General features: G+C 44.3%; 1 protein-coding gene across 1 annotated transcript; it reads left to right on the top strand.

The window, feature by feature from the left end:
• The first annotated feature begins 22,077 nt into the window (after positions 1 to 22,077).
• slf2 (SMC5-SMC6 complex localization factor 2) lies at positions 22,078 to 103,221 on the top strand. The gene is made up of 20 exons (XM_033034463.1): positions 22,078 to 22,296; positions 42,923 to 42,966; positions 45,367 to 46,046; positions 51,446 to 51,491; positions 71,168 to 72,102; positions 74,967 to 75,040; positions 75,733 to 75,870; positions 78,971 to 79,138; positions 84,436 to 84,538; positions 85,380 to 85,467; positions 85,817 to 85,958; positions 86,343 to 86,454; positions 88,614 to 88,790; positions 91,220 to 91,317; positions 92,978 to 93,065; positions 95,840 to 95,965; positions 97,170 to 97,247; positions 97,384 to 97,470; positions 99,112 to 99,180; positions 100,812 to 103,221. Exons 1-20 carry the CDS (start codon positions 22,262 to 22,264, stop codon positions 100,947 to 100,949), a joined length of 3,426 nt encoding a protein of 1,141 aa, XP_032890354.1. The 5' UTR covers positions 22,078 to 22,261; the 3' UTR covers positions 100,950 to 103,221.
• Positions 103,222 to 111,397: the final 8,176 nt, after the last annotated feature.

Here is a 111,397-nt window from a genome sequence, read left to right as displayed (position 1 = left end):
CGAGAGCCGGCCCCACGCAACATGAGCCGGGGCCGTTCCGAGTTGCCCAGCGTGCCTTTCCGTGACGCGGAGACACGCGTACTGTACAGGCTGCTCCTGCACACTCTGCACATCCTCGCCCTCGTCTTCTGTCTGGACACAGTGGTCCTCAGCGGAGATCTCTCTATAAGGGAGTCCTCCCCCTTTTACATCGGGGACCTGGGGTGGAGAGTGCTGCACATGGCTGTGGTCTGTAACATGTACTTGTGCCGGTTCACGGACTCGCCAGACGCCTGTCACTTCTGCGGCGAGGAGGAGACCGTGTTCCACGTCTACATGCAGTGTGAGAGGTACATGCAGCCCCTGTACGACTATCTGAAGGGGCTTTTCCTCAAGTTTTGGCTCCATTCGAGCCCCGCGCTCCTGATATTTGGGCACCCGGCACCTGGGGGGATGGTCGGCCGATGTCCGTCTGCTCCTGGGCCTGGCCAAGATGGCCATTCACGGGTCCAGGCAGCAGGGTAGTCGACGGCCGCACTAGGGTTGACTTCCTGCCCCTTTTCCAGGCCTACGTCCGTGCCCGCGTGTCCCTGGAGCGGGAACGCGCGGTGTCTACGGGGTCTTTGGAAGCCTTCCGTGAATGCTGGTTGCCGTGGGATGTTGAGTGTTTTGTTGATAAAGTTGGCGTTATATTAATTTGATGATCGTTTGTTTGTAAAATTGTCAACATAGGCAGTCTTTGATTGTGCTAATTTGTATATTTATTTTATTTTTTTGAATAAAAGTGTTTGTATAATTAAAAAATAAATAAATAAAGGGGAAACCCACCCAGTAACAGGGAGAATATGCAAACTCCACATGGACAGCACCCGAGGACAGGATCGAACCTGGGTCTCTGGCGCTGTGAAGCAGCGGTTCTACCAGCTGTGCCATTGTGCCATGCGTGCCGGCTGGAGTTGGAGCTGGGCTTGAACCACTGTCAGCCAGTCACTAAGCTGGGGAACTCAGTCATTAGAGCGACCAGCGGAATTGTTGGAATAATTTACATTAGACGCGAGTGACTATCAAACTGTAGCTACTTTCTTAGCAATAACTTGTCAGTCAAGGAGAACAGTCAAGCAAGAGACTGTCCTCACGGTTCCAAACATGCAGTATTTTTAAAGGTAGGCAAAAATGCTGGAGAAACATGCAATATTTTTATATCATTTTCGATAGCATAATAGGAAGTTTATTCACATGCACTTGTTTACAGGGTTAACTATTGTGATCCAGCATTCAGTAACTTTCCATTGAGAAACAAGCTTCTTTATCTACTGTATGTAGGAAGATTAAGGAGTCTCAGTGTTGCCTTGAGTTCACAAGCTCTTCTTTGTGTTTTGCGAACTTGTTTTCTTAACTCTGTGGGCCACGTGCACCAGGAATGTTTAGCCATTCACTGGAGTAAAGTTCAATTCCCACAGAGTGAAGCAAAGATCCTATAGCGAGCAAGACAGTCCACTCGTCGAAAAATACGTAGTACTGTCATGGGCAGATTCATGGGTAATTTAAGGCCCCTTTTCCGTAACCGGCTTCCGTCTCCACACCAAAGACCCCATAGGATAATAGTGCGGAGACGGAAGCCGGTTTCGGAAACATCCTCATAAAAATAAATGTTATTTGGTAAAAATCTTCTCCTCATTTTCAGAATTTAAATTTATTAACACAAACTGTTCCCCCGCAACGTTGATTACACTGCGAGTCGGGTCGGGTCCGGTCCGGTTACGAAAATGGATGAAAAAAAGGCCCACGTTCCGTTCTGTTGCGTACTACACGTCAGCCCATTGTATTTAGCAGGAGTGGTCTATCTTGCTCCGCTATAGGATCTTTGGAGTGAAGCGCTGTCCACGTTGAAAGACAAAATGGAAGAACAGCTCAGTTCTTCCCACAATTCCCACAGAATCCAGTTCTCACAGCTGAGCAAGACATCAACCAGCTTCTGATATTGTGCCCAGAGTACCTTATCGTGTGATTAAAGATGAGATTTAAAACTCCATTCCCTGCATTACCATGTGCCTATCCAGAAGTTTCTTAAATGCTCGGTGGTGGAGGCAGCAAGTGTAAACAAAACTGGATGTTACGTGTCAATAGAAGCAGTTGTAGCTCATGCAAATTCCACTACTTCAAGAGCTCAGTCTGCCTTGGGGAAATCAGTCCAGTATAACTGGTCCGGCCACACTATGGGAGATGTCTGCCTTGAATGAGGTAATGATGTGTGCAGACAGCACCTAGCCTCGCAGGTATTGCACCTTACACAATACTGGAATGTCTCCATCTTGCCTTAAGCCAACCACAGCACAGACAGAAACACACACATGAACAACACATGCTCCATACGGACCCAAGTACAAATAATAATAATAATAATATATTTTATTGTCATTGCACATAAGTGCAACGAGATTTGGGTTTGCAGCTTCCATCCGATGTCATAACTTAAATAACTAATAACATTTAGATTTAGATACCCCGAGAACATGGTTTGTACAAAGAGCATTATAACAGTGAAATAGTCAAAACAGTTCAAACAGATTAAAGTGCAGATGTGTCTGTGCGACGAGACCATCCGAGGGAGACAGTCCATGGGGGTGGGGGGCACTCAGCAGGGCCGGTACAGACACAGACACAGACACAGACACAGACACAGACACACACACACACACACACACACACACACACACACACACACACACACACACACACACACACACACACACACACACACACACCACAATAGACAAGACGAATCAGTGAAAATTTGTTTACATTTGTAAACCAGCATCTGCAATTCCTTGTTACTACTGTTTATATTCATGAACAACACATGTTCACACATGGAGTCAAGTGCAAATGCACACAAACACGCACGCATGCACACATTAAATACAATTAGAACCATACAGTCACGGGGCAGTCACGGTGGCACAGCGGTAGAGTTGCTGCCTTACAGCAAAAATGCAGCGCCAGAGACCCGGGTTCGATCCCGACTACAGGTGTTGTCTGTATGGAGTTTGTACGTTCTCCCCATGATCTGCGTGGGTTTTCTCCGAGATCTTCGGTTTCCTCCCACTCTCCAAAGACGTACAGGTTTGTAGGTTAATTGGCTTGATAAAAATGTAAAATTGTCCAAGTTGGCGATATGCAGAGTACTGCCCTGCCAACTACAAAAATTCAAAAGGTTCAGAAGGAACAACACGCGTACAGGCACACCCAAAAAACATGCACATTTACACCACATGCTCACACGTGCAACCAAGTGCACACACACACACTCGCGCACGCACACACGTACACAACGCAATGAGGAGGGGTGATTGGCAGATGGGTGCACACAGTACACAGCCTTGAGGTGAAATGCAGACAAAAGGATGACAGTGTGGAATCAGGTGAGGAATAAAAAGGAGTGGAACACAGAACTAGAGGGGGGGATTAGTGCATGGAAGGAAGGGGGAAAGAGGAGATAAAGGCTACTCACAGGAGGATGGAATGGGAGATGAATGGATAGAGGAGGAAAAGGAAGTGAGTGACTGGGGTAGGGGGAGAAAGTGTGTGTTTGGGTGAGGGGGCAGGGGTGCTTGTAAACAGGGTAGATGAGAAGGAGGGGTGGGGGAGTGTTTTACCTGATATTGGAGAGTGCCATTGAGTTCAAAGCTATCCAAGAGGTGCTACTCTTCCAGTTTGCATGTGGCTTCACTCTGGCAATGAAGGAGGCTCAGGATAGAAAGGTCAGTTTGGGAATTGGAGGAGGAGTTAAAAAGGTTAGTAACCGTGTGACCCATAAGGTCATAAGTGATCAGAGCAGAATTAGGCCATTCAGCCCATCAAGTCTACTCCGCCATTCAATCATAGCTGATCCACCTCTCCCTCCAAACCCCCATTCTCCTGCCCTCTCCCCATAACACCTGACACCCGCACTAATCAAGAATCTATCTATCTCTGACTTAAAAACATCCATTGAATCATCCAGCGGGTCTTGGTGGGCCGAGTGCGGGTTTGGTGAAATGGTCGTTTAGTCTATGCTTGGTCTCGCCAATGTTCAGGAGTCCACTTTGGGAACACTGAATGCAATAGATGAGATTGGAAGTAATGTCCATGCTGACCAAGATGTCCCTTCTACACTAGTTCAATTTACCTTGGTTTGGCCCATATCCCTTCAAACCTTTCCTATCCAGGCATCTGTTTAAATGTCTTTTAAATGTTGTTGTTTCACCTGTCTCAACCACTTCCTCTGGTCGCTCGTTGCATATGCCCACCACCCTCTGAGTGAAGAAGTTGGGCCTCAGGTTCCTATTAAACCTTTCTCTTTTCGCAAACCTCTGTCTGCTAGTTCTTGATTCTCGTAACCTGGGTAAAGGACTCTGTGTATTGGGATGAATTGCACTTCAATCAACAGTTACAGAGAAAATGGAGATAATTTTAAAGAGTGGAACGGCAACAGTGCAGAATATGGGGTTGAAGAGAAAGTGCAAATAAAACTAAACGAAAAAGAAAGAAATGTGCAAGGTCCACAATGAGGTAGGTTGGGAGATCAGGACCGCACCCTAACCCAGCCAGGGCAGCACAGTGGTGCAGTGGTAGAGTTGCTACGCCAGAGACTCGGGTTTGATCCTGACTACAGATGCTGTCTGTACAGAGTATGCATGTCTCTCTGTGAATGTGTGGGTTTTCCCCGGGTGCTCTGGTTTCCTCCCACACTCCAAAGACATACGGGTTTGTAGGTTAATTGGCTTCGGTAGAATTGTAAAATTGTCCCTAGTGCGTAAGATAGTGTAAGTGCATGGGGTGATCATTGATCGGCGCGGACTCTGGGGGCCAAACGGCCTGTTTCCGCACTCTGTCCCTAAACTAAAACAAACTAAACATCAGAGAACCATTCACCAGTTTGATATCAGCGGGGAAGAAGCTGTTCCTGAATCTGGTGGTACGTGCTTTCAAGCTTATGTATCTTCCGTCCCCACGGGAGAGGGGAAAAGAGGGAATGACCGGGATAAATATGGTCTGCACGATGCAATACAAGGAACTTCCACGGGGGACTATCACAATTATGCAACAACCAGAGAGTAATAACTAATGAGGCCAGTTTCAATTTTTCTCTTGATGAAGAAGCTGATATTAACTGAGGAAGTAATAAAAGCTTTGCCTGCTGCTGCGGCAGGAAGTTCAGCCAGGGTACATGGTGGACCAGCTTCACTTCTTGTCAAATAACTTTCAGGGAACAAAGGAAATATATATCCACCACCCTCTGGGTGAAAATGTTGCTCCTTGGGTTCCTTTCCCCTCTCACCTTCAACCTATATCATCTGTCTCTTGATTCCCCTCCCCTGGCTAAAATACTGTGCATTAGCCCAATCCACTCCCCTCTTGATTTTATACACCTCGATAAGATCATCCCTCAGCCTCCTGCGCTCCAAGGAATAAAGCCCTAGCCTGTGCAACCTCTCTCTCCCTGGGTGTAGGGAGACCTGTAGCGTTGGGGCATTGCGGTTGTGACAGGAAAAGGTTGTGGGGTGAGATTGTCGGTGGCTGAGGCGGTGAAAAGGAAGTGAGCTACTTCAACCTTTGTCAAGACAACTTTGAAGCTGTCCGCGTCGAAGCAGTCTGTATACCTCTAAACCTTTACTGCCCGTTTACCTGTCCAAGTGTGTTTTAAATGCTGTTATAGTACCTGCCTCAGCTACCTCCTCTGACACCTCGTTTCATGTATCTGAGTGAAAAAGTTGCCCCTCATGATCTTTCCCCTCTCATCTAGCAGACTGCTTTGAATAGGAATGGGAATGTAAGAATCAAGCCATGGACAAAAGGGATCTTAGATTTTAGATTTTAGAGATAGAGCATGGGAACAGGCCTTTCGGCTCGCCGAGTCTGCGCCAACCAGCGATCACCTCGTACACTAACACTTGGGACAATTCAAAATGTACAATTTTACCAAAGCCAATGAACCCACAAACGTGTAAGGCTTTGGACTGTGGAAGGAAACTGAAGCACTCGGAGAAAACCCACACAGTCACGGGGAGAACGTACAAACTCCATACAGACAGCACCTGTCATCAGGATCGATCCCGGGTCTCTGATGCTGTTAGGCAGCAACTCTATCGCTGAACCACTGTGCCGCCCTAGGTTTAAGATGAGAGGGGATAGATCATGAGGGGCAACTTTTTCACTCAGAGGCAGCAGATACATGGAACAAGGTGTCAGAGGAGGTAGCTGAGGCAGGCACTATACAGCATTTAAAAGACACTTGGACAGGTATATGGACAGCAAATGTTTAGAGGTATATGGATTAAAAGTGGAGAAATGGGACAAGCATTGACGGGGCAGTCAAAATTATAGAAACAGGGAACTGCAGATGCTGGTTTACACAAAAGGACACAAAGTGCTGGAGTAGCTCAGCAGGTCAGGCAGCATCTCTGGAGATCATGGATGGGTGACATTTCAGACCTGGACCCTTCTTCAGACATGGTAGATTCAGTAGAAAACATTTTATCGGGATGCATCACCGCATGGTTTGGGAACAAGTCCATCCAAGACTGTGAGAAATTGCAGTGAAATGTGAACTGTGTAGACCATCACACAAACCAACCTCCTTTCCATTGACTCCATTTATATCTCACTCTGCCTTGGCAATACCGCCAGCGTAATCAAGGACGAGTCACCCTTGTCACTCCCTCTTCTCCCCTTTCCCATCAGGCAAAAGGTACAGAAGCCTGAAAACGCACACCTCCAGATTCAGGGACAGCTGTTATCAGGCAACTGAACCATTCTATCAACAACTTGAGAGCAGTCCTGAGCTACTATCTACCTCATTGAAGACCCATAGGCCCTCTTTAATCGGACTTTACTGGACATTATCTTGCACTAAACATTATTCCCTTTATCATGTATCTGTGCACTGTGGGCGGCTCGATTGTAATTAAGTAGTCTTCCCGCTGACTGGAAAAAGTTTTTCACTGTACACGTGACAGTAAACTAAAACTGAATATCTTGGTCAGCAATGACGAGTTGGACTGAAGGGACCGTTTCCTTGCTGTACGACTCTATGACTCGCAGACTGACCAACTGTTAGTGAAATTCTGCCTCTGCACTTTCAACAGGCGGAAGAACGAGGAGACACGAAACGCTGGTAACAATATAAGTGCTGGTTACAATCTGGCATCAGTGACCACGATGTGTTTAGAGAGTTGGAGAAAGAGGACTCACCGACAAACAGAAGCAGCAGCAGACCCTGGCACAACCATCCCTCTGAATGATGTGGAGGAAGGAGCTGCAGATGCCAGTTCGCACCGATGATGGACACAAAATGCCGGAGCAACTCAGCGAGTCAGGCAGCATCTCTGGAGAAAATGGATGGGTGACGTTTCAGGTCGGAACCCTTCTTCAGACTCCAGGCTGCCAGAGGGAGGTAGTTGAGGCAAGTACAATAGCAGCATTCAAAAAAGACACATGGATCATGAAAGGACAGTCCACTCCGAATGATGGCGACTCCTCGGACTGTGTTGCTTTGGGCACTGTTGTTGAGCTCTGGTTTCTGGTTGACGAAATCGTCTTTCCTGGTCGAGACAGCCCACTTTTTTCAGAAACTGGGAAGCTGTGGGAGTAGAGGCTTGCCTGATGTTTCAGTTCCACCGAAGGTTTATGACTCTCGTTGTTCCTTTACATGAATTCTTGGGAATTGCAACATGTGGAAAGTGTGGTGTTTGGGGTTAGTTTATTTGAGTTTAGTTTATTGTCACGTGTATCAAGGTACAGTGAAAAGCTTTTGTTGCGTGCTAACCAGTCAGTGGAAAAACAATACATGATTACAATCGAGCCGACCACAGTGTTCAGATATAGGATAAAGGGAATAACGAGAAAACGCTTAGTGCAAGATTAAGCCCAATAAAGTCTGATCAAAGATAGCCTGAGGGTCTCCAATGTTGAATAAAATTCAAATTTAAGACCACAAGACACAGGAGAAGAATTAGCCCATTCAGCCCTTCGTCTAATCCACCATTCAATTATGGCTGATCTATCTTTCCCTCTCAACCCCATTCTCATGTCTTCTCACCATGACCTCTGACACCCTTACTGATGAAGAATCTGTCAATCTCCAACTTAAAAATATCCGTTGACTTGACCTCCACAGAAGTCTCTGTTCTTCCAGCACTTTGTGTTTTACACTTTAGAGATACTGCGCAGAAACAGGCCCTTCGGCCCACCGAGTCTGCGCCGAAACCAACGATCCCTGTACATTAGCACTATCCTACACACTAGGGACAATTTACAATTTACAATTTTACCAAAGCCAATTAACTTACAAGCCTGTATATCTTCGGAGTGTGGGAGGAGACCGGAGCACCCGGAGAGATCGTACAAACTCCATACAGACAGCACCCGAGGTCAGGATTGAAGATAGGTCTCTGGTGCTGTAAGGCAGCAACTCTACCACTGCACCACTGTGCCAATCCTATTGATGGGTATGTGAGAGATAGTATGTTACAGAAAGCTCAGTAGCACATGGTTTTCACGGGATTGCTCTGAAAACAGGCATTGTATCAATGGGCCAAATGGCCAACTTCTCTGCTTTATGAAAGTACTGAGACCACAAATTTTGGGCATGACTGTTTCCCACTTCCACTCTTCCAAAACGATCTGAAGAAAGGTCCCGACCTTTCAAATAAGTTAATGTTCATAAATGAATGTCACCTGTCCATTTTCTCCTGAGATGCTGCCTTGCCCACTGAGTTACTCCAGCACTTTGTGTCTAAGTTTGGTATAAACCAGCATCTGTAGTTCCTTTTCATTAAATTTTGGACATGATGTGAATCAATGGATTCAGTGACTGGATGGGAAATAAAGTGGAAACAAAGGATCTTGACAAGCAAGATAGGGGGTGGCTGGAGTTATTCGGAGAAGGCAGGAGAATGGGGTTGAGAGGGAAAGATAGATCAGCCATGATTGAATGGTGGAGAAGGACCTGATGGGCCGAATGGCCTAATTCTGGTCCTATAATTTATGAACATTAACTTATTTGAATTAGTGATTTGTCGCATGTGGGGACACATTCACGCTCAATTCTCCGTCCTGCCTGCTAGCAATAGTTGTAAAATGTAAAACCACTGGAGTGTGTTCGACACCCCTTTGTCGTTACAATTGTACGATGCAGGAAAAGGGGAGAATGGAACAGAATGAAATAATCACCAGCCAGTAGTTCTTTAGCCAAAGTGCTGAACGCAGTTGGCTGTTCAGCCTTGACATTTGCTTCATGTCAAGGGTCCTGCAGATGTCCGCAGACATAATTACCAGCCTTCAGCTTTGGGAGCTTCTCTCATTTTGTCTCCAAGAAAGACTAAGTGCATTTCCCACAGTGAAGCATTTAAACTAATTATTGCGCTGGTGACAAAGCTCTTGGTGAAAGGTGAAATCTGAGTGCATGGTCTTTCTTGACATATATAACTGCTCAGGCCTGTAATTTTCGATAATCACTCAATTTTGGGGGCAAAAAAATCCACTGAAGGCAATTTAAGCAATCATTTCCTACAGCACCACTGCGACATTTTGGCTGGATGAAGCGGTGAAAAGCAATGTTCAGATAATCAAGAGAAAATGAGTCATTTTGTCAGCAGCTCACTGTTAACCCCTTACTGCCCTGCTTGCTGACATTGTTTGGTTTCAGTGGTGTGAAGTGCAAACGCACAGTGAAATTATTTTCCTACAGTCTAGTAGAGTATTGCCATACTATCCTCGATTAGCGATTGCACGGCAATGGTCCACTCAGCATGCATGCAAGCGGTGCCATGTTTTGGTGCCATTTCTTAAGAAAAGGTTACCATTTTTAAATAGCCTAAGTGTCCAAATAACATTCACACAAGAATTCACAATATAACATGATTTTTAAATCTCATTATCATGAATTTATAGGCCAAATGGAAAGAATTTAATGTTTAATTACCGTAAATTAATGTGCTTTTAAATCATCTTGCGAGTGGGTTTTTGTGGAACGCGATCGATTGGAACGTTGCGGTTGCAGTGAATTTGATCCTCATATCGGCAGGAAAAACACTGCCGGTTCGTATGGGGCCAAAATCACATTTTCGCTAAGGAAATTTTGATTAAAGTCATCCTATGAAGCAAGTTTATATGTAAAATAAACGACTTACCTTATGTTTTGTCCCCTACGTGAGATCCATCCCGTTGTCAGCGTTGACGGCATTTGAAATCGCTTTTTTATTTTACTCCAGCGATTAAATTGTCCCGCTATTTTTTTTTTAAACTTCCGAGAACGGAAGTCGGAATGATTTTTCTGCATCAGCTAGCAGCCTGAGAAAATATATCTCGGACAGGCAGGAGAAAACAGCATTTTAATCCCGCTCAAATGCGCCAAAGATCTATCGCAGTCGCTATCTCAAAAAGGCTGGCAGTATCATCTCGCTGGAGAGGAGAGGGGGGGGGGGGAAGAGGAGAGGGACGGAAGAGGAGAGGGGGGGAAGGGAGAGGGGGAGAGGGGGGGAAGAGGAGAGGGGGGGGGGAGAGGAGAGGGAAGAGGAGAGAGGGGGAGAGGAGAGAGGGGGAGAGGAGAGAGGGGAGGGGAGAGGGGGAGGAGAGGAGAGGGGGGAGAGGAGAGGGGGAGAGGACGAGGAGAGGAGGGGGGAGAGGGGAGATGGGGAGAGGGAGAGAGGAGAGAGGAGAGGGGGGGGAGAGGACGTGGGGGGGGAGAGGAGAGGGGGGGAGAGGAGAGGGGGGGAGAGGATGAGGGGGGGAGAGGAGAGGGGGGGAGAGAGTTGAGGGGGGGGAGAGAGGAAGAGGGGGGGAGAGAGGAGAGGGGGGAGAGAGGAGAGGGGGGGAGAGAGGAGAGGGGGGAGAGGAGAGGGGGGGAGAGAGGAGAGGGGGAGAGAGGAGAGGGGGAGAGAGAGGAGAGGGGGAGAGAGAGTGAGAGGGGGGGGAGAGAGGAGAGGGGGGAGAGGAGAGGGGGGGAGAGAGGAGAGGGGGGGAGAGAGGAGAGGGGGGAGAGAGGAGAGGGGGGAGAGGAGAGGGGGGGAGAGAGGAGAGGGGGAGAGAGGAGAGGGGGGGGGCGAGGAGAGGAGGGGGGAGAGGAGAGGGGATGGGGCGAGAGGAGAGGGGGGGAGAGAGGAGAGGGGGAGAGAGGAGAGGGGGGAGAGAGGAGAGGGGGTGAGAGGAGGGGGGGGAGAGAGGAGAGGGGGGAGAGGAGAGGGGGGGAGAGAGGAGAGGGGGGGGGAGGGAGAGAGGGAGGGGGGGAGAGAGAGGAGAGGGGGGGGAGGGGAGAGAGGAGAGAGACAAGGGGGAGAGAGAGAGAAAGAAAGAGGGATAGGGAGAGAGAGAGAGAGAATGCCTTTTTACTCAACCCAAACCCCCCAAACAACCATTTGCAGGCAGTGCTTTTTTCCTTCAAACTAACCATAACCATATTTTCATTTTCAAACCAAATTAAGGGTACTTACTCACAGCTGTGTAGACATTTGTTCAGTCATTCAGAGCTCAGACCTCCATGTTGTAGAGACTGATTGGGGCACACCACTTCCTGGTTTTATAGTCCCTCCCCCATCCCACCAGCAGGAGCAGCAGAGAGAATGGGGAATTTTGTAAAATCATTAATATCTGTTTCATATTTCATCGACGGGAAAAATCCTCAGCACACATGCGGCGGAGGGGGGCTCTGAGCGAGGTGGCCAAAAATGACGGCCGTAGGTGGCGGCGTTCTCTCGGAAATCGCAGCACAGATCGCCAAAACCGGTCAAGAACAGAGTTTTAGTAATATAGATATGGACACACTGATCTGTTCTGTAGTCATGCCTACTATGTTCTGTGTGCTGAAGCAAAGCAAGAATTTCATTGTCCTATCAGGGACACATGACAATAAACTCTCTTGAATCTTGAATCTATTTTAATTGCAGAGATTGACAGGTTCTTGATTTGCAAATGTGTCAAAGTTTATGGGGAGAAGGCAGAAGAATGGGGTTGAGAGGGAAAGATGGATCAGCCATGAGTGAATGGTGGAGTAGACTTGATGGGCCAAATGGCCTCATTCTGCTCCTATGACATGAACATATGAACAGAGGGTGTTGAAAATGTACACTGAAGCGGAAATATGATCCATGCAAATTTGGCATTTGCATGGCACCAGAACATTAACATGTCTGCATTCCCGACCCTTCCCTTCATTCCATCTGATATTTTAGTAATCCATCTAACTGCGTCCACTCTACATGCTTAGCTTGATGTGGGTATAGCAGAGGGGAATACTAAAATCATCCCCTATGTCCAAAGCAACTGCTCTATGTAATGCTGACAATACCCAGCGTCCTCCCGAAACGTCACCTATCCATGTCCTACAGTGCGCCTGGCGCAATTAGTTTAGTTTAGGGATACAGCATGTAAACAGGCCATTTGGCCCAGCAAGTCCACACCTGTCCACACTGTTTCTATGCTATCCCATTTTCTCATCCACTCCCTACACACCCAGGGCAATTTACAGAGGGCCAATTAATCTACAAACCCACACATCTTTGGGATGTGGGAGGAAACCGGAGCACACGGAGGAAACCCATGCAGACACAGGGAGAACGTGCAAACTCCACACTGACAGCACCCGAGGTCAGGATCGAACCTGGGTCTCTGGTGCTGTGAGGCAGTAATTCTAACAGCTGCACCACTGTGCGGCCCTAGATTTACCCCAATATACTCCAGTATGTTGTGTTTTCTTTATAAAGATCTGTCTTTCAAGAGTCAAGAGCATTTAAATGTCATACGCAACGGGAATGGAACATTGATATTCTTACTTGCTCCAGCTTTACAGGCTCAATAATGCAACAACACATCATAACAGATAAATATACAATAATCAATAATGCAATAAACAATCAGTAATACGAGATAACTAACTAACTAAGTTCATAAGTCATAGGAGTAGGATTATATTCAGCCCATCAAGTCTTCTCGGCCATTCAATCATGGATGATCTATCTTTTCCTCACAACCTCATTCTTCTGCCTTCTCCCCATAACCCATGACACCCATACTAATCAAGAATCTGTCCATCTCCGCTTCAAAAATATCCAATGACTTGACCTCCGCTGCCGTCTGTGGCAATGAATTCCACAGACTCACCACCCTCTGACTAAATACATTTCTTCTCATCTCCCTTCTAAAGCTACGTCCTGCGGCTGTGCCCTCCATAACCAGACCATAATATTGCAAATAGAAGTGCATTGTGCAACCCAAACAAAAGACATAGTAGATTGTTGCTGAGGTCGTGCTGTGGTTAGGCTTGTGCAATATGGTTCAAGTGCCTGATGGTTGATAGGAAGAAGCTGTTCTCAGTTCTCAAGCTCCTGCACCTTCTTCGTGGGATGAGAGCGTGGACAGGATACTGTGGATCTTGGATGATATTAGCTGTCTTCTTGAGGCAGCACTTCCTGTAGTCCCATTTGATGGTGGGGAGGACAACACTCGCGATGGACTGGGTAAAGTCCACCGCTTTCTGCAGCCTCCCTCGTTCTTGGCCATTCTGCTTACCAAACCAGGCTGTGGTGCAACCAGATAGTATGCTCTCTACTGTACACCTGTAGAAGTTAGGTCCTTGTACTCTACCCTTCAGAAGAATGAGAGGTTTAGTTTAGTTTAGAGATACAGGGCGTAAACAGGCCCTTCGGCCCACTCAGTCCGCGCCGTACAATGATTCTCATACACTAGCACTATCCTACACACTAGGGACAATTTACAATTTTTACCCAAGCCAATTAACCTACAAACCTGTATGTCTTTGGAGTGTGTGAGGAGATCGGAGCACGCGGGGAAAATTCACCCGGTCACGGGAGAAACGTACACATTCCGTACAGACGGCACTCATAGTCATGATTGAACCCGGGACTCTGGCGCTATAAGGCAGCAACTGTACCGCTGCACCAACACGGTGATGTCACTGGAATTTACAAATGTTCTCACAGCGCTCAAGAGCCTAAGATTCATGTGGGATGCTTCTCCTCGTTGGAGGGACTAAAACCAAGTGTTAAGAGTCTCTGAACTAGGCTCTGATGGGAGAAGATATTTCTGCACTCAGAGGGTAATGAATCTTTGGAATTCTCTAGCCCAACGATGAGTTCATTCAGAACAGAGATTGATAGACTCCTGGATATTAAGGGAATCAATGGATTTGGGAATATGCTGGAAAATTGCATTGAGGTAGAAGATCAGCCATGACTGTGATGGATGTCGGTGGAAGCTCGAAGGTTCAGATGGGCCAATAATGCTCTTAACTATTCATTTTATAAACTAGGGGCTTTGAAAATAGATCTCATATTATTGCAGATAATGAGAACTTTTGGAAGTCCCCGCAAATTCACCTTCACAGCTGCGTGACTTATTTGACAAAAACTAATTATATTTGAGGACCTGTGACGGATGATCATGCAGCCAAAACAATGATTATTTTCTAGAATTCTATCTCACCTACTTTCTAACCAGATGACTGATGAAGCAATCTTCATCAGACAAGCTACAAATTCTCTTGCACTATAATTTGCATGACACATTTCCTTTGTTGCTCTGCAAGCCATGTGATTTTCCAGTGTTATGATTTCTCAATGCATGGGTGTGGCGGCATGGACAACCTACTACTCACTATAAGGCCTGGGCAGAACCCACATGTAGGCTGCAGCCCGTGGGCTATATGCCACGTGCTATGACGTTAATGGTTTCTCCTTCCAGTGCGTGTTTCTCACGCAATTCCCTCTAATTCTCCACCATTTCTTTTCAATCTATGCCCACTAGTTACTGGGCTTTTGATTTATCTGCGCATCCTGCTTCGTCCTGTCATGCCACCTTACAGTTAAACGTACCTTCGACAAATCGTCGCTTCTTCTCCTTTGTTCTCAGAGATGACGATGTGTTTCAATTTGCCTATTACCACATACATGTCAATAGCAGATGCTATCTCAAATCGGCTCTCCACTCTGCTCTGAACCATTTGAATAACAGGGACACATACGTCAGACTGCGCTTTAGACTTTAGAGATACAGCGTGGAAACAGTTCCTTCAGCCCAACGGGTCCACGCCAACCAGCAATCACCCCGTACACTAGCACTATATTCCTTCCTCTGGCTTCAGATTTCCTGCCTATTCTATCATTATCTCTGCATCTCACACTTTTTGTCTCTTCATCTCTGGCCATTGTCCAACCTTCTGCCAAACAAATCCCCCTTATTTGTATCCACCTATCGCTCGGCAGGCTTTGTCCTGCCCCCACCTCTCTTCCAGCTTTCTTCACCCTCCTACGTTAGTCTGAAGAAGTGTCTCGGCTCAAAAAGAAAATCCTTCTTCAGACCTGAAAAATCACAAGAGATGCTGCCTGAACTGCTGAGTTACTCCAGCACTTGGTGTCTATTTTTCCCCAAGGAACTAATAGTTGACTTCAGAAAAGGGAAGTCATAGACCACATGCTAGTTTTTATTAGAGACACAAGGAACTGCAGATGCTGAATCTTGAGTAAAAAAACAAAGTGCTGGAGGAACTTAGCAAGCCAGGCAGCATTTGTGGAGGGAATGGACAGATGAGTTTTCGAGAGGGCCGTACTTCCGACAGATCAGACCAACCTGAGAAGAGTCCTTACATGAAACATCGTCTGTCCATTCCCTCCACAGATGCTACCTGACCTGCGTTTTTTTTAGAAATACAGCATGGAAACAGGATCTTCAGCCCACTAGGCCCACGCAGACCGTCGATCTATGCTATCCCATCCGACACACTAAGGGCAATTTACAGAAGCCAATTAACCTACAAACTTGCACGTCCTGGGAGTGTGGGAGAAAACCGGGGGGCACCCGGAGAAAATCCACCCAGTCACGGGGAGAACGTACAAACTCCACACAGATGGCACCCGCAGTTAGGATCGATCCCGGGTCCCTGGCACTGTGTGGCAGCAGCTCTGTGCTACTGTGCTGCCCTGCTGAGTTCCTCCAGCACTTTTTTTTCTTGCCGGATTCCATTGGTGGGTCAGAAGTGGAGAGTGTCTGCAGCCTCAAATTCCTAGGAGATAACGTCACAGATGACCAATCCTGGGCCCAGCCCGTAAATGCTACCATGAAGAAGGTGTGCCGGCACCTCTATATCTTTAGGAGTTTAAAGAGATTCAGCATGCTTTCGAATGCTCTAACAAACTTCGACAGATGCCCTGTAGAACGTATGCCGTATCAGGCTGTGTCATAGCCTGATACGGTAATTCCAATACACGGGAACGCATGAGGCTGCTGGGAGTGATAGGCTTAGTCCGGTCGAAATTCCCCGCCATCAAAATCATCCACATGTGGCAATGACTCAAGAAGGTGGCATCTAACATCACGGAACCCCACCATCTGGGACATCCCCTCTTCTCGCTGCTACCTCTGGGCGGGACGTACAGAGGCCTGAAGTCCCACACCAATCGTTTCAGAAACAACATAATAAAAAGGAACTGGCTGATGCTGGTTTACCAAAGAAAGACACAAAGTGCTGGAGTAACTCAATGGCCAGGCAGCATCTCTGGAGAACACGGATAGGTGACGTTTTGGTATATTGATATATTAGACTTTAGACGTTACTTTAGAGTTTAGAGAAAATATAATGATATTGGTCAAGTTCAGGAACAGCTACTTTCCTACAATATCAGGTTCTTCAACCGACATGCATCATCCTAATCCTACCTCAGCAACAGAACACAACGGACCACCTCTTTCACTACCATGGGATGTTTGTTAGTGTTCTTGCACTAATTCGTGTTTATGCATGTTCCTTTTCTTTATCATTGGCTCATAAAATTAAAATTAATTTATTTATTTCTCTGTTGTCTGAGTCTATGATGCAGCTACGAACAAGATTTTCATTGTGCCTGTTCTTCACCATTTTGTGTACATAACAATAAACTTGACAGTGTAGGAAGGAACTGCAGGTGCCGGTTTAAACCGAAGATAAACACAAAATGCTGGAGTAACTCAGCGGGAAAGGCAGCATCTCTGGAGAGAAGGAATGGGTGACGTTTCGGGTCGAGACCCTTCTTGACAATTAAAAAAAAATAGAATTACAGTTTAGGTGATCCTTCCGCATATCTAAAATAATCCAGTGCTTGCAATCTACTCAGAGTCTTCTCTGCACCTTGCCACATCCTTCCTGCGGTGTGGTCAGCAGATATTACACTCCCTAACTAATCCTTTATACAGTTTGTATTACCTCCTTGCATTTATCACCATGGTCGATGAAAGCAGGTATCGGGATGCAGTCTAAACTAACGTTCCCATGATTTGTCCATCTTGTGGAAGCACACCATGTTCTTCTTCACTTCTTGTGATTTGAAAAGATTTATGAGGGTGTTGACAGGACCCGAGGTTCTGAGCTCGTGGGAGAGGTTGAGCAGGCTAGGAAAAAGCCAGGAATCACATTCTATGGCCAAACTTCTGATCATTAAACCACCTGCTGATTTATATCGTTACAGTTACCTCGGAGGTGGTGGATGGCTGGAACATATTGCCAGAGCTGATGGTGAAGGCAGATACGATAACGCCCTTTAAGTGGCTTTTAGACTGGCACACGGATATGCAGGAAATGGATTACTTGCAGGCAGAGGAGATTAGTTTAGCTTGGTGCCATGTTCGGTACAGACAATGTGGGCCGAAGGGCCTGTTTCTATGCTGTACTATCCTCTACTAAGTCAATTGTGAATCTAGCTTACTACTTTCCTCCTATGTTGTCTTGACATTTACAGAAGCCAATTAACCTACAAACCTGCACATCTTAGGAATGTGGGAAGAAACCAGAGCACCTGGAGAAAACCGACGCGGTCACAGAAAGAACGTACAAACTCCGTACAGACAGCACCCGTAATCAGGAATGAACTTGGGTCACTGGCGCTGTGAGGCAGCAACTCTACCACTGCGCAACTGTACTGCCACTGATAGTGCAGGGTACCCTGTACAAGGTAGCTGGACGCTGACTAGCCCTGTGTTATATAACCATATAACAATTACAGCACGGAAACAGGCCATCTCGGCCCTTCTAGTCCATGCTGAACACGTATTCTCCCCTAGTCCCATCTACCTGCGCTCAGACCATAACCCTCCATTCCTTTCCCGTCCATATAGCTATCCAATTTATTTTTAAGTTATAAAATCGAACCTGCCTCCACTACTTTCACTGGAAGCTCATTCCACACAGCTACCACTCTCTGAGTAAAGAAGTTCCCCCTCATGTTACCCCTAAACTTCTGTCCCTTCATTCTCAAGTCATGTCCTCTTGTTTGAATCTTCCCTACTCTCAGTGGGAAAAGCTTATCCACGTCAACTCTGTCTATCCCTCTCATCATTTTAAAGACCTCTATCAAGTCCCCCCTTAACCTTCTGCGCTCCAAAGAATAAAGACCTAACTTGTTCAACCTTTCTCTGTAACTTTATGAACACCTGACTTATAGGAACCTACATATGAATGAGCTCTCATAGTAATACACTCAGAAGTCTGACTAACATACTTACATTTGTTCCTATGAACAGCAGTATGAGTTCCCTCTCCCTTTCTCCACTTTTATTAATTATTTTTCCTTATCAGTCTTACATGCTTTTGATGCCATTTGTGACCATACCGTGGAGGAGTGGTTATTGAAGTGAGCCATTTTGTGTATTTTATAGACAAAATCAACTCATGGACATATTTGGACATGAATGAGACCCATTTTGTTACTTGGGGACGGTATAATACAACTTATTTTACATGGTATTTAATGTCTGTATGAACCATGGTTTTATATTTACGCAGAATTATTTCTGCAATGTTATGCTCCAGCTTCGAGTTTGATTACGATAGGATATCGTTAGCTGGCATCATCAAGGACCCACACTACCCTGGCTATGCTCTCATTTTACTCCTGCCATTGGGAAGAAGGTACAGGAGTCTGATAACTGTGATCTCCAGGTTCAAGAACAGGTTCTTCCCAAGAACCATCAGGCTCTTCTTCTTCTTCTTCTTCTTCTTCTTCTTCTTCTTCTCGAGTCCACACACAAGATTAGAAGTTGTTCAGCCAGAGCTGAACACACTTCTCGGCATCTGCACGATGGTGTCTGTCTTGCGCTTCTTGTGCTTCTTGTGCGTGGTGGTGGTGGAAAGATTGGTTGAAACAGGGCCGCGACGTGAACGCTCTTTCCTTGGCCCCATCAGGCTCTTGAAGACTACCAACACTAACCAAACTTCAAGCTACAAACTGCCATAGTTGCACTCGGGACTTTGGGCTTTCGTTTTGTCTTGCACTAATATTGTTTTTTTTAATTTATTGAACTTGTTTATTGTTTGTTCATTATGTATCTATCAAGTTCTGTGTTTACAGTGTTTTTATGCTGCTGTAAGAAGGAATTTCATTGTTTCCTTTCGGTACATATGACAATTAAACACACTTAGTTCTTGGAAGGATCATAGAATTCAAACAATTCAAAGAATTAAATTCTAAGAATTCAATATGTGTCGATCACAGACAGAGATAAAGTGTCACACAGACACAAAACTAATTATTCCACATTTGTTCCTTGTAAAGCCATTTGAAATGGCCAGGAAGGTAATGGAAAAGAGGATGCGTGTGAGGTGAAGGGTTGGTGAATCTTTGAGCAGAAAAATTTGACCTGGAAGAAAAAATGAATTTAACTTAGTTTAGTTTATTATTCTCATGTGTCAGCTAAGTGAAAAGCTGTTTTTGTTGCATGCTATTAAGTCAGCGAAAAGACCACACATGATTACAATCAAGCTGTGTACAGATACAGGATAAAGGGTTTAATCTTAGTGCAAGATAAAGTCCGGTAAACGGGATGATCTTATTTGAAATTGTTCTGATCAGAAAATGTCCAACAGTCACGAGTCATGAGTCACATGAATACACTTCATATTTGGATGCCATAGGCAATCTGTACACAACAAAATCCTACAGTCATCACTGATAAAAAAAACCTCTTAGGGTAACGAAGAGTGAAGTCCATGTTCTTCTTTACATAGGAATCATATGACGTTTTACGCCTAATTTAGAGAATAGGCAGGCTTTCAAATTCATCCAAAGGGTAAAGCTGCAATAGTATGGCATTCGCTTGGCACTGTACGGTATGGCAGCCTAGCTTTGTATGTTTCTTGAGAAAGAAATTGCAACCTATTGACTCAGTCAAAAGTACTTCCAACTCAGTCACCGCTGATACTGCAATCACTTTCTACATTGATTACCTTCAATGTACTGAAGATCCAGACAGCCAACCCAGGTTAGTCTGGTTCCAAGTCCATGTTGATTTAGATCATGTTAGCAGCACCGGTAATATGACCTGAAACTTCACCCATTCCTTCTATCCAGAGATGCTGTCCGTCTCACTGAGTTACTCCAGCATTTTTCGTCTATCTACAGTCAGCATGTACTTTGATATTGATCTGAGACAGTTGTTCCCATCAGGTAGAAACAAAGATCTGCAGATGCAAGTTACTGTACAAAAGGACACAAAGTGTTGGAGTAACTGAAGAAGGGTCCCGCCCCGAAACATCACCTATCCATTTTCTCCAGAGATGCTGCCTGATGTACTGAGTTACTTCAAAACTTTGTGTCTTTCTTTCATATAAACCAGCATCTGCAGTTCCTTTTTATTATGTGTACTTTGATCCCCTGGCCACACTCTTTATGAACTGGATTGTGGCCAGACTATTAAATTGTGGGATTACCCGTGTTGAGTAATCCTTTCCGCATGTGATTTTTCATGTTTTGGTAAAGTAGACTGATGAAAACCACAAAAGGACACAAAGTGCTGGAGTAACCCAGCAGGTCAGGCAGCATCGGACAAGAAGTTTGGGATACTTCTTCAGACTCTGAAGAAAGGTCCTGATTCAAAACGTCTCCTATCTATGTTTTCTAGGGATGCTGCCTGACCCGCTGAGTTGCTCCAGCACTTCATGGCTTTCCTGGGGTAGATGTTGAATGGCAGATGGGTGGTGTAAGTGACAAAGGCGAGAGGTGAAAAGAGGACTAAGTACTTCAGTTTGCAGTGTTATGGTCTGTTTCCCATTTATTTATAAATGTTTTTTATCGTTATTTATTGTGCTGTGCTAATGTACCAGCAAATCAGCAACAAGTGACATCTTCATTGTTCCTTTTCCGGTACAAAGGACGATTATAAGTCATCATCATCACATCCTGCCCACCCACTGGATATATCCTCTCCTCCATTGAGGCAGAGACTGCAGCTCTGACATTGGCTTCATTAGCCAATTTGGAAATGGAAGGCCATCCTCGTCCCAGAGGGGGAAGAATAAAATGCAGATCCATTCCTGACACATTATTCCCGAGAAAGTGAGAGGCACGAGCAATAAAATAAAGTTTATTAATACGATACGATAGAACTTTATTTATCCCAGGAGGGAAATTAATTTGCCAAGTCATAAAAAACACAAAATACATGAAACATGTGACGAGTGGTAAGGCTTTGGGGATGTGTTCAGTCTCAGTCTATCCCACACAGAAGGGGGAGGAGTTGAAACGTTTGATAGCCACGGGGAAGAAGGATCTCTTGTGGCGTTCTGTCCTGCATCTGGATGGAAACAGTCTGTTGCTGAAGGTACTCCTCAGGTACAAATTGAGCGCAAAATCTAACAGGCACGCATTCAAAATGCCATCAGAAATGGACGTGGAGTTGTCGCTTGGTTCGCAAAACAGATAAAGTAGTGCAAAACAAAAGTAAGCACTTAATAAGTAACTCGTACAAAACTAGTGACGAGCTATTTAGCGCAACCGGGTATTTGAAATAAAGCTGAAATTATAAGACATAAGAATGCAATGTATCGCTAGGACTTAATGCAACAACAACATTGCACAAATTGAGATTACAAAATCGACAGTCGGATTTAAATCTATGTTTTTTTGCGCTTTTGCACAATGTCGTGGTCCGGGGCGAAGCTTTTAAAAGGGGAACTAGGCGCCCCGCGCGCTGCATTGCGGGAGTTGTAGTCCGCTACTCTGGGGTTGGCGAGGCTGCGCAGTGGGCGCCGCGGCCGTGTGGGACTACAGCTCCCAGCGGCCGCCGCGCTAGCCCGCCCGCCTGCCTGCGCTGCGCTGTAGCCGGGAGGAGGCCGGCGGTGCGGTTGGGTTGAAGGTTCGCAAACGGGAGGCGGGAACCGAGGGCGAAGGCAGGAAATAATACAAGGCGGGATTCAAAAACAAACTCCCGGCGGTTCGGCGAGGGGGGGGATGATGCGGCGCGGTTTGTGGACCAGGCGGGGGCCATGAAGCAACGCAAGCCGCTGGTTCCCGGCAAAGGGTGAGGACTGGGCCCAGGCTGCGGCCACGGCCTTTCTCCGCTTCTACACTCACTGCGCGCTGGGATTCAGATCTGCCCTTCGCCCCCTCTCCTCCCTCCCTCCCGCCCGCCGTGAATGTTCACAAGCCGCGCCCTCCCGCCTACTTCCTTCCCCTCGGCCGCTCAAACTCTCGGTTCTCACCCACCTGCTTCCGCAGTCTGTGTCCGTCACCACCAGGCGCTGCTCCCCCCCCAAGTCTTTGACGATCATTTGTGCTCCCCTCCCTTCCCCTTGACGACCAGCTTGTCATTTGTGCTCCCCACCTCCAGATCTCCTTGACGACCCAGGCACTGATCACCCCTCCTCTGGCGATCATCTGCGCTCCCTCTCCCACCTCCCTCGACAACCAACTGTTTCCCCCACCCATCTCCTTGACAACCAGGAGCTGCCCCCCCCCCCCATGTCCTTGACGACTAGGCAATGAATCCAATTTCCCTGGCAACCATTTTTGTCCCCCCCCCCATCGCCTTGACAATCAGATGCGTGTCTACCCCCCCCCCCGTCTCCTTGACGACCAGGCACTGAGACCCCCCCCCCCTTCCTTGACTTTGACAACCGTTAGTGTGTTCCCTCTCTCCTTGTCCCGTTGACAAATCAGGTGTGTGTTCCCTCTCTTGTCTCCTTGACAAATCAGGTGTCCCTCCCCCAATGTATTTGACGATACACATGCCTTCACCTGCATACCCCTCCCCCCTCGCCTTAATGGCCACGTGTCACCCTGTGCCCCCCCCCCCCCCAATCATCCCTCCATCTCTGACGACTAGGTGTGCCCCAATCTCCTTGATGACCAGGTACAGAGCTCCATCTCCTTGACAACTAGATAAGCCCCCTTGTCTCCTTGATGAACAGGTGTCTCTCTCCCCCCCCCCATCTCCTTGACATCCAGGTGAATGACCCTATCTCCATCTCCTTGATGACCAAGTGTGTGCTCATCTCCCCCCCCCCCCAATCTCGTTGACACCCCTTCACTCTCTTTGACGACCAGGTGTGTCCCACTCTCAACGCTGACCTTCCTGACAACCAGGTATGTGCAGTGACCTACCTTATCTTCCTGATGACCAGTTGTGTGCCCATCCCAACCATCCCCTTGACGACCAGGCATGCATTCCCCTGCCCCCTTCCTGATGACCCAATGTGCTGCCCTAGCCATTTCCTGGAGTCATATGAAGGTCCTTCTGAGTTCTGCCCTATTACACTAATCCTACTCTGAACCAATTTTATTCTATTTAACAATTCAGGTGAGCATTGCCCTGCCTGCTACCCTGGCACCAATTAAAGTTTGTTGCACTCTTCCTGCTTCTCTATCATTCCAATTCCGACTTTAACTGCTTTTTCATCACTTCTTTGTCTCCCGAACACATGTTTTTATCCATTCTCTCACCTTGTCTACTATTTTGTACAGTCTTCCTTCCCTGATAATTTTCTACCACCCTTTTCGTGCTATCTGCCCATGATGCTCATTTATTTCCCACCACCTGCTCCCCTTGCAGCCCCCCAGAAATTGTTATCTGTTTTCTATTAATTCATTCGGAGTTCATCTTGTCACGTTGAGCCTCTGCTCTTGATGCAAACTGAAAGAGCACAAGTAAATGCGCTTTTGCCACAACACTTCTTGTGATTGGCTGACTGTCGTACAAGCACGGAGCCCTGGGGGTTGAGCTGATCACTAAAACTTGTGACTCGGGCAATTGGAACAACACTACTGAATGGCAACTGTCAGGAAGTAACATTGAAGGATTTAAGGTCTAATGTTGCCCCTTTTCATATTTGCAGCTATCGCACAGAACGCTCTTAATTTTACTTTTGTGGTTACTATGTTTTAAAAATTAATGGGTAATGTATTGCATGAATTGTTTTTTTAATGTACTTGATGGCATGCTGTTAGATAGGCAGTAATCATGCAGAACCTTGTAGAGCTGATTTTGTTTCTAAAGCTTAACTCGCTTTGGGCTTGTTTGTGTATTTTATCAAATTAGCAAGGCAGTGGAGCAATGAATGTCTGCTAAAGATATTGCGAAAGCTGGTAATGCTTTAGAGATCTGCAGTTTGTGACAATTGCTACTGCCTTTGTAACCAGGAAGCGTGAGAATGTGTGTATTTAATCAGTAATCTTGTGTTAACCCGATTTGAGTTTGCCAAAATGCTGTCTGTTGTTTTAATGCCATGGTAAAGACACCAGTGCTTGTACACACTGTTGGATACCATTTACCTATCATGTCTGGACAATTGAGTGCTTCATAGTCTGATACTTTTGTTTTACATTTTGGGAAAGAATTAATATTTATAGGAAGAATCCAGTAACATTGTTTGAATCATAATGTTCTTTTAAGACACTATCATGTCAGAGCTGAGCAGCTGTGAAATTCATGAAGCAATTGGTGGTCTCTCAGCTTTCCAAATTAATTTGTAATTTTCCTTTCACATGGCAAAATATGCCTTGATGCTTATCTGAAGTAGTTGTAGGTATAGTTTAGCGGCCCAAAGTCTATATAAAGGTAAAATTAAGAAAAGTGGACAAAGCAAATACTTTAATTAACACAGGGGAACCCATGGCAGCTCATAATATTGTGCTATGTATATACTTTGTTTAAAGAACATAAGGGGGCAGAAGTAGGGCATCTGACTCTTTGAGCCTGTCCTGCCTTTCATTAAGATCATGGCTGAGCTTCTGTCTCAGTGCCATTTTTCAATACTATCCCCATATCCCATGATTCCCTTAATATCCACACATCTTTTGATCTGTGTTTTGAATGACCAGCGAGGGAAAATATTATCCATGCACTCAAGCCTCTCACACCTTTAAATTTTATATTTTGAGCGGTCTATTAATAGTCTGTACCAGAATTTGTTCTTTATAGAGTTTTTTTTTTCCATTTTACCAATGTGCAAAGCATTTGATAGCGGAGAGCAGAAGGTTAAAAATCTCAAGGAACAAAAACAGGAAATGTTTGTGACACTCGGTAGGGGAGGCAGCTTTGCTGAAGAGAGAAGGTTTTCAGGTCATTGATCCATCGTCAGAAATTTTTGGTCATTCAGTACTGAGATGAGGAGAAATTTCTTCAACCAGTGAAATGTTTGAATTTTCTAGCATGAAGTGTGGTTTTGTCATTGACTATATAAAGGTAAATAGGCTTTTGAACATTACGTGAAATTATGGTATTTGTGTAGTAAGATTCTGAATGACAGAACAAATCTAAGGAGCCATTTAGTGTATATTCTTTTATTTCCTTTATTCTTAATAGACCTGTAACTTGACATTTCATTTTAAGATCAATTATTATCTTCATAAATTGTGTATCAGTTTTGCATGGACAAATGGCCTTGTCCTACTAATTAGTATGCAATGTGCCCCTTTCATATTGAAACACCTTTCAAGTGCCATTGGGTGCTTTTACTTCCTGATGTCTAGTTCCTGTTGTTGGCGAGGGTGTTGCAGATATTTGAGCTGAAACATTTCTGGTGTTTCGAACACTTGTTTCGATTGTTGCTTTGAGTACTTGACTTGGCTTTTGCATACCTAAATGTGGTTTGAGGGACTGTGCTGTTTAATTGGAGTTAACAATTTTATAATTATTTAATTTCAATTTGGAGTGATGACATTTCCTTTTGGTGTTAACTTCAATAGTTAGGTGATTGCATGTAATTCATCAATATTTCGATTTTGCCTTTTGGATATATCGCTGTTGGGAGGATCCGGCATTAAATTTACTGTTTGCTGTTAATTGTATCTTTTTTTACTTGTCTCCTAAATTAAATATATGTTCTCTGTCTGTCCCCAAAATCTTTCTTAAAATATCTTGAGGTCCCTGCTTCAACTTTATTTGTGGTAAGTTGATTAGAAGTTGCTAAGTCATCTGTTTAGTGAAAACATTTCTTTTAGCCTTTTATTTTTATAATAATTAACTTTCCCTCACTGATATACAGTAATTTGGTATTGTAGTATTATGATACTGGCCATCTGTGTGAATTCCATTAGTGCTTGAATTTAAATTCTAAATTGAATCGTATTCTTGATCACCTGACCGTGTGTAATTTCCCTTTTATATGAAAGAGCTCTAGCCTATCAAGTTTATCCTGATGTGAAATGCTTCATTCAGTATGATATTCTGGACTGAAAGATTTGGTTCAAATAATGTTTTTATAGCATCTCTAAAAACATTAATTTGACCTATCAAGATTTGATGCAAGTGCTTTGTTGTCTGTTTGAATAACCTTTGGTGCTACTTTGAGTAATCTGTGTCTAGTTGCGTAAAGGAAATTTAATAACGCTCTTCTCTTGTGGGTTACAAAATATCTAATATAAAACTAAATATCAAAGCTCGGCTACACATGAATTCGCCAAAGGCCGAATTTCATTTAAATTCTCAAATTCTATATTTTTCTTTTTTTTAAGGCAGCTGTTTATTCATGCCATACTTTGATATATTCTGTGTTTAAAACCACTTAAAATAAGTGAAATGTTTAATTTGTAGTTTTTGTTTGTGCAGAAACAAATTATTGTATTCAGATCTTGATTTTCAAACTGTTGCAAATTCTGCCGTCGACAGAGATAATGAGAGGTTCTAGTTCTAGATGAATTACCAATTAATTAAATGTCGCTGTTTTACGATTAAAACTTTACCAAACTGTAGGTTCTCTTTTCCCGTTGTAACATTGAAATTAAAAATACTTGAGTTTTAGGTGTTAATTTCTTCATTTCTAATTCTACTTTTTTAAGTTAAAGAATTTATCTGGAAAAGGGAGAAGATGGGAACTTGGTTTAATGTCGCAAAATAAGCTATAAAGGGTGCAGAGAAAATTTAACGAGGATGTTGGCAGGACTTGAGGGCCTGAGCTATAGGGAGAGGTTGGGCAGGCCTGGAATTTCCTCCTTGGAGGACAGGAGAATGGAGGGTCATCTTATAGAGTTGTGTAAGATCATGACGGAAAGATGCACAGAGTCTTTTACCCAGGATAGAGGACTCGAGAACCAGAGGTGACAGGGGCATGATTTAATAGGTACCTTAGCGGCAACCTTTTCACACACAAAGTGGTGGTTATATGGAAAGACCTACCTGGGAGGTTGTTGAGGCAGGTACGAGAACAACATCTAAAAGACATTGGGGCAGGTGCATGAATGGGGAAGATGTAAAGGGATATGGGCCAAATGTGGGTTGTGTTGATGGGAAATCTTGGTCAGTATGGGGTTGACGGGCCTGTTTCCGTGCTGTATGACTTTCTGTACACCTTTTTATAGTGATGTGTTCCCACAGTGCTGTCAGCATGTGCTTGCCTCACTTAATTGCTCAAAATTCCTGAAGTGAAACATCAACCCACAACGTTTTGACACACACACGTGCTGTCGTTGAATCGCTGCTGCCATCTGTGTTTTAATTACATTGCTGTGATGTACATTTATTTGGCAGCCAATACTACCAGCCAGCAGTGTGGTTAGACTGACTTCCAGTACCCTTTGACTAGCCATTCATTAATCTCACATAAGCCAAGTAACAAAGGTCAATATGCTTTACAATTGAACATCTTTCCAGCTGTGCCCAATTTATTGTTATTTTTCATCAGTTTAATTTTTTCCCCCAAATTGATTTATAGAGTTATAGAGACATAGTCATACAGCGTGGAAAAGCCCTTTGGCCAAACTTGCCCACACAGACCAACATGTCCCATCTGCACTAGTCCCACCTGCCTCCGCTTGGCCCATATCCCTCTAAACCTACACTATCCATGTACTTGTCTAAATGTTTCTTAAACGTTGCAATAGTTCCTGCCTCAACCACCTCCGGCAATATTTTGGACATATGGCAATAAAACACTCTTGGCTTCTGACTCTTGACTTGACTCTGATGTCCACTATTACCTTGGGGGTGGAGGGGGGAGTTATCCTTTAAATCTCCAGCAGGGCTCGGAATTAGCGGTTGCCCTGGTGCCAATGGCGACCTAAAGTGCTGCCGGGCAACCTAAATGCCATGCCATTTTGCCCGGCTCGGCAAGCAACCGGGACACCTATCGTTCAACTCTCAGCGGGCCTCCCTCTCTATCTCTCTCTCTCTCTCTGTCACTCTCCGTCTCTGCCCGCCTTCCGATTCCGTGTCCGGGTCTCCGCTCACTCCTCAATTGCCGGCATGGCCGGCCGCCTTACACATGCGCACTGCCGCGGCCTGCACATCCTCCCCCAGCACATGGGCACAACCACGGCCAGCACATCATCGGCCGTCGACCAGTTGCTGTGGCAGTACGCATGTGCAGGGCGGCACGTGCCATGACGACATGTGCTGCCCTGCACATGAGTACTGCCACAGCAACTGGTCGACGTCGGCCACTTTCTCCCTCCCTTTACATTGTGGGAGATCTGGCTGTCATTGCTGCCCGGTCGCCACCTCGCCGCGACCGCTGAAAACCAACACAGAATCACTCCCTGAAGCTGGAGTAACTCCCTGGAGTAACTCTTGCTTCTTGGTTTCCTAGTCCTCCAAAAATATTCCAAATGGAATTTAAACAGGAGTGGACCCACCACCAACTCCAAACTCTGAAAAATAACAGCCAATTGCATTTTATCTGTTTATTTATTGTGTGTATATATGGTCTATGGTAGGTACACAAAATTGCTGGAGGAACTCAGCGGGTGCAGCAGCATCTATGGAGCGAAGGAAATAGGCGACGTTTCGGGCCGAAACCCTTCTTCAGAGTCTGAAGAAGGGTTTCGGCCCGAAACGTCGCCTATTTCCTTCGCTCCATAGATGCTGCTGCACCCGCTGAGTTCCTCCAGCAATTTTGTGTACCTTCGATATTCCAGCATCTGCAGTTCCCTTTTGAACACTATGGTCTATGGTATATAGACACACTGAACCTTTATCTCCTGTTCTGTATTATGTTTACATATTCTGCTGTTCTGCACATGACAATAAAACTCTCTTGACTCTTGACTTGGACTTAAGCAAAAAAGGGTTCTTGGGAAATATGAGCTACCTTAAATTTAGTTGGGTCTGGTTGGGCAACTATGGTAGGGTGAAGACTATTCCATGCTTTAATTGTGCAGGGGAACTCCATGGAGCAGCCAGCATCTCTGGATAGAAGAAATTGGGTGACGTTTCGGGTAGAGACCCTTCTTTAGATTTCCTCTGTTTTTAGTTTAATTTAACGATACAGCGTGGAAACAGGCCCTTCGGCCCAGCGAGTCCACACCGATCACCCTATCCCACACATTAGCGACGTGAGTCAAGAGTGTTTTATTCTCTCACGTCCCAGTTAGAATAATGAAATCCTTACTTGCAGCAGCACAACAGAATATGTAAACATAGTACTCTGTAAGCAGTTATAAACGAGAAAACTATATATATATATATATATTTCTTTTTTTTAGTAACCAAAGTTATCAACGTATAATTTTTTGTGTGTTGGAAAATAAAATACAGTGGTACGGCTGGTGGACTTGCTGCCTCACATGCCAGAGATCTGTGTTCGATCCTGTCCTCTGACTCTGTGTTGAATTTGCACATTCTCCCTGCAAGCGTGCGGGTTTCCTCGCACATCCCAAAGACGCATTGGCTTTGTAGCTTAACTTGTCTCTGTAAAATTGCCCCTAATGTGTAGGGAGTGGGTGAGGAAAGTGGGATAACAGAACTTGTGTGAATGGGTAGACAAAAATGCTGGAGAAACTCAGCAGGTGAGGCAGCATCTATGGAGCGAAGGAAATTGGCGATGTTTCGGGTCAAGACCCTTCTTCAGACTGATGTGGGGGGGTGGGGGGGGGGGAAGAAGAAAGGAAGAGGCGGAGACAGTGGGCTGAGGGAGAGCTGGGAAGCGGAGGAGAAAGCAGGGACTACCTGAAATTGGAAGTCAACTGGGGTGTAAACTGCCCAAGTGAAATATGAGGTGCTGCTTCTCCAATTTATGGTGGGCCTCACTCTGGCCATGGAGGAGGCCCAGGACAGAGAGGTTGGATTCGGAATGGGAGGGGGAGTTGAAATGCTGAGCCACTGGGAGATCAGGTTGGTTATTGCGAACCGAGCGGGGGTGTTGGGCAAAGCGATCGCCAAGCCTGCACTTGTTCTCACCGAGGTTGATCACACGCTGAATAATCCAACCAGATTTTTGTTTGGAAGTGGAAATAAATAATAATTGCAATGTGTGAAAAGAGATGAGATACTGTATTGTAATTTTGCTGCTTGTCATTGTGGTATATATCATGTCTTGATTGGTGAATATGTTTAGTTTGTGACATTATTTGAAGCAGAAATAATATGTGAATGCTTCATTGACCATAATTCCGACTGGTAACTACGCACTTCGTCCGAGCACTTTATCGCACGTGTCATGCAAGCCGTCTTAAATGACCACCTAAACTGTCATTTGGCAACCTAAAAAGCTGCCTAGGTTGTCCGGCTGGCAACAGAGAAAAAAAGTTGTAATATTACTCTGTAGTAATATTGTTTCCTCTCATCTTAAACCAATGCTGTCTTATTTTAAACACCACAGTGACGTGGGGGAAATAATTTGGCTTTATACTCGATCTATGCCTCTCAATCTTGTGTCAGGTCACCCCTCAGCTTCCTTCAATGAAGGCATCAGGGAAAATAAACACAACCTATTCGGTTTCTTCCCATCACAAAAATCCTCCAATTCTGATTTCTAAAGTGCTGTTATAAAAATGACGTCTCTGCCCACGCAGAGAGTGACTGGCACGGATTGGCAGAGAGTAATCTGATCTTGAAATCTCTGAAAGTACACGTCAATAATGGCGTTCTCTGCATCTTAATTGCCGTCTTACGAAACATTGCCTTTTAGATACCCAGCTGCTCCAAAGTCCATTTGCTTGCAGATCTGTTATTTCTTTAGTGAGGAGATTTGGCTAAAGCTGCTTGATTCTACTCATTGAAGTCGGGAGGTGATGGAGGCTAGGGGAGCACACATATGGTCGAATTGCTGCCTCACAGCACCAGAGTTCCGGGTTCGATCCTGGCCTCGTGTACTGTCTATGTGGAGTTTGTACATTCTCCCTGTGACTGCATGAGTTTCCTCCAGATGCTCTAGTATGCTCCCACATCCCAAAGATGTACACATTGTAGGTTAATTGGCCTCTATAAAATTTGTCCCGAGCGTGTTGGAAGGAGTAAATGGTGTAACATAGAACTAGTGAATGTCGGTGAACTAGTAGTGGCAGAAGTGCCTGTTTCCATGTTGTATCTCTAAACTAAACTAAAAACGCACAAACACTCCCCTCCCCTATCCCCTTCTCCCCCTTTCGCCACCCTAGTCGTTTTACCCAGTTTCCCAGTTCACCACATTGTATCCCTCTAGAGATTATAACTTCCCCAGACATCCATGGCACCAGGGCACCTCCCTGCCTGCGGTCATTTGTTGCTGGCCCTGATTGGTCTTTTCTCACCTTCAGCTCTTCACCCCCTACTTTTCACATAGGATTTAAGAGACCTTTGAGTAAACATGTATATGGAGGGATATGGATTGTGTACAGGTAGATAAGAGATGGTCTTGACATCATGTTTGGCACAGATGTTGTTGGCCGAATTGTTTGTTCCTGTGCTATACTGCTCTTAGATGCAGAGAAAAGGTCAGAGAGGAAAGGGAAAGTATGAGAAAAGCTGGAAGGTAGGAGAGAGCACTTATATGAGTGGTATAGGTGATGATAATTAAATTACATGTTGTTAAATATTTTTACTTGGCCCCCCAGAGTGATGCATTCAAACTGATATTTCTATGCTGCTTATTAACAATATTCAGTTTGATTGGCCAGAGGATACATGGTGTTTGAGTTGGTGGGAGTTGTTCAATTTGCTGCAGATTAAATACTATTCTGATCACTGAAATTTTGGGTAAGTGCGTTATTGCTGTCTGGGTTCTATAACAGCTTCGAACATTGTTGTTGGTAGATCTGTAACCAAGTATGTTAATGCAGTTTTATGTGTATCATGAAACTTTAGATCCAATAATGATATTTGTTTAAGTGAAAGATAATATGCATTAGCTAATGTTATGCAGCAAAATGTAAGTATAAGCTTGTGGATGTAGTTTAATATGGATAGGAATAAATAATGTTATTTAAATCCCTTTGAGTTTCAATTGAGATATAAAGGATTGGAGTTTGGCTTTGAAATGACTAACTCTGAATTAAAAAGGTTGGTTTTAATTACAATTTCTACCAGATTTTTTTTTTCTTCAGTAAACATATTCTGGTTTGTAAATGATTGAATCAAGCTAAGCAATCAAATCTCAATACCAGCAGAATCCTAATTGTCCGTATCCGCACAGTGCACAGCAAATTTATTTGGATCAGCAGAGCTTAATTAACTGCAACCAATTTGATGAACAGATTATAAGATTTTCGAGATTACCTTCTTTTGTTTTATGAACGGACATTCTTTCAGAAATGCCTGAGCACATTTATTTAATATGAGCTTGTTCTGTTTTTTTTTTGGTCTTGGTATAAATGGAAGAGATTGCTTGTCTTTAGCCTGTTATGTCTGTCGATATCATACAGTGCCCTCCATAACAATAATAAACTTAAACCTGCATATCTAATTCAGATAGCCATGCGGTAAATGACATTCTTCAGTTTGCCATAACATACAGTGCCCTCCATAATGTTTGGGCCAAAAACCCATCAGTTATTTATTTGCCTCTGTACTCCACAGTTGAGATTTATAATAGAAATGGCGGCCGTCTGAGCTGGCGGCCTCCAACCTGCGACCGACCTCGAGGCTCCGGAGGCAGAGCCAGCCAGGACTCACCAACGCGAGGCTGGCCGTCTTCGAGCTGTGGCGGCGTTCGGGCGCTCCAGTGGCAGCGGCACGACTCAGCGTTCCGGTGAGGGCAGCCCGGTGCGGGGCTGGGACTGTGCTGGCTGAGATGCTCCGGTGGCAGCGGCACGACTCGGGGCTGGGACGGTGCTCCCGTGAGGGCGGCCCGGCGCGGGGCTGAGGCGGTGCTCCGGTGGCTGAGGCGGCCCGGCGCGGGGCTGAGGCGGTGTTCCGGTGGCTGAGGCGGCCAGGCGTGGGGCTGAGACGGTGCTCCGGTAGCTGAGGCGGCGTTCTGGTGGCGGCGACCTGAATCCAGGGTTCGGCCGCGGGCCAGTAGACGACATCGTCGGGAACTCGCAGGTCACAGGCTGGTGCCTGTTTTCCGGAGCTCCCGCGGCAACATCTGCGTCCGCTGGACTGGAGGGCGGCAGCTTCGACCACCCCAGGCCGCGGAGCTTGAACCGGCCCGTTCGCGGAGCTCGGTGAGCCGCGGGACTGATTACCATCGCCCGGTGGGGTATCGCCTCAGCTCAGAGGGAGAAGAGGAGGGAAGAGACGGTAACCCTAAGATTTTTGCCTCCATCACAGTGAGGAGGTGCCTGATGAACTCACTGTGGTGGATGTTAATTTGTGTTTATTGTGTGTTTTGTTGTTTATTATTACATGTATGGCTGCAGGCAACGACATTTCGTTCAGACCGAAAGGTCTGAATGACAAATAAAGGATCTAAGTCTAAGTCTACTACCATCAGCAGTTATATCATCAATGAAGATAAGTGAGCCAGTACCTTCAGCAGCCATACATGCCCAGGCCATAACACCCCCACCACTGTGTTTCACAGATGAGGTGGTATGCTTTGGATCGGGGGCTGTCCCTTCTCTCCTCCATACTTTACTCTTGCCATCAGTCTGAAATAAGTTAATCTTCGTCTCATCAGTACACAAGACCTTTTTCCAGAACTGTGGTTGCTCTTTTAAGTACTTCTTGGCAAACTGTAACCTGCCAATCCTATTTTTGCAGCTAACCAGTGGTTTGCATCTTGCAGTGTAGCCTCTGTATTTCTGTTCATGAAGTCTTCTGCGAGGGAGTGAAGCATAGGTTTACAAGGTTAATTCCCGGGATGGCAGGACTGTCATATGCTGAGAGAATGGAGCAGCTGGGCTTGTACACGCTGGAGTTTAGAAGGATGAGAGGGGATCTAATTGAAACATATAAGATTGTTAAGGGTTTGGACACGTTAGAGGCAGGAAACGTGTTCCCGATGTTGGGGGAGTCCAGAACCAGGGGCCACAGTTTATGAATAAGGAGTAAGCCATTTAGAACGGAGACGAGGAAACACTTTTTCTCACAGAGTGGTGAGTCTGTGGAATTCTCTGCCTCAGAGGGTGGTGGAGGCAGGTTCTCTGGATGCTTTCAAGAGAGAGCTAGATAGGGCTCTTAAAAATAGCGGTCAGGGGATATGGGGAGAAGGCAGGAACGGGGTACTGATTGGGGATGATCAGCCATGATCACATTGAATGGCGGTGCTGGCTCGAAGGGCCGAATAGCCTACTCCTGCACCTATTGTCTATTGTCTATAACATTGGTCATTGACAAATCCACACCTGACTCCTGAAGAGTGTTTCTGATCTGTTGGACAGGTGTTTGGGGATTTTTTTTAAATTATAGAGTGAATACTTCTGTCATCAGCTGTGGAGGTCGTCCTTGGCCTGCCAGTCCATTTGCGATTAGTAAGCTCACCAGTGCTCTCTTTTTTCTTAATGATGTTCCAAACAGTTGATTTTGGTAAGCCTAAGGTTTGGCTGATGTCTCTAACAGTTTTATTCTCGTTTCTCAGTCTCATAATGGCATCTTTGACTTTCATTGGCACAACTTTGGTCCTCGTGTTGATAAACAGCAATAAAAGTTTCTAAAGGTGGTGGAAAGACTGGAGGAAAGACTGGGTGCTGAGAGCTCTCTTATACCTGCATTAAAGAGGCAATTAGACACTGAGCAATTACAAACACATGTGAAGCCATCTGTCCCAAACATGGTGCCCTGAAATGGGGGGGGGGGGACTATGTATAAACACAGCTGTGATTTATACATGGTGAAACCAAAATGGGGGGAAAAAAACCCTTTAATAAAATCTGACAATGGGCACTTTAACCACATGGGATTTTTTCTATTACAAATCTCAAATTGCGGGTACAGAGGCAAATAAATAAATGATGGGTCTTTGTCCAAAACATTATGGAGGGCACTGTATATATTTACTCCCTGCTATGTATTGATTCCTGATTTGTATTTCAGTATGCCCACAATCATTGCTTTAATGGTTACCCATCTAGTTATTTGGAGCTTTAAGTGAATTCTGGCTGTTGTTTAGACATAGTCAACGTCGCAGTAAGAAGCTATTCGTGTTTTTGCAGTATGCATGTTTTTTAAGTCACTAGATAAAAATCCAAAGCAGAAGCTCTGCTGATTGCTTTCTTCCTTACCAGCATCTTCTCCCAATCACCTTCTTCCCCAGCTTAGAGATTTGTCTGCAAAGCTGTTTCTGTCTGAGAAAAGGTCCTGACCCAAAACATCACCTATCCGTGTTCTCCAGTGATGCTGCCTGACCCTGAGTTACTCCAGTATTTCTGTTTTTTCTTGGTAAACCAACATCTGCAGTTTCTGGTTTCTAAATATTTGTCTGTTACTAAAAAACAATATTTAACTACTTGTATGTTTGACACCAACTCTAAATATGATCTTATTTTAATCATACAGTTAAATGACATAACACCTCAGATAATGAATGCTAAAATCATTAAAGGAGCTCTGTTTTATGCTCATTTTTTTTGCTCACCCCTCTGAATGCACTTATCCCTTGAGTGCATTCTAAACCCATCTGTCTTTCTCTCCCACCAGATTATCTTATGTGAATGATGCAACCGTTTGCCATGCCTGATTCACGTTCAGTTGTAGTTTATGTGAATGATGCAACCATTTGTCATGCTTAACTCCAGTTCAGTTGTAGCTTGTGTGAATGATGCAACAGTTATGCTATATTCATGTTCAGTTGATCACCTGCAAAATTGGCAAATTACAGAGACGGGTACGTTAGTGATGCACTGCCAAAATGTCAGTGATGGCAATATTGCAGGTGACATTTTATAAACGGACAAATTATATTAAAAAAAATAATTGATTGATATTCTACCTTTTACTATTGCTTCAATTCTGGATCATACTTGCAAGGGTATGTCTTTCTTGCCAAATGATTAGTGCATTCTCAGAACAATTGGATGATTATTCCAAGACAACAGAAGGTTCAGAGACTGTTGAAGCCTGTGATCATTTATTTATTTTTGAATCTGTTGGAATAAACAAGAAAGCGACTTGCTTTCCGAGTTCAAGATTATTTCTAAGTGGTTGTTTTCTGCCAATGCTGCCTTCGCTTTTGTTACACTGCTATAGCAGCTGTAAACAAATAATTCCCAGAAGAACATTGTGGTAGAAAGTGATTGCAACACTGAAGATATTTTCTTCAGTGTTGCAATCACTTTCTACCACAATGTTCTGGGAATTATTAAAGTATTAAAATAATATTTAGTTTCTTTCATTTCAGTGGATTTGTGCTGCGGAGAATGCATGCTAACTTTATTAATACCTGGTATCTGATATCTCATGACTTCTATACCAGCTCTCCCCAAGTTGTGAACAATACATTGCAACAGAATTAGTGTAATTTATAAGGGTGTTGTGTCTTGGATGCGCAGAGTAATGGAGCATGAAGTATTTGTTGACATTCTAACAGTGATTTTACATGCAAGGATAAATATTATTGGAAATTCAATTTACTCGCATTTTTGTCAACCATGCTTCAAAAAACGAAGTGATGCTATTGTTTGGGTAAGGCTGCATGGGGTGGTAGGTTAAATGTATGGAAAAGAACAGGTACAGGTGCACAACCTTTTATCCGAAAGCCTTGGGACCAGACACTTTTCGTAATTCGGAATTTGTCGGCCTTCGGAATGGAAATTTTTTTGCGTAGATTTTAATGGCTGGCTCAGTGGTAGAGTGCTCGGCACATATCCGCAAGGTCTTGAGTTTGCGCCTTGATCCCGTCAGTTCCTCGGTCGCGAGTTTGAGTCTTCAATGTAGTTTTTTCTTGCAGAATAAATGTCTGTATGAAATGCAGTGTGTTGAATGAATTCCTGAATTTGTAAATGTGACCGCAGCATTGAATCACCTCTCGCACTCATTTCACCCTAGCGGGGCTACATGCCCTTAGGCGGCCTAAGGCGACATTTTCACACTCTTATATCCGTGTGCAGCAGAGGCGACGTGCGTTTGGCGCCAAACGTGAGCTTTGGCGTGCCATGTTTAGCGCCAAACATGAGCTTTGGTGTGCAGACGACATCCTGGAAAAAATGTCCGGTTTCTTCCAGGTAGGCGATATACCCTCCCGGGCAATATACCCTCCACTTCTCTTTTATGAAGGGGATTTAGTTCCCCTTTCTTCCAGGACCGACCGGAGGTTCCGCTGTCACCTCTGCGGGCCACCCTCGGTGAACGCTCACTCAACTTTGTCTTGGGATTCCTACTCTCCCGCGCAATGTACCCTCACCTTCTCTTTTATGAATGGGGATTTAGTTCCCCTTTCTTCGAGGACCGACCGGAGGTTCCGCTGTCACCTCTGCGGGCCGCCCTCGGTGAACGTCCTGTCTCCCTGTCCCTGGAATAGTAGGGGGCGATCAAACAGCACAATACCCCCCTCCAACTCCAGAGGAATCCGCTCCCCGATGGGCCGCTACGGCGACAAGTGGCAGTTCGCCCACAGCCCGAGCTGCGCCCCCCCCAAGAACAAGACGTACCTGGAGCGGGGCTGGGCTGGAGTTGCTGATCTGGGATCTCCGTGCTTGCAGTGGGCCTGGGGGTCGGTGTCCCGATGAGGGGGCACAGCTCAGGCTGTGGGCGAACTGCCACTTGTCGCCGTAGCGGCCCATCGGGGAACGGCTTCTGGTGGTCCTGACGTCTCCGGCCAGTTTGCAGTTTTCCTCTGGAGTTGGAACGGGGCTGGGCTGCTGCTGGCTGTGGGTCTCTGGGATCTCCGTGCTTGCAGTGGGCCTGGGGGTCGGTGTCCCGATGAGGGGGCGCAGCTCGGGGAACGGCTTCTGGTGGTCCTGACGTCTCCGGCCAGCTTGCAGTTTTCCTCTGGAGTTGGAACGGGGCTGGGCTGCTGCTGGCTGTGGGTCTCTGGGATCTCCTTGCTTGCAGTGGGCCTGGGGGTCGGTGTCCCGTTGGTCCTGACGTCTTTGGTGACTGTCACTGACCTGCTGGCATTGCCGACGTGAAGACAGTGCAAAGCCCCCGCGCCGGTGCAATGGGCGGGGAGCTGGGGAGGAGAGGGAAGGGGTCACACACATGGCCGGGAAGCAGAGGGGTGTAGGTGGGGTGAAATTGAAGGGAGCGACAATCTGCTGCTGCCTGCCCGCTGAGTTAAAACGTTCCCACGCAAGACTCACGATACACTGTGTATCGTGAGTCTACCGTGGGAACTTTTTAACTCAGCGGGCAGGCAGCAGCATATTGTCAATTATTAACCCTCCCGCGCAATATACCCTCACCTTCTCTTTTATGAATGGGGATTTAGTTCCCCTTTCTTCGAGGACCGACCGGAGGTTCCGCTGTCACCTCTGCGGGCCGCCCTCGGTGAACGTTTTCAAGGACCTTTCTTCAAGGACCGAAAAAATGTCCGTTATTCGGAGGTTTTCGTTATTTGGATCTTCGGATAAAAGGTTGTGCACCTGTAATGGATTTGAGGTATTTTGGAGATGTTATGTAAGTTTTGTGCTCTCATGTTGCAATATTAAGCATATCAGGACCCTGTAATATACCAGTGCTGTTTTATTTGCCATTGGGATATTCAAATGTATCTTCCATTCTTGGTGTTTGGACAGATCCTTCTGCTTGACTCTTCAGGAAGATACAAGCAGAAATTTGAAATACGCCATGGGTCATCCAGCATCAGTTAGTAAAAAGATGTCAGTATTAAGGGATTTAGAGCAATGATGGAAGTGATGAGGAGAAGTAGTAAGCAGAAAGCTCCTCAAGTCTGTTCCACCAGTCAGTGATATCGTGGCCGATCCAATGGTATAATTTAGAGATAGTGTGGAAACAGGCCCTTCGGCCCACCTAGTTCACGCTGACCATCAATCACATACACTAGCTCTATGTTATCGCACATTCGCAACCTACACACTAGGGGCAATTTACAGAAGCCATATTACCTGAAAACTTGCACGTCTTTGGAACATGGGCGGAAACTGGAGCACCCGGAGGAAACTTGTGTGCTCATAGGGGAAACAAACTAACTCAGCAGAGACAGCACTGGTTGTCAGGATTGAACTCTGGTCTCTGGCGCTGTGAGGCAGCTGTTCTACTGCTGCACCACTGTGCCCTCCCCAAACTACTGTCCCACTTATTTCCAAAATCCCTGATCCCATTGTCGTTCAAATATCTGTGCGCAGAAACTACAGGTTATCATTCCAATTTATCCTTCCAAAATGGATAACCTTGGGTTATGCAGCATTATATTCTATCAGCTTACTTTCTTGCCTGTCCTGTACCTATTTGAAAATCTCAAAGAGCCATGACTGTCCCTCAAATCTGTCTTAATTGAGTGATTCTATTCCAAAGACTCACACACTCTGACCATGCTCTCACCTCACTGTTCCCATTGGGAAAGAGGTACAGGAGCTAGAGAACCGTGACCTCCGGGTTCATGAACAGTTTCTTCCCATCAACCATCATGCTCTTGAACAAACCTCGCCACAACTCTGCCTCAGCACTGAACTACTATGAACTCTGCACTGCCAAGATTACACTGTGTGCTATGGCTTTCACAATCATGGTCTGGTTTACGAAAAATAACTGAATTTATTGTATCTGTTTGTTGTGTTATTGCTTTTAATAAGCCTGTAAAACCGCAGCAAGTAAGAAGTAAGAATTGGTCTTGTCTCAGTCCATAAACACTTTTGACATCCTTTGTGTCCCCTAGTTATCTATATTACTAAAAGTCTGATCTTGACCGCTTTTGGCCCGCTGTGCTGCAATTTCCGAGAGAACGCCGCCACCTACGGCCGTCATTTCTGGCCACCTTGCTCAGAGCCCTCCTCCGCCTTCCAGGACCGGAGGATTTTTCCCATTGATGAAAAATCAGAGAGATATTAATGTTTAAAAAAAATTCCCCATTCTCTCTGCTGCCCCAGCTGGCGGCAGGGGGGAGGGGGGAGGGACTATAAAACCCGAAAGTGTCGTGCCTCACTCAGTCTCTGCCAGACCCAGGAAGCAAGAGGGTCACGGCTCTGAGCTGTGAATAACACTGAACGCAAGTCTACTCCACGAGTCCCCTTGATGTGGCTGCTGCCAAATTGTTTGCCTTTTTAAAGAAGTTTGTGTTCACAAAATGAATTTTGGTTGTCGGGTGGCTGCTGCCCCACTGGCGAGCAATATTTGAATTGGTGGAGAGGTGGAATATTGCGTTGGTGACCAGCCCTCCCGTGTGATGCTGGGACCCAACGGGTCTCACTTAGTCTAGTATGTATTAGAAACATTGCCAATCTACTATGCCAATCCCACTCAGGTTTCTGAATGGCTCAAGAAAATTACCTCTTATTCTGCTTAAATCCAGTGATTATGGGTTCAATCTCATTTCAATAGTCAACTGCTTCATCCCAGGACTAATGGGCCTGTCCCACTTAGTCGACTTTTTAGGCGACTGCAGGAGACTATGCAATTGCCACATTGTCGCCACATGTTCGCGGGTGTTTGCAGGGTAGTCTGGTAACTAGTCGCGGCCTCATTATAGTCGCCGTAAACTTTTCAACTTTAACAAATTAGCGGTGACCAGAATGAAGCCGCCATGGAGAATAGTGAGAATTCTTGTGCCGTGGGTGCAGTGGTAGGGGGTTGCCAGGAAGTCGAAGGTTCTCTGGTAGGTTATAGCCGGTGCTGACCGGTGAATTTCATTAGCTCATTGGGAAAAAAAACATAAGCAGTAGTTTTCAGAACCAAGGATAACCGACCGGTAATGTTAATGTCCGCCGAGCTTCACAGCCTTGTATTTCTGGCTTCTTAAACGTTTTCTCCAATCCTTCACCTCCCCCCCCCCCCCCCCCCCCCCCCCCCCCCAGGAGTAGGTAAAATTGTGAGGGGAGAGCGCGGAGGATGACAGTGAGGTTGAATGGGGGGGACCTGTGCAGGATGGATGGGGGGGAGCAGTGCAGGATGAAGGGGTGGGAGCAGTGCAGGATAGATGGGAAGGGGGTTCAGCACAGGATGAATTGGGGTACCAGTATAGGATTGATGGGGAGTGGCAGGAGAATCAATGCAAGGTGGATAGGGAGATCAGTGCAGGATGAATAGATTGGGGGGGTGGGGGACACACAATATCTTGGTGGCATGCGCACACTCACAAACACGCGCGAGGCTTCGGACGCTCAATCCAGCACTAAATGCAGCTCAACTCTGCCTGTCTCGCCTGGTAATGCCTGGACTGATGACATATTTCCTGTAAATCCAGGCAGGGATAACCTGGCAGGACAGGCAGAGTGAGCTGGGTTTAGCGCTGCTTCTCTGCGCTGGCTGTGGGCCTGGAGGCACCGCTCCCGTCTGACTCCTGACGCCTCTGGCCACCCGCAGGCGTGGGGGGGCTCTCGGGTCGGGACGGGGATGGTCCAGTGACGGTTTGGCAACGATTGCAGCGCCGGTGACCGGGATCGATCCTGACTGCGGTGCAGGTCTGCCGAGAGTGATTTGGCTCGTCTCCCTCCTCCAATCACCGCGCTCTATCCTCAGTCGCACCACCCTCCCCTTCCCCCCCCCTCCCCTACTTCCGTCTCTGACCGACACCTCCCTCCTCCAAGGGTTTGTTTTGAAAGCGCCGTTGGCGGAGTGGCAGCAGCGGCCGCTAACAGCAAAGACCCTATAGCGTTATCAGGCCGGGCGGGGTGCGGGAGGAGATGGAGCCGCCGCTGCTGCTGTGCGGGGCCCGTCATTCGCTCCGACCCTCCCACACGCCACACTTAGCATCTTTCCCACGGTATATCTTCGGTAAGTTGCCAAGCCGGGCAAAATGACTCGGCGTTTAGGTTGCCCGGCGGCACTTTGAGTGGTCAGTGGCACCCGGGCAACCGCTAATTTCGAGCCCTGTTGTAGGAGTTCGTAGATTACCATGATCTTGATTTTTTTTTTTTGGTCATTTAAACTCGGCAGAGGTTTTGAATTAAGTCGTGAAAGTGGGACAGGCCCTTAAGTACTTTGAATGGGATTGACATTTGGCTGGACTTTTGTCAGATAAACTTATTTTGTCAGCTAAACCTTGTTCATCATGTTTGTTTTTTAACAAACATTTCATCCTCGTGAAGTGGGTGAAGAAAAGCACGCTAACGCCCACTGGATATTGTAGAAACAAAGAACTGCAGGTTCTAGTTAATACACAAAATGGCACAAAAGTACTGGAGTAACTCAACATGTCAGGATGCATCTTAGGAGAACATAGATGGGTGTAGTTTCAGGTCGGGATCCTTCAGATCACGTCTGAGTGTGAAGAACAGTCCCGACCCAAAATGTCCCTTATTCATGTTCTCCAGAGGTGCTGCTTGACCTGCTGAGTTACTGCAGCATTTTGTGTCCAGCTGTTGGATATTTTTAACCGTTTAACTAGGCTTAGGATGTGTTGTTTTGATGATGTAATAGTGACCATGTCGATTGACAAATTGTGATCTCAAATGTTTGACTTGTGATGTTTCACTTGTCATCAATAATTGATTCTAATTGTTGAATATTCTTTTTGTATTTGCAGCAGCCAGGTCATTACAAAATTTTTCGCACCAGATCCAGGCGCAGGTTGGTACTCTCAGTTTGTTTTAAAGATTTCACCTAATATTTGGTCAAACAGCTATCAAACCAATGTATAATGGAGAAATGTATAGGGAGGAACTGCACATGCTGGTTTATACCAAAGATAGACACAAAATGCTGGAGTATCTCAGCGGGTCAGGCAGCATCTCTGGAGAAAAGTAAAAGGTGACGTTTCGGGTCAAGACCCTTCTTCAGACTGAGAGTTAGGGGAGAGGGAATGGAGAAGTGATGTTTTAATAGCAGAGATGTCAGGAAGTCTTAAATTGTGGAATACACTGTTCAAAACAAAAGTATTGCAAAACTTCCTTTTTGTTTGTAAAGAATTCATTTGCTTTCAAAGTCTCATTACTAATTTGATTACTAAAAACATTCAATTAAGTACATTTAGGTTAGACATGGGAACCTATTCCCAGAAATTTTTCACCCCCATTCTTCCTCGCCGCCCTCATCGCAGACACTGCATCTGACATTGGCAGATGTAATTTTAACTGTAAACAAGATCTGAGTGAATGAAGGAGACATTTAGAGTGGAACAACTCTTTTGAGCCAATGGATATCTTTTTATCACAGATTTAGTATAAAAATATTTTGCTTTAAATGACATTTTTGAACATTAATTAGAATTATAGTGTCACACAGCATGGAAACAGGTCTTTCAACATACCGACCAATTTGCCTTATCTAAGCTAGTTCCATTTGGCCCATTTTCCCTCTACACCTTTCCTTTGCATGTCCCAGTCCAAAACCTTTTTTCTATATATGCCTCTCATAATTTGACATGATTATTTGAGCACTTTAAAAAAAAAAGCTTTGCCTTGTTTGTGTCCTTGGATCATTGGTACATGCATGAGTCACCATTTAATTTTCTTTTCAAAGTTGCAGGCTTCTACATCAGCATTTGAAAATGTTATTTAGCTTAAGGTGCTTGATTTAAAAACTACCTGTCCCCACTCTATTCACAATCTTTGTCTCCACTTTGTTCTCTCCTAATCCGCTTTACTTGCCTCATTTTGACAAAGTTGCATAATGCACATGACATCAGTGGTCTTTGTAATGTCACAATGGGCTTATTTACATTTTCCATTATCTTGCCCGTTGATGTTCTCAACGATGATGATGATTATCTTGCCCCTGCAATGAAATCCGATTTGATTTCTTGTCTCAAGAAAACAGTGATTGAAAATGCGAAACATCTCTTGCCCTCGAGTGTGTAGGAAAGAACTGCAGATGCTGGTTTAAACCAAAGGTAGACACAAAAGTTGGAATAACTAGTCTCATTGTCTGTAACTCTTTCCACCTAGACCACAGCTAACAATGGCCTGTCTCTTATATCATCGTTACTTTTGTGCATATCTTTCATTCATTTGTTCTACATTTCTCTATATTGCAGTCTATATTTCTTGTTTCCCTTTCCCCTCACTCTCAGTCTGAAGAAGGGTCTTGATCTGAAATGTCTCCTATTTCTTTTCTCTAGAGATGCTGTCTGACCTGCTGAGTTACTCCAGCTTTTTGTGTCTATCTTCCCCTCGAGAGTCAACTATGATTTAGTGGTAGTACTTTGGCCTTGGTCTCAACATTTACTGCATCTTCAGACTTAAACTCTGAGCAATTTTACCTTACATTAGTCCATTGGCAATTGTAGCTGACTGGACCCTCGCCCCATGAATTTCCCTTCCCATTATTTTTGCCTTGCCTCTTTATATTTTATTTGAAATTTAGTTGTTTAATACAAAGTGACCAAACACTTGGTTGATGGATCAGCTTTTTGTCAGATTATCCCCTTGTAAAGAGCCATGTTGTGATTTTATATTAAGCTGGAAAGAGTGCAGAAAGGTCTTACGAGGATTTTGCAAGGAATTGAGAGCCTGAGCTCATGAGAAGAGGCCGAGCAGGCTAGGACATTATTCCTTGGAACACAGGAGGATGAGGGGTAATCTTATAGGGGTATAAAAGATCATGAGGGAAATATACAATCTTATCCCCAAAGCAGGGGAAAAATGAACAAGAGGACATAGATTGACAGTGAGAGTGGAAAGATTTAGAAGCCTGAGGGACACCATTTCCCCCATAGTGGGTGGTGGATATGTGGAACGAGCTGCCAGGGCAGGCAGTGAGGCAGGTACTTTAAAAACATTTAAAAGACATTTGGACAGGTACTGGTGAGGAAAGGTTTAGCGGGATATGGGCCAAATGAGGGCAGATGGTACTAGTGTAGATGGGCTATCTTGGTTGGGATGGGCTGATGGGCCCGTTTCCGTGCTGCATGACTACGACCATATAAGTTGATGTTTTTGTCACCAATTGTTTCTCCTCGCTGTTGTGACCACTTTTAATGCATTCATTTTTGTTGGTTCCTTATCCTCCTTATTCTTTCTGTGCCACTAGGAAAGGACAGAATAATTTTGGGCTCACCACGAAAGGGTGGCACAGATGACACTTCCGTACTACAACATGCTGAATCACTTCAGAAACATGGGAGCAAGACTCCTTCATTTAAATCCAAAAGATCCATACATTTGCCCTCTCCTCGGACAAGCCCAGTACTAGAGGCTTTTATGAAAGGTGTCTTAAAGTCGGAGAAAAGAACAAATATGGGCGGTGTAGTTAAATGCCAGGTCACTCATCACCCTAATTCTCCACGAGTGATAGTGCGAAGACTGTTTTTGCCATCAAGTCAATATCCTTCAGAAGGTGATATACTTAAGGACAAAGGAGAAAATGTTAAAAAATCTTCTAATACCGAAGAATCCTTGGCAAAGCAGAACAATTTGCATTCCAAATGCAGTACAGATGAGTATAGAAGAACAGCTTTGTGGCACAAGTCTCTGCCCAGTCGGTTTTCAGCATCAGCTTCACTGGATGTTTTGAAGTATTCTGATGACGCAAGAAATTCAGAACATACCCCTTGGTACATGAGACCCCGATTATCTCCAAGAAGGCTTAAACATCAGCATGGATTATTCAATGATAATTTTCAGAATACCCTTCAAGCTTATAGGAGGGCACGAGAGTTGAGGAAAATCAGGTTGCAAAATGGAAAACATTCTTATTCGCCACCGAATCAGGCAAGTAGCCAGCATCTTTGTGCTGTCCTCTTCGTGTTGTTGTGCATGCAATCTTTGTGCCTGTCATGATTGTAACAGATTATAGTTAAGTAACAGATGTGGACAATTCACTGAAAGCTTTTTCAAAGTTGTTACATCTATTATGTAGCATTTAGGGCCTATTTCTAAGAGACCCTCACATGATCTTCCCCCTAAACCTTGAGTGCCCAAAGCTCTCTGTTGTAGTACAGGTCCACTACTGATTTCCCGGTAACTGGTGGTCCGACACCTCCTTTAATCAGGACAAATTTACGAGAGCGTACTTGAAATATCGTCCAGGAGTTCACTCAAAAATGTGGCGCCTAGACCAGGTGAGGCGACCAATCTCTCCACCCCCCCCCCCCCCCCCCCCAAGGCTGTGTCATCTGTTGATCTGGCAAAACGGATAATACAACAAGGCTCTGCAACGAAGGGTGCCAGAAAATCGGTGGTGGACCTGTTTCACAATGTTGTCCCAGTCTCATCCATTACCACCACCTTCCTTTCATCGATTCTTTTCTATCCCGATCTAGCTTCTTGTTGCTTTTTTTTAACCCGTTCTTTAAAGTAGAGCATAGAGATTAATTCTAGAGTTACTTACTGAATGAAATCAGCAATCCAACGCTGTAATAATCTGGAGCAAATTCTCATTATAAATTCATGGTGCTCTGCGAAGAGCTGCTTGATCTTATTTCTGAGTTCATTTGTAGATTATTTCAAAATTTATGCTGCATGATTTAACTAATATCCATTAACAATTATTTATCTGGCTATAATGAGTTTTTTGTTATCCATCTACAGAGCCATTGATTTGTCTTTACCATGACAAAACATATTATTTATACATGGATATTTTATCTAGCTGCACGTGAAAGCTACAGTGCCCTCCATAATGTTTGGGACAAAGACCCATCATTTATTTATTTGCCTCCGTACTCCACAATTTGGGATTTGTAATAGAACAAAATCACATGCGGTTAACGTGCACATTGTCAGATTTTATTAAAGGCCATTTTGGTTTCACCATGTAGAAATTACAGCTGTGTTTATACATAGTCCCCCATTTCAGGGCACCATAATGTTGGGGACACATGGTTTCACAGATGTTTAATTGCTCAGGTGTGTTTAATTGCCTCGTTAATGCAGGTATAAGAGAGCTCTCAGCAACTAGTCTTTCCTCCAGTCTTCCCATCACATTTGGAAACATTTATTGCTGTTTATCAACATGATGACCAAAGTTGTGCCAATGAAAGTCAAAGAAGCCATTATGAGACTGAGAAACAAGAATAAAACTGTTAGAGACATCAGCCAAACCTTAGGCTTACCAAAATTAACTGTTTGGAACATCATTAAGAAGAAAGAGCAATCGTGAGCTTACTAATCGCAAAGGGACTGGCTGGCCAAGGAAGACCTCCACAGCTGATGACAGAAGAATTCTCTCTGTAATAAAGAAAAATCCTCAAATACCTGTCCGACAGATCAGAAACACTCTTCAGGAGTCAGGTGTGGATTTGTCAATGACCACTGTCCGCAGAAGACTTCATGAACAGAAATACAGAGTCTACACTGCAAGATGCAAACCACTGGTTAGCCGCAAAAATATAATGGCCAGGTTACAGCCATGATCATATTGAATGGCGGTGCAGGCTCGAAGGGCCGAATGGCCTACTCCTGCACCTATTTTCTATGTTTCTATGTTTACAGTTTGCCAAGAAGTACTTAAAAGAGCAACCACAGTTCTGGAAAAAGGTCTTGTGAACAGATGAGACGAAGATTAACATATCAGAATGATGGCAAGAGCAAAGTTTGGAGGGGAGAAGGAACTGCCCAAGATCCAAAGCATACCACCTCATCTGTGAAACACGGTGGTGGAGGTGTTATGGCCTGGGCATGTATGGCTGCTGAAGGTACTGGCTCACTTATCTTCATTGATGATACAACTACATAGAAACATAGAAAATAGGTGCAGGAGTAGGCCCTTCGGCCCTTCGAGCCTGCACCGCCATTCAATATGATCATGGCTGATCATCCAACTCAATATCCCGTACCTGCCTTCTCTCCATACCCCCTGATCCCCTTAGCCACAAGGGCCACATCTAACTCCCTCTTAAATATAGCCAATGAACTGGCCTCAACTACCTTCTGTGGCAGAGAATTCACACCACTCTGTGTGAAAAATGTTCTTCTCACCTCGGTCCTAAAAGACTTCCCCCTTATCCTTAAACTGTGACCCCCTTGTTCTGGACTTCCCCAACATCGGGAACAATCTTCCTGCATCGAGCCTGTCCAACCCCTTAAGAATTTTGTAAGCTTCTATAAGATCACCTCTCAATCTTCAAAATTCCAGCGAGTACAAGCCGAGTCTATCCAGTCTTCATATGAAAGTCCTGACATCCCAGGAATCAGTCTGGTGAACCTTTTCTGTACTCCCTCTATGGCAAGAATGTCTTTCCTCAGATTAGGAGACCAGAACTGTACACAATACTCCAGGTGTGGTCTCACCAAGACCCGGTACAACTGCAGTAGAACCTCCCTACTCTTATACTCAAATCCTTTTGCTATGAATGCTAACATACCATTCACTTTCTTCACTGCCTGCTGCACCTGCATGCCTACTTTCAATGACTGGTGTACCATGATACCCAGGTCTCGTTGCATCTCCCCTTTTCCTAATCGGCCACCATTCAGATAATAGTCTACTTTCCTGTTTTTGCCACCAAAGTGGATAACCTCACATTTATCCACATTATACTGCATCTACCATGCATTTGCCCACTCACCCAACCTATCCAAGTCACCTTGCAGCCTCCTAGCATCCTCCTCACAGCTAACACTGCCCCCCAGCTTTGTGTCATCCGCAAATGTGGAGATGTTGCATTCAATTCCCTCGTCCAAATCATTAATATATATTGTAAATAGCTGGGGTCCCAGCACTGAGCCTTGCGGTACCCCACTAGTCACTGCCTGCCATTCTGAAAAGGACCCGTTTACTCCTATTCTTTGCTTCCTGTCTGCCAGCCAGTCCTCTATCCACATCAATACTGAACCCCCAATACCGTGTGCTTTAAGTTTGCATACTAATCTCTTATGTGGGACCTCGTCGAAAGCCTTCTGAAAGTCCAGATATAACACATCCACTGGTTCTCCCTCATCCACTCTACTAGTTACATCCTCTAAAAATTGTATAAGATTCATCAGACATGATTTACCTTTCATAAATCCATGCTGACTTTGTCCAATGATTTCACCACTTTCCAAATGTGCTGCTATTCCATCTTTAATAACTGACTCTAGCAGTTTCCCCACTACCGATGTTAGACTAACTGGTATGTAATTCCCCGTTTTCTCTCCCTCCCTTTTTAAAAAGTGGTGTTACATTAGCTACCCTCCAATCCTCAGGAACTACTCCAGAATCTAAAGAGTTTTGAAAAATTATCACTAATGCATCCACTATTTCTGGGGCTACTTCCTTAAGTACTCTGGGATGCAGCCTATCTGGCCCTGGGGATTTATCGGCCTTTTATCCATTCAATTTACCTAACACCACTTCCCGGCTAACCTGGATTTCACTCAGTTCCATCTCATTTGATCCCCGGTCCCTGCTATTTCCGGCAGATTATTTATGTTTTCCTTAGTGAAGACAGAACCAAAGTAGTTATTCAATTGGTCTGCCATGTCCTTGTTCCCCATGATCAATTCACCTGTTTCTGACTGCAAGGGACCTACATTTGTTTTAAATACTGATGGGAGTAACATAATTAATTCTGAATGGTATAGACACACCCTATCTGCTCAAGTTCAAACAAATGCCTCAAAACGTATTGGCCGGCAGTTCATTCTACAGCAAGACAATGATCCCAAACATTATGCTAAAGCAACAAATAAGTTTTTCAAAGCTAAAATATGGTCAATTCTTGAGTGACCAAATCAATCACCTGATCTGAACCCAGCTGAGCATGCCTATTATATGCTGAAGAGAAACCTGAAGTGGACTACCCCCCAAAACAAGCATAAGCTAAAGATGGCTGCAATACAGGCCAGGCAGAGCATCACCAGAGAAGACACCCAGCAACTGGTAATGTCCATTTTTCGCAGACATCAAGCAGTCATTGCATGCAAAGGGTATGCAACATAACTACTTTCATTTACATGACATTGTTGTGTCCCAAACATTATGGTGCCCTGAAATCGGGGGACTATGTATAAACATTGCTGTAATTTCTACATGGTGAAACCAAAATGTATAAAAATGACCTTTATTAAAATCTGACAATGTGCACTTTAACCACATGTGATTTTTTTCTATTATAAATCGCAAATTGTGGAGTACAGAGGCAAATAAATAACTGATGGGTCTTTGTCCCAAACATCATGGAGGGCACTGCATGTTACGACAAACTGATTAATGTAATTTACCGTACGGCTATCTGAATTAGATATGCAGGTTTAGGTTTATTATTGTTGCATATACCAAGATATAGTGAAAAACTTTGTCTTGAATGCTGTCCAAACAGATCAGATATGCCATACACAATTAGCAACAAGTCATGACAGATCACTGGTAATATTAATGCCAAGGATCCCAAAGCTGTCAATCATTTCCATTTCAACACCATTGATGCCTATTGGAGCATGTCCTCCACTGTGCTTCCTGAGATCTTGCTCCTTTGTCTTATTGAGGATAAAGGTTATTGCCCTGACCATATTGTTAAATTCTCTATCTGCTTCCTGTACGCTGCCTAGTCATTGTTTGTGATTTGGCTTACCGCAGTGGTGTCCTGTGCTCTGCTTTGGGCCATAAGTGCTATGAGTAGTGATGTTTTCATGGTCTTGGCGTAAACATTTCCACAAAATTCACAAGATAATTTGTAGCTTTTGATTCATTGCACCCAAGTGGAGCACGGTGACGCTGCGGTAGAGTTGCTGTCTTGCAGCGCCAGAGAACTGGGTTCAATCCTGAGGGCAAAGGACAAGGGTTATTACTGATGTGTCGCTCTCCTCTATTGAGATGGAAAAACTATATTCCTCATTACCTACATAGTTTAAACAGCGTTTTGTGTGCTAGGATCAGTCCTTTGTTAAATTATTGAATTGGCTGACACGCATACAGATATATTTTAACGGTGATGCCACCATTTTGTCTCCTTTGGAAGGTTAGAAGAAGGGTCTTGATCCGATATGTCCCCCATTCCTTCTCTCCACAGATGTGGCCTGTCCTGCTGAGTTACTCCAGCATTTTGTTTTCTATCTTGGAAGATAGAAAGTTGTTAGACCTTTGTTAGACCAAATCACCTTTAATGGTCATACTTCGATGGTATTCGCAGCTGTATTATATATCTCTATTTTGTGTTGCTAACGGCCATTTTTTTTGTTTCTTGCAGAGCACCTTGAAACGATCATATTCTTTGCCGTCAACGTCACTAACAGGTATCTGAAGCAATCACAGCCTATCCTTTGCGTCTGTCTGTTTCATTTTAATAACTATTATAGAGATGGTGACGTAGGCTCGATAATGAAATTGCATATCAATGCGGGAATAGGTGCAGGAGTAGGTCATTCGGCCCTTCGAACCAGCACCGCCATTCAATGTGATCATGGCTGATCATCCACAATCAGTACCCCGTTCCTGCCTTCTCCCCTTATCCCCTGACTCCGCTATCTTTAAGAGCCCTATCTAGCTCTCTCTTGAAAGCATCCAGAGAACCCGCCTCCACCGCCCTCTGAGACAGAGAATTCCACAGACTCACCACTCTCTGTGAGAAAAAGTGTTTCCTCGTCTCCGTTCTAAATGGCTTACTCCTTATTCTTAAACTGTGGCCCCTGGTTCTGCACTCCCCCAACATCGGGAACATGGTTCCTGCCTCTAGCGTGTCCAAACCCTTAATAATCTTATGTTTCAATAAGATCCCCTCTCATCCTAAATTCCAGAGTATACAACCCCACCCGCTCCATTCTCTCAGCATATCACAGTCCCGCCATCCCGGGAATTAACCTTGTGAACCTACGCTGAACTCCCTCAATAGCAAGAATGTTCTTCCTCAAATTAGGGAACTAAATCTCAGAATATCCTGCAGCTCCTCATTATGCAAACTGTGCCGTGAGCTATGGGACTGCTCTTACTGGTTCACGGTGATTCAGGCTTTATATACCTGTAGGAATCAATGCTGATCGATAAAGGACAGTGGTTTTTAATATTGTCGTTTTGACCGTGTGTGTTCAGATATATCTCATTCAATGATGTTGATGCAGATCTTCCTACAATCTAATTGGGATTTGGAGGAGCAGGGTGAAACTACATAAGCAATGCTACATTACACATGAATTTTAATAATACTTCATTGTCACATGTAGCTAGGTACCGTGAAATTCATTTTTTTAGTAAAAATCTTACTACACATAAGTACAATCATGCTTACGTATAACTGCAAGAATGGTAGATGAAACTGTTGATGAATCTTCTGACTTGTTCTCTAAAAACATGACAGAAGATGAGAAGTTTAGTAGATGGACTTGCTGATTGAATATTATGGACGATTTGGGTTGCATTACTGGTGTACTGGGCGAGTGAGATCAAGTTTTGCATAGATTGAACTTTGCCATATATACAGTTCTGGTTCAGTGCTGTCGCCTGCCCATTGGTTTCCTGTGGTGCGAGGATGGGGTTGATGATGGAAAGGAAGTGTCAAGCATTTAGAGTGCATTCTCAGAGAATGTTGTGGTTGACAAATACTTGTTTGGTCATAGTGTTTGAAACAATTAGGGTGATTGATGCAATTAGGTAGTTGTAATGCAGTAATTAAGTTTATATATTTGATTAAACTGTGAGGGAGCTTAAAGTAAAAAGCAGACAGGAACCACGACGGCAGCCGCCCCAAAAGCACCGATGGAGTCTACGCCAACCTTCGATCACCCGTTAACACCATCTCTGTTATCCACTTTCTAATGCATTCCCGACATGCAAGGGCAATTTTACAGAGGCCAATTAACCAATAAACCCGCACGTCTTTGAGATGTGGGAACACCCGGAGGAAACCCACGTTGTCACAGGGAGAACGTGCAAACTCCACACAGACGGCCATTGTGTTGCCCAGACCTTGGAGGAATACATTGCATCCATACTGATTTTTGATTTTGTATTAAATCTTTGTTAACTTGCATACCTGAAATGTTTCACAAATGATTTAACAGTTTTGGCTTCAGTCCAAATTGACACTCGTTGAGACAATGTTCTGAAATGTCAGCATTGCTTCTATTTAGGATAATCAACACTTCAGAGACCTGAACACCATTGTCAATCGATGCATTGGAAATGGCATGTTGCACTGCTTGAAATCCCATCTTTAAATGAGATGTTAAATAAGTAGAGATGATTGAAACCTTAATTCTTAGGAGTAAACTAGACTAAGTGGGATCCGTTGGGTCCCAGCATCACACGGGAGGGCTGGTCCCCCAACGCAATATTCCACCCCTCCACCAATTCCAATATTGGTGGCAGGTGGGCGGGGGGGAGGGGGGGGCTGGGGGGGCTTTCTGGAGCGCTAGTATGGGTGTTGAAGACTGGTTTCCAGAGGGCTAGTATGGACATTGTGGGCCGAATGGATTGTTGGGCTGGCGGCTCAGTCACTCAAGCCTGTTGTGCTGGCAGCTCACTCATGGCTGGTGGGCTGGCAGTTGACTCACGGCTGTTTCTTGAAATTCCATTTCAAGCAGGGTGCAAGGCCACTAAAGACAGCGAGTCGTGACCTCTCCCGCCTCCATCTTGCAGAGACTGAGCCACGCCCACACTTCTAGGTTTTATAGTCCCCCCCCTCCCATCAGAAGGGGCGTGGCCTTCATGGCGTGATTGACAGGAGAGAGAATCTCAACATTTTTTAAACACTAATAACTCTTTTATTTTTCATCGATGGGAAAAATCCTCTTTTCCTGCACAGCGGAGGGGGACTCTGAGTAAGACGGCCAAAAATCACAGCCGTAAGTGGCAGCGTTTTTTCTAAAATCAATATACAGAACAACAGGAAGTGGTGAAGATCAGACTTTTAGTAATATAGATATCACCATCAACTTGTCCTGCACCTCCCATATTGAATGTCCAAGAAAGCACATCAATGTCTCTACTTCCTTAAAGCTTTTTGGAAATTTGGCATGTCCCCAACTTCTACAGATGCGCTGTTGAATGCATTTTATCGGGATGCATCACAGCATGGTTTGGGAGCAACTTTATCCAAGACCGCAAGAAATTGCAGAGGATTGTGGATGCAACCCAGACCGTCACATAAACCAGCCTTCCGTCCATTGAATCCACTTGCATCTTGCACTACTTTGGCAAGGCTACCATCATAATCAAGGACGCGTCGCACCCCAGCCACTCCCCTCTCCCATCAGGCAAGAGTATAAAAATGTGATAACGCACACCTCCAGATTCAGGGTCAATTTCTTCCCAGCCATTACCAGACAACTGAACCGTCCTACCAACAACTAGAAAGCAGAACTGAGCTACTATCTACCTCATTGGAGACCCTTGGATTATCTTTGATTGGATTTTAGTAGACAAACATTATTCATGTTTTTCCTTTATCGTGTATCTGTATACTGGATAGCACGATTACAATGATGTATTGACTTTCCGCTGAATGGTTAACACAACTAAAACTTTTCACTACCCTGTAAACCAAACTAAACAAAAATTATAAACCGTCCTTGTCTGGCATCGGGTGATTTTATTTTTGAGTTGGAGCAGTTAGATTTGGCCAACAGATTAAAACACATCTGTTTGTTGCCTGATTTCTGGAGTTGTAGCTGTGCCAATTGCTTGCTGTCGTTAAATCTTCAAATAGGCAGCAATTACCAAACTGGACACTTGATATTAACCATTTAGATCCAGAAATTCCCTACTTTCCAACTTAACAGTTCCAACCTAATCTTCAGAAATAAATTACCTTTTTTGAATGCAAGTACTTGTATTGTAAAATCCTATAAGAATGCTAGACTTTGTTGCATGTTAATAATGATGCATTAAATAAGTCTTGGGAGCTTTCGGAAAAAGACTGTACGATTAACATTCCTTCATATATAAGGGATTTTAAACTAGCTGAATTTATGTTCATACTAGACTAAGTGGGACCCGCTGGGTCCCATGTTCACACAGGAGGGCGGTCCCCCAATGCAATATTCCACCTCTCCACCAAAACAAGAATTGGATAAGTCTCCAGGTCCGGACAGGATATTCCTTAGGACATTGAGGGAAGTTAGTGTAGAAATAGCAGGGGCGATGACAGAAATATTTCAGATGTAATTTGAAACAGGAATAGTGCCGGAGGATTGGCGTACTGCGCATGTTGTTCAATTGTTTAAAAAGGGTTCTAAGAGTAAACCTAGCAATTATAGACCTGTTAGTTTGACGTCAGTGGTGGGCAAATTAATGGAAAGGATACTTAGAGATAATATATATAAGCATCTGGATAAACAGGGTCTGATTAGGAACAGTCAACATGGATTTGTGCCTGGAAGGTCATGTTTGACTAATCTTCATGAATTTTTTGAAGAGGTTACTCGGGAAATTGATGAGGGTAAAGCAGTGGATGTTGTATATATGGACTTCAGTAAGGCCTTTGACAAGGTTCCTCATGGAAGGTTGGTTAAGAAGGTTCAATTGTTGGGTATTAATGGCGGAGTAGCAAGATGGATTCAACAGTGGCTGAATGGGAGATGCCAGAGAGTAATGGTGGATGGCTGTTTGACAGGTTGGAGGCCAGTGACTAGTGGGGTGCCACAGGGATCTGTGTTGGGTCCACTGTTGTTTGTCATGTACATCAATGATCTGGATGATGGTGTGGTAAATTGGATTAGTAAATATGCAGATGATACTAAGATAGGTGGTGTTGTGGATAATAAAGTAGATTTTCAAAGTTTACAGAGAGATTTATGCCAGTTGGAAGAGTGGGCTGAAAGTTGGCAGATGGAGTTTAATGCTGATAAGTGTGAGGTGCTACATCTTGGCAGGACAAATCAAAATAGGACGTACATGGTAAATGGTAAGGAATTGAGGAATGCAGTTGAACAGAGGGATCTAGGAATAACTGTGCACAGTTCCCTGAAGGTGGAATCTCATGTAGATAGGGTGGTAAAGAAAGCTTTTGGTGTGCTGACCTTTATAAATCAGAGCATTGAGTATAGAAGTTGGGATGTAATGTTAAAATTATACAAGGCATTGGTGAGGCCAATTCTGGAGTATGGTGTACAATTTTGGTCGCCTAATTATAGGAAGGATATCAACAAAATAGAGAGAGTACAGAGGAGATTTACTAGAATGTTGCCTGGGTTTCAGCTACTAAGTTACAGAGAAACGTTGAACAAGTTAGGTCTTTATTCTTTGGAGCGCAGAAGGTTAAGGGGGGACTTGATAGAGGTCTTTAAAATGATGAGAGGGATAGACAAAGTTGACGTGGATAAGCTTTTCCCACTGAGAGTAGGGAAGATTCAAACAAGAGGACGTGACTTGAGAATTAAGGGACAGAAGTTTAGGGGTAACATGAGGGGGAACTTCTTTACTCAGAGAGTGGAATGAGCTTCCAGTTAAGGTGGTGGAGGCAGGTTCGATTTTATCATTTAAAAATGAATTGGATAGTTATATGGACGAGAAAGGAATGGAGGGTTATGGTCTGAGTGCAGGTAGATGGGACTAGAGGAGAATACGTGTTCGGCACGGACTAGAAGGGCCGAGATGGCCTGTTTCTGTGCTGTAATTGTTATATGGTTATTATATGGTTATTCCAATATTGGTGGCCAGTGGGGGCTTTCTGGAGCGTTAGTATGGGTGTTATGGGCTGAAGGGACTGGTTTCCAGAAGGCTTGTATGGTCATTGTGGGCCGAATGGATTCTTGGGCTGGCAGCTCAGTCACTGAGGCCTGGTGGTCGGCAGCTCAGTCACTCGGGCCTGGTAAGCTGGCAGCTCAGTCACTCGGGCCTGGTGGGTTGGCAGCTCAGTCACTCAGGCCTGGTGGGCCAGCAGCTCAGTAACTCGGGCCTGGTGGGCTGGCAGCTCAGTCAGTCGGGCCTGGTGGGCTGGCAGCTCAGTCACTCGGGCCTGGTGGGCTGGCAGCTCAGTCACTCGGGCCTGGTGGGCTGGCAGCTCAGTCATTCGGGCCTGGTGGGCTGGCAGCTCAGGCCTGGTGGGCTGGCAGCTCAGTCACTTAGGCTTGGTGGGCTTGCAGCTCAGTCACTTAGGCATGGTGGGCTGGCAGTCACTTAGGCTTGGTGGGCTGGCAGCTCAGTCACTCACAGCTGGTGGGCTGGCATTTGACTCACGGCTGGTGGGCTGGCAGTTGACTCACTCACGGCTGACACACACACACACACACACACACACACACACACACACACACACACACACACACTCACACACAAACACAAACACACACACACACACACAATGGAGTTACAGATGGAGCAGCAGGACACCAGAAGCCTGTGGCAGGGGCTACGAATTGTGACCAACTACCGGAGCACCCCTCCCTCATCCGCAAGTGCTGGCACCTCCCTAGCTGATGACCTGAACTCCTTTTATGCTCGTTTCGAGAGGGGCAACACCACTCCGGGTCTGCCGACTATCGACAATACCGCCAGCGGGCTGGCTACCGAAGCTGAAGGGAGGAATGTGCACACATTCTTGCTGTCCGAGCACGACGTGAGGAGGGCTCTGACACGGGTGAACACGAGAAAAGCTGCAGGCCCCGATGGCATCTCGGGGCGAGTACTCAAGTCCTGTGCTACGCAGCTAGCTCCAGTGCTCACTACATTATTCAACCTCACCACGGACAAGTCCGTGGTCCCTGCCTGCTTCAAAAAATCCATAATTGTACCGGTACCAAAAATGCCTCCCCAGCCTGTCTGAATGACTACCGTCCGGTGGCCCTTACCTCGGTAGTCATGAAATGCTTTGACAGGCTGGTGAAGAAACACATCTGCGCCTTCCTCCCTCAGAACATGGACCCGTTGCAGTTCACATACCGTCCGAACAGATCCACGGATGATACGGTCTCCCAGGTCTTGCACACCGCTCTCTCCCATCTGGACAGCCAGAAGGGTGGCTACGTGAGGATGCTGTTCATAGACTACAGTTCAGCCTTCAACACGATAGTCCCCACCAGACTGGCCGGGAAGCTAATGGAATTGGGGCTCAACACCTCCCTGTGTGCCTGGGTCCTGGACTTTCTCACCACCAGGCCCCAGGTAGTCAAGATGGGAGGGAATACATCGAAGTCCCTCACCCTGAGCACAGGATCGCCACAGGGTTGGGTCCTCAGCCCCCTATTGTACTCCCTGTACACACATGACTGTGTGGCTAGGTTCAGCTCCAACTCAATAATTAAGTTTGCTGATGACACTGGTGGTGGGCCTGATCTCAGAAGGCCTACCGGGAGGAGGTGGCTGATCTAACACTCTGGTGCCAGGATAACAGCCTCCTCTTGAACATCAAAAAAATGAAGGAGCTGATCATGGACTTTAGGAGGGCACATCATCCGAGGACGTACACTCCATTGAGGATAAATGGGGATCCTGTGGATAAGGTGAACTGTTTTAAATATCTGGGAGTCCACATCTCCGAGGATATGACATGGACATCACACGCCTCAGCACTCGTGAGTAAGGCAAGGCAGCGCCTTTACCACCTCAGGCAATTGAGGAAATCCAGAGTGTCTCCGAGGATCCTCCAGTGCTTCTACGCAGCGGCGGTGGAAAGCATCTTGTCCGGGAACATTACCATCTGGTTTGGGAATTGCTCTGCCAAGGACAAGAAGGCTCTGTAGAGAGTAGTGCGTTCGGCCGAACGCACTATGGGAACTTCACTTGCCCCCCTGCAGGAACTATACATCAGGAGGTGCAACTCCAGAGCCAACAATATCATGAGAGACCCCTTCCACCCCTGCAACGGACTGTTCCAGCTGCTACGGTCAGGCAAACGCCTCCGTTGCCATGCGGTGAGAACGGAGAGGTTGAGAAGGAGTTTCTTCCCAGAGGCCATTCGGACTGTAAACGCCTTTCTCACCAGGGACTAACTCTACTGATCGTTTTCCCTTCCATTATTTATTATGTAAAAGAATATGTGTGTTATGATTGTGTTTATAGTTTGTCTGGTTGTTTGTCTTCTGCACAAAAGTCCGCGAGCATTGCCACTTTCATTTCACTGCACATCTCGTATGTGTATGTGACAAATAAACTTGACTTGACTTGACTTGACACTCACACCATCCATCGCACACTCTCACACAACATATATATGACAGTAAAACTCTCCTGAATCTACTCACGAGATTGAGCACGGCCTCTCCCCTCAGCGGGACGTCCGCAGTGAGCGGGATGTCCGGAATGAGCGCGACCTTCAGTTCAAGCAGCACAGCACAGTGCAGACCAACCCTTCAATTCAGTTCAAGCAGCAGAGTGCAGACCATCCCTTCAACAGGGCTCTCGCTTAACTTTTTTCCCCTGTTGCCAGCCGGGCAACTTTGGCAGCTTTTTAGGTTGTCAAATGACAGTTTAGGTGGTCATTTAAGATGGCTTGCAATGACGCGTGTGATAATGTGCTCGGACGAAGTGCGTAGTTACCAGTCGGAATTATACTCAATGATGCATTCACATATTATTTCTGCTTCAAATAAAGTCACAAACTAAACATATTCACCAATCAAGACATGATATATCCCACAATGACATGCAGCAAAATTATAAGACAGTATCTCAACTCTTTTTACACATTGCAATTAATGCAATTTCTATTAGTTCCTTCCACTTCCAAACTAAAATGTGGTTGGATTATTCAGCGTATGATCAACCTGTGTCAATAAATCCTGGACCATGGCAACGTATATGCTTAACCATGCACACTACAGATTGATGCAAGCATGTTTTCTGCGAATGACCGAAAATTACCATAACATGGCCATAGCATGGGTCGTTATTGCTATTGGTACAGAAATACTCTCGCTTCCCACATAATTTATCCACAACAAAATATACAGGTTGCAAGGAAATTTCTATAGGCATTTTATGATAATAGCTGTTAAAACCGACTATACCCATCTGACAGGTTAAACATTCCACTAACTGACCAGAGCTGGCCAAAGGACATAACTGCAGCAAATGTTCTTTTGGTAATATTTAAAGGTGTCAAGACGCCACATTACCGGACATTCAGATTAGATGTACGTGTTGTGAACAGCAATACCCAGTTTGAAAGCACTAGATTTAAAAAAAATTATTGATAGACGCTGTTTCCATCATTCCCACTTCAGAATTAACATTAACATTTCAACTGAAATATCTCCTGACCAAATTTGTGATGTATATGATCGACTGTAGAAGTAAAACCTCGATAAATCCAACGTATAGTTGTGAATGTTGCTCATTAAATAATTACAGTACTGATACTCCATATTAAGAGCATTGATTTGCCGTTAAAATGAATTCTGTAATAACGTGTCAACGGCAGCAGTGACAATCGAACACTGCGGTTTTAATGCTTCACATGTTCACAATTTAATTAATCCATCTTTATGGACTAAAACAAATAATAACATTGGGAATTAAAACACATTTGATTGCATTCCGTTATCAAACATAGTCAATGTTCGCTCTGAAGACATTTCCAGCACAATAGGGTCAGGGAGGGGGGGTGTGTGTGAATCAGTGCGGGGTGGATAGATGGCGGGGGTGGGGGGTTAAAAGGCAGTCGGTGCAGAATGGATGGATTGAGGCAGATGAATTAGTATGTGTTGGTTGGAGTTGGTAAAATTGTGAGGGGAGAGCACGGGAGATGTCAGTGGTGTTGAATGGGGGGGGTTCAGTACGGGGTGAATGGGGGTAGACAAAAGTGCTGAAGAAACTCAGCGGGTGAGGCGGCATCTATGGAGCGAAGGAAATGGGCAACGTTTCGGGTCGAGACCCTTCTTCAGACTGTTCCCCCCCATTCTTCTTGAATGGGAGAATCAGTACAGGATGGATGGGGTGGGGGGGAGATCAGCGCAGGATGAATGGGAGGGGGGTGGGTCAGTACAGTGTGGATCGGAGGGTCTGTGCAGGATGAATGGGGAATCACTACAGGATGAATGAGGGGAAGGTGCAGGGTAAATGGAGGGTGGGTCAGTACGGGATGAATGTGTGGATTAGTACAGGATGGATGGGGGATCAGTACAGGATGGATGGAGGAGAAGTGCAGGATGGATGGGAAGGGGGGTAAGTACGGGATGAATTGGGGGACCACTGTAGGATGGATGGGGGGGTGGCAGGAGGATCAATGCGAGGTGGACAGGGTGATCAGCGCAGGATGAATAGCTGGGGGGGGGGGTTAGATGGGGAGGGGAGCACAGGGGATGTCAGTGAGGACTGAATAGATGCGGGAATGGGGATCAGTGCGGGATGGAGAGAAGGGGTCCCAGGATTAGGAGGGGGAGTGGAGGGGGCGTACAAGAGAGCGAGAGAGAGGGGGGCGAGGTGGGGAGGGAGGAAGGTCAGCGGTCCTCGGACAACATCGCCCCGCTGCCTTGGCCGTTGGGATCTCCTCGCCACCGCCTCCCTCCTCCGCCAGCCAACAGCAAGGTGCGGGGCCGAGCGGTGCAGCTCGGATCCTTTAGCTATAGGATCTTTGGTGCAGCTGCTTCAGAAGGGTCGGAGCGAATGACGGGCCCCGCACAGCGGCAGCGACAGCGGCTCCATCTCCTCCTCCTCCCTGATAGCGGCCGCTGGTTGCAAATCCGCTAACGGCGCTTTCAAAACAAACCCTCCCGTACTCCGCGGCCACCCCCTCCCTCCCTCCTCCCAGCCTCGGCGTGCGGGAGGGTTTGTTTTGAAAGCGCCGTTAGTGAATATGCAAGCAGCGGCCCTTATCAGGGCAGGCGGCGGGCTGGAGGAGGAGGAGGTGGAGCTGCTTTTGCGGCCGCTGCTGCCGCTGTGCGGGGCCCGTCACTCGCTCCGACCCTTCGTCACCCCGCATCTAGTATCTTTGCCCCGCAATACAGCCGTCGCCGACACGAAACGTCGCGTTCCTTTTCTCCAGAGATGCTGCATGACCCGCGGAGTTACTCCAGTTTTTTGTGTCTATTTTTGGTACAAACCAGTATCTGCGTGCCAAGCCGTGCAAAATGACATGGCCTTTAGGTTGCCCAGCAGCACTTTGGGTGGTCAATGGTATGAAACTGCACTTGAATTTGGTGGCCTTGCACCCTGCATGAAGTGGTATGAAACTGCATTTGAATTTCGTGGCCTTGCACCCTGCTTGAAGTGGTTGGAAACTGCACTTGAATTCGGTGGCCTTGCACCCTACTTGAAGTGGTAGGAAACTGAACCTGAATTTGGTGGCCTTCCACCTGCTTGAAGTGGTATGAAACTGCACTTGAATTTGGTGGTCTTGCACCCTGCTTGAAATGGTAGGAAAATGGATTTGAATTTGATGGCCTTGCACCCTGCTTGAAATGGTATTTCAAGGAATAGCCGTGTCAACTGCCAGCCCACCAGCCGTGAGTGTGCTGCCAGCGCATCAGGCTTGAGGGACTGAGCTGCCACCCCAAGAATCCATTTGGCCCACAATGTGCATACTAGCCCTCTGGAGACCAGTAGTCCCTGCAGCCAACAACACCCATACCAGCGCTCCAGAAAAATGTTCCCAAAGTTGGGCGAGCCCAGAACCAGTGGCCACAGTCTTAGAATAAAGGGGAGGTCATTTAAGACTGAGGTGAGAAAAAACATTTTCACCCAGAGAGTTGTGAATTTATGGAATTCCCTGTCACAGAGGGCAGTGGAGGGCGTCACTGGATGGATTTAAGAGAGAGTTAGATAGAGCTCTAGATAGAGAGTTAGATAGAGCTCTAGGGGCTAGTGGAGTCAAGGGACATGGGGAGAAGGCAGGCACAGGTTATTGATAGGGGACGGTCAGCCATGATCACAATGAATGGTGGTGGTGGCTCGAGGGGCCGAATGGTCTCCTCCTGCATCTATGTTTCTATGTTTCTGCACTGGCAATTAGCAGCGTATGATGTCACAATGGAACCTCATTTACATAAACTGCCCATAAGCAAGTTTTCCACCCCACAGTGACATCACAATGGGATCTAATTTACATTTAAAAAAACTCCCTTTTAAAAAACACAGCAGCGTTCCCCCATTACATCACAATGGGATCTTATTTATAGTTTAAATAAAACCCCCAGTTTTAAAAAACACTAGCTTCCACCTCGCAATGACGTCAAGGGGGGTAGGGAGGGGAGAGGGGTTATGGAGGGAGGGAGTGATTGAGGGTAGGGGAAATGAGAGGGAGGGAGTGGGGGAAGAGAAGAGAGGGGAAAGAAGAGGGAGGGTGAAAATGAGGGGGAGGAAGTATTGGGGGTGAGGGGGAATGGAGGAGGATAGGGATAGGAAGAGGGATGGAGAGGTGGACTTGGGGAGGGTTAACGTGACTCGTGTCACAACGGGGATCTTTGGCATCACAACGGGAACCCATCAACCATGCCTGTGCAGTTGTTGGGTTTGGGGTGAGTGGTGGAATATTACGTTCGGGGACCAGCTCTCCCATGTGACAGGGACCCAACTAGTCCAATTTGGTCTAGTATCATCATATCTATATAATTAAAAGTCTCATCTTGACCACTTCCTGTCTGCGCTGTATATTGATTTTTTGAAAAAACGCTACCATAAATCGCTATGATATTTGGCCTTCTTACTCACAGTCCTCCATTGCTGAGCAGGCCCTGAGGATTTTTCCCATCGATGAAAAATAAAGTTATGAGTGTTTTAAAAAAAAAACCTTGAGATCCTCTCGCCTGTCAATCATGTGTGTGTGTCTGTGTGTGTGTGTCTGTGTGCGAGTCTGTGTGTGAGTCTCTCTCTCTCTCTCTCTCTCTCTCTCTCTCTCTCTTCGGGGGAATGCGACTTTTTCTTGTCGTATCCCCCTTCTCTGCCTCCGTCTGCGCTGAGGCCTAATGGCGGAGCTGGCGGTCACCAACTGCGACCGACCTCGAGGCTCCGGAGGCAGAGCCAGCCAGGACTTACAACGCGAGGCTGGCCGACTTCGGGGCTGAGGCGGCGGCGGCCCGACTCGCTGATGCGGCGTTCCAGCTTTCGGCAGCGGCACGATTCGGAGCTGAGGCAGCGGGACTCGGAGCTGAGGCAGCGGGACTCGGAGCTGAGGCAGCGGTGGCCCGACTCACTGAGGCGGCGATCCAGCTTTCGGCAGCGGCCTGACTCGGAGCTGAGGCTGTGGCGGGCCGACTAGGAGCGGAGACGGCGTTCCGGCTTTCGGCAGCGGCGACATCACTACGGAGGTCCGCTGGACTGGAGGGCGGCATCTTCGGCCTGGATCGCCTCAGCGCAGAGGGAGTACAAGGAGGGAAGAGACAGAGACTAAGACTTTTGCCTCCATCACAGTGAGGAGGTGCTTGGTGAACTCACTGTGGTGGATGTTAATTTGTGTTTGTTGTATGTTTTGTTATTTATTGTTGTGTATGACTGCAACAAAATTTCGTTCAGACCGAAAGGTCTGAATGACAATAAAGGAATCGAATCAAATCAAATCAAATCAAAAAGTCTGATCTTGTATATATGTGTGTGTGTGTGTGTGTGCGCGTGTGTATATATGTGGTTGTCGTTACATCTTTGCAAAAACACTACGCGATGACGGTAACATTTTTACATATTCAGATTGACATTTTTCTTGTCGAGGCCGGGAGCACCTTATCTGAACATTTTATGCTTTATTTCTCGACTCAATATTGATTAAAAGTCTAAAAAAAATCAAAAGACTTTAAAATTAAAACCACCAGTTTCAATGGCTCAGCTAGCAGATATGAGCCTCAATTAAGATTTCATCCTATATTTGACACGTTATTCGCAATTAAAACGTTAAAAATGCCAACTTTCACAAGTTGGTGGACTATGCCTCCTGTGGGGGTTATGGGTAGGGAACGGGTGCGTTGGGTAAGCAGACCCAACGGGTCTGCACTTGGTTTAGTGCATTACTAAAACTCATCTTGTTTGTTATTATGTCTGTGTGTGTGTGTCTGTGATGAGTGTGATCCTGGAATTACGCTGAAACGGTACATGAGAGTACTATGTTTGGCCCACTTACCCACCATTGTTCTGTGGTGTGGTGTATCAAATTTCGTTCAGATTGATGATATATTTTACAAGTTATGCACATTTTAAACTTTACAGAATCTGTTTGACAAAAATCACTTCAACTTGCACTGCCAGTTATCAGCGTATGATGTCACAGTGGGATCTCAAATTTTATTTACATAAAATACTTGCCCTGCCCGTTACAATGTTAACAAATGACAGGGTTCCCAGCGCAATGAGATATTTGTTACATTGTTGTAAGGAGAGGGAGGTAGTTGGTGGGGGGGGGGGGAGGATGATTGTTGTTTAATGTTATTTAAACATCGTGTTTAGAGGGGGAATGAGATAGGGGGGAGGTGAGGAGTGGGGGTGCAGGGAGATAGAGGGAAAGGAATGGGGTATGGAGGGGAGAGGGGTTATGGAGGGAGGGAGTGACTGAGGGTTGGGGAAAGGAGATCGAAGGAGTGGGGAGGGAGGAGGAGAGGGGAAAGAAGAGGGAGGGTGAAGAGAGGGTGGGAGTGCTTGGGGATGAGAGGAAACGAATAGAAGTTGCAGTGGCAGTTACAGCTATGACATCACAATGGAATCTCATTTATATAAACTGCCCATTAGCAGTGTTCCAGCCCTCAATTACATCACAATGGAATCAGCAGATTCCACCTCAAGGGGGGTTGGGAGGGGAGAGGGGTAATGGAGGGAATGAGATTTAAAACAAAATCTGTTTTAATCAATTTCTTGGGGGGAGGTGGAGCTGCTTACAGAGTGGTGTAGGTTCTCACAACCTCACCCTCAATGTGGACAAGATGAAGGAGATGTTGATTGATTTCAGGAGGGCTGGCAAACACCATCATACACAGCTGCACATTGACGGTGCTGCTGTGGAGACGGTCAGCAGCGTGAAGGTCCTGGGAGTTCACTTAGCGGACGACCTGACCTCAACGACCAACACCACAGCAGTCATCCAAAGAGCGCAGCAGCGGCTCCATCACCTCCGGAGACTCAGAAAAGTAGGTCTCCCCACTGTTCACCTTACCACCTTCTACAGGGGTACCATTGAAAGCATACTGACATACGGCATCACTTCCTGGCTTGGGAGCTGCAAGGCCTACGAACAAAGACAGCTAAACAGGATGGTGAAGACAGCCAGCAGGATCATTGGTGCCCCCTTCCCTTTCCTGTTGGAGATCTACCAGAAGCACTGCATCTGCAGAGCCATCTGCATCATTAAGGACCCTTACCACCCCTCCCACTCCATCTTCTCCCTCCTGCTATCCTGGAAGTGGTACAGGAGTATCAGCTGTAGAACCAGCAGGATGCTAAACAGCTTCTTCACACAAGCAATAAAAATGGTTAACGGACTGTGTCCCCTCCCCATACACACACACACCCACATCTAACCCCCCCCCCCCCCCCCCCCCCCCCCCAACACTTTGACAGCTAGTCACCTGTCAAGGTGAAGCCACTGAACAGCACTTTAAATTGTTCCTATGTTCGGGATCGATTGTTCTGTCTGAATGTCTGTTTTAGTTCTATTTTAGAGATGATAATTTTTAACTTGTAGGTATATATTTCTGTTTTTATTGCACTGATGACAAAACTGATGAGAAACAATTTTTCATTTCTTCTATGTATGCAAGTACTCTGAAATGACAATAAAGTGAATACTGAATACATTTCCAAAAATAATTGTGGTTTTCATTGGAGGGTGGAATAGGGGTGAAGTTTCATTTACAAAAAAAAAAATCCCATAATTTTCTGGGGAGGGCGGGGGGGGGGGGGAGTTGAGCGCCGACGTCGCCCCCCCTCCCACGTGGGGACGATTGATTGGCTCCGGGGAGTGCAGGCTGAGGGTAGGGGAATGGAGAGGGAGGGAGAGAAGGGGAGGAGGGGAAATGTTATTTTAACGTTGTGTTTGGTGGGCGAGTGAGATAGGGGAGAGGTGAGGAGTGGGGGAGCAGGGAGATAGATGTAGAGGAGGAGGGTAGGGATGGGAGAGGGGTTATGGAGGGAGGGAGTGACTGAGGCATGAGGAAAGGAGGGAGAGGTGAGGGAGGGAGTGGGTGAGGGTAGCAGGAGAGGGGAAAGAAGGGGGGGGGGTGAAGAGGAGGGGGTGGGGATGAGGGGAAATGATCCGCGCCTGCGCAGTTGGGGGCTGTGGGTGAGCGGATAAATTTTGCACTGGGGAAAGGGTTGCGTTGGTGAAACGGGTGAGTGGTGGAATATTGCGTTTGGGGAATGGGACCCAACGGGTCTGACTTGGTCTAGTATATATCTATCTATATATTGCAATTGGGAGGCTGAAGAGGAGGGGGAGGGAGTGCTGGGGGATAAGGGAAATGAGCCGCCACAATACAGTTAGGGGCTATGGGTGAGTGGTGGAATATTGCGTGAGGGAATGGGTTGCGTTGGAGGAACGGGTGAGTAGTGGAATATTGCATTGGGGAAACGGGTTGCGTTGGGGGACCAGGCCTCCCGTGTGACAGGGACCCAACGGGTCCCACTTGGTCTAGTATATATAACTAAAAGTCTCATCTTGTTTGTAAGTATGTATGTGTGTTCCACAAATACAGCCAAAACGGCACACGACAGCGCAACAATTTTAGTTGTTACCATTCACCTGCGGTGTACAGTATCAAGTTTTGTTATATTTGATAAAGTAAATCACTTTATAAACTTTAATGAACTTTATACTGTGAATGGGACAAGTTTCAATGTGGCAGTCGCTCTTGCGCAGTGCGCTCCCACTTGCCGGACCCGTCAACCGAGCCTGCGGAGTTGGGAGAGGTTTGCCGGGCCCGGTATTCGCACGTGTGCAGTTGGGGGAAGGGTTGCTGGGCACGGCGGCGGCGCGCCCAGAAGGAATGAAAAGACTGAATTTAAAAAAAACAATGTCTCGAGGATCTCTGACATCACAACGGGGACCCAACGTGTCGTCTGGTACACATTAAAAATGGCAGTAGAACTTTAAACTCCCTTAAGTCTGCTCTGCGATTTGATTTGATCATGGCTAATCGGATTGTAAAAAAAGCTCCACATATTTAGCTTGCCAGGTATTGATCTGAGAAATGGGATCTACATGCATTTGGAAAGGCTTTATCGTCTCAAATGACTATCAAACCATCAAATGTATTTAGAATAACGCAGACCACCAAAGAATAGAGTTCTGAATTGTAGAAGAATTCAAGAATGGGAGGACATAGGTTTAAGGTGAGGGAGGGATAGATTTAATAGGAATCTGAGGGGCAACTGTTTTTACACAAAGGGTGGTAGCTATATGTGACAGGCGGGCAGAGGAGGTTGCTATCACAATGTTTAAGAAACATTTGGCCAGACACATGGGTAGGAAAGGTTTTTGCAGGATATGGGCCAAATGCAAGCAGGTGGGACTCGTGTGGATGGGGCAAGTTGATTGGTGTGGCCAAGTTGAGCTGAATGGCCTGACTCCACACAACAACATACTAAGAAAACACAAGTTTAGAAAACGTAAGTAGTTAAGAGGATAAATGTGATTTGGGCTTATGTTACAAGTGTGCTCTATCCCTTGTGGTTATAATTGGAATGAAACGTGTTCTATTGGTTTTGTGGAAGATCTCATTGTAATGTAAGTTGCCTGATCTCTTCCGCTGTAAAAACTAGATTTATGAGTAGTGAGCTTCCAACATGCATTGGGAGTGATTGTTTGCATCCTCTGCTTTTAGTATTTTAAAACAGTTTTGTTTATTGCTGTTTTTAAATGGCATATTTATAACTGTATGCGGACGGGTTGTCGAAAGACGAGAAGCTGAAGCAAAGAAGTGGAATCCAAGATACCGAACGGAAATGACGCAGTGTAGCCAAATAACCGAACGGATGCGACGCCGAAAAGCCAATTAATCAAACGGACGCGACGACGAAAAGCCAAATAGCGGACATAACGTCTCTGGGAACGTGGTTTGTCCAGGACCTTGTCCGCAATTGGTCCAGACCCCCGCGTCCATCTCATCAGTGGCCGGGGGAGACGGGAGGGTGGGAGGGGATTAATTTTCCTTTGTTGCTTTTGGACTGCCAAAGATCATAGAGCGGATTATTGTTGTAAGCGTTGATCTACCACGGGGCTTGGGGTTAAGAGGCTGGGATCCCCCCTCCCCCTCCCCCCCCCTTCTCTCCCCCCCCTCTCTCTCCCCCCCCTTCTCTCTCTCCCCCTCTCTCTCTCTCTCCCCCTCACTCTCTCTCCCCCTCTCTCTCTCCCCCCCTTTCTCTCCCCCCCTTTCTCTCCCCCCTCTCTCTCTCCCCTCCCCCTCTCTCTCCCCCCCTCTCTCTCCCCCCTCTTCTCCCCCCTCTTCTCCCCCCCTCTCCCCTCCCCCCTCTCTCCCCTCCCCCTTCTCTCCTCTCTCCCCTCCCCCTTCTCTCCTCTCTCCCCTCCCCTCTCTCTCCCCCTCCCCTCTCTCTCCCCCTTCTCTCTCTCCCCCACCCCCCTCTCTCTCCCCCCCTCTGTCTCTCCCTTCCCCACTTCCCCCTAATTTCGGGAATGCCAAGAGAGAGAGAACAAAAGAGATAGATAAATAGATAGATAGATGAGAGAGAGGGAGGGAAAGGGAGCGAGAAAGAACGAGAGAGAGAGAGAGAGTGATTCCAATCTCTTAACCCCAAGCACCGTGGTAGATCAACGCTTACAAAAACAATCCGCTCTTTGGCAGTCCAAAAGCGGCGAAGGAAAATTAAAAATCCCCCTCACCCTCCCGTCTTCCCCGGGCAGTGATGTGATAGACACGGGGGTCTGGACCAATCGCTGTCAAGGTCTCAGACAAATCCCGACCCCGGAGACCTCATGTCCGTTATTTGGGTTTTTGAGTTGCGTCCATTCGGTTATTTGGCTTTTGGCGACGTGTCCGTTTGGTTATTTGGCTTTTCGGCGTTGTGTTTGTTGGGTTATTTGGCTTTTCAGCGTCGCGTCCGTTCGGTTATTTTGCTTTTCGGCGTAGTTTCCGTTCGGTATCTTGGCTTCCACTTTTCCGCTTCGGCTTCTCGTCCTTCGACGCCCCGTCCGGGTACCATTTATAACACAGTGGGAATAAAATGAAAGCATTTGGTGTCTGCTTTTAGTAATAAACTAATTTTGATAAATTGTGCTAATGTATTTGTAAATGCTCTAGGTGTCATTCTTGATTTTATTAAGCATTCAGCGAAGCTTTGTGATGGGTTTTCAGGCTTGTGTGGTGCTGGTTGCATCTACCAGAGCATCTTCCTTTCTTGGTTTAAACATTCACCCATTGCCTTGGTTCATCATCCTATGTAGTGCCTTGTTTTTAAAAGTCTTTCCCCTTGATTTGTAACCTCTCTGTAGTTCCTTCCGCCTTGCTTCTCCACACTCTTTGGCCCCAGACTCTTCCTTGATCTGTTTTTCCAGTTCTAACCGGCATATTTTTTCAGTATTCTACCATTGGCTACCGTGCCTACAATTGCCAGGGCCCGTAGCCTCAATTTCTGCACTAAATCCTTCTGGCTTCATGATACTACTTAAAACCTTTCCCTGAAGCATTGTCATCTGTCCAAAGTCTCTGACTGGCTTGGCATAAAATGTTGTTGATATTAATTTTATCAAGCGCTCTTTTTCTCAGAAGTCTTTCTTGGTACTCTCCTCAAAATGTTTTTCTTTAAATACCCTCTTGATTTACTTCCAAACCCAAAAAGATTTTCAGTCCTATTATAATTATTTTAATTCTTACAGTTCGTAATTTAATCTTGTATTATTTCTGTTGTACATCTTCTTCATTATTTCTCCTTTGCTTCGTGTTTTCGTATGTTACTTATAATGGAGGTGAAGTTTGCACATATCTGAAAGCTTGAAATATTGGCAGCATAGATATAATGAAACTTCATTGTGTTGTTTTTAATCCACAAGTTTTAATTTACTAAACAGTATCCCAAATTGTGTGCTTTAGATGTATTGTTCGCTCTGCTTTTCAACTTTATTTTGTCTTTTATGTCTGTTCAAACATGTTCTTCCCCTTTTATCTTCTAGAGAATAGCGGCATTTCTACACAGACTGAATCAGTTTTAAAACTCGTAACCAAAACGCTCCCTTCGGGTTCTCTGAAAATGTGCGGCAAAGTCCAGCGGCACCATTCCTTCCCTCCTTGTCCAGGTCGGAAAAACTCGATGAGTGCCATGAAAACCAGGTTAACAACAGGGTTGCACATCTCGTGTTCAAAGGAGAAAAGAAAACGTAATCTAATAGATGACGATGATCGGAGAAAGAAACGCGTTTCCCTGCCCCATCAGATAGATGCTCCGTTCCATAAGAAAAGACGTGAAAGCAGGATCACTGACAAATATGGCAGTGACGTGACTGAAAATATTTGCAACGGAGTGCTGAAAGATCACAATAATGGTGTATTGGAAAATGAGGACACAGCCCTTGAAGCTGATGAATTTCCAGAAACTGGTTGTTTGCCTTTGGATTCATTGTTGGATGAGAAACTATTGAGTCACATCCCTCCAAATGCATACACACGGACGCTGACAGAGGAGAAAGCCAAGACGGCCCTGGACAGTGCAATTTCTTCAAAAGAAAATAGATCTAGGCTCCTGGGGAGACATCCCTTGGCATCCTTAGACAGCAAAAGGACACAAAAACTTGAATCTAGCTCTTTAGCTGTTTTGCCTTCGGATGAGGACGGTAAGTCATCGGTACCATCTCAAGAGCTTGAACAGTACACCACTGTCCAGTCATCGGAGAGCACTGAAGACCCAGAGAAGAAAGAAAGGGACAGATACAGTGGCATGAACAGTGACGATGAACTCAGCTGCAATTTAGATAGTGATGACGATGATGAAACTTTGTTGGCTTTGGACGAACTCCTAACGCTTCAGAACAAACCAATACCTGCAACACCAGAGAAATCTGCCATTTCTTTTACGTCGTTGAGCCCAAACACACCAGTGGCTTCGATGACTGTAAGTTTGGAAAAAAAATTAATAGTTCTATATTTGTATTTCCCAATTTTACTTTGTATTAACGTTTACAACATAGTACTGACTGAGATTTTTTTAATAATGGTGGTTAAGGCTAACACTTGTAAAGACTTTGTTGTCACATGTTCCAAGGTAGAATGAAATGCTTTGTTTTGCGTACAACCCAGTTCACCGAACAGTTCTATCTTTCTGTCTGCTGCCGTACATGGCAGCAGGTGCACCACGCCCCCCCCCCCCCCCCCCTGGGTCCTCCTGGGTCCCCCTTCATTCTCAACAGTCATTCTCAACAGCCCCCCTACTGGGTCCCCTCATCTTTGCTTTGTTGCATTGTTAATCATAAAAAATGCTTTAGTTGGAAGTTGTACGAGGAAAAAATACAACCTAGAATTTGCTGGACTCTGTAATACCTGTTTAAATAATTGTTCCTTTTCAACATCAATGAAAACTTACTGTGTGCAGCTCTCCTGAACCCATTTAAAATCTCTGGAAGAGAGAACGTACGTTACGTCTACAGCTTTATTGATCTGTGGAAAAGGTTTGACTTCAAATAAACATAGCTGTGTTCTTCATCCATTTAAGAAGCAGTTGCCTCTACCAGTGAGCTTATCCAATTGAGAAACTTGCCTATATATACTAAAGTGGTTTGCACCTGGCTACCAATGCCACCCATTGTGGCAGTCTAGGTATTAAACCTAGGCTGGAAACCTGTATGGATGAGGCTACAATAATTTAGTTCATAGGGGAAGTACGAGCATAGATGCTGGGTGATTTTCCTTTGCAATGTTATGTATTAGAAGTCAACCTTTGTGCTTCCAAGCCAAGCCTCTGATTTCAGCAATGCATTTGACAAGGTTCCTGCAGGTAGGCTGCTCTGGAAGGTTAGATTGCAATGGGATCCAAGGAGAGATAGCTGACTGGGTAAAAAATTGGCTTCATGGAAGAAAGCAGAGGGTGAAGGTGGAAGGTTTCTCTTCGGACTGGAGGCCTGTGACTACTGTTGTGCCTCGGGGTTCGGTGCTGGGCCTACTGCTGTTTGTTATCTATATCAATGATTTGGATGAGAATGTACAAGGCATGATTAGCAAGTTAGCAGATGACACAAACGTAGGTGATATTGTGGATAGTGCGGATGGTTGTCAGAATTGGAGTAGGTTCTTGATCTACTGGGCAGGTGGGCTGAGGAATGATTGATGGAATTTAATACAGAGAAGTGTAAGGTGTTGCATCTTGGGCAGTCCAACAAGGGCAGAACCTACACAGTGAATGGCAGGGTTCTGGGGAGTGTTACAGAGCAGAGGGGTCGAGGAGTGCAAATACACAGTTCCTTGAATGTGGCATCATGGGTAGATAGGGTGGTCACGAAGGCTTTCAGCACATTGGCCATCTGTCAGTATTGAGTACAGAAGTGGGGAGGTCATGCCACAGTTGTTTAAGACATTGAGGCCACATTTAGAGTATTGTGTTCAGTTTTGGTCACCATGTTATTGGAAAAATGTTGTCAAGATGGAAAGGGTGCATAGAAGATTTACAACAATGTTGTCAGGGCCCGAGGGCCTGAACTACAAGGAGAGGTTGAGCAGGCTCAGACTTTATTCCTTAGAGTACAGGAAAATGAGGGATGATCTTAAAGAGGTGGACAAGATCATGAGAGGAGTGGTGGGTGTAGGGAATGAGCTTCCAGAGGAGCTAGTTAAAGCAGGTACTATCATTGCTTTTAAGAAACATTTGGACAGGTACATGGATATGATAGGTTTAGAGGATTATGGGTCAAGTGCAGATGGGACAATTTACAATTTTACAAAAACCAATTAACCTACAAACCTGTATGTCTGTGGAATATGGGAGGAAACCGGAGCACCTGTAGAAAATCCATGCGGTCACAGGGAGAACATACGAACTCCATACGGACAGCATCCATAGTCAAGACCGAACCCGGAACTCTGGCGCTGTAAAGCAACAACTCTACCGATGTGACACTCTGCCGCCCTCTAATTTCTCCATCTGAGGAACTGTCCCAACCCGAAAAGTCGCCTATCCATGTTCTCTGGAGATGCTGCCTGTCCCGTTGAGTTAGTCCTACACCTTGTCTTTTCTTTTAAACCAACATCCGTGGGTTCTTTGTTTTTACATGGAGAGTGCAGTGTATGAAATCATTTAAAATGTTTTTCGTGTATCCGAGATTAATTGATGGGTTTCTGCCTCCTATTCTAGCCTTTCAGGTAGACCCGAAGTCCATGTTTTGATTTATACTCATTGGCTGCCCTGCAATTGATTGAGCTCTGCCCAACACCAATAATCCACTATCTGATTCTTTGGAAATCCCTGGCATATAAACTGTCCACTGACGTTTATTACAAACCTACTGATTCCCACAGCTAACTAAGACTACATCTCTTTCCACCCTGTCCCTTGTAAGGCAGCAGCCCTACCACTGCGCCACTATGCTGACCACAAAAAATGATAATTTGAGCCTAGAGATGGATGGTAAAGGGCCTTTGTTCTATCTAAGACTGTATCTAAACAGGTCAGAATAGGGGGGGGGGGGGGATAATCACTTGATTCAGATAATCAGAAACTAAATTATTGAAATCATGTGGCTATTAATGTTTAAATGCACTTAAATATAGCAAGTAATTTTATGGCTGTGTCATTATTCTGAATCTCCATATTCCGTGATTAACCTCAAACACTCAAAGAAGAGTGTGCAATTAATTCACGTGATCAGGAAACAAATCTCTGCTCCTAGACGTGCAGCTTGGTCTATTTTAGTGTGAAAATAAACTTCAAATTAGTACTTAACCTTTTATCCTAAAAAGTCTTTTAATACCATTTCATTTGAATCCCAGTTCAAAGTTATCAAGCAGACAAGTTATTCAAATGGCTTGGAACGTCTTCTTAAAGAAAAGAAGCAGTCGGAGAGGTGAGTGCTCGTTATCCTTCTACCATGGCTGAAGTTTTATTCTTGGAGCTATTGTCATTGGCATTTTGTGACTAAAATCCAAAGCCTTTTTAAAAACCATAATTTTGATCTCACCTCCAATTACTATCCATTCTCTGTTGAAATTTGTATTCAATAATTTTACTTTAATACACCTTGAAATTAAGAATGGGTGGCAGGGCACTATTTTATCACGGCAATAATATCACTGATATTTCTACCAGCTCAGAAGTGATTTTTATGCTTCAGTATGTCCCGTGCAGTTAATATGTGGAGATACTGAGTGACGGAAGCTCCACAGAAATATAACAGTATTGGGGTTGATCGATGTGATCAATCTCAATCTCAATCTGCCCATTGAGCAGAGTAGACTCTATTCTGAGTAGCCTAATTCTGCCCCTATATCTATGTCTTGTAATTCTAAGGTAAGAATGAATGTATACAGGTATAATTTGAAGTTCTCTTACACTAGCACAAAGGAAAAGCTGTTCAGAATGAGTGCTTTTTGTGCAGATTATATCTGCAACATGTTTTCACAGAATATTTCCTACACTCTTTCTTGTTTCCCTGGGAATGCTTGAGGTTGCTGACACAGTTTAACGTAGTTTAATTAGGGCAGCTGTTGTGTATAACTGCGTTTCAATCGAATGCTGATCACTTTGCACCATCCTTAGAATGTGTGAAACACTAAAGGACCTTAAGAAAAACGGACAGTATCAACTCAATGTGACACATGACATTACTCGCCTGACTGATGAAGATGACGAACTCAGCATGGATGAAGGCATGGATCAGATTGCAGAGGAACACAGGTTAGTGACACCCAACAACTGAAGAATTATAAATAAATGGAATGAATGACATTTGAGAGTTTTGTGAAATAATTTAAACTTGTGTCACGTTGAGAGGCCGTTCATGTTCGTACTGGCCAAAATGTTCCTATTTTATTTATCTCAGTTCCTAACTTTCTTAGGATTGGACTCTTTACATCAGGGATCAGCAACCTGGTTCTGCACAGGGGCCAGGACGCATGTCAGAGCGGATGGCGGGTCACATCTATCACGTGTGCACATGGATCCCGCCCCGGATGGCAGGCATCAAATCACGTGTTCACATAGATCCTGCCCCTTCGATGACGCCACCCGGAGCACTGGCCCCTAGTTACGGGCACTCACGAACATGGCGCACCTGCGGAACATTGCCTTGGCTCTGTCCTGAAGGCGGTGGCTCAAATACTCACACTCACTTGTCCCCGGCCTATTAGATTAGATTAGATATAATTTATTGCCACACAACCAGGCTGGTGGAAATTTGGGTTGGCAACCCCGATCCCTACAGTGAAGCCCAGACACAGATGCGCAGCTGTGCCGGTGTCTTTACGCAGGATGCGGTACAGCTAGAGCTCGGCGCTCGGCCGTCGTTGGCGCTCGTTCACGGCGACGCTCATCGGCGCTTGGCCTCTTAGGTGCTCTGCGCTGCCCGGCGACTCCGCCATTGCGGCCGCCAGCGCAGGCCTCCTTACGTCCTTGCGTCACTGCGCCTGTGCACCGCGGCCTCGTGCCCGGGAGGTACCGGAGATGACGGAAGTCTGCGGGCTGGATAATTACAAGAAAAGAAATACGCCTGCGGGCCGGATGATTTCGGGTTAGGGGCCGCATTCGGCCCGGGTGCCGTAGGTTGCCGACCCCTGCTTTACATGCATAGTGCAATAGTATTTCTTCCCCCACTCTCAGAAAATGCATTAGACTCCTCATTGAATGGATTTAAGTTAATTGATGGGTTTGACGTGGATTGTCCTCTGCTCCACGTCAAACCTATTATTGAACTTAAATCCATTTTGTATATTGTGATTAAATCTTCCTTTCCCTGTGATGTGGTGATCGGAACTCTACGCTGTATTGTCATCTCAAGTTACTAAGTTCTTCGCACTAAGATTCCAAGAACTTCCAACTATCGTCACGATTTCTAATGGGATTACGAACGTGGGCACCGTCTGTACCTTTGTTTTGCATCTTTGCTTGAGATCTGCATGCAAGACCATTGAACAGAGAACATGCAGAGTCTGCATTTGCAGAGGTTATCGAGTTGATCTTTGTTAGCCAGCCATTAGCTTTCCACAAAAAAGATCAATGAAGAATGTTGTAAATAGGCTAATGTTGAGAACTCTGACTCCACCGCCACTAACTGATGTTATTCACACAACACAAAATGAAATGACCTAAGATGACTGTAATCCGTATAAACATCATATTACTGGTAAATGTAAAGCATTTTTGTGTCAAATTATTAAATTAAGTTCTAAAGAATACTAGTAAGTACCATTCATTTAAGACTTTAGAGATACAGCATGGAAACAGGCCCTTCGCCGCACTGAGTCACAAGCACTATCCGTCACATTGGGGACGATTTACAATTTTTACCGGTCAATTAACCTACAAACCTGTACTTCTATTGGAGTGTGAGAGGAAACCGGAGCCCCCGGAGAAAACCCACGCGGTCACAGGGAGAACGTGCAAAATCCATACAGACAGCGCCAGTGGTCAGGATCGAACCCGAATCTCTGGTGCTGTAAAGCAGCAACTCTACTACTGTGCCACCCTCTAATTTTTCCATCTGAAGAAATATCCCAACCCCAAACGTCGCTTATCCATGTTCTCTGGAGATGCTGCCTGTCCCGTTGAGTTAGTCTAGCACCTTGCCTTTTGTTGTAAACCAACATATGCTGTTCTTTGTTTCTACATGGAGAGCGCAGTGTATGAAATAATTTAAAACGTTTTTCTTGTATCCGAGATTAATTGATTGGTTTCTGCCTATTATTCTAGCCTTTCAGGGAGACCCGAAGTCCATGTTTTGATTTATACTATCTGATTGTTTGGAAATCCCTGGCATATAAACTGTCCACTGACGTTTATTACAAACCTACTGATTCCTACAGCTAACTAGACTACATCTCTTTCCACCCTGTCCCTTGTAAGAATGCCATCCTTTTACACTAGTTTTTCCATCTCCTCCGCATCTGTTCTTATGGCGAGGTCTTCACTCCAGTTCATCTGAAATATCCACTGCCCCTGTCATTCCCATTCCACCTGGTTACCTCTGCCTCTCTTTTTTACTCTTTCTTCCTTGTCTATTTCCATCTATCACCCAGCTGCATCACCAAAGTCCTGAACATGCTGGATTAAATGAATTTTGCTATTCAGTGTATCTGCCATTCAAACAGTTCTCATCTTGCTCATCTCCCTGATCATGTCCTTCAGGATTTTGTAAAGTAAAACAAATAATGTATGGAAGCAAGTGAGTATGTGTGTACCAGGCAATAAGAGTTGCCAACTCCATGAAACAAACGTTTTCAATGGAAGTACAGAATCAATATGGTCATAGAGGCTTAAAGTGTGGAAATAGGCTCTTCGGTCCAACTTGCCCACACAAGGCAACATGTCCCATCTACACTAGTCCCATCTGTCTGCATTTGGCCCATATCCCCCTAAACCTGTCCTTTTCATGCACCTGCCTAAATGTTTCCTAAACACTGCTCAACTATCTCGTCCGGCAGCTCGTTCCATACACCCACTACTCTTTGTGTGAAAAGTTCAGATTTCCTATTAAATCTTTCCTCCTCACTTTAAACCTATGTCCTCTAGTTTTACTGTATCTGCCATTCAAACTTCTCATTTTACTCATCTTCCTGATGATCTCCTTAAGGATTTTGTAAAGTAATTTTGTAAATGGTGGTGAGCACACTCTTGGCTCCTGAAATAGAATTTGCTCCCTCCAACGCAGGAGAGAGATTTTTATTTTAAAGTAATATTTCTTGATGATTTAGACAATTAAATGTAATGTTTTAAAACATCTTTTAAAAAATGTTTTTCAATCTGTGATGTTAAACTATTTTCTCTTTCACTTTTTGTGCAGGGCATTCTTACTCAAATTCTCTGTAAAATCAGACGGCATACCAGACTTGCATCCTGGAGAAAATATTTTCAATGTTTTGGAGGCTGGAAAACATTTTAATCAGCATAACCTCATGTTGACTCAGAGTGAATTAACACCTCAAAACTTCGTGGAAAAGACTCTCATCAAGTAAGGAAACTAGAGTGTTCCAAACTCCATAATGTTTGGGACAAAGTCCGATCATTTATTTATTTGCCTCTGTACTCCACAATTTGAGATTTGTAATAGAAAAAAAATCACATGTGGTTATAAAGTGCACATTGTCAGATTTTATTAAAGGCCAGTTTTGTACATTTTGGTTTCACCATGTAGAAATGACAGCTGTGTTTATACATAGTCCCCCCATTTCAGGGCACCATAATGTTCGGGGCACATGGCTTCACAGGCGTTTGTAATTTCTCAGGTGTGTTTAATTGTCTCCATTATGCAGGTTATAAGAGGGCCATTATTTGGAAAGTGAACCAAATGTTACACACGTTACCAAATGGCATCCAATAAAGTAATACATTAAACATTTCTTTTAAGAGATTAAACTTATTCATTGCTATTTTCCTACCTACAGAACTATAATGCATGTCTGCTAAAGATATAAACATTCTAGCTTTTTAAAATTCACAAGAGTTTGTAAGGAAAAATCGAGTTATCAAAAAAAAGCTTCTGTATGAGGTCACACACGTGACCAGTCAGATTTGTCCTCTGACCCTAAACAAACATTGTCAGCATAACATAAATATTTCACTTGATAATCTTCGAAAACAAATGAATCATATATACAAATGAATCATATATACAGTACAAAACAATATACCTGTAATGCTTTCAGAATTAGAAGAGATGCATTCCAGAAATTTTCATATTGGTTTGTCACACACGTGACTAAGACTGGGCCACGAGGGCTCTCAGCACCTAGACTTTCCTCCAGTCTTTCCATCACCTTTGGAAACTTTTATTGCTGTTTATCAACATGAGGTCCAAAGTTGTGCCAATGAAAGTCAAAGAAGCCATTATGAGACTGAGAAACAAGAATAAAAGAGTTAATGATGTTCCAAAATCTACTGTTTGGAACATCATTAAGAAGAAAGAGAGCACTGGTGAGCTTACTAATCGCAAAAGGACTGGCAAGCCAAGGCAGACCTCCACACCTGATGACAGAAGAATTCTCACTATAATGAAAGAAAACCCCCCAAACACCTGTCCGCCAGATCAGAAACACTCTTCAGGAGTCAGGTGTGGATTTGTCAATGCCCACTGTCCGCAGAAGACTTCATGAACAGAAATACAGAGGCTACACTGCAAGATGCAAACCACTGGTTAGCTGCAAAAATAGGATGGCCAGGTTACAGTTTGCCAAGAAGTATTTAAAAGAGCAACCACAGTTCTGGAAAAAGGTCTTGAGGACAGATGAGACGAAGATTAACTTATGTTAGAGTGATGGCAAGAGCAAAGTATGGAGGAGAGAAGGAACTGCCCAAGATCCACAGCAAACCACCTCATCTGTGAAACGTGGTGGGGGTATTATGGCCTGGGCATGGATGGCTGCGGAAGGTTCTGACTCACTTATCTTCATTGATGATACAACTGCTGATGGTAGTAGCATAATGAATTCTGAAGTGTATAGACACATCCTATCTGCTCAAGTTCAAACAACTGCCTCAAAACTCATTGGCCGGCGGTTCATTCTACAGCAAGACAACAATCCCAAACATACTGCTAAAGCAACAAATGAGTTTTTCAAAGCTAAAATAAGGTAAATTCTTGAGTGGCCAAGTCAATCACCCGATCTGAACCCAATTGAGCATGCCCTATAAATGCTGAAGAGAAAACTGAAGGGGACTAGCCCCTAAAACAAGCATAAGCTTATGGGCCTGTCCCACTTAGGGAACTTTTTAGGCGACTGCAGGAGACCATGCGGTCGCCACATGTTCGCGGGTAGTTGCAGGGGAGTCGCCTTCATGGTCGTGAGGAGATCCCGTTGAAAAATTAGTGGCGACCTGAATGAAGCCGCTATGGAGAGTAGCGAGAACTCTTGTGCCGTGGGTGGGTTGCCAGGAGGTCGAAGGTTGTCGTAGGTTCTCGTAGGTTGTAGCCGGTGCTGACCGGTGAATTTCATTGGCTCATTGGGAGAAAAAAAAACGTAAGCAGTGGTTTTCAGAACCAAGGATAACCGACCGGTAATGTTAATGTCCGCCAAGCTACACAGATGTGTATCCCTGGCTTCTTAAAACTTGTCTCCATATTCCTTCTCCCCCAGCCTTCTTCCCCCTTCTCCCCCCCCCCCCTCATTTAAAGGACTTACGTGACCCTTCCCGTACACTGCTTTCCCTGTCTTAATTACAGCGCCAACCTTCCTGTTCATCGCGGTGTGTGTCTGGCTCACATTGGCTTTGCACCGTGTGAATTTCACTCAGACAGCGCTCCCCCCGCTCGCCCTGTCCCCCGCCTGCATAACGGGCTGGTGAAGGAAGCGATGTGTGTGTGTGTGTTCCACTATGACAGTCGCCGTTCCAGTCGCCGGTTTTTCGGGCGACTGCCGGCGAGTTGACATTCACCTGATAAATCGCCTAAGCTGGACAGGCCATAATGATGGTTGTAATACAGGCCTGGCAGAGCGTCACCAGAGAAGACACCCAGCAACTGGTGATGTCCTTGAATCGCAGACTTCAAGCAGTCATTGCATGCAAAATACTAAACATGACTACTTTCATTTACATGACCCAAGCTGTGTCCCATACATTATGGTGCTCTGAAATTGGGGGGACTATGTATAAACACTGGTGTAATTTCTACATGGTGAAACCGAAATGTAGGAAAATGGCCTTTATTAAAATCTGACAATGTGCACTTTAACCACACGTGATTTTTTTTCTGTTACAAATACAAATCTCAAATTGTGGAGCACAGAGGCAAATAAATAAATGATGGGCCTTTGTCCCAAACATTATGGAGGACACTGTATATAATTCACTTTCTCAACCATCTTGAACACATGGTTTTGTCCTTTGTCCTTTGAAAGGAATGTCTAATGCATAGAGTATCAGTTCTGGATTAACACATCAAAGTATGTGGTATTCATGTAAAAAGAAAACCATGAGTATGAACATTGAATTCTCTAACTTTAAGTAACTCACACACCCCTCTCCCCTTCCTGCCTTTTCCCATTCCCTCGCCCTAGTCGTCGTTTTACCAGTTTCACAGTTCTCCACAATGTTTACCTTGAGATCACACCTTCCCAAACCACCAATGGACCTACCAGGCACCTTAGGTCATTTGTGGCCCAAAGCGTCAACCTATCCTTTTTCTACAGAGGTCCTGCCTGACCCGCTGAGTTGCTCCAGCACCACGTGTCTACATGTTATTCGCGATTGGTGGTAACCATAAATATATTTCGGTCAACTATTTTACACAGCTGAAATATTTAATTACTCGTAGAGCATTTTATTTAGTCAAGGGCTTTTCTTTAGAATTATTTGGTATTTATGGTGTTTGTGATGTTCTTTTAATTGGATTTTGACCAAACTTTTCATTTTGCAAAATTGAATGTTTTATTATGGTGTGTAGCCCACCACAGTTGGTGCACTGCTGCCCTAGAGTCAGAATGTCCTGGTCCTGAGAATTGAATGAATAATTAGAAATAATTAGCTGATGCATCACATCTGTACAAAGGGATTGTTGTATTGTCACAGATCCTGTCGTTTAACTGAGTCATGAAACTGAAGATAGGCACAAAATGCTGGAGCGGGTCAGGCAGTGTCTGAAGAAGGGTCTCGACACAAAAAGTAATCTATTCCTTCTCTCCAGAGATGCTGCCTGACCTGCTAAGTTACTCCAGCATTTTGTGCCTATCTTTGGTGTAAACCAGCAAATGCAGTTTCTTCCTATTCATGAAAATGAAGTCAAAAGCCCGTCCCACTTAGGAAACCTCTGGAGACTTTGCGCCCCACCCAAGGTTTCCGTGCGGTTCCCGGAGGTTGCATGTGGTTGCCGGAGGTTGCAGGTAGTGGAAGCAGGTAGGGAGACTGACAAAAACCTCCGGGAACCGCACGGAAACCTTGGGTGGGGCGCAAAGTCTCCAGAGGTTTCCGTTCAGGTTTCCTAAGTGGGACAGGGGCATAACTTCACTCTCAAGGTGGAAGTAAAGGATCGTGTTATATGGCCAGCATTTTTATCTTATTCATATAAATTACAATTGTCTGGCCATTATCCCATTGGTTGTAAGATCTTTATGAATACAAATTCATCATCATTGTCGGTGATCACTTGAAGTCGAGCATGATTGTCCTCCAGGTGGACGCCTGTGCAGAACATCATTTAATGTGGGGATATTGGTGCACAGATAGCCACAGCTGTCCTTGGTGGAGTCAGTCCCGGGTCCAATGCATGGACTCCACCACGGTTAAGATTTTGTCCCTGCTGCATTCTTCTTCCGCCTTCTCAGCTGTTGTGGTGCTCTGCTTGTTGGCCAACCGCCATCCCCTGCCTGTTCCACCATTGCGGTGCACCTCTTGGGCTGCACTTTGTCAGGAACCTCTCCATCGACATGCCCGTCCAAGTGACCCTGCCAGGCTGCATAGATCCAGGTGCTTCAGCTCACAGGATCTTGGGCACGTGCAAGCTTCTCCATCGACGACAAGGTGTCAACCCTCGGAGAAGAATGCCTGTTCTATTTTGTCAGCAGGGACTATGATTTACAATGGTTAATTGGCTGTAAAGATTTTTGAGGTCCTTGAGATTTGTTTAGGGTGCTCATTAATAATTTTCCTCCCATCCTTTCCAGACTTCCTCTTGTCCCCTTTTATCCCAGTTACATCCATTGTTCTATTGAACATTGGAGCAAGTGGGGTTCTACATTGGCTAATTGTACAAGAGGACAATACAAAAATGAAAAATGTTATGCATTCTAGATGTTGTACACATATCTGACTTGCAATTTTTACTGATTCCTAAAGCTGAGCACCTTTATATAGGTTGATAACAACTTTATATAATAATGATTTGTCTAAAGTGTTGTTAAATAGTTCAGAGTTCTCAGTCTAGAACATAGAACAATACAACATAGAACATAGAACAATATCAACACAGGAATGGTTCCTTTGGCCTATGATGTTTGTGTCGAACATGATGCCAAATTAAACTGATCTGTCTGTACATCCATATCCCTCTATTCACTGCACCTCTATGTTTTTATTTAAAAACCACTATCTCATCTGCCTCCACCACCACCACCACGGCCCTGCACTCCAGGCCCCCCACTACTCTGTGTCTACGTTGTTATGTTTTTATTGTGTTGGCTTTTACATCAGTAACAATCTTTTAACTTGGATAATCATTGTGTCATGAGGAAACCATTGCATTATCTGCGATGGCTATTATCCAATGCTAGATTATTTAACATCAAGTTCGGTAATGGTATTGTTTTTGCTTTTCAGTTCTGGAACCAGTTACCAGACATTTTTATTCACTAATGGGATTGTAAGCCAAACCTATTACACATTGCCATGTCCACAGCCAGTTTACAGACTCTTATTTAAGGTAAGGAACACTTGGTCATATGGAAATAACACTGATGTTAGCATTGGTGGAAATCAACGATTTTGTTTCGTTTTACTTCAAATATGTTACAGCAACACCACTCCTTTCCTGTGTGGAAATGTTGTGCAGTTTTTCTGTGTTTTTAAGATGTCTCTTTGCTGGGCAGGGAAACTGAAAACCTTCATCTTGTAGCAACTTGCGATTTACTGGCACCAGTGTTATGTTATCAAGTTTCTTAAGTCTCATCAGACAAGCAGTTAATATTTTTTTAATTCTCAATGTATAACGTATTGCATCATTGCCAAATTGTCATTTACACACATGACAGCCGAACGTTTGTTGAGAGGGTGGTGTAGGTGAGTGGAGGAGCGTGTAAGAAAAATGGACATTTAATGCTGTTCAAACTTACTGCCATGGTTGTACAGAATTTTAAAACTGTGTAAATTAATGTGGGCCAGCAGAAATGGTGAATTGTACACACACAAAATGCTGGAGTAACCCAGCGGGTCAAGCAGCATCTCTGGGGAAAAGGAAAAGGTGACGTTTCGGGTCTGAACCCTTCTTCAGAAATGTGATGCCCTATTTTTGTATCAGTTTCTTTGACGACATCATTTTTTGTCAGACTGTGCCTTTTGAAACCCCAACTACTTATTAATACATTTAAATGTGCTATATGTTAACCAAAGTTGCTGTTGGATACTTGATTTTTTTCTCTAAAGAGCTTCAAACCAAATGAAAATATGAGGGGTTAAAGTCAGTTACCACACAAATTACCTGGGATTGATGTGAAAGTTGGTAATATATGTTTTCATGAATTACAGGTTTAAATTTTGCCTTGCAGATGATGACCATTCATTCCGATTACATTGTTTCGGTGCACATTTTCAAAGCACTTTGGGACATCTGGACTAATGCTGCCAATAGAATAGGTTGGTGTGCAATTACTGATTGAAAGTTCATCTAAAAAGTTGTGTTTTTGTTCATGTTTGTGGGGGAGGAGAAATAGTAATACAGGTTGGAGTGGGAGAGAGAGTAGTAGATCTGTGAGTGGATGTGAGTGAATTTTTGAACAGTGCATCGTCCAAAATAGCTTTGAATATGGTATAAATTGTGTACGCTAGGATGTTTTTTACATTGGTTTAAAATTTTTAGTCTATTCCTCTCATGATTTTATATTCCTCTATACGATCACTGGTTATATAATGCTGGTTAAACATCTGCTTAAAAAAATGGCAAGACAAAAATATATTACAACTGTGTTTTCCTAATTTCTGCTAGTTAAAGGTGGTGACCGTGAGTTCAAGGTTTGGACTCCGAGCCTCAAGGATATGGTTGCTGTCTTTCTGAACCTAGGAGTAGAATTCAACACTTTGTTTCCCTTGAAGCACCTTCAGCCAGACTTCACTGAAGCAGACGTATTGTAAGTGATTAATCAAATATTTGTTAAAGCTGTTTTTATTTAAAATCAAAAGATTCATCATCTCAGAGCAAACTTTGGTTGCTGTGCATCATACAGGCGCATTGAAACTCTTCCAATGCATTTGGTAGATAAAGGTGTGTGGTCAGTCATCTTTTTAAAAACATACTTTAGTTTATTGTCATGTATACCTCCAATTGCGTTGAATCTAGACCTATTAAAATTTACACTTTTCCCCGAAGATTGTACCTTTTGGCCATTCACTTCGCCCTTTGCAGGAGATTATCATTGGAAACTAAGTTGTTAAATGTTTTAAAAACTGTACAAACCATTGGCATAGGCAACAATAATGAGTAGATTTAAAATTAGATATTTGTTTCTTTCCAGGTCTGGGCTCCAAAATGATAAGGAAAATTATACAAAGGATAATGCGCCAACCTCCCAGCAAGAACCCATCTTCAGCTCTCTGCCAGAATTTGGCATAAAGAATGTAGTCAAGGTAAAACTCTTTCATAATTATATTAAGAGGAAAAAGTTATTTGTATTAAAGTTTACTCCAGTGGCACTAATTAGGTTGACTTCCTCTGTCAATCAGGTAAAATTAGTCCTGAGCCAATATTGTCCCACTTGATTCTTTTAAAAGCTCATTCGTGGGTGATTTGCCAATTTGCCTTCTCTTTCCCCTTTGGGGAATTTGTATGTAATGTAAAGATTTCAACAAAATTAAGATAGTACAAAAGTAAGGATATACAAAGACTGCAATGAAAACTCAGATGCATAAGACTTAAGATTAATTGTTCAATTTACAAACCAGCTTGATGTTAAGTTTATCTAAGGTTAGATCATATAAATTGGCAATTTGTTATTCACGATGTTTAACCATGGAGAACTTGCAGTGTCCTCCATAATGTTTGGGACAAAGACCCATCATTTATTTATTTGCCTCTGTACTCCACAATTTGAAATTTGTAATAGGAAAAAAAAATCACATGTGGATAAAGTGCACATTGTCAGATTTTATTAAAGGCCATTTTATACATTTTGGTTTCATCATGTAGAAATTACAGCAGTGTTTATACATAGTCCCCCCATTTCAGGGCACCATAATGTTTGGGATACATGGCTTCACAGGTGTTTGTAATTGCTCAGGTGTGTTTAATTGCCTCCTTAATGCAGGTATAAGAGAGCTCTCAGCACCTAGTCTTTCCTCCAGTCTTTCCATCACCTTTGCAATGTTTTATTGCTGCTTATCAACATGAGGACTAAAGTTGTGCTAATGAAAGCCAAATAAGCCATTATGAGTGAGAAACAAGAATAAAACCGTTAGAGACATCAGCCAAATCTTAGGCTTACCAAAATCAACTGTTTGGAACATCATTAACAAGAAAGAGAGCTCTGGTGAGCTTACTAATCGCAAAGGGACTGGCAGGCCAAGGAAGACCTCCACTGCTGATGACAGAAGAATTCTCTCTATAATAAAGAAAAATCCCCAAACACCTGTTCGACAGATCAGAAACACTCTTCAGGTGTGGATTTATCAATGACCACTGTCCCCAGAAGACTTCATGAAAAGAAATAGAGGCTACACTGCAAGATGCGAACCACTGGTTAGTCGCAAAAATAGAATGGCCAGGTTGCAGTTTGCCAAGAAGTACTTAAAAGAGCAACCGCAGTTCTGGAAAAAGATCTTGGGGACAGATGAGACGAAGATTAACATATCAGAGTGATGGCAAGAGCAAAATATGGAGGAGAGAAGGAACTGCCCAAAATCCAAAGCATACCACCTCATCTGTGAAACATGGTGGTGGGGGTGTTATCGCCTGGACATGTATGGCTGCTGAAGGTACTGGATCACTTATCTTCATTGATGATACAACTGCTGATGGTAGTAGCATAATGAATTCTGAAGTGTATAGACACATCCTATCTGCTCGTTCAAACAAATGTCTAAAAACTCATTGGCTGGCGGTTCATTCTACAGCAAGACAATGATCCCAAACATACTGCTAAAGCAACAAAGGAGTTTTTCAAAGCTTAAAAATGGTTAATTCTTGAGTGGCCAAGTCAATCACCCGATCTGAACCCAATTGAGACTGCCTTTTATATGCTGAAGAGAAAACTGAACGGGACTAGCTCCCAAAACAAGCAAAAGTTAAAGATGGCTGCAATACAGGCCTGGCAGAGCATCACCAGAGAAGACACCCAGCAACTGGTGATGTCCATGAATCGCAGACTTCAAGCAGTCATTGCATGCAAAGGATATGCAACAAAATACTAAACATGACTACTTTCATTTACATTACATTACTGTGTCCCAAACATTATGGTGCCGTGAAATGGGGGGGACTATGTATAAACACAACAGTAATTTCTACATGGTGAACCCAAAATGTATAAAATTGGCCTTTAATAAAATCTGACAATGTGCACTTTAACCACATGTGATTTTTTCTATTACAAATCTCAAATTGTGGAGTGCAGAGGCAAATAAATAAATGCGTCTTTGTCCAAAACATTATGGAGGGCACTGTTATGGAGGGAATCTAATAGACAGATGCAAATCCAGGTAATGTCTTCTGGCAATTTAAAAACTTTTATGCTTTATTGCTCTTGCTCATCTCTTGAGTAATGTGCCTATATTTTTCTTAATACAATTAGTTTCTTCTGCTGTGCACGTCCATTTGCCCTGAAGCATACTCTGATAAAGAATTAGTATTGCTGATAAGCTTGTTGGGGAAGATTGGCCTTGAACGAGAGTTTCAGCTGACCCCGTTGAAAGACTTGCAGTGTTTGCTGGACAATCTTCTCAACAACATCCGACACTGGAGTACGAGGGTAAGATTGGTTTTACTTGTGATGGAATGGTTGTTTTATGACTTTAAAGGTGGTTTAAGTCAATAATATTCTACATGGCTGTTGTTTGAAAGAATCTTTTGTGTATCACCCTTGCTGCCAGAATGTGTGCAACTGTTTATATTGAACTGTTACACGTGGTGAAAAACTCCATTCATTGATTCAGTGTGGTACTTTATAGTCACATACAGAGAAAGCACCCGGAGAAAACCCACGCGGTCACAGAGGGAACGCACAAACTACACACATTCAGCACCTGTAGCCAGGATTGAACCTGGTTCTTTGGCACTATAAGGCAGCAACTTTACTGTCGTGCCACTGTGCCGCCCTGACTTAACTCAGGCCAAAGAACTGCCTCGTGCTACGCCACTCCAGCGTCAGATAATATTGTCAGTTGGCCAGTTATTCATGTGTGGGTGAGACCATCAGTTAGCACGATTGCTGGAGGCTTCAGTTGAGAGCAACCATGCAGCGAGGCGTTCTGTTGTCTCTGCTTCCTCCTTTATTGAGCAAGGAGCTGCTGAGCTCATTTGATCCCCATGTCTGTGGTTTGTAGCAGCTGCATAAAAAGCAGCTTCAAAGAGGTCAGACCAAGGGCTGGAGCGGACACGTAAACTTTATAGTTGGCTATATCGTGTATCGTGCTTCATTCTTTATTTATTGACCATAGACCAGTACAGCACAGGAGTAGACCCTTTGGCCCTCAATGTTTATGCCGAACACAATGCCAAGTTAAACTGATCTCATCTGCCTGTACCTGATTAGACCAAGTCCAAGGCCACATTCACCCTTTACCAGTCTCCGGATGATTTTGCATAGGTCAGAATGAAGCACTGATGTTTTGCCAGTCTTAGCACTGTTAATTCCCCTTATTGTCTGTGGACTGGGCATGTTTCTAATGATCGGTTGCCAATCAGCCTGAGATACCTTTTGCCCCAAATCGGCACATGGTATTCCCAATCTGATCCTTAAACTTCACGTCTCTAGGGGCCTCTGCTGTCTTGGAGGTCACAACAACGCCGAACATTATAGAGCAGGAACGGGCCCTTTAGCCCACAATGTCTTACCGAACATAATGCCAGATTAAACTCATTGCTTCTGCTTGTAGTTTGTCTGTATATTACATTATGTTTCTTCTGACGGTTTTTCATCAGCTACATACTGAGCTCCTCTCAATAACAGGTGAAATATTGCCTGGTTAATGGAATTGGCATGGGACAGATGACCGATTAATCGCAACAAGCTTGATTAGACATGAAAAATCAGTGAATAAAATGTTGTAACTGTTGCTTAACCTCTCCCCGATATCCTGGAGCGGCCATGGTATAGTTGCAACCGCAGTGTTGTAAGGAGAGATCATGTGTTAGGCAAAATCATGTTGTTTGTTTCATAATGATCTACTGTGCTTTAAATGAATACACAGAGGTATCAATTAAACTGATTATATCATCTGTTCTCCACTGGGTCACTGGTGAATTTGTATTAAACAACTTTGTATACAAATAAATCATCAACAGTCAGTGTAGATCTCTTAGCCCTATAGTATTTGGTTTTGCATGAGATTGGTAATGTTATATAACACCACTGAAACCTTGAGTACAGTTGGCCTTCATTGTTCCTGTAAATTCAACTACTGCTGCTCCAACAAACCATCCTTAGAAAAATTACTGCAGCTGCTACTTAGTGCACCAGGGAGTGACCAGGCACCAGGTAGGAAACTTCACCAGTGTACAAGAGTAACAAGATTGCTGAGAGCAGCTTGGAGTCAATGAGCTTTGCGACAGGATAACGGGACCTTCTGCACAACCTGAAGCATTGAAATTGAGTCATGCAGCACAGGAACAGGCCATTTGGCCCAACTTGCCCATGCCGACTAAGATGCTCCATCTGCACTGGTCCCCACCTGCCCTCTAAACTTTTCCTATCCATGTACTAGTCTTAAATGGTGTTATAGTACCTGCCTCAATTACTTCCTCTGGCAGCTCATTCCATGTACCACCACCTTCTCTGTGGACAAAGTTGTCTCTCAGGTTCCAATTATATCTATCCACTCTCACCTTAAACCTATGGCCCTTGGTCCTTGATTCCCCTACTCTGGGTAAAAGACTGTGCATTCATCCTGTCTATTCCCATTATGATTTTAAACATAAATATTAGTCATTGCCAAGAGAGCATTCCAGGGATGTGTAAATTAGTGTTATTCAGCATGGGTGTGAATACATATTTTCTTTCAATTGTCTGCAATGCTCATGTTCACCCAGTTACCTGGATCTTTTGAGCTTTTGAAGATGTTATCATTTTTATTTGCTTGACTTATGTTTGTCGGTGAATCGCATATCTGCAAATATGACTTTTTTTGCTTGAATTTGTCAAAACCACATGCAAACGCAAATTATCTTGGTTTTTAACAGATGTTCGAACTCTGCAAGATAATAAGTGACTTATCAGAACATCATCATAATCTTCTATACCTAGTTCAGCTGTTGCCTGATTGCAGTACGCGAGGAAGGTAATGTGTTTTGCTCAGTGTGAGCTTTGGTTCCGTTTTAAAACTGCAACAATTTACCATGTTTCTGAAGGAAGCCAGGCTCTTTAATTCATTCTGTCTAAGGAAAATTAGGAACTAGTTGTATCTCAGGAATGTAAGTGATCAGTTACTACATAATGGAAATTATTTTCTCTCGAAATACTCGCTCAAAGCTTTCAGACTTGGGCATGAATATGCTACTCAGATACCAAAAACATGCTCTGTCATTTAATTAGATGAACAAGGTGTGTATTTTAACTTTATTTATCCACCTTGTAGCCATTCAGTATGTTCATGTTTTTGGTACCTCCTCCGCCCTGGCTATCAGGCCAGCTTAGTTTAGAGATACAACAAGGAAACAGGACTTTTGGCTCATCGAGTCCGTGCTGACCAGCGATACCCATATACTAGCACAATCCTACACACTAGGGACAATTTGCAATCTTTACCGAAGCCAGTTAACCTACAAACTACGTCTGTGGAATGTGGGAGGAAATCAGAGCAAGGGGAGAACGATACAAACTCCGTACAGACAGCACCCATGGTCAGAATCAAACCCGGGTCTCTGGCGCTGTAAGGCTGCAACTCCACCGCTGAGCCACTGTGCTGCCAGCTGTAGCAAATGTTCTTAGTGTGGGGCAGTAGGATGTCTCCTCCATCTGGGTGCAACCACTAAGAGGGCTACAGAAATTGGAACATTTTAACAATTTACTTTCACCAGATAAACTACTGTTGTCACTTATTGGCCAGACCTGTTAATGAAGGGAATGTGTCATTGTTATGTACATCCCAGACTTAATATTCCCCTCAAAATACATCGACTCACTTTCATTTAAGAAGTTCCATACGCACTCTGTCTGACCACCTTATCAGTAGTATCATTCTGCAGTCAAAACCCAATCTTCTTTGCCATCAGTGATCACCAATTTTTATGGCATCTGTGAACTTAGTGATAGTAAGAACATAAGCACAAAATGCTGGAGTAACTAAGTGGGTCAGGCAGCATCTCTGGAGAAAAGGAATAGGAGACGATTCTAGTTTTAGATTCTAGATTTCAGACATATTTATCAACATGTTTCTCTACTAAAGCGACCCTTCTGTCTTGGGCAGCCTCCATTGCCAGAGTGGGGTGGAATTGGTGGAATAGCACCTCGCGTTCAGCATGGGCAGCTTACAACCCAATCCCTTTTTTAGCCAGTTTTCAATCCAACTTGCCCACATGCCCTAGATACTATCATCCCAGTTCCCTTTTACACCAGTTTGCCACGTGGACCACATCGACTGCACGGAATGCATCCATACCCTCAGTTATCCCTTTGAAATATTAAATCAAATTAGCCTGATAATATCATCCCATAATAAAATCATGTTCACTATCCTTAATTAATCTCTGCCTCTCCAAATGCAGATTAATCCTGCCCCTCAGAATTTAATCCCAATAATTTTTCCTCCCACTCGAGTTAAACTTGTTGACTTGTATGTACCCGCCTTGTCCTTGCTGTCCACGTTGAATATGGGATACGACTGCTTGCTTTTTGTTTAAGATAATGCACTTAATTGCACATTTTTACTTATTAATAAGGCAATAGTTATCTAATTGTACGGGAGCAGATTATAAATTAACAGATCTTTAATTTTCTAGGCAACTCAGGAGGCACCTTAGTTTGGTGATCATTTCAAAGCTGCTTGACAAAGGTCATATGTATATACCGAAGGATCCAGATATAAAGGTATGAATTAATTAAGTCGCCAATTGCGTGTTCACATGTAGAAAGTAGTTTGCCAATCTGAAATTAACCACTGTATTCCGTATATTGTCTTTCCACCCTGTATATTGTCTTTCCACCCTGGGGAAAAAAGGTCTAACTAACTACCTTATCTATGCCTCTTAATTTCATATACGTCTATCAAGTCTCCCCTCAATCTCCAACCTCCCAGAGAAAACAATCCAAGTCGACCCAACCTCTCTCTGTAGCTAAAACCCTGTAATCCAGGCATCAGTCTAGTAAACCATTTCTGCACCCTCTCTAAAGCCTCCATATCTTTACTGTAATTGGTTGACCTAAACAGCATGCAATGCTTCAAATATGAGGAATGTTATTTGAATATTAATACTTCAAATGTCAGAAAAATGTTTACACTTGTCAAGCAAGTATCAAATATTTAAAAGCTGAAAAAGAAGGTGGTAAAGCTACTAGTAAAAGACAAGCATGAGTACTCCATATAACAATTTTATCAATAAGTATTAATATCAATTGCATCAAATCAATAACAATTATCAATGTACTCTATGTACCAATTTTATGAATACAAATGCATTATTATTTTTCAAGATTCCAGATTCTGGAATGGTTCTCACAGATTGAAAGCTAACAAAAATATAACTCTACCGTGATTTTAAAAAAATGAGGGAGGGAGAAGTATATAAATTACGGACCAATTAACTGAACTTGGCAGTAGGAAAAGCATAAGAGTCTCTTATAAAGAAGGTGGTAATGGGACACGCACAAAACAACAATATGATTGCACAGTTGTCATAAACTTCTCACGGCAAATCATTCTTGACAAATCTAGAGTTTGTTTTAATTGTAGCTATTAGGTTTGATGAGGTCAAAATAGTTCTTGTTTACCTAGACTTTGTAGCAGCTGGAAAGTAATATGGAATAAAATGGCCATCTGCTTTGACAGACAAGTAGGCAGAGCATGTTTAAATGATCAGAGATAAAAGTCAGTGTTCCAAATGCCAAGGTGTCCTTGTTTTGTTAATTCACGAAAATTAATGTCCAGGAAGAAGGCATAAAGTGCATTAGTTCTTATTTAAAGTGATTTGGAGTACAAGAAGAGAAATGCCATGCTCCATTTAGAGGAAGCCCTGCTGAGACCATATTTGAAATATTGAGTGCACGTCTGGTCTCCATACTTTGAGAAAGAATATGCCTGTTTTTGAGGCAGTGCAGCAAAGGTTCACAAATTTGAATTCTGGCGAGGGAGTATTTGTCCCGTGAGAGGTAATGTCAACTAGGTCTATGCTCTCTGGAGTTTCTGTTCAAAAGTAGAAAATGCTTTTGGGACATGACAGGATGTTTGCACTGGCTGGGGAGTCTAGGTCCAGAGGGCATCGTCTCAAATCAACGGGTGCCCATCCAAGGCAAGGAGAAGACATTTCTTCATTCAGTGGATGGTGAATCGTTGGAATTCTCCTGCTCAGGCAAATGTGAAGGTGCATTCACTAAGTATTTTCAAGAAAGAGGAAGATAACCTTTTATATATGGGGATATGAAGAGCCAAAGCCATGGCACTGAAGCCAATGATCAACCATGATTTCTTTGAGAAGGCAAAGGGGGTTGTGTGAATTACATCTGCTCTTGAATCTTGCATTATTTGTCTCCTTGTGGAAAAATACTGCATATCACTGCTAAGGCTGCCAGCAAAACATTCTTTCCAATATTGGTTACCTTTCTTTGGAAAGGTTGTCTCACCAGTGATGTTGGAGGCAGATATGACAGTGGCATTTAAGAGGTTTTTAGATGGGAACATGGATATGCAGGGAAAGGAGGGGTATGGGTATACTAGGGGCAGCATCTGCCTACAGTCTGTTTGTTTTTCTATCTTTTTTAAATATTTAGTTATTTTAACTTTTCTATGCGGGGATGGGGGTAGGGTAAGGGGGAAACTGTTTCCCAGTCACTTCCTGTCAAGAGCGCGACTATTCTCCGAGTCGCGTCCTCGCGGCCTACCAACTGGATTGGTGCGGCCTTTCCTGCCGGGGACCGGACCCGAGCTTCAGCAGCAGCGGCGGCGCATCGCTGGATTCACAGCGGAGCGTGCGATGCCTTACCTGGGATCGCCGTGGAAGCTCCGGAGTGTTGGGCCTGCTGCATCTACATCGGAGCTGTGGTCTGCAGAGCTTCCAGCGCAGCCGGCGCTGTCTTCAACATCGTGGAGACCCGGGGTCCTTTGCCGAGGGCCGTCAACGTTGAATCTCCGCCCGGCGCGGCCTGTGGACTTCGGGAGCCGTGGACTCTGGGAGGAGGTGGCCGTCTCGGATGTCCAAGCCGCGGAAGATGTCCTCCAGTCCCAATGTCGGACTTCCATCACCCCGGCGAGCAGGCCTGAACATCGGGCCGGTCGTAGCGGCGACAGAGGGGGTTCGGAAGCCCCCCGACCACGGGAGGACAACGGAGGAGGATGACTGAATTTTGGAGCCTTCCCTCACAGTGGGAAACTTTGATCCCGCTGTGTGGGGATGTCTGTGTTAAAAACTATCGTGTTCTGTGATCTTTATTATTTGTATGGCTGTATGGCGACCACACATTTCACTGTACCAATTGTGTCAATTGTGGGTCAGAGACAAATATGTGTCAAATAAATGTATCTTGTATCTTGATTATGTGCAGGCAGGTGAGATTAGTTTGTTGTATTTGGCACAGATATTGTGGGCCGAAGGGCCTGTTCATGTGGTGTACTTTTCTATGTTTATCGATATCTCTTTTTCTGTCTCCAGATCTCAAATCTGTGTCGATACTTGTATATGATGAAACCATCTTCGTTGTTGAAAACGATTGAAAAGGAAAGACAAGAGGATGAGCACCAGGGAAACTGTACTTACAGAGCTGGATCAGCAGGTATTGTTTGGTCTGCTTTGTCTATGCTGAGTTACCATGCTGACTATATCCTCACTGAGGGGCTCAGGTCTACGAGGCTTTGCAATCATGGTTATTAGATTATTTGCATTAAAAATTCTGGTGGTTTTTCTGTATAACATACCTTCAGATACAGAACATGTCATAGATATGGTGTCCAAAATTGCTCACAATGTTCAAATGCGGCCTTACCAGTGCCTTATAACGTCTCAGCATTACATCCCTGTTTTTGTATACAAGCCCCCTTGAAATAAATGCTGGTATAAACATAACTAAACTTTAAAGAAAGTTTTTAAAATACGATATTTACAAGATCATAAGGCATAGGAGCAAAATAAGGCCATTCGGGCCAAGAAATCTGTTCTGCCATTTGATCATGGCTGATCTATTTTTACCTCTCAATCCCATTCTCCTGCCTTCTCCCCGTGACCTTTGACACCCTTACTAATAAAGAACCTATCAATCTCTGCTTTAAAAACACCCTATGACTTGCCCTCCACAGCAGTCTGTGGCAATGAATTCCACAGATTCTCCTACCTCTGGCTAAAGAAATTCCTCGTCATCTCCATACTAAAGTAGCCATTCATAACCAGCACAATAGCAAATGAATTGGCAGCGGTGCTGACTTTTCTTATTGTTCCAGAATGATAGAATTGGAACTCTGGCTGACGAGGTCCTGTGCAAACTGTGTTTTCCTCATCTTAATTCCATTCCCAGTTGGTTCAAGAATGCGGAAAAGAATTTAATTGCTTAATTTAGCATTCATTTGTCGGATGTGGAAATGGAAATGTTGTGTCTGTGCGGTAATCCCCTCCTGAATTGAGGGTAAAGCACACAGAGCAGCACAGTGGCACAACGGTAGAGTTGCTCTCTTACAGCACCAGGGACCAGGGTTTGATACTGATTACAGGTGTTTTCTGTGCAGTTTGTATGTTCTCCCTGTGTCTCCATGGGTTTTCTCCGGGTGCTCTATTTTCCTCCCGCATCCCAAGACGTGCTGGTTTGTAGTTTAATTGGCCTCTAATTGCCCCCAAGGTGTCGGGAGTGGATAGCTGGAGAACTATTGTCAATGGGCTGATCAATACTCGGCGTGAACTTTGTGGGCCCAAAAACCTGCTTCTGTGATGTAACTGATTAGCTGAACTAATCTTTTTGAAATTGCTTATTAACCACATTAATTTTATTCACTAGGCTTATTATCTATGCTACAACCTTCTGGTCCTGGCCAATGAAGTACTACATACGGACAGTGTTCCTGCCAGTCAGCGGGTAGGTCTTTCTCTTCTATCTATGAGCACTCAAGGGAGAGGAATTGTAGTTCTGCCGTATGTCTATTTTAAAGTTGACTTTCACTGTTATTTTGTGGTAGGCACTTGTTGATGGGTGAATTTTTATTCTATTTCAGGGTCATCTCATGCAGCTCTGCGCTGAAATAGAAAAATACGTCAAATGTGACATAAGGGAAGACCCCAAACTACTCTACCGAAGCAAGGTGTTCTATACTTATTCAGTCTGTCTGCCTTGCAGTTTTAGTTTGCTGAAACTATGGAACTTTCACTGGTTTCTGCTATTTAATATCTATCCTTGTTGTGTTCAATGTGATGCCACTGAACCTGAAGCACAAAGTATGTTGTGTTTCAAACATTAAATCCATTATTAAAGACGCTGGAGATTAGAAAGATGATGGGAGACTTTATTGAAAATAGTGTAAGGCCTGGATAGAATGGGTGTGGAGAGGATGTTTCCACTAGTGGGAGAGTCTAGGACCAGTGGGCACAGCCTCAGAATAAAAGGATGCACCTTTAGAAAGGAGAGAAGGAGGAATTTCTTGATCAGAGGGTGATGAATTTGTGGAATTCATTGCCACAGATGGCTGTGGAGGCCAAGCCATTGGGTATTTTTAAAGTGGAGATTGATACGTTCTTGATTAGTAAGGGTGTCAAAGGTTATGGAGAGAAGGCAGGAGAAATGGGATTGAGAGGGAAAGGTAGATCAGCCATGATTGAACGGCAGAGTAGACTCGAAGGGTCAAATTGCCTAATTCTGCTCCTATGCCGTCTGAACTTACGATGTGGTGAGGCCTCAAGTAAAACAGAAGGCAGCAACAGTTTGTAGAGTTAGTTTGTGAATCATTCTGCTCAAGGTTTCTTGGATTCTGTTAATATCCACAATGTTAGGCATTCATGTAGAAACTCACATGGCCTAACATTAGTTTTGGTAAGATCTTGCGTTTACATGACATTGCTGTATCCCAAACATTATGGTGCCTTGAAATGGGGGGGACTATGTACAAACACAGCTGTAATTTCTACATGATGAAACCAAAATGTTTAAAAATGGCCTTTATTAAAATCTGACAATGTGCACTTTAACCACATGTGATTTATTTCTATTACAAATCTTAAATTGTGGAGTGCAGAGGCAAATAAATAAATGATGGGTCTTTGTCCCAAACATTACTAATTTTGTTTAAGGCTTTTAGATAGGCTCATGCATATGCAGGGAATAGAGAGACATGGATAACAGGCAGGCGGAGGAGATTTGTTTAACCTGCCATCGTGTTTGGCACAGACATTGTAGGCCCTTCGGCTTGTAGGCTTGTTCCTGTTCCTGTGCTGTAGTGTTCTCTATGTTCTATCTCGATGACTGTGATTTAATGCAAATACTATCTAAATTTGTTCATGTTACTTTATAAGGCCACGCTGTGGTTTTCTACATTGATGCTACTGCTTTGTGCCTGTGCTGCAACTTGCATCTTTGTGCAGAAAATGTTGCCTTAATATCAGCATGCATCAAATTCTGAATTCTTGCACATTAAGTGCACAAGTACTGCCATTCTTATAAATTGCAAACCTCCTGATCTGTAAAGGCCTTAAAGGATGGTGACCTTCACAGGGAAACAAAATCCCAGCTCCTGCTGATGTTGTTGGAATGGCTAAGAGTTATCAGACTTCAGCCAGACCATGGCTTCAAACATCCAGTGAAAGTTTTATTAAAGCAAGGTTCCTTCCTGCATCAACTCAAATCCACATGTCAGTTCTTCCACCTTCTTCCACAGGGATAGGTAGCATTAGACTTAAAAAAAAAATTAAAAAAAAGCCTATCCCAAACTAACCAGTGTTTTTGTGTGTAGGTGAAGGATTTGGAAGCAAGAACGCATGCAAAATGGCAAGAGATGCTACAGCGTTCACGGCCAATTCAGGTAATATACGACCCAGGATAAATTAGCTTCAATAATGCAGTTTGGTGGTTAGGTGGGGATTGAAGATTTGCCATATTCAAAGCAGGGAATTATCTTTCCTTGTAAAAACATAGAACTGCAGATGCTGATTAATACACAGAAGGACACACAGTGCTGGAGTAGCTCAGCAGCTCAGATAGCATGTCTGGAGAACATGGTGATGTTTTGGGTTGTTTAGTGTCATGTTCTCCACAGTGAATGATGACTGAATGTTTCCAGCATGTTTTTATTTCAGATTTCCAGCATCTACAATTTATTTAATATTTTAAAGTGGTTGATCGCCACTCATAGTGTCTCTTCCTTATTTGTTTATTTTTTTTCCCCCTTGCATCTAAAACATGAGAGAAATGTTTCGATTAATAAAGAGGAATAAGTGGACATGTTGTAGTAAACCGTCTCAATAACTGATCACGGGGTGGGGGCTGCTGGTGTCCGGTATTGCTGATTACCATAACTGACTAAGGGGGGGGGGGGGGGGTAACGTTAAACCCAAGGCTCAGAGGGAAGAAACACAGCATGGGGGGGTGGGGTTAACAAGAGGGAATTGACGGTGCAGGAGCTGCAGAGCACCTGACCCCACGCATGGTGCGCCAGTGACGGGACGGGTACTCACGCCGCCTTTGTGCTGCTCGCTCTCCACTCCCGTAACTGGAAGCACATCACATGACGCCAGCTTGTTGGGTAACCTGACTGAAACAGGGGGAAGTGGGGGAGAGGGGTGGCAACAGGAGCCTCTGTATAGTGGTCTGTTATTATGTTATTTACTGTCATAAGTGATAGGAGTAGAATTAGTACATTCGGCCAATCAAGCCTACTCCGCCATTCAATCATGGCTGATCTAACTCTCCTAACCCCATTCTCCTGCCTTTTCTCCATAACCTCTGACACCTGTATTAATCAAGAATCTATCGACAGTGCCCTCCATAATGTTTGGGACAAAGACCCGTCATCTATTTATTTGCCTCTGTACTCCCCAATTTGAGATATGTAATAGAAAAGAATCACATGTGGTTAAAGTGCATATTAACATATTTTATTAAAGGCCATTTTTATACATTTTGGTTTCACCATGTAGAAATTACAGCTGTGATTATTCGTAGTCCCCCCCCCCATTTCAGGGCACCATAATGTTTGGGACACATGACTTCACAGGAGTTTGTAATTGCTCAGGTGTGTGTCATTGCCTCATCAATGCAGGTATAAGAGAGCTCTCAGCAACTAGTCTTCTCCTCCAGTCTTTCTATCACCCTTTGGAAACTTATATTAAATTTATCAATATGAGGACCAAAGTTGTGCCAATTAAAGTCAAATAAGCCATTATGAGACTGAGAAACTGTTAGATTCATCAGCCAAACCTTAGGCTTATCAAAATCAACTGTTTGGAACATCATTAAGAAAAAAGAGAGCACTGGTGAGCTTACTAAATCGCAAATAAATCAATGATGGGTTTTTGTCCTAAACATTATGGAGGGCACTGTATCTCTGCCTTAAAAATATCCACTGACGGCCTCCACAGCCTTTTGTGGCAAAGAATTCCACAAAGTATTTTGCAAATCCATCCATTCCTGACATGTTGTATGATCTCTCTTCAGGGAAAACTCCATGACTATTGGGAACCTTTGTTTGAAGATCTGAATTACCCGAGTCAGTCGTGCGGTCTTGATGAGGAAACGGAACACTACAAGGTTCAAGGACTTGCTGGTTGTGATAAAGATTTGGACTTTCCTTAGTACAACAAACATAACTTTTTTTAACGATTATAAAGCCTCTGACTTGTTTATATACAATGTTTAGACCTTAAGTTTGTGTTCTGGGTTTATTTTTGTTCTTTATTTTTGCACATGAACCAACAAGTGGTGTTGTGTGCCAAGTAACTTTTGTTATAGATGTTAATGTTTTTGATAGTTTAGCTCTGTATCAAAGGATATATAAAAAAATATTTTGTGATAATGTTAGAGATCGAGTTTATTTATATAATTGCAGCCATGTTTGCAGTGTTTTGTAGTATCAATTTTATTGCTGTACATAAAACTTTGACCCTTTTTGTAATGTCATTTTTATTGAACATTGAAATTGTTATAATTGAACTTCTGAAGCATTCTACTTGAAAATGTCAATTCTTTTCTCTTTTGCTTTATGCCATTTGGAAATCAAATTTCAATTCAGTGGACTGCTTCTTGTGGAAGATGCAATGAATTCACAGATTGCTGAGCAAAATGTTTGCAAGCTGCACGTTTTATCCGTACTGAAGCGGCAATTTTCCCTCTCGCCACTTTAACTTTGTCGTGCTAATTGAGTTTGCACTCACATCTCTCTCGCCATTCTTGGCATGTCTTTACATTGTAGCCTGCAGCACTGGCATACACTTTAAAATGTTTAGAGATGGTTAGGAATTTTCACGTCATGGCTTTTTTGTTTCCTCCGCTCCGTTCTCCAGTGTCATTCTTTTTTGTCTGCGCTAGTTTGTGCTCAGATGAATTTGTTGCCTGAAACAACCAGTCGACCCATTAATTTATAACATTGTATAGAAGAAAAGGCTGGTAAGGTGAGTCACCTGTCATTAACGCACCTATTGGTTCTTGTATCGCATACCTAGAGTTGGGGGTCTTGAGTTGTTTTTATTTATCACTTGGCCCCTCAGCTGAGTTTTTTGCCTTGCAGCTCCTTTACCTAGCATGTAATTTATGTATGCGTTGTAAATTTATATCTGTGCCCCATCTTTTCGGGTAGCAAATGAAAGAATTTTGATTTTTTTTAAGGCAATTTTGTAAGATTTGTAACTGTTAAAGGAAAGTATTAAATGCTTGGTTATGTTTGTGGAAAGTGCTGGATTATTCACTACATGTCTGTCTTGTATTTATACTTTTGATTTCTAATCTAATTAGTGCAGGGTGCTAGAATTTCATCTCAAGAACTTCTAACAGGAGCAAACTGCTGCAATTCCCACTTTACATCGTAAAGTCAAAAGGAGTTACGATTTTGGATGTCTCAGCAACTAAGCCAAGGCCAGTTTATTTGCAAACTGTGTGTATGTATACAAAATAAAAGTGAGTGTCATAATGCTGCCTTTAGCTGAGCAGAGTGCATGAATAGGAAATGTTGCCTACCAAAATCAATTTTCATATTACTGAGAATATTTGTCATTTTATTGGCCAGGAACATTCTTGCCCAAAGCAAATTTTCTTTTACCTCAAGATTGGAGAGGACAAACTAATTGCCGATGTGAAGCATCCGCTTGAGTGAGAACAGCAATACCTTTTCTGCTTGGGCTTCGGAAATGGAGCGTGGCTTGGGAATCTTCATTTTTGTTTGTAAGAAAAAAATATATAAGATGCCATCATATATTTAGGATTTACACTTGTTTTCTTGGGCACGAAGCTATGACTTGGAGCTACCTCACTGACATTCCAGGGCGTCTGTAGGTTAAGACTAGCCATGCTAGTTAACATCAACCCCTTAAAGCAACTTGGCAAAACATCTCCCTATGAGATTGAATGCCTTGAGATTGGACTTAGACTTGTGTTTAACTAACTGTATAATTTCTCTAATTTCAATATATCAGTAGTAAAGTGTTTTAAAATCTTTCTTAGCAATAAAATAGTTTAAAATGTGGCACATTTGCTCAGGAATAGATTCTGCAATTGTATGGTGTACTGAAGAAGAGGAGTGAGCTTGGAGATGTGCAGAAATGCCTTCAGGCTATCTGCGTATTACAAATGACTGGTTTTGTGGTCTGGCATTGAGTCTTTAACCAAAGAATACAAGATTAAGCTCTCAACTGTTAGTTGATCTACCTCAGGACAGAACTGAATCTTTGGTCAAAGAACGTGTCCTCAGGAAACGTCTGTAATAATTCTGCCACCCTGCACTTCAGAAATGTATAAAAGACTTAATATTATTTTTCTGCTTTAACACATTTGCATTTTTTTATTTTTTTTAAACAATTCCTTTATACACAAACAATTTGAGTTATTTTGGCAAAATAAAATTTCAATATGATTACCAAGTGTTTGTGTTGCTTTGTGACAGTTCACTAGATTGTCTTAATCAAAACATCGGAAATAGCAGGAGGGCACAAAGTGCTAGAGTAACTCAGTTGGTCGGGCAGCATCTCTGGAGAACATGGATAGGTGACATTTTGGGTCAAGATGCTTCTTCAAAAACGTCACCTTTCCGTGTTCTCCAGAGATTCCTGACCTGCTGCGTTACGTTTGTGTAATGACCAGCAGCTGTAGTTCTTTGTTTCTATACTAACAAATTGCAGAAGGGCACCATTTTGCCTTCTACCATTCAGTAAGTTCATGGCACATCTTTTACCTCTGTCACTTCCCTGCCTCAGTTAATTGATCTCTCATTCAACGATAACCCTCTTCTACAGAGAATTGCAAAGTTTCACTACCCTCTAGGTGATAAAATCTCTCGTCCCGTTTCTGAATAGCCAACCACTTTGGAGACTGACCACTGGTTCTTTATGCCCCAGCCAGGGGAACATCATCTCTATGCCTACTTTTTCAAGCCCCTTAAGAATTTTATTTGTGTCAATAAAATAAATAAAATTTGAATGAAAAGGGCACTGCTACCTCATCTCTCCTTTATCTTTAGAGATACAGAATGGAAACAGGCCCTTCGGCCCACCAAGTCCATGCTGACCAGCGATTACTGACACTAGTTCTATCCTACACACTATGGACAATTAACTAAAGCTAATTAACCTACAATCCTCTTTAGAATGTGGGAAGAAACTGGAGCACCCGGAGGAGGAGGAGGAAACGCACACATCACAGGGAGAACATACAAACTCCCTATAGAGAGCTCCCATAGCCAGGATCAAACTGGATCTCTGGCGCTGTGAGGCTGCAACTCTACCACTGTGCCGCCCTAATACAACAAATCTTCCCACCTTCACCAAACCTTTCCAGGAGATCTGTTCCAGTATTCCCTTTCGTAGTTATTACTTTCTTATATTTGTGGCTGGTCCCTTTGCTCTTTCTATCCCCCCCCCCCCCCCCAGGTAGAAAGCTCTCCTTCAACCACATTAAAATTCCATGATCGTGGATCTGTCAAGCTATCCTCTGTTTTCCCCATCTGGTTCACTCCTTCCTGATAAATAGCCATACAACATGGAAATGTGGGAAGAAACTGGAGCACCCAGAGGAGGAGAAGCACACATGTCACGGGGAGAATGTACAAACTCCTCACAGAGATCTTCTCGTCCTTGCCCACCTAGTTGCCCTTATCTTAACTGGTCCTACTTGCCTACATTTGGCCTATATAGCCACTAACTAACATCCGGAAGTGGCGGCGCTGCCCTGGCAGCAGCGGCTCACCTGCAGTCCTTCTGTTTTTGCTTTTTTGTGTTGTTTTTTTTCGTTTTGGTTAGTCTAGTTTTTGTTTTTTTAGTTTGTGTTTGGGGTGGGGGGGGGGGGGGGCTGAAACAGGGCTTGCTGTCTCTCCCTGCGGGGGAATGCAACCTTTTTGTCGTATTCCCCTTCTCTGCCTCCGTCTGCGCTGAGGCCTAATGGCGGAGCTGGTGACCTCGAGGCTCAGGAGGCAGAGCCCGCCAGGACTCGCCCTGAGCTCGCTGACGTGACGACGGTCCGGCTCGGGGCTGGAACAGGGCTTCCGTGAGGGACTGTGACGATCCCATGAGGGCGGCCAGCACGAGGGAGGAACGGTGCTCCCGTCGGAGTGGCCGAGCTCGGGGAGGTAAGGCGCTCCCAGCCCGAGGGAGGAGCGGCGCCCAGTCGGGGCGGCCCAGCCCGAGGGAGAAGCGGTGCCCAGTCGGGGCGGCCCAGCCCGAGGGAGGAGCGGTGCCCAGTCGGGACGGCCCAGCCCGAGGGAGGAGCGGTGCCCAGTCGGGGCGGCCCAGCCCGAGGGAGGAGCGGCACCCAGTCGGGGCGGCCTGGCGCGAGGCTGAGACGGTGGCGGTACTCACGTGAGGGCGATCCGGCTCGGGGCTGGAACGGTGCTCCGGTGGCTGGGACGGCATTCTGGTGGCGGTGACCTGAGTCCGGGGTTCGGCCGCGAGCAAGCGGCTGCGTCGGCGGGACTGGTGGACGACAGCTTCGACCACCCCGGGCCGCGGTGATTGAGCCGCGAGACTGTTTTTAACATCGCCCGGTGGGGTATCGCCTCAGCGCAGAAGGAGAAGAGGAGGGAAGAGACTGCAGCCCTAAGACTTTTGCCTCCATCACAGTGAGGAGGTGCTAGGTGGACTGTGATGGGGTGGTGGATGTTAATATGTGTTTATTGCTGTTTTTTATTGTATTGTAGGTATGACTGCAGGCACGAAATTTCGTTCAGACTTCGGTCTGAATGACAATAAAGGAAACCCTGTAACCCTGTAACCCTGTATATCCTTAAACCTTTCCTGTCCGTGTACCTGTCCCAATGTCTTTCAAATGTAATTATTGTACCTGCCTCAACTACTTCCTCTGGCAGCTCATTGCATACACTCGCCGCCACCTGTGTCAGACAAGTTGCCCCTCAGGCTTCTATTAAACCTTGCCTCTCTCACCATGAACATATGTGCTTTGTTTCTTGACTCGCCGTTCCCTGAGGAAAAGCCACTGTCCGTTCACCGTTTCTATTTTTCCCCATGACCTTATTCACCTCTATAAAGATCACCCCTGAGCCTCCTGTACAAGGAATGAAGCCCTAGTCTGCCCAAAGACTGTCTGGTGGAGGCAGGAAAGGTTGTGGGGTGACATTGTCCGTGGCAGAGAGGGTGAAAAGCTAATCTGTTCAACCTCTCCCTATAACTCAGGCCCACATTCTTTTGATACTGTCTGAATTGAATATAGAAATTGGGGGGGGGGGGGGGGGGCGGGGTCATGCTGCAGTGATATAAGACGTTAGTGAGGGAGAGGCTGAGCAGGTTAGGACTTTATTCCTTGGAGAGCAGAAGGATGAGGGGTGATTTTGCAGATGTACAAAATCATGAGAGGCATAGATTATTATGCACAGAGTCTTTTACCCAGGGTAGGGGAATCGAGAACCAGAGAACATAGGTTTAAGGTGAAGGGGGAAAGATTTAGTAGGAACCTGAGGGGTAACCTTTTTACACAAAGGGTGACAGGTGTATGGAAAGAGCTGCCGAAGGAGTTAGTTGAGGCAGGTACTAACACTGTTTAACATAGAAACATAGAAATTAGGTGCAGGAGTAGGCCATTCGGCCCTTCGAGCCTGCACCGCCATTCAATATGATCATTGCTGATCATCCAACTCGGTATCCTGTACCTGCCTTCTCTCCATACCCCCTGATCGCTTTAGCCACAAGGGCCATATCTAACTCCCTCTTAAATATAGCCAAATGAACTGGCCTCAACTACCTTCTGTGGCAGAGAATTCCAGAGATTCACCACTCTCTGTGTGAAAAATATTTTTCTCATCTTGGTCCTAAAAAATTTCCCCCTTATCCTTAAACTGTGACCCCTTGTCCTGGACTTCCCCAACATTGGGAACAATCTTCCTGCATCTAGCCTGTCCAACCCCTTAAACATTTTGTAAGTTTTTATAAGATCCTCCCTCAATCTTCTAAATTCTAGCAAGTACAAGCCAAGTCTATCCAGTCTTTCTTCATATGAAAGTCCTGACATCCCAGGAATCAGTCTGGTGAACCTTCTCTGTACTCCCTCTATGGTAAGAATGTCTTTTCTCAGATTAGGAGACCAAAACTGTACACAATACTCCAGGTGTGGTCTCACCAAGACCCTGTACAACTGCAGTAGAACCTCCCTGCTCCTTTACTCAAATCCTTTTGCTATGAATGCTAACATACCATTCGCTTTCTTCACTGCCTGTTGCACCTGCATGCCTACTTTCAATGACTGGTGTACCATGACACCCAGGTCTCGTTGCATCTCCCCTTTTCCTAATCGGCCACCATTCAGATAATAGTCTGTTTTTGCCACCAAAGTGGATAACCTCACATTTATCCACATTATACTGCATCTGCCATGCATTTGCCCACTCACCCAGCCTATCCAAGTCACCTTGCAGCCTCCTAGCATCCTCCTCACAGCTAACGCTGCCCCCCAGCTTCGTGTCATCCGCAAACTTGGAGATGTTGCATTCAATTCCTTTGTCCAAATCATTAATATATATTGTAAATAGCTGGGGTCCCAGCACTGAGCCTTGCGCTACCCCACTAGTCACTGCCTGCCATTGTGAAAAGGACCTGTTTACTTCTACTCTTTGCTTCCTGTCTGCCAGCCAGTTCTCTATCCACATCAATACTAAACCCCCAATACCGTGTGCTTTAATTTTGTATACTAATCTCTTATGTGAGACCTTGTCGAAAGCCTGAAAGTCCAGATATAACACATCCACTGGTTCTCCCTTATCCACTCTACTAGTTACATCCTCGAAAAATTATATAAGATTCGTCAGACATGATTTACCTTTCATAAATCCATGCTGACTTTGCCCAATGATTTCACCACTTTCCAAATGTGCTGCCATCCCATCTTTAATAACTGACTAGCAGTTTCCCCACTACCGATGTTAGACTAACTGGTCTGTAATTCCCCGTTTTCTCTCTCCCTCCTTTTTTAAATAGTGGGGTTACATTAGCTACCCTCCAATCCTCAGGAACTACTCCAGAATCTAAAGAGTTTTGAAAAATTATCACTAATGCATCCACTATTTCTGCGGCTACTTCCTTAAGTACTCTGGGATGCAGCCTATCTGGCCCTGGGGATTTATCGGCCTTTAATCCATTCAGTTTACCTAACACCACTTCCCGGCTAACCTGGATTTCACTCAGTTCCTCCAACTCATCATAAGAAGCATTTAGATAGGCACATGGATAGGATGGGTTTAGATGGCTATTGGCCAAAACGGAGGCAGGTGGGACTAGTGCAGATGGGGTATGTTGGCCTGTTTCCACACTCTATGACTCGATAACTAGGTCAATGATAATGTAATTCTCAATGATAATTTCACGTATATCTACATTTGATTAATATCCTTTCATTACCTGCAATATGTGAGAGCTGATCCTCTGGAATATGCTGTTATGTGTCTGATTATTTTAGAAATAGTGGCTTATGTCATAATGCTTGATTGGAGATTGGACATGCGACTTGTGACCTCATCAAACAATGCCTAGCGATAAGCTGACCACAACACAATAGGTTTTGTCGCCTATGTGTCCACATCTATCGGAACAAATGCCATGTTGGCTCTTTTGTTTTGAGTATTCTTCATACAATACCTAACTTTGTCTCCAGTTTTCATCAGAATTTGTTTCTTGGTGATTGAAATCGACCTGACACAAAATTGGCTCCATTTTGTGCACCCTGCTAATTGAAGTGTGTGATGTCTTCCCAAGGCTGGTAAGTGAAATCATGGCTTTTCCCCAAGGCAGAGCTGCTACATCACAGTGTCACAGACCCAGGCTCGATCCTGACCTCGGGTGCTGCCTGTGTGACGTTTGCACGTTCTCCCTGTGACCGTGTGGATTTCCTTCGGGTCATAGAGTCATACAGTATGGAAATGGGCCCTTCAGCACAACTCGTCCATTCTAACCAAGATGCCCACATTGAAGCTAGTCCCATTTGCCTCCTTTTGGTCCATATCCCTCAAAACCTTTTCTTTCCACCTACCTGTCCAAATGTCTATTAAATGCTGTTCAAGGTGTCTGCTTCAATTACCTCATATGGCTGCTCATTCCATATACCCACCACCCTCTGATTCCTCCCATATTGTGCGGGTTTGCAGGTAAATTGCTTCAGGTGTGCGGGGAGTGGATGTGAAAGTGGGATAACGTAAAGCTAGTGGGAACGTGTGATTGTTGGTCGGTGTGGGCTGAAGGACCTGTTTCCATGCTCTGTATCTTTCAATTCAATTCAAGGCCAGTCTGTCGGTGGGTAAATGAAACTGGTGGCCAATCCACACATCCTTGCCCATTCAGTTGACTGATGATAAAACATTGGATAGAGGAGAAAGGGTGGAAGATGAGTACTATTCTTATGGCTGTGCTGAGATAGTTGTGGGGACTTATTTCCTATAGTCCTGACTTGTTACCTCCGGCAAGTCCATAAGGATGGATTCTGGTGCAGATGGTTGGAAACAATCCAAGACTGAAGCAAGCTCAAAACATCAATGTTATCGCTAATGCACATGGAAAAGCATCAAATAAATAAGATACGTAGAAATCCCCAACAAACCCCTCAGCACAGAGAACTATGAGACCATCTCCTTTTGAAATGGCCATTATGAGGCATCTGTTCCACACTATATGACCTATTATTTATATATATAATTAACTAACTAATTAACCACTTACGCGCAATAAATTCAACTAACGTTAAAGGCGCAATGTACTATACTAACACGACTAACTATATAGCAGGAAGGATGGGGGAGGTTAGACATATATTTTAAATACTAAATACTAATTATGAATTAATTAACATACAGGTAAATGAAAAGTGTCATTATTGATGAGGTACTTTAACCCATAATTTATTTAATTTTAATCCAAATCTTCTACCTTTTATTTTATTCTATTTTAAACTGTTCAGCGATTAATTGACCTGATATGATAATTTTGGTAACAATTAGAGGGAACCGACTAACGTTGGGTCAAATTCTAATAGGGGGACAAGGTCCAGTGCATAATCTCATCGACGGAGGTCAATTTAAAAACAAATCTAGCTACCTTAGGTGGCTTTTTTGTAATTTATCGCTTTTTTGATAAATTACATTCACTTTTTTTGTTTATTCACAATTATTTGTTGTATGACTTAACAATTTTTATGTACACTTTATTTTATGTTTTTCTCTTTCCCTTAATTATGTTTAATAGTGTCAGGAGATGTAGAACTACTGTAGAAATTATGAAGGACAACTCTGGATTTGGGATTCCGAGGTACTTGGCTGCATCACATGAATCATACAGTCTGGTAATAATAGCCAATGCAAGATAATAGTCGAATAAATATCAGAGGTCTCACCTTCTGTAGTTGGAACATCAGAGGTGCGAATGAGCCAATTAAGAGGGGTAAAATTCTGGCACAATTAAAATCATTAAATATGGATATTGCTTTCCTACAAGAGACACATCTGAAACAACAAACTCAGATCAGATTAAGGGCAAATTGGATAGGTCAAACCTATTACTCCTCATTCACCTCTAAAGCAAGAGGCACGGCTATTATAATTCAGAAGGGTATACCTTTTAAATTAAAGAAATCTATATCTGATAAAGAGGGAAGATATGTTATAGTCACGGGAGAAATTTACAATACACCATTAACTATGATAAATATTTACGCGCCTAATTTTGATAACCCACAATTTTTTAGGAAAATAATAGATTTAATCGCAGAGCATAATTATCAAAATATAATAATGGGGGGAGATTTTAACTGTGTTATAGATCCATACTTAGATAAATCAATAAAGCTAGGGAAGCGTCTTGTTAAAACTAAGACCTGTGAATTTTTAAATACTTATATAAAAAATAATAACATAGCTGATATTTGGAGAATAGCAAATCCAAGTGGTAGGGAATACTCATTTTATTCTTCAGTTCACAAAACTTATTCGCGAATTGACTATTTTTTATTGGACACAAAATTAATCCTGTATACGAATAAACCATCATATCATAATAGTATTATTTCTGATCATTCACCATTGACTTTTATACTTAAAATTGAGGGAATGCCGAGTATAAAACCTTTTTGGAGATTCAATGTACATATATTAAATAACCCGCAGGGTTATGAGTATATAAAAGAACAAATAAAACTTTTTTTCGAAATAAATGACACGCCGGGTATTTCTGCACCGCTATTATGGGAAACCTTCAAGGCATATATTCGCGGCGTCATAATTTCTTACCAAAGTTTTCAAAATAAGGAAAATAAAAGAGAACTTCAGCGGATAGAACAGAAAATAAAACTACTAGAACTGGACAATGCAACTGACCCAACCATAAATAAACATAATAAGATAACTTTATTGAAATATAAAGTCAATAGAATACTATCGGCTAGAGTAATAAGATTATTCCAAATTACAAAACAAGCACACTTCGAATTTGGGGACAAGCCACATAAACTACTTGCGAGGCAACTGAAGCAACGAGAAAAGGAAAAAACTATTACTAAAATTAAATCGGATAAGGGTGAGTTTTTAACACTGCCTAAGGATATTAATAAGAGGT

This window comes from Amblyraja radiata, chromosome 15, assembly GCF_010909765.2.
Source record: "Amblyraja radiata isolate CabotCenter1 chromosome 15, sAmbRad1.1.pri, whole genome shotgun sequence".
NCBI classification, from domain to species: Eukaryota; Metazoa; Chordata; class Chondrichthyes; order Rajiformes; family Rajidae; genus Amblyraja; species Amblyraja radiata.
The sequence above is the reverse complement of the archived record's forward strand: the minus strand, read 5'-3'. Positions and strand labels throughout refer to the sequence as shown.

Coding starts and splice junctions, on each gene's coding strand:
- slf2 (XM_033034463.1), top strand. CDS start 22,262: ATGAAGCAACGCAAGCCGCTGGTTCCCGGCAAAGG. Junction 79,139..84,435: donor GTGGAAAAGACTCTCATCAA/GTAAGGAAACTA, acceptor TTTGCTTTTCAG/TTCTGGAACCAGTTACCAGA. Junction 86,455..88,613: donor GCATAAAGAATGTAGTCAAG/GTAAAACTCTTT, acceptor TAATACAATTAG/TTTCTTCTGCTGTGCACGTC.